The sequence below is a fragment of the Ranitomeya variabilis genome, chromosome 6 (assembly GCF_051348905.1).
Source record: "Ranitomeya variabilis isolate aRanVar5 chromosome 6, aRanVar5.hap1, whole genome shotgun sequence".
In the NCBI taxonomy this organism is placed as follows: Eukaryota; Metazoa; Chordata; class Amphibia; order Anura; family Dendrobatidae; genus Ranitomeya; species Ranitomeya variabilis.
In genome coordinates this window covers 332,626,023-332,770,201 of record NC_135237.1, presented here as the reverse complement: position 1 = coordinate 332,770,201, position 144,179 = coordinate 332,626,023, and positions in this window count along the sequence as shown.

The window sequence follows — 144,179 nt, the reverse complement described above, 5'->3', positions numbered from 1 at the left end:
CATAGTACAATGTAGTGTCTCTGGCGGTGGTGGTGCGCACCCAACGTCAGACACACCGTTGTAACATGAGGGGCCCTGGGGCGGTCCCGCCGGCCTCAAGAGAGTTCCCCCCTACCCCAGCTCAAAATGTGCTCTACCACGTGCAAAATTATGTCGCACAGCTCCACCAATCTTTAGTCTATTCGCTGACATCATTCAATGTCTGGCACTGACAATACAAATTTGTAGACATCTATGATGCAACTTAAAGTAGTCTGTGTCTGTGTCCTATATTGGCACCATTAAATAGTTACTGCCAAATTACTATGTCAGAAACTCAGTAGATGAGCCCACCCCTGTACCTAAGTATGCCACCTTTTTTTTTGTTTTGGTTGTTTTGCGAGACATTAACATCTATTTATATTTTGGGAGTACTGGGACAGACACTCCTTGCACTACTCCTCCACTCACCACCAAGCTGCCTGTGTATCCATGTAACCGCTGTAAAGCTGCCATGAGCCTATTGTTTGTTATTTTAGGCCTTTGATAGCCTGTCTGCGGTCCCTACTTTAAATACTCCTCCACTCACCACCAAGCTGCCTGTGTATCCATGTAACCGCTGTAAAGCTGCCATGAGCCTATTGTTTGTTATTTTAGGCCTTTGATAGCCTGTCTGCGGTCCCTACTTTAAATACTCCTCCACTCACCACCAAGCTGCCTGCCCGTGTATCCATGTAACCGCTGTAAAGCTGCCATGAGCCTATTGTTTGTTATTTTAGGCCTTTGATAGCCTGTCTGCGGTCCCTACTTTAAATACTCCTCCACTCACCACCAAGCTGCCTGTGTATCCATGTAACCGCTGTAAAGCTGCCATGAGCCTATTGTTTGTTATTTTAGGCCTTTGATAGCCTGTCTGCGGTCCCTACTTTAAATACTCCTCCACTCACCACCAAGCTGCCTGCCCGTGTATCCATGTAACCGCTGTAAAACTGCCATAAGCCTATTGTTTGTTATTTTAGGCCTTTGATAGCCTGTCTGCGGTCCCTACTTTAAATACTCCTCCACTCACCACCAAGCTGCCTGCCCGTGTATCCATGTAACCGCTGTAAAACTGCCATGAGCCTATTGTTTGTTATTTTAGGCCTTTGATAGCCTGTCTGCGGTCCCTACTTTAAATACTCCTCCACTCACCACCAAGCTGCCTGTGTATCCATGTAACCGCTGTAAAGCTGCCATGAGCCTATTGTTTGTTATTTTAGGCCTTTGATAGCCTGTCTGCGGTCCCTACTTTAAATACTCCTCCACTCACCACCAAGCTGCCTGTGTATCCATGTAACCGCTGTAAAGCTGCCATGAGCCTATTGTTTGTTATTTTAGGCCTTTGATAGCCTGTCTGCGGTCCCTACTTTAAATACTCCTCCACTCACCACCAAGCTGCCTGCCCGTGTATCCATGTAACCGCTGTAAAGCTGCCATGAGCCTATTGTTTGTTATTTTAGGCCTTTGATAGCCTGTCTGCGGTCCCTACTTTAAATACTCCTCCACTCACCACCAAGCTGCCTGTGTATCCATGTAACCGCTGTAAAACTGCCATGAGCCTATTGTTTGTTATTTTAGGCCTTTGATAGCCTGTCTGCGGTCCCTACTTTAAATACTCCTCCACTCACCACCAAGCTGCCTGTGTATCCATGTAACCGCTGTAAAGCTGCCATGAGCCTATTGTTTGTTATTTTAGGCCTTTGATAGCCTGTCTGCGGTCCCTACTTTAAATACTCCTCCACTCACCACCAAGCTGCCTGCCCGTGTATCCATGTAACCGCTGTAAAGCTGCCATGAGCCTATTGTTTGTTATTTTAGGCCTTTGATAGCCTGTCTGCGGTCCCTACTTTAAATACTCCTCCACTCACCACCAAGCTGCCTGTGTATCCATGTAACCGCTGTAAAACTGCCATGAGCCTATTGTTTGTTATTTTAGGCCTTTGATAGCCTGTCTGCGGTCCCTACTTTAAATACTCCTCCACTCATCACCAAGCTGCCTGTGTATCCATGTAACCGCTGTAAAGCTGCCATGAGCCTATTGTTTGTTATTTTAGGCCTTTGATAGCCTGTCTGCGGTCCCTACTTTAAATACTCCTCCACTCACCACCAAGCTGCCTGTGTATCCATGTAACCGCTGTAAAGCTGCCATGAGCCTATTGTTTGTTATTTTAGGCCTTTGATAGCCTGTCTGCGGTCCCTACTTTAAATACTCCTCCACTCATCACCAAGCTGCCTGTGTATCCATGTAACCGCTGTAAAGCTGCCATGAGCCTATTGTTTGTTATTTTAGGCCTTTGATAGCCTGTCTGCGGTCCCTACTTTAAATACTCCTCCACTCACCACCAAGCTGCCTGTGTATCCATGTAACCGCTGTAAAACTGCCATGAGCCTATTGTTTGTTATTTTAGGCCTTTGATAGCCTGTCTGCGGTCCCTACTTTAAATACTCCTCCACTCATCACCAAGCTGCCTGTGTATCCATGTAACCGCTGTAAAGCTGCCATGAGCCTATTGTTTGTTATTTTAGGCCTTTGATAGCCTGTCTGCGGTCCCTACTTTAAATACTCCTCCACTCACCACCAAGCTGCCTGTGTATCCATGTAACCGCTGTAAAGCTGCCATGAGCCTATTGTTTGTTATTTTAGGCCTTTGATAGCCTGTCTGCGGTCCCTACTTTAAATACTCCTCCACTCACCACCAAGCTGCCTGCCCGTGTATCCATGTAACCGCTGTAAAGCTGCCATGAGCCTATTGTTTGTTATTTTAGGCCTTTGATAGCCTGTCTGCGGTCCCTACTTTAAATACTCCTCCACTCACCACCAAGCTGCCTGTGTATCCATGTAACCGCTGTAAAGCTGCCATGAGCCTATTGTTTGTTATTTTAGGCCTTTGATAGCCTGTCTGCGGTCCCTACTTTAAATACTCCTCCACTCACCACCAAGCTGCCTGCCCGTGTATCCATGTAACCGCTGTAAAGCTGCCATGAGCCTATTGTTTGTTATTTTAGGCCTTTGATAGCCTGTCTGCGGTCCCTACTTTAAATACTCCTCCACTCACCACCAAGCTGCCCGTGTATCCATGTAACCGCTGTAAAACTGCCATGAGCCTATTGTTTGTTATTTTAGGCCTTCGAAGCCTGTCTGCGGTCCCTCCTTCCACTAGGCCTCCACTGACCAGACCACTGCTGCCCGTGTACCCCTGGAACCAATTTTAAAGTGCCTACAGCCAGCCCATTTTATTGTGTTAGGCCTTCGAAGCCTATCTGCGGTCCCTCCTTCCACTAGGCCTCCACTGACCAGACCACTGCTGCCCGTGTACCCCTGGAACCAATTTTAAAGTGCCTACAGCCAGCCCATTTTATTGTGTTAGGCCTTCGAAGCCTGTCTGCGGTCCCTCCTTCCACTAGGCCTCCACTCACCTGACCACTGCTGCCCGTGTACCCCTGGAACCAATAATAAAGTGCCTACAGCCAGCCCATTTTATTATGTTAGGCCTTTGAAGCCTGTCTGCGGTCCCTCCTTCCACTAGGCCTCCACTCACCTGACCACTGCTGCCCGTGTACCCCTGGAACCAATAATAAAGTGCCTAGAGCCTATTTTTTTATTTAATTTAATATTAATAAAGCCAGGATGAACTACGATATACCACGCTATGAGCTACCCAGTTGACAATTCTTTTGCGAGAAAAGCCATCCCACCCCTCCACCTGCATGTTAAAGACCGCATTGTCCTTGCATTCTGTCAATTTGTCAGTCCAAAGGTATACCTGACAACAGACACATGGACCTGTAGGCCTGGCCACGGAAGGTTACGTGTCCTTTGTGGCTAAATGGGTTAATGTATTGGATGCATGGTCCACACAGGGGACAGCCTGCAAAGTCTGTCTGCAGTCCCTAGTTCAAGTTGTCCTCAACTGAATAAAGCTGAGCTTCTACCTTCTGGCTCTGATTAACTGCTGTTTTTAAAAAAATTGGCTGTTCCGTCCTTCTAAAGGTGTCTGCCCCTGCCTGGTGTTGTCCTCAACTGAATAAAGCTGAGCTTCAACCTTCTGTTCCAAATTACCATTTTTAAAAATGCAATTGGCTGTTCCGGCCTACTAAAGGTGTCTGTCTGCCCCTGCCTGGTGTTGTCCTCAACTGAATAAAGCTGAGCCTCAACCTTCTGTTCCAAATTACCATTTTTAAAAATGCCATTGGCTGTTCCGGCCTACTAAAGGTGAATGTCTGCCCCTGCCTGGTGTTGTCCTCAACTGAATAAAGCTGAGCTTCAACCTTCAGTTCCAAATTACCATTTTTAAAAATGCCATTGGCTGTTCCGGCCTACTAAAGGTGTCTGTCTGCCCCTGCCTGGTGTTGTCCTCAACTGAATAAAGCTGAGCTTCAACCTTCTGTTCCAAATTACCATTTTTAAAAATGCAATTGGCTGTTCCGGCCTACTAAAGGTGTCTGTCTGCCCCTGCCTGGTGTTGTCCTCAACTGAATAAAGCTGAGCCTCAACCTTCTGTTCCAAATTACCATTTTTAAAAATGCAATTGGCTGTTCCGGCCTACTAAAGGTGAATGTCTGCCCCTGCCTGGTGTTGTCCTCAACTGAATAAAGCTGAGCTTCAACCTTCAGTTCCAAATTACCATTTTTAAAAATGCCATTGGCTGTTCCGGCCTACTAAAGGTGTCTGTCTGCCCCTGCCTGGTGTTGTCCTCAACTGAATAAAGCTGAGCTTCTACCTTCTGCCTCTTACTAACTGCTGTTTTTTTAAAAAATTGGCTGTTCCGGCCTACTAAAGGTGTCTGTCTGCCCCTGCCTGGTGTTGTCCTCAACTGAATAAAGCTGAGCTTCAACCTTCTGTTCCAAATTACCATTTTTAAAAATGCAATTGGCTGTTCCGGCCTACTAAAGGTGTCTGTCTGCCCCTGCCTGGTGTTGTCCTCAACTGAATAAAGCTGAGCTTCAACCTTCTGTTCCAAATTACCATTTTTAAAAATGCAATTGGCTGTTCCGGCCTACTAAAGGTGTCTGTCTGCCCCTGCCTGGTGTTGTCCTCAACTGAATAAAGCTGAGCCTCAACCTTCTGTTCCAAATTACCATTTTTAAAAATGCAATTGGCTGTTCCGGCCTACTAAAGGTGAATGTCTGCCCCTGCCTGGTGTTGTCCTCAACTGAATAAAGCTGAGCTTCAACCTTCAGTTCCAAATTACCATTTTTAAAAATGCCATTGGCTGTTCCGGCCTACTAAAGGTGTCTGTCTGCCCCTGCCTGGTGTTGTCCTCAACTGAATAAAGCTGAGCTTCTACCTTCTGCCTCTTACTAACTGCTGTTTTTTTAAAAAATTGGCTGTTCCGGCCTACTAAAGGTGTCTGTCTGCCCCTGCCTGGTGTTGTCCTCAACTGAATAAAGCTGAGCTTCAACCTTCTGTTCCAAATTACCATTTTTAAAAATGCAATTGGCTGTTCCGGCCTACTAAAGGTGTCTGTCTGCCCCTGCCTGGTGTTGTCCTCAACTGAATAAAGCTGAGCCTCAACCTTCTGTTCCAAATTACCATTTTTAAAAATGCAATTGGCTGTTCCGGCCTACTAAAGGTGAATGTCTGCCCCTGCCTGGTGTTGTCCTCAACTGAATAAAGCTGAGCTTCAACCTTCAGTTCCAAATTACCATTTTTAAAAATGCCATTGGCTGTTCCGGCCTACTAAAGGTGTCTGTCTGCCCCTGCCTGGTGTTGTCCTCAACTGAATAAAGCTGAGCTTCTACCTTCTGCCTCTTACTAACTGCTGTTTTTTTTAAAAATTGGCTGTTCCGGCCTACTAAAGGTGTCTGTCTGCCCCTGCCTGGTGTTGTCCTCAACTGAATAAAGCTGAGCCTCAACCTTCTGTTCCAAATTACCATTTTTAAAAATGCAATTGGCTGTTCCGGCCTACTAAAGGTGAATGTCTGCCCCTGCCTGGTGTTGTCCTCAACTGAATAAAGCTGAGCTTCTACCTTCAGTTCCAAATTACCATTTTTAAAAATGCAATTGGCTGTTCCGGCCTACTAAAGGTGTCTGTCTGCCCCTGCCTGGTGTTGTCCTCAACTGAACAAAGCTGAGCTTCCACATTCTGGCTTTCGCCCTATACTATCAGATATTAAACTGCATTTGGCCTACTAGTGTGGTTATGCCCTTGAAACAGTGTCTGCTGCTCTTGGGTTTGCTACTCCACTGAACAAAGCAATGCCGCCTGTTTAGTCCTGTTACCAATTTTGAACTGCATTTAGCCTACTTTATTCTTTGGCCCTATATCTGTTTCCTCCTCATCCTGCCCATTGCCCAGCCACTGCTAGATGAGTCTGCTGGTACATTGACCTAGACCACTACATTCCCCTTATACTCTACACAGCCAGAATCTGACCCTGCTGAAAGTAAGGTTCCCCTTCCCGCATGTTATACCACCTTACACAGGGACAGAGAGGAAGGTGCAGATGAAAGTGCAGGTTCCTTCATCAGGTGGGGGGGCATACTCGTTGGCGACGTCACTGGCACAGGGCCCCTCAGAGTACGCAAAAGTGTCGCTGCTGGTGGGAGGCGCCCCCGCCATGCAAACACACATCGCTGTACTTTGAGGGGCCCTGTGCCAGTGCCAATGCGAACGAGTGGGCCCCCCCTGCTTGCTCAGGATCACAGCACTTGCAACGTTGAAATACTTACCTTTCCCTGCAACACCGCCGTGACGTAGTCCGCATTTCCTGGGCCCACGAAAAACTTGAGCCGGCCCTACTCCCCCCACAACTTTTGCCAAATGACCCCCAATTCCCTATGCCCAACTATTATTATAAAGTTAATTAAGATTGACAAGCTTCAGAAACAAGAATGGATGTTTTTGGCATTAAAATGGGCACTGTAGGTGTTTTCCTGGCCTCCACTCACTGCCGACTATGCTTCCCCATTGACTTGCATTGGGTTTCGTGTTTCGGTCGATCCCCGACTTTTAGCGATAATCGGCCGACTGCACTCGACTCGACTCTGGACAAAATCGGGTTTCACAAAACCCGACTCGATCTTAAAAAAATGAAAGTCGCTCAACTCTAGCGTCAACCTCAACCTGAAACGGAAGAGAAACATCTGGCTGACGCAACACCGGGCCAGAAGTAAATCGGTGTTTAAGCTCCTGAAAGGCAGAGACAGCCACAGAGGACCAATTCGTTACATCAGCGCCTTTCTTCGTCAAATCAGTCAGGGGTTTAACCACACTGGAGAAGTTAGCAATGAAACGGCGATAAAAATTAGCAAAGCCCAAAAATTTCTGAAGGCTCTTCACGGATGTGGGCTGAATCCAATCATGAATGGCCTGAACCTTAACCGGATCCATCTCTATAGATGAGGGAGAAAAAATGAAGCCCAAAAAAGAAACCTTCTGCACTCCAAAGAGACACTTAGACCCCTTCACAAACAAAGCATTATCACAAAGGATCTGAAATACCATCCTGACCTGTTTCACATGAGACTCCCAATCATTGGAAAAAATTAAGATGCCATCCAAATATACAATCATGAATTTATCAAGATAATTCTGGAAGATATCATGCATGAAGGACTAAAAAACAGATGGAGCATTAGAGAGCCCGAATGGCATCACAAGGTATTCAAAATGGCCTTCGGGCGTATTAAACGCAGTTTTCCATTCGTCACCCTGCTTAATACGAACAAGATTATATGCCCCCCGAAGGTCAATTTTAGTAAACCAACTAGCCCCCTTAATCCTGGCAAACAAATCGGAAAGCAAAGGTAAAGGGTATTGAAACTTGACCGTGATCTTATTCAAGAGGCGATAATCAATACTAGTAGTCTCAAGGAGACTCAATAGTCTCAAGGAGCCATCCTTCTTAGCAACAAAAAAAAAATCCCGCTCCCAACGGTGAAGAAGATGGCCGAATATGCCCTTTCTCCAAAGACTCCTTAACATAACTCCGCATGGCGGTATGTTCAGGCACAGACAGGTTGAAAAGTCAGCCCTTAGGAAACTTACAGCCTGGAATCAAGTCAATAGCCCAATCACAGTCCCTATGTGGTGGAAGGGAACTGGACTTGGGCTCATCGAATACATCCTGAAAATCAGACAAAAACTCTGGAACTTCAGAAGAGGAGGAAGAGGAGATTGACATCACAGGAACGTCATTATGAACCTCCTGACAACCCCAACTAGTCACAGACATAGACTTCCAATCCAACACAGGATTATGTATCTGCAACCATGGAAAACCCAGCACAATAGCATCATGCAAATTATGCAACACCAGAAAACGACAATCTTCCTGATGGGCTGGCGCCATGCACATGGTCACCTGTGTCCAAAACTGGGGTTTATTTTTAGGCAAAGGTGCCCCTTAAAGGAATAGGGTTCTGCAAAGACTGCAAGGGGAAACCACAACGCCTGGCAAATTCAAAGTCCATTAAGTTCAAAGCGGCGCCTGAATCCACAAACGCCATGACAGAAAATGACGACAATGAGCAGATCAAGGTCACAGATAACAGAAATTTAGGTTGTACAGTTCCGATGGTAACTGAACTAGCGATTCTCTTTGTACGCTTTGGGCAGACTGAAATGACATGAGAAGCATCGCCACAATAAAAACACAACCTATTCTGACGTCTGAATCCTTGTTGTTCCGTTCTAGACAGAATCCTATCACACTGCATAGGCTCAGGCATCTGTTCTGAGGACAACGCCACAGCGCGCACAGTTCTGCGCCCCCGCAAGCGCCGATCAATCTGAATGGCCAGACCAACAGGCGTGGGAAACCCCACCATAACATCTTTAACAGATTCAGAAAGCCCCTTTCTGAAAATTGCCGCCAAAGCATCCTCATTCCATTTAGTCAGCACAGACCATTTTCTAAATTTCTGACAATACAATACTGCTGCTTCTTGACCCTGAGACAGGGCCAACAAGGTCTTCTCCGCTTGATCCACAGAATTTGGTTCATCATATAATAATCCTAGAGCCTGAAAAAAGGCATCTACATTAAGCAAGGCCAGATTCCCAGATTCCAGGGAAAATGCCCAATCCTGAGGGTCGCCACGCAGCAGGGAGATGACAATTTTAACCTGCTGAATGGGATCACCAGAGGAACGAGGCTTCAGAGCAAAAAACAGTTTACAGTTGTTTTTAAAACTCAAAAATTTGGACCTGTCCCCAAAAAACAAATCAGGAGTAGGAATCCTAGGCTCTAAAAGCGGAGTCTGAACAATATAATCAGAAATACCCTATACCCTAGCAGCAAGCTGGTCTACACGAGAAACTAATCCCTGAACATCCACGCTAGCACAAGACTCCTCAGTTGCCCAGAGGAAAAGAGGGAAGAAAAGGCAAAGCAGGCTACAGAAAAAAAAATGGCTCTTTCTTCCCTTCTTCTGAGATGCATTTAACTCATTGTTGGCCAGTTGTACTGTTATGATGCAGTGACCTTGGAGCCGCATGAGAGACTTTCTCGGGAGTAGGTGGTACCTGTACTGACCGCAAACCCTAAACTAACACCGCAACTAGAAGTAGCCGTGGGATGTACCTAACACGTCCTAGACACCTCGACACAGCCGGAAGACTAAATACCCCTATAGATGGAAATGGGAAATCTATCTTGCCTCAGAGCAGAACCCCAAAGAATAGGCAGTCCCCCACAAATATTGACTGTGAGTATAAGAGGAAAGACACACGCAGGACAAAAAACAGGATTTAGCAAAAGAGGCACTTCAAGCTAAATAGAAAAGGATAGGACAGAATTCTAAGTGGTCAGTATTAAAATCCTAAAAATATCCACAGCAGATAATACAAATATTTTACATCTAACTAAAGACATAGAAAGTATATCTGCATCTCCTGAGAATCCAGCATGACTGAAAAATCCAAACAAAGTCTAAGCTGGACAAAAACACAATGAATTGCACTGAATTGCAAAGCACACTGCATGTGTGCACAGAGACAAAAAAACAGACACTTATCTTAGCCGAATTGGCAGCAGGGCATGAGGAACCAGAGAGAGATGCAATCCCTCCAAGAACAATGGACAACTGGCAAGGACTCATGGATCCTGCACACCTAAATACCTATTAGAGCTGCAATCAGCAGAAACACCTGCCCTGGATTACAATTCCAAGACAACTGCACTACCACCAACAACCACCGGAGGGAGCCCAAGAGCAGAATTCACAACAGTGGCCCGAGCAAAGCTGGAGGTGGTAGAGGGGGCAATGATGGGGTGATGGGGAGAAGGCAATATTGGGGGTGGTGGAGAGGGCAATGATGGGGTGGTGGACAGGGCAATAATGGGGGTGGTGGAGAGGGCAATGATGGGGTGGTGGACAGGGCAATGATGGGGTGGTGGACAGGACAATGATGGGGTGGTGGACAGGGCAATGATGGGGTGGTAAGGGAGAAGACAATGATGGTGGTGGTGTGGGAGAAGGCAATGATGGAGGTGGTGTGGGAGAAGGCAATGATGGAGGTGATGTAGATGACAATGATGAGATGTGAGGGGGAGGAGGACAATGAGGGTTGTAGAGGATTGAGATTGCAGGAAGGGGGATTTATAATGAAGTTATGTACATGGGTAGGGGGTGGAGGATGTTAAATATGGATGTAAAATGAATTCGGTGGTAGAGGAGAGTGCTAAGCCCCTGATAGCATCCTCCCCGATTCTTACAATTCATTGTGATGCTATCGGGGACTTAAGATTTATTGGGGATTGGGAGAGGAGGGGGTAAGGTGCATAGAACACTTTATAATGAACTGAAAGATGGGAGAAGATGTTATCAGGGACTTGTAATGAATTGGGAGGTGGCAGAGGATGCGCAGTACTTGATAGCGTCTTCTCCCACCACCAAATTCATTATGATGCCATTAGGAACTTATAATGAATGGGGGGCATAGGACAGGAACTTAAGCTATGTGCACATGTTCAGGATTTGCAGGAGAAAATTCTGCTGCATATCCTAATGTGTTGGCAGGAAGAACACTGCGTAAAAAACATTTGAATCTGCTGCAAATCTGCTGCAAATCTGCAAGGAAAAAATAAGCAACGTGTGCATGAGACTTCAGGGATCACGTTCGCTTCTCTTGTATTGTAAAACCTTACATATTTTCCATGTGAAATGTGAACATATTGTAGCCTTACAGTTAATTGGGTAGAGTCACAGACTTAATTATTTATATTATTGAGCTGCAGAGAATGGGGGCACAGTGCTGCTTATCACTTTTTATTTTTAATGGTGGGGTACATATCTGTATTCAGGGGGAGGCACATGAATGTATACAATATGTGACACTGACCTAGTAATTTTTAGGGCTGCGACGATCATTGTAACAAGAAGAGTCGTGGCTCTGAAATGTCGACATGAAGGTCTGAGCAGATGGAGAAGAAACAGCAGAAAACTATTCTAATTAGACGAGATGTTAGTGGTAAGTTCCTGGATGTAAATATTATTCTGTATCTGCACTGTATGACGTGAAGTGATAATTAGTGATGAGCGAGTATGGTCGTTACTCGAGTTTCTCCGAGCATGCTCGGGTAGTCTCCGAGTGTTTTGCCGTGCTCAGAGATTTGGTTCATGTTGATGCAGCTGCATGATTTGCAGGTTGCTAGACTGCTTGAATACATGTGGGGATTGCCTGTTTGTTAGGCAATCCCCACATGTATTCAAACTGTCTAGCAGCCACATATCATGCAGCTGCATCGACATAAACTAAATCTTCGAGCACGCCAAAACACTTGGAGACCACCCAAGCATGCTCGGAGAAACTCAAGTAACAAGCACACTTGCTCATCACTAGTGATAATGTTATCTGTAAAATACCTTATTCTACATTCTCACATTTGTGTGATAGGTCCATGTGCTTCCAGATTTTTTTTATTGGATGGGACCTGAAGTTGTAGAGTTTTGTAGGTTTATTCACACATCTGTTAAAATCACGGATTTGAGAATGAGACCAGTGAGTGTCAGAGAATGTTCTGCTCTGATCCAATTTTGAAGATCAGATACAGGATACGGATACAGGAATGTAGCCTTATTATGTATAGCACAGCCCCTTAGTATATAGTGTACTCACTTATTACATATAGCATCATGCTTAGTTACTAGTGTTGAGCAATACCGTCCGATACTTGAAAGTATCGGTATCGGATAGTATCGGCCGATACCCGAAAAGTATCGGATATCGCCGATACCGATACCCGATACCAATACAAGTCAATGGGACACCAAGTATTGGAAGGTATCCTGTATGGTTCCCAGGGTCTGAAGGAGAGGAAACTCTCCTTCAGGCCCTGGGATCCATATTAATGTGTAAAATAAAGAAAATAAAAAATATTGATATACTCACCTCTACGACGCAGCCTGGACCTTACCGATGTAACCGGCAGCTTCCATTCCTAAGAATGAGCGCTTGAAAGACCTTAGATGACGTCGCGGCCTGTGATTGGTCGCGTGAGCGGTCACGTGACCGCCACGCGACCAATCACAAGCCGCGACGTCATCTAAGGTCTTTCAAGCGCTTGAAAGTCCTTAGATGACGTCGCGGCTTATGATTGGTCGCGTGGCGGTCACGTGACCGCTCACGCGACCAATCACAGGCCACGACGTCATCTAAGGTCTTTCAAGCGCTCATTCTTAGGAACGGAAGCTGCCGGTTACATCGGTAAGGTCCAGGCTGCGTTGGAGTGGTGAGTATATCAATATTTTTTATTTTTATTCTTTATTTTACACATTAATATCGATCCCGATACCGATTCCCGATATCACAAAAGTATTGGATCTCGGTATCGGAATTCCGATACAGCAAATATCGGCCGATACCCGATACTTGCGGTATCGGAATGCTCAACACTATTAGTTACATAGTTTCCTCTTTTATTATGAATAACACCATCCCTTATTACATACTATCCTCTCAAGCTGTCCCTTATTATATAGCTTCTTCTGCTTTTACATATAGTACTGTCTCTTACATAGTGTACTGTTGTTATTTTTGTTATTCACAGCACCCTCTCTTATTACATAATCCTCTCTCTTGTTAAAATACAAAATGACTGCTCATGGAGGAGCCAATGACCAGACAAGCAGTCCATCAGCTCCTCCATTAGAAAAGAATGTTTCCCACGCGCCATCAGCCATCATTGCATTATATATCTAACAAGAGAGGACTGTATGTAATAGAGACAGGGTGCTATATAATTTGATATGTAAGGGATGGAGCTGTACATAACAACAGAGGGCATAGTGTAATAATGGACGGCAATATACATAATAAAGGAGACCATGTAAGAAATATCTATATATCTCTACCTATCTATCTATCTATCTATAGCTTTGTCGCCATAGAAGGAGGGAGGCCCAGAAACATTTCTTGCACAGGGGCCCCAAGCCGTCAGTGTCTGCCCCTGAAAACAACCTATGCTAATCTGGAGCCACACAGAAGGGGGGAATATAGATAAGCGGTAGTTCATATAATACATAGATGTCACGAGTCTCCCAAAATAGGGGATCCCATGCCTACTCTCAATGTGACATGAAATGAAAGTAGAAGAACCATGAAAAGAGACAAGATCTATTTACTGTAAGAATTGTCCAACCCCATGATTTTTTGGAAACAGCTTAAAATTGTATAGTTACCAATATTTCAATGATTTAAATGATGAAGCTTCAACCCTGCACCTGAGATTGCTCAGGGTGAGATCTAAAAAGGCAAGTAAGGCAAACTTTATACTAACCCTGCAGCTTTAACAGCTAAAAGGAAATACTGGCAAATATGCAGGGGTCTAAAGTAATAGAATAAGCAATGTTCTCCCTATTAATCTCTCACCCTCACTATGCTGAGATTTGCCTAGTTCTCCCCTGTTCTCTGTTCTCACAGCCTCTCATCTACAGGCGTGTCTCACAAAATTAGAATATCATCAAAACGTTTATTTATTTCAGTTCTTCAATACAAAAAGTTAAATTCATATATTATATAAAGTCATTACAGAGTGATCTATTTCAAGTGTTTAATTTTGTTAATGTTGAGGACTATAGCTTACAACCAATGAAAACCCAAAAGTCATTATCTCAGTAAATTAGAATAATTAACAAAAAACACCTGTAAAGGCTTCTTAAGCATTTAACCCCTTCACCCCCGGAGCTTTTTCCGTTTTTCCGTTTTCGTTTTTCGCTCCCCTCCTTCCCAGAGCCATAACTTTTTTATTTTTCCGTCAATTTGGCCATGTGAGGGCTTATTTTTTGCGGGACGAGTTGTACTTTTGAACGACATCATTGGTTTTACCATGTCGTGTACTAGAAAACGGGAAAAAAATTCCAAGTGCAGTGAAATTGCAAAAAAAGTGCAATCCCACACTTGTTTTTTGCTTGCCTATTTTGCTAGGTTCACTAAATGCTAAAACTGACCTGCCATTATGATTCTCCAGGTCAGTACGAGTTCATAGACACCTAACATGACTAGGTTATTTTTCACCTAAGTGGTGAAAAAAATTTCCAAACTTTGCAAAAAACAAAACAAAACAAAATTGCGCCATTTTCCGATACTCGTAGCGTCTCCATTTTTTGTGATCTGGGGTCAGGTGAGGGCTTATTTTTTGCGTGCCGAGCTGGCATTTTTAATGATTGCATTTTGGTGCAGATACGTTCTTTTGATCGCCCGTTATTGCATTTTAATGCAATGTCGTGGCGACCAAAAAAACGTAAATCTGGCGTTTCGATTTTTTTTCTCACTACGCCGTTTAGCGATCAGGTTAATGCTTTTTTTTTATTGATAGATCGGGCGATTCTGAATGCGGCGATACCAAATATGTGTAGGTTGGGGTTTTTTTTATTGATTTATTTTGATTGGGGCGAAAGGGGGGTGATTTAAACTTTTATTTTTTTTTATTTTTTTCACATTTTTTTTTACTTTTTTTTTTTACTTTTGCCATGCTTCTATAGCCTCCATGGGAGGCTAGAAGCAGGCACAGCCCGATCGACTCTGCTATGCAGCAGCGATCATAAGATCGCTGCTACACAGCAGAATTACAGGTGTGCTGTGAGCGCCGACCACAGGGTGGCACTCACAGCCACCGGCGATCAGTAACCATAGAGGTCTCCAGGACCTCTATGGTTACAATGTACAAGCATCGCCGACCCCCGATCATGTGACGGGGGTCGGCGATGCGCTCATATCCGGCCGCACGGCCGGATGCGGTAGTTAAATGCCGCTGTCTGCGTTTGACAGCGGCATTTAACTAGTTAATAGCGGCGGGTGATCGCGATTTCACCCGCCGCTATTGCGCGCACATGTCAGCTGTAAAAAACAGCTGACATGTCGCGACTTTGATGTGCGCTCACCGCCGGAGCGCACATCAAAGCGGGGGTCCCGACATGTGACGTACTATACCGTCACATGTCGGGAAGGGGTTAAAAAGGTCCCTTAGTTTGTTTCAGTAGGCTCCACAATCATGGGGAAGACTGCTGACTTGACAGTTGTAAAGAAGGCAGTCATTGACACACTCCACAAGGAGGGTAAGACAAAAAAGGTCATTGCTAAAGAAGTTGGCTGTTCACAGAGTGCTGTATCCAAGCATATTAATGGAAATTTGAGTAGAAGGAAAAAGTATGGCTGAAAAAGGTGCACAAGCAACAGGGATAACCGCAGCCTTGAAAGGATTGTTAAGAACAGGCCATTCAAAAATTTGGGGAAGATTCACAAAGAGTGGACTGTTGCTGGAGTCATTGCTTCAAGCGTCACCACACACTGACTTATCCAGGACATCGGCTACAAGTGTCGCATTCCTTGTGTCAAGCCACTAATGACTAATAGACAATGCCAGAAGCGTCTTACCTGGGCCAATGAGAAAAAGAGCTGGATTGCTGCTCAGTGATCCAAGGTGTTGTTTTCAGAAGAAAGTAAAATTTGCATTTCATTTGGAAATAAAGGGCCCAGAGTCTGGAGGAAGAGTGGATAGGCACACAATCCAAGCTGCTTAAGGTCTACTGTGAAGTTTCCACAATCAATGATGGTTTGGAGAGCCATGTCATCTGCTGGTGTAGTTTCACTGTGTTTTATCAAAACCAAAGTCAGTGCAGCCGTCTACCAGGAAAATTTAGAGCACTTCACGCTTCTCTCTGCTGACAAGCTTTTTGGAGATGGAAATTTCATTCTCCAGCAGGACTTGGTACCTGTCCACACTGCCAAAAGTACCAATACCTGGTTTAAAAACAACAGTATCACTGTGCTTGATTGGCCAGCAAACCCACCTGACCTTAACCACATATTGAATCTATGGGGTATTGTCAAGAAGTAGATGAGAGACACCAGACTCAACAATGCAGATGAGCTGAAGAAGACTGCTATCAAAGCAACCTGGGCTTCCATAGCACCTCAGTAGTGCGACAGTCTCATTGCCTCCATGCCACGTAGCATTGATTCAGTAATTGATGCAAAAGAGTTCTGACCAAGTATTGAGTGCATTTACTGAACATACATTTTAGTAGGCCAACATTTTGGATTTTAAAATCATTTTTCAAGCTGGTGTTATAAAGTATTCTAATTTACTGAGATAATGACTTTTGGGTTTTCATTGGCTGTAATGGTACCTTCACATTAAGCGACGCTGCAGCGATAGCGACAACGATGCCGATCGCTGCAGCGTCGCTGTTTGATCGCTGGAGAGCTGTCACACAGACCGCTCTCCAGCGACCAACGATGCCGAGGTCCCCGGGTAACCAGGGTAAACATCGGGTTACTAAGCGCAGGGCCGCGCTTAGTAACCCGATGTTTACCCTGGTTACCAGCGTAAAATGTAAAAAAAACAAACAGTACATACTTACATTCGCGTCCCCCGGCGTCCGCTTCCTGTACTGACTGAGCGCCGGCCCTAACAGCAGAGCGGTGACGTCACCGCTGTGCTGTACTTTCACTTTCACTTTACGGCGCTCAGTCAGTGTGGGAAGCGGACGCCGGGGGACGCGAAGGTGAGTATGTACTGTTTGTTTTTTTTACATTTTACGCTGGTAACCAGGGTAAACATCGGGTTACTAAGCGCGGCCCTGCGCTTAGTAACCCGATGTTTACCCTGGTTACCAGTGTAAAACATTGCTGTATCGTTGCTTTTGGTGTCAAACACGACGATACACGCCGGTCTGACGACCAAATAAAGTTCTGAACTTTGTTCAACGACCAGCGATATCACAGCAGGATCCTGATCGCTGCTGCGTGTCAAACTAAACGATATCGCTAGCCAGGACGCTGCAACGTCACGGATCGCTAGCGATATCGTTTAGTGTGAAGGTACCTTTAGCCACAATCATCAACATTAACATAAATAAACACTTGAAATAAATGACTCTGTTTGTAATGACTCTATATAATATATGAGTTTCACTTTTTGTATTGAAGAACTGAAAATTAACTTTTTCATGATATTCTAATTTTGTGAGAAGCATCTGTATTTACAAACGCCTTAGGCTGATGGAAGAAGTGCTCAGTCAGAGTGTGTGTACTACAAATAAAAAAAAGGGACCAACACTTCCAAACAGAAAAAGACAAGTGGGAACAGGTGCAAGCTAAGAAAGACACTCTCCATATCTAACAAATCAATGCTGCACTCTGAAAGACTATAATATGTAAACATTGAATATATTTAATTGGAACTGCATTACTACATTACTGCTGGCTCAATTGGTCAATTTGTACTCTAAGTACCTTCATTTTTAACATGTTTTATACATCAGTAATGCAGTTACAATTTTATATATTTAGTGTTTGCATATTATAGATTATATATCAGAGTGCAGCTGTAATTGGTTATAAAGAGTGGCTCTCTAGGCTTATATCTGTTCATACTTGTCTTTTTCTGTTTGGAAGTGTGTTCACACCATGTGGTAATGAGGCAGTAACCCAGTAAGGTTCAATGCAAATGTCTTTATTGAAAAGCAAATGGTATCCTCCGGATTGTAGCTGGGACATTAATACAGTCCATATCCGAGACCGATTGCTGTGGGCGACTACACCACCTTGTCACGCTAAGGGAGCGCCAGGCATTTTGCTTCCCTTGACTCTGTGTTGACTTCACAGAAGCCAGACGTTGCAGAGTGACCTGCTCATCAGCTTGCAAACCAACACTGAGCCACCCAACCTTTGCTGGTTTTTAAATGAGATCTGAGGCCATGGGCCACTTGTAAGACCTGGCTGGAGGGAGTGAACCGCCCCACTACCATCCAGTTGTTCATAAAGCCCATGCCGGGTTTCCTAAAATCTGCATTTGCCAAATAGCTTGACCAAGTCCACACTTACTTTTATCCTGCACTGCAACCACAGCTATGACTGTGATTGCAATGCCTTCCAGTGGCCTCAATATGCTGCTATGTGCATCCTGGGGGATAAATGCCGTTCCTCGCATATAGATCCCCTCACTGCCTCACAATCTTTATAAATAAAGATTTAAATGTCTGTTTGTTCAAAATCTTAAATCTCCAAAATTTCTTCACTGATTGCTTTAACCCCTTAACGACCGCCGATACGCCTTTTAACGGCGGCCGCTAAGGGTACTTAAACCACAGCGTCGTTAATTAACGGCGCTGTGGAAAAAGTGAATAGCGCCCCCCAGAGTCGGATTTTCTCTGGGGTCTCGATTGCCGAGGGTAGCCGAGACCCCAAAGAACATGATTCGGGGTTTTTTTACTGACCCCCGAGTTGCGATCGCCGGTAATTAACCGTTTACCGGCGGTAGCAACAACAACAAAAAAAAACGCGATTTGCCATTTAATTTCTCTGTCCTCCGATGTGATCGCACATCGGAGGACAGAGAAATAGGGTCCCCGATGGCCCCCGATAGCCCCCCAATACTCACCTATCTCCCCCGGTGCTCCTCGTGGCTCCCGATGGGCGCCGCCATCTTTTTCCGGGGAAAAAATGGCGGGCGCATGCGCAGTGCGCCCGCCGCCCGGCCCCCAGAAGGTCTTTGGGGTCTCGGCTGCCGGGGGTAGCCGAGACCCCAAAGAACATGATTACCGGCGATCGCAAAACAGGGGTCGGTAAACCGACCCCTGTTTTGCGATCGCCGGCAATTAACTGTTTACAGGCGACCGCAAAAAAAAAGCGATCTGTAATTCTCTGTCCTCTGATGTGATCGCACATCAGAGGACAGAGAAATAGGGGTATTCGGGGACCCTATCATACTTACCGGTGTCCCTGGGTCCTCCTGCGTCTCCTCCTGCCGGCCGGCTTCTTCCTCAGGAAAGAAAATGGCGGGCGCATGCGCAGTGCGCCCGCCATCTGCTGCCATCTGCCGGCCAGCAGGAGAGACGAGTTGGGGCTAAAATTAGGGTTAGGGTTAGGGCTAGGGTTAGGGTTAGGGTTAGGGTTGGGGCTAAATTTAGGGTTTGGGCAAAATTTAGGGTTAGGGCAAGGGTTAGGGCTAGGGTTAGGCTACTTTCACACTAGCGTTTTTTGGCTTCCGTCGGAATGCGCCGTTTTGGAGAAAAAACGCATCCTGCAAAAGTACTTGCAGGATGCGTTTTTTCTCCATTGACTTGCATTAGCGACACATTGCGACGGATTGCCACACGTCGCATCCGTCGCGCGACGGATGCGTCGTGCTTTGGCGGACCGTCGGCACAAAAAAACGCTACATGTAACGTTTTTTTGTGCGACGTGTCCGCCATTTCCGACCGCGCATGCGCGGCCGGAATGCTGCCCCCGCCTCCCCGCACCTCACAATGGAGCAGCGGATGCGTTGAAAAACAGCATCCGCTGTACCCGTTGTGCGGCGCTTACAACGCTAGCGTCGGTACGTCGGCCCGACACACTGCGATGGGCCAAGTACGACGCTAGTGTGAAAGTAGCCTTAGGCTTCTTTCACACTTGCGTCGGTACGGGGCGGTCGCAATGCGTCGGCCCGATGTACCGACGCACGTTGTGAAAATTGTGCACAAAGTGGGCAGCGGATGCAGTTTTTCAACGCATCCGCTGCCCAGTCTTTGTCCTGGGGAGGAGGGGGCAGAGTTACGGCCACGCATGCGCGTAAATGGCAGACGCGACGTACACAAAAAAGGTTACATTGAACTTTTTTTGTGACGACGGTCCGCCAAAACACAACGGATCCAGTGCACGATGGACGCGATGTGTGGCCATCCGTCGGCAATACAAGTCTATGGGCAAAAAAGGCATCCTGTGGGCACATTTGCTAGATCCATTTTTTGTCCAAAACAACGGATTGCAACGGATGCCACATGACGCAAGTGTGAAAGTAGCCTTAGGGCTAGGGTTAGGGTTGGGGCTAAAGTTAGGGCTAGGGTTAGGGTCAAATCTAGGGTTAGGGTTGGGGCTAAATTTAGGGTTAGGGTTAGGGCTAAAGTTAGGGTTAGGGCTAGGGTTGGGGCTAAAATTAGAGTTAGGGTTAGCGCTAAAGTTAGGGTTAGGGTTGGGGCTAAAGTTAGGGTTAGGGTTGGGGCTAAAGTTAGGGTTAGAGTTGGGATTAGGGTTAGGGTTTGGATTAGGGTTGGTATTAGGGTTACGTTTGGGATTAGGGTTGGGATTAGGGTTACGTTTGGGATTAGGGTTGGGATTAGGGTTAGGGTTGGGATTAGGGTTAAGGTTAGGGTTGGGATTAGGGTTAGGGGTGTATTGGGATTAGGGTTAGGTTTGAAGTTAGGGTTGAGATTAGGATTAGGGGTGTGTTGGGTTTAGGGTTTTGATTAGGGTTATGGTTAGGGTTGAGATTAGGGCTGTTTTGGGGTTAGGGTTGTGATTATGGTTAGGGTTGTGATTAGGATTATGGATTGGGTTGAGATTAGGGTTAGGGGTGTGTTGGGGTTAGGGTTGGAGTTAGAATTGGGGGGTTTCCACTGTTTAGGTACATCAGGGGGTCTCCAAACACGACAGCCAATTTTGTGCTAAAAAAGTCAAATGGTGCTCCCTCCCTTCTGAGCTCTGCCGTGCGCCCAAACAGTGGTTTATCCCCACATATGGGGCATCAGCGTACTCGGGATAAATTGGACAACAACTTATGGGGTCCAATTTCTCCTGTTACCCTTGTGAAAATAAAAACTTGGGGGCTAAAAATCTTTTTTGTGGAAAAAAAAATATTTTTTATTTTCACTACTCTGCATTATAAACTTCTGTGAAGCACTTGAGCATTCAAAGTTCTCACCACATATCTAGATAAGTTCCTTAGGGGGTCTAGTTTCCAAAATTTGGTCACTTGTGGGGGGTTTCTACTGTTTAGGTACATCAGGGGCTCTGCAAACGCAACATAACACCCACAGACAATTCTATCAAAGTCTGCATTCCAAAATGGTGCTCCTTCTCTTCCAAGCTCTGCCGTGTGCCCAAACAGTGGTTTACCCCCACATATGGGGTACCAGCATACTCAGGACAAATTGGAGAACAAATATTTATGTCCAATTTCTCTTGTTACCCTTGTGAAAATAAAAACTTGGGGGCTAAAAAATCTTTTTTGTGGGAAAAAAATATATTTTTTATTTTCACTACTCTGCATTATAAACTTCTGTGAAGCACATGGGCATTCAAAGTTCTCACCACATATCTAGATAAGTTCCTTGGGGGTCTATTTTCCAAAATGGGGTCACTTGTGGGGGGTTTCTACTGTTTAGGTACATTAGGGGTCTGCAAATGCAACATAACGCCCGCAGACAATTCTATCAAAGTCTGCATTCCAAAACGGCGCTCCTTCCCTTCCGAGCTCAGCCATGAGCTCAAACAGTGGTTTACCCCAACATATGGGGCACCAGCATACTCAGGACAAATTGGACAACAACTTTTGGGGTCAAATTTCTCTTGTTACCCTTGTGAAAATAAAAACTTGGGGGCTAAAAAATCTTTTTTGTGGAAAAAAAAATATTTTTTATTTTCACGACTCTGCATTATAAACTTCTGTGAAGCATTGGGCATTCAAAGTTCTCACCACACATCTAGATAAGTTCCATGGGGGGTCTAGTTTCCAAAATGGGGTCACTTGTGGGGGGTTTCTACTGTTTAGGCACATCAGGGGCTCTCCAAACACGACATGGCGTCCGATCTCAATTCCAGTCAATTTTGCATTGAAAAGTCAAATGGCGCTCCTTTGCTTCCGAGCTCAGCCATGTGCCCAAACAGTGGTTTACCCCCACATATGGGGTGTCAGCGTACTCAGGACAAATTGTACAACAACTTCTGTGGCCCATTTTCTCCTGTTACCCTTGGTAAAATAAAAATTTGGAGGCAAAAAGATCATTTTTTTAGAAAAAATGCGATTTTTTTATTTTCACGGCTCTACGTTATAAACTTTTGTGAAGCACCTGGGGGTTTAAAGTGCTCACCACCACACATCTAGATAAGTTCCTTAAGGGTTCTAGTTTCCAAAATGGTGTCACTTGTGGGGGGTTTCCACTGTTTAGGCACATCAGGGGCTCGCCAAACGTGACATGGCGTCCGATCTCAATTCCAGCCAATTCGACATTGAAAAAGTAAAACAACACTCCTTCTCTTCCAAGCTCTGCGGTGCGCCCAAACAGTGGTTTACCCCCACATATGGGGTATCGACATACTCAGGAGAAATTGCACAACAACTTTTGTGGTCTAATTTCTCCTGTTACCCTTGTGAAAATAAAAATTTGGGGGCAAAAAGATCATTTTTGTAGAAAAAATGCGATTTTTTATTTTCACGGCTCTACGTTATAAACTTCTGTGAAGCACTTGGGGGTTCAAAGTGCTCACCACACATCTAGATAAGTTCCTTAAGGGGTCTAGTTTCCAAAATGATATCACTTGTGGGGGGTTTCCACTGTTTAGGCACATCAGGGGCTCTCCAAACGCGACATGACGTCCGATCTCAATTCCAGCCAATTCTACATTGGAAAAGTAAAACGGCACTCCTTCTCTTCCAACCTCTGCGGTGCGCCCAAACAGTGGTTTACCCCCACATATGGGGTATCGACGTACTCAGGAGAAATTGCACAACAACTTTTGTGGTCTAATTTCTCCTGTTGCCCTTGTGAAAATAAGAATTTGTGGGCGAAAAAATCATTTTTGTGTAAACAAATGCGATTTTTTATTTTCACGGCTCTACGTTATAAACTTCTGTGAATCACTTGGGGGTTCAAAGTGCTCACCACACATCTAGATAAGTTCCTTAAGGGGTCTAGTTTCCAAAATGGTGTCATTTGTGGGGGGTTTCCACTGTTTAGGCACATCAGGGGCTCTCCAAACGCGACATGGCGTCCGATCTCAATTCCAGCCAATTCTGCATTGAAAAAGTCAAACGGTGCTCCTTCACTTCCAAGCTCTGCGGTGCGCCCAAACAGTGGTTTACCTCCACATATGGGGTATTGGCGTACTCAGGAGAAATTGCACAACAAAATTTGTGGTTAAATTTCTGTTTTTACACTTGTGAAAATTAAAAAAAATGGTTCTGAATTAAAATGTTTGCAAAAAAAAGTTAAATGTTCATTTTTTTCTTCCACATTGTTTCAGTTCCTGTGAAGCACGTAAAGGGTTAATAAACTTCTTGAATGTGGTTTTGAGCAGCTTGAGGGGTGATGTTTTTAGAATGGTGTCACACTTGGTAATTTTCTATCATATAGACCCCTCAAAATGACTTCAAAGGTGATGTGGTCCCTAAAAAAAAGATGGTGTTGTAAAAATGAGAAATTGCTGGTCAACTTTTAACCCTTATAACTCCCTAACAAAAAAAAAGTTTGTTCCAAAATTGTGCTGATGTAAAGTAGACATGTGGGAAATGTTATTTATTAACTATTTTTTGTGACATATCTCTCTGATTTAAGGGCATAAAAATACAAAGTTTGAAAATTGCAAAATTTTAAAAATTTTCGCCATATTTCCATTTTTTTCATAAATAATCGCAAGTAATATCGAAGAAATGTTACCACTAACTTGAAGTACAATATGTCACGAAAAAACATTCTCAGAATCAGCGGGATCCGATAAAGCGTTCCAGAGTTATAACCTTTTAAAGTGACAGTGGTCAGAATTGTAAAAATTGGCTCGGTCATTAAGTACCAAATTGGCTCTGTCACTAAGGGGTTAAAATTTTGACACAACGTTGCATTCGAATGCGAGCATGTTTTCATATATCTATGATATAGATGGCACACCTGTGACAGGATAAAATATATGCTTTTTGAACAGCCATTGAAATTGCCATTGAACATGCAATTCATTGAAACTCCCACGTGCAACATTTCCAAAGCATCTGGCATGGGAAAAGTAAAGCAGAAATGCAAACGTATTGTTTCGGATGAATGTGGAGCACCCCCGTGTAGGGCAATGGGGTACTCAGTGCCAGGTCCTTCAGTTCTTGGTGGGGGTGTCACGGTGGCTGACCCGGTCTGTGGCCCTAGGGACATCCATTGTAAAAGTGGGGGAAAGGTCTTTAAAGGGATAATGTTCGTGACGCCACCTGTGGTATTCGGTCAGGGTGACCGACGCTGCTTAGGGGTCCGCTGGGGTGATGTGATGGCAGCTAGATGGTATACCTTCCCACAGGTGAAGTATATCCCCAGGGCTTCCCAGAGTGTAGATGGTGGATGGTGTGAGGCACAGTGAAGAGCGAGGACACAAAGTTGCAGTCTCTTTAACTTTACTGAAGGCTTCAGCATCCACAGTCCAGAGTACAGACCACAGGGTAGGCAGAGTCCGGCCGGTCTGAAGGCAAATCCAGAGTCCCCTTATCCAGGTGGAAATCAGTAGCCTTCCTCTAGCACCTGGGTGTTGTAGTACCTCCCTGCTGAGCTTCTAGGTAAGGTCCTCACAACTGATGTTGTTGTTCTAGATATTATTTCTCTTTCTCTCTGTCCCCCTGATGGAATGGATAGGACAAACCCGTATGACTGGTGGCCTGAGGCTTTTTACAGGGACTCTATCACGCCCCGGCCCCCACAAGTTGCCACCGTGCCTCCTGGGTATGGGTCGGGCAGGTAACGTGGAATTACCTGTCCTGCCAGTCTCTGGAGCAAGGCTTGGAGACAATTACTCCCTCAGTGTTCCGGCTACGGGATTCTTGCGCCTCAGAAAGGAGGCAGCCTTTTGCAGGGCAGAACTCCTTCTGGATTCCTTTCCTAATGCTACGACTTCGTTTCTCACCCTCTGAAATACAGTTCTCTTTCGTGTCCTTTTTTAGGATGCTGCCGCACGTGGGGCAGGCGCAGCTCCGTGGTCTTCTATCTAGGCCTCTGACAGGATCCCACCCCTGTCAGGGACCTCTCTGTCTGTAACTCCTTGATGTTCCTCCTTCCCCTCTGGCTGCCTGACAGGATGCTGCCTGGGTGAAGCCCAGCCAGCTTCTGCCTAACTTCCTATCCAGACCACCAGTTTTACCTAATTGTGAGGAGTGCCCTAGTAGATAGGAGCATAGCTCCCCCTGGTGGTCTGGAGTGTGAAGTGTGTTGTGTGGTTTGTGATACCTGGTAAAGAGATCTCCTTTATTGCCTTCAGACGTAACATCACTCCCCCCCAGAGGAGAACAACATTACTGCAATGACCAGGACTCTGGGGCGCTGTAAATGCACAATGGCGCACAAAAAAAAAAATCGCTCGATGCTCTTGATCAATCATTGCAAGATTTGTGAGGAAACATCAGACCATTTGGGAGCTCATTAATATTGCTTGCAGGAGATTTCAGACAAACATTACCTGTAATTCCTCAATCGACACCAGCAGACGAAATAAATGCTTGCCTGAAATACTCTACTTTGTGGCAACACATAAAGATGTTAAAATTAACTACAAATATACACTCACCGGCCACTTTATTAGGTACACCTGTCCAACTTCTTGTTAACACTTAATTTCTAATCAGCCAATCACATGGCGGCAACTCAGTGCATTTAGGCATGTAGACATGGTCAAGACAATCTCCTGCAGTTCAAACCGAGCATCAGTATGGGGAAGAAAGGTGATTTGAGTGCCTTTGAACGTGGCATGGTTGTTGGTGCCAGAAGGGCTGGTCTGAGTATATCAGAAACTGCTGATCTACTGGGATTTTCACGCACAACCATCTCTAGGGTTTACAGAGAATGGTCCGAAAAAGAAAAAAAATCCAGTGAGCGGCAGTTCTGTGGGCGGAAATGCCTTGTTAATGCCAGAGGTCAGAGGAGAATGGGCAGACTGGTTCGAGCTGATAGAAAGGCAACAGTGACTCAAATCGCCACCCGTTACAACCAAGGTAGGCCTAAGAGCATCTCTGAACGCACAGTGCGTCGAACTTTGAGGCAGATGGGCTACAGCAGCAGAAGACCACACCGGGTACCACTCCTTTCAGCTAAGAACAGGAAACTGAGGCTACAATTTGTACAAGCTCATCGAAATTGGACAGTAGAAGATTGGAAAAACGTTGCTTGGTCTGATGAGTCTCGATTTCTGCTGCGACATTCGGATGGTAGGGTCAGAATTTGGCGTAAACAACATGAAAGCATGGATCCATCCTGCCTTGTATGGAGCATCTTTGGGATGTGCAGCCGACAAATCTGCGGCAACTGTGTGATGCCATCATGTCAATATGGACCAAAATCTCTGAGGAATGCTTCCAGCACCTTGTTGAATCTATGCCACGAAGAATTGAGGCAGTTCTGAAGGCAAAAGGGGGTCCAACCCGTTACTAGCATGGTGTACCTAATAAAGTGGCCGGTGAGTGTACATGTCCAACTGCAAAACGATCGATCAGCTGAGATATTACATTACAAGATTATTACATATATTACATCAATTGCTGAAAATTGGGAACAGAAATATACCGGTTGATCTGACCTCAGGACGAATTTCATTGCCTCATAACTTCTGCAATTTAGTGGCGTCAAACGAATAATTGATTGAAAAAGTATTTCCCAATAATCAAACCAATTATAAGAATCACGACTGGCTGAGTTAACGAGCTATCCTTGCGGCCAAAAACAAGGACGTCTACGAATTTAACAATATTATTCAGTCTAACATTCAAAGTGAAATGTAAATATAATTTGGCCTGCACTCTAAATTTAGATCGGGGTGCTGGTGAGACAGACCGTAAGGTCTAGTATCAGTATTATTGAAATCCACCGCACTCCCTGTGTGGAATATCTTAGAAACAAAAGGATTTTTTTAAATTTGCTAATTTATTCAAGTGAAAAACAGAAAATCAAATGTGACAGATCAAATAGTAGGCAGTATAAGCGACTGAGTGAGTACCCTTAGTGGATGGGGGAGAGCTTCCCACAGGACGCAGGAGCGCTATCCCTCATCCACTAAGGGTACTAAGCCTACATGTCCACCAGCAAGACGCAGTTGCGCCGCTGTTACCCCACTACAAGGCTTTATCCAGAACTGGCAAATCCATTAAACCACATACAACTTACCAGCAATTTAAGGCTGATACATTGGCACCTGCAAGAAAGTGCGACTTTAGAGTAAGACCCGGGAGGGTCGAAACGTCAAATCACTCAGTCGCTTATACTGCCTACTATTTGATCTGTCACATTTGATTTTCTGTTTTTCACTTGAATAAATTAGCAAATTTAAAAAAATCCTTTTGTTTCTAAGATATTCCACACAGGGAGTGCGGTGGATTTCAATAATACTAACATTCAAAGTGAGGCAGTCACATGCAAGTCTGTCGACACTGTTGTGGAAGCAGATGAAGCAGTTAATTATCCAACAGAATTTTTGAATTCACTCGATCTGCCAGGGATACCCCCAGACACACTGCAATTGAAAATCAGTATCAATGATCATGTTGCGAAATGTCAACAAGCCAAAGCTTTGCAACTGCACGTGGCTTTCAGTAAAAAAATTAATGAGCAACGTCATAGAAGCAACAATCTTGACAGGACCTTTCAAAGGTGAAGATGCCCTAATTCCTCACATTCTGATGATTCCAACGGATATGCCATTTCAATTTAGAAGATTACAATTTCCAATTTGATTTGCGTTTGCAATCATCATCATCAACAAAGCTCAGGGCCGATCTTTAGAATTGTGTGGTTTAGATCTAGACATGGACTGCTTCTCACATGGACAATTACATGTTGTGTGTTCTAAAGTCATTAAACCAGACAATCTCCAAATCTACACAAAAAATGGAACAAGAAAAAATATCGTATACCGGCTGCAAGCATTGTAAAATGAAACATATTAGAAACGTTCGTTTTCTCTTTTCTTTTTTTTCCATTTACCAGACTGAGCCACAGCAATGCTTGGACGGGTGCAGCTAGTATATATATATATATATATATATATATATATATATATATATATATACACAGGTGCTTCTCACAAAATTAGAAAATCATCAAAAAGATAATTTGTTTCAGTTCTTCAATACAAAAAATGAAGCTCATAAATTATATAGAGTCATTACAAATAGAGTGATATATTTCAAGGAAATTTTAGAGCACTTCATGCTTCCCTCTGCCGACAAACTTTTTGGAGATGGAAATTTCATTCTCCAGCAGGACTTGGCACCTGTCCACACTGCCAAAAATACCAATACCTGGTTTAAAAGCAACATTAAAACTGTGCTTGATTGGCCAGCAAACCCGCCTGACCTTAACTCCATAGAGAATCTATAGGGTATTGTCAAGAGGAAGATTAGATACACCAAACCCAACAATGCAGACAAGCTGAAGGCTGCTATCAAAGCAACCTGGGCTTCCATAACACCTCAGCAGTGCCACAGTCTCATTGCCTCCATGCCACGCCGCATTGATTCAGTAACTGATGCAAAAGAGCTCCGACCAAGTATTGAGTGCATTTACTGAACATACATTTCCGTAGGCCAACATTTTGGATTTTAAAATCATTTTTCAAGCTGGTGTTATAAATAGTGTTGAGCATTCCGATACTGCAAGTATCGGGTATCGGCCGATACTTGCTGTATCGGAATTCCGATACCGAGATCCGATATTTTTGTGATATCGGGTATCGGTATCGAAACAACATTAATGTAAAAATGTGTAAAAGAGAGAATTAAAAAAAAAAATATTGCTATACTCACCTCTCCGACGCAGCCTGCACCTTACCAAGGGAAGCGGCAGCGTTCTTTGTTTAAAATTCGCGCTTTTCTTTCCTTTACGTGAGTCCCGGCTTGTGATTGGTTGCGTGCCGCCCATGTGACCGGGACGCAACCAATCACAGCAAGCCGTGACGTAATTTCAGGTCCTTCAGGATTTTAAAATTACGTTCCGGCGTTGTGATTGGTTGCGTCGCAGTCACATGGGAGATGCAACCAATCACAGCAAGCCGTGACGTAATTTCAGGTCCTTAAGGATTTTAAAATTACGTCCCGGCTTTGTGATTGGTCCGCGTCCCGGCAACATGGCCGCCATTAACCAATCACAAGCCGTGACGTCACAGAAGGCTGGACACGCGCGCTTTTTAAAATGGGCGCGTGTCCAGCCTCCCGTGACGTCCCGGCTTGTGATTGGTTGCGCCGCGGTCAACCAATCACAAGCCGGGAGGCTGGACACGCGCCCATTTTAAAATTTTAAAATGCGCGCGTGTCCAGCCTCCCGTGACGTCACGGCTTGTGATTGGTTGCGCCGCGGTCAACCAATCACAAGCCGGGAGGCTGGACACGCGCCCATTTTAAAAAGCGCGCGTGTCCAGCCTCCCGTGACGTCACGGCTTGTGATTGGTTAATGGCGGCCATGTTGCCGGGACGCGGACCAATCACAGCAAGCCGTGACGTAATTTCGTCACGGCTTGCTGTGATTGGTCCGCGTCCCGGCAACATGGCGCCGTGACCAATCATAAGCCGGGACGTCACTGGAGGCTGGACACGCGCGCTTTTTAAAATGGGCGCGTGTCCAGCCTCCCGTGACGTCCCGGCTTGTGATTGGTTAATGGCGGCCATGTTGCCGGGACGCGGACCAATCACAGCAAGCCGTGACGTAATTTCGTCACGGCTTGCTGTGATTGGTCCGCGTCCCGGCAACATGGCCGCCCTGACCAATCACAAGCCGGGACTTCACGTAACCAAGTAAAAGCGCGAATTTTAAACAAACGACGCTGCCGGTTCCCTCGCTGAGGTCCAGGCTGCGTCGGAGGGTGAGTATAGCGATATTTTTTATTTTAATTCTTTCTTTTACACATTTATATGGATCCCAGGGCCTGAAGGAGAGTTTCCTCTCCTTCAGACCCTGGGAACCATCAGGAATACCGTCCGATACTTGAGTCCCATTGACTTGTATTGGTATCGGGTATTGGTATCGGATTGGATCCGATACTTTGCCGGTATCGGCCGATACTTTCCGATACCGATACTTTCAAGTATCGGACGGTATCGCTCAACACTAGTTATAAAGCATTCTAATTTACTGAGATAATGACTTTTGGGTTTTCATTGGCTGTAAGCCACAATCATCAACATTAACAGAAATAAACGCTTGAAATATATCACTATGCTTGTAATGACTCTATATAATATATGAGTTTCACTTTTTGTATTGAAGAACTGAAATAAATTAACTTTTTGATGATATTCTAATTTTGTGAGAATAACCTGTATATAGGCTTTTGACCTATTTTATTGCAGTACAACCCGTGTTTAAATATTTTCATAATCAGATTTGTGTGTGATGCATCAGAACTAAATAGTCTAAGTTGGTTAAGTGAAGTGAGAAAAATATAGGCATAAATTAAATTTATGAGATAGATCAAATAACTAAAAGTTAGATTGCATATGTATTCACCCCTTTTGCAATGAAGCCCCTAAAAATTTCTGGTGCTAAAAATTACCTTCATAAGTCACATGCTTAGTGAAAGCAAGCCCATCTTTGTGCAATCTAAGTGTCACATGGTCTGTCAGTATATACACAGCTTTTCTGAAATGCCACAGAGGCTGCAACACCATTAAGCAAGAGGCACCACTAACCAAACACCACCATGAAGACCAAGGAGATCTCCAAACAAGTCAAGGGCAAAGCTGTTGAGAAATACTAGCCAGGGTTGGGTTATTAAAAAAAACAAACAAATTCTGATGATCCCCGGAGCACCATCAGATCCATTATCATCAAAAAGAAGAAGCATTGTACCACAACAAACCTGCCAAGAGAGGGCTGCCAATCAAAACCGAGCAGCACACAGACCAAATGTACCCTTGAAGGAAATATAGAGTTCGCAAGCAGAAAATGGAGTATATGTCTATATGACCGCAGTAAGTGGTGCATTCCAAAGAAATGGCCTTTATGGAAGAATGGTCAGAAAAAAGCCCTTATTGCACACACAAATTGTAAGGCTCATTTTGAGTTTGCAAAAAGTCATGTTGGAGACTCCCCAAATGTATGGAGGAAGGTGCTGTGGTCATATAAGACGAAAATTTAACATTTTGGCCACTGAGGTAAATGTTATATTTGATGCCAAACCTACACAGCTCATCACCCCTAGAACACCAGTCTCACAGTGAAACATGGTGGCAGCATCATGCTGGGGGGACATTTTTGGCATCAGGGACAGGGAAAAAATTGTTTGAGTCAAGTAGAAGAGGAATGGTGCTCATTACAGTTATATCCTTGAGCAAAACCTGTTTCAATCTGTCAGTTATTTGAGACCGGGATGGAGGTTCACCTTCCAACAAGAGAATGACCCAAAGCATACTGCTAAAGTAACACTCAAGTGGTTTAAGGGGAAATGTGTAAATGTTTTGGAGTGGCCTAGTCAAAGCCCAGACCTTAATCTAATTGAGAATCTGCAGTCAGATTCTGCACAAGATTGCTGTTAACCAGAGGAAACCATCTAACTTGAAAGAGCTGGATCAGTATTGCCTTGAAAAATGGACAAAAATCCCAGTGGCAAGATGTGCACAGTAGGGTTGAGCGAAACGGATCGGACAAATTCAAAAATCGCCGACTTTCGGTAAAGTCGGGTTTCATGAAACCCGACCCGATCCTAGTGTGGGATCAGCCATGAGGTCGGCGATCTTCGCGCCAAAGTCGCGTTTCGTATGACGTGTTCAGCGCCATTTCTCAGCCAATGAAGGAGGATGCAGAGTGTGGGCAGCGTGATGACATAGGTCTCGGTCCCCACCATCTTAGAGAAGGGCATGACAGTGATTGGCTTGCTTTCTGCGGCGTCACAGGGGCTATAAAGGGGCATGCACGCCGACTGCCATCTTACTTCTGCCGATCTGAGCATAGGGACAGGTTGCTGCAGCTTCGTCAGAAACAGGGATATACTTAGGGAGGGAAGATTAAACCCCAAACCACTTGTGCTGTAGCGATTTCCACTGTCTAACACCACCTTTTCTTTGCAGGGACAGTGGAGGCTAGATTTCTGTGCATCAGCTCTGTAATTTATTAGGCTGCCTTATAAGGCTCCCTGATAGCTGCATTGCTGTTTGCACGCCGCTGTGCAAACCAACTGCTTTTTTAAAAGCAAAAATACTGTTGCTCCTTTCTGCAAAGTTCTATTGTTTATTTGTCCACACTTTTGTGTGCAGCAGTCCTTTTTATTGCTGGCTGCCATACTTGTCCTGAGATCATTGTAGGGAGATTGAAATTGTAGTACAGTCCTTTTTTATATATATATATATCTTCTGCCACTTACATTGTGCAGTGTAATACACAGAGCCTGTTTTTTGCTCCAGTCTCCCCCCCCCAAAAAAGGGAGATTTAAATTGCCAACAAGTTCATATACGTCAGTTCTGTTTGTCGTATATCTGCCAGCCACGTTCTGCCACTTACATTGTATAGTGTAATACACAGGGCCTGTTTTTTGCTCCAGTCTCTCCCCCCCAAAAAAGGGAGATTTAAATTGCCAGCAACCTCATATACGTCAGTTCTGTTTGTCATATATCTTCTAGCCACGTTCTGCCACTTACATTGTATAGTTTAATACACAGGGCCTGTTTTTCGCTCCAGTCTCACCCCCAAAAAATGGGAGATTTAAATTGCCAACAAGTTCATATACGTCATGTAATGTGCTGCTGCAGTGTGGTATCGTGCAAACTCCACCAGGGGAAGCTGGTTCAGGAAAAGAGGTTGTACACTCAGCACAGCAATACTGAACAACAACACAGGTGTCACAGGTAATGCAAGAGAAGTCAGACAAGCCAAAGGTCATACACATAGAGGTGAGCGCAGTACACAGGGGAAATCCGAAGAATGGTCTGGGACAAACAAGAAGTCAGAGCCTACCGGGAACGTGGTAACAAAACGTGAGACGTAAGACGAAGTCGGGATACAAGCCAAGGGTCAGAACAAGTCATAAACGGGTACAGGCAGTCAGAGGCAAAAAGGAACACTAGTACTAGAGACCAGGTCAGGTGCTCAAGCCGTGCAGCATGAACTATAGCAGACACTGGGCCACAGACTGCAGAGGACTTAAATAGCTGAGCCAGCTTTAAAGTGAGGCAGAGGGAATTAACTCCCACATGACCAGTCCAGAGACAAGACAGCTGAACATAAACACAGAACTGGATCATGACACGTCAGTTCTGTTTGTCGTATATCTGCCAGCCACGTTCTGCCACTTACATTGTGTAGTGTAATACACAGGGCCTGTTTTTTGCTCCAGTCTCACCCCCCCCAAAAAAAGGGAGATTTAAATTGCCAACAAGTTCATATACGTCAGTTCTGTTTGTCGTATATCTTCCAGCCATGTTCTGCCACTTACATTGTATAGTGTAATACACAGGGCCTGTTTCTTGCTCCAGTCTCCCTCCCCAAACAAGGGAGATTTAAATTGCCAACAAGTTCATATATGTCAGTTCTGTTTGCCGGATATCTTCCAGCCACGTTCTGCCACTTACATTGTATAGTGTAATACACAAGGCCTGTTATTTGCTCCAGTCTTCCCCCCCAAAAAAGGGAGATATATATTGCCAACAAGTTCATATACGTCAGTTCCGTTTGTCGTATATCTTCCAGCCACGTTCTGCCACTTACATTGTATAGTGTAATACACAGGGCCTGTTTTTTGCTCCACCCTCCACCCCCAAAACAGGGAGATTTAAATTGACAACAAGTTCATATACGTCAGTTCTGTTTGTTGGATATCTTCCAGCCACGTTCTGCCTTTTACATTGTGTAGTGTAATATACAGGGCCTATTTTTTGCTCCAGTCTCCCCCCCAAAAAAGGGAGATTTAAATTTCCAACAAGTTTATATACGTCAGTTCTGTTTGTCGTATATCTTCCAGCCACGTTCTGCCACTTACATTGTATAGCGTAATACACAGGGCCTGTTGTTTGCTCCAGTCTCCCCCCCCAAAAAATGGGAGATTTTATTTGCCAACAAGTTTACATACGTCAGTTCTGTTTGTCGTATATCTGACAGCCACATTCCTGCCACTTACATTGTATAGTGTAATACACAGGGCCTGTTTTTTGCTCCCGTCTCCCTCCCCCCAAAAAAGGGAGATTTTAATTGCCAACAAGTTCATATACGTCAGTTCTGTTTGTCGTATATCTTCCAGAAATGTTCTGCCACTTACATTGTATACTGTAATACACAGGGCCTGTTTTTTGCTCCAGTCTCCCCCCCAAAAAAAAGGGAGATTTAAATTAGCAACAAGTACATATACGTCAGTTCTGTTTGTCGTATATCTTCCATCCACGATCTGCCACTTATATTGTATAGTGTAATACACAGGGCCTGTTTCTTGCTCCACTCTCCCCCCCAAAAAAAGGGAGATTTAAATTGCCAACAAGTTCATATGCGACAGTTCTGTTTGTCGTATATCTTCCAGCCATGTTCTGCCACTTACATTGTATAGTGTAATACACAGGGCCTGTTTTTTGGTCCACTCTCCCCCCCCCAAAAATGGAGATTTAAATTGCCAACAAGTTCATATGCGTCAGTTCTGTTTGTCGTATATCTTCCAGCCACGTTCTGCCTTTTACATTGTGTAGTGTCATATACAGGGCCTATTTTTTGCTCCAGTCTCCCCCCCCCAAAAAAAAGTGAGATTTAAATTGCCAACAAGATTATATACGTCAATTTTGTTTGTCGTATATCTGCCAGCCATGTTCTGCCACTTACATTGTATAGTGTAATACACAGGGCCTGTTTTTTGCTCCAGTCTCCCCCCCCAAAAAAAAGGGAGATTTAAATTGCCAACTGTCATGATTCTCAATGGCGAGAGAACATAGCCCAGCATATATGAGAACTAGCTCTTGGAAGATGGAAACTATACTGACCATGAACTAAACCTGCCGCACAACTAGAAGTGGCCGGGTAGCATGCCTACGTTTCTTTATCCCTAGATGCCCAGCGCCAGCCGGAGAACTACCTAATCCTAGCAGAGGAAAAGACAGTCCTGGCTCACCTCTAGAGAAATTTTCCCAAAAGGCAGACAGAGGCCCCCACATATATTGGCGGTGATTTTAGATGAAATGACAAACGTAGTATGAAAATAGGTTTAGCAAAAATCGAGGTCCGCTTACTAGATAGCAAGAAGACAGAAAGGGCACTTTCATGGTCAGCAGAAAACTCTATCAAAACACCATCCAGAAATTACTTTAAGACTCTAGCATTAACTCATAACACCAGAGTGGCAATTTCCGCTCACAAGAGCTTTCCAGACACAGTAACGAAACAGCAGCTGTGAACAGGAACAAAATGCAAAAACACACAAGGACAAAAGTCCAACTTAGCTGGGAGTTGTCTAGTAGCAGGAACATGCACAGAAAGGCTTCTGATTACATTGTTGACCGGCATGAAACTGACAGAGGAGCAAGGTTATATAGCGACTCCCACATCCTGATAGGAGCAGGTGAACAGAGGGGATGATGCACACAAGTACAATTCCACAAGTGGCCACCGGGGGAGCCCAGAAACCAATTTCACAACAGTACCCCCCCCTCAAGGAGGGGGCACCGAACCCTCACCAGAACCACCAGGGCGATCAGGATGAGCCCTATGAAAGGCACGGACAAGATCGGAGGCATGAACATCAGAGGCAGTGACCCAAGAATTATCCTCCTGACCGTATCCCTTCCATTTGACCAGATACTGGAGTTTCCGTCTGGAAACACGAGAGTCCAAGATCTTTTCCACAACGTACTCCAACTCACCCTCAACCAACACCGGAGCAGGAGGCTCAACGGAAGGCACAGCCGGTACCTCATACCTGCGCAACAATGACCGATGAAAAACATTATGAATCGAAAAGGATGCAGGGAGGTCCAAACGGAAGGACACAGGGTTAAGAATCTCCAATATCTTGTACGGGCCGATGAACCGAGGCTTAAACTTAGGAGAAGAAACCCTCATAGGGACAAAACGAGAAGACAACCACACCAAGTCCCCAACACAAAGCCGAGGACCAACACGACGACGACGGTTGGCAAAAAGCTGAGTCTTCTCCTGGGACAACTTCAAATTGTCCACCACCTGCCCCCAAATCTGATGCAACCTCTCCACCACAGCATCCACTCCAGGACAATCCGAAGATTCCACTTGACCGGAGGAAAATCGAGGATGAAACCCCGAATTACAGAAAAACGGGGACACCAAGGTGGCAGAGCTGGCCCGATTATTGAGGGCAAACTCCGCCAAAGGCAAAAAAGCAACCCAATCATCCTGATCCGCAGACACAAAACACCTCAAATATGTCTCCAAGGTCTGATTAGTCCGCTCGGTCTGGCCATTAGTCTGAGGATGGAAAGCAGACGAAAAAGACAAATCTATGCCCATCCTAGCACAGAATGCCCGCCAAAATCTAGACACGAATTGGGTCCCTCTGTCAGAAACGATATTCTCCGGAATACCATGCAAACGAACAACATTTTGAAAAAACAGAGGAACCAACTCGGAAGAAGAAGGCAACTTAGGCAAGGGAACCAGATGGACCATCTTAGAGAAACGGTCACACACCACCCAGATGACAGACATCTTATGAGAAACAGGCAGATCCAAAATAAAATCCATCGAGATGTGCGTCCAAGGCCTCTTCGGGATAGGCAAGGGTAACAACAATCCACTAGCCCGAGAACAACAAGGCTTGGCCCGAGCACAAACGTCACAAGACTGCACAAAGCCTCGCACATCTCGTGACAGGGAAGGCCACCAGAAGGACCTTGCCACCAAATCCCTGGTACCAAAGATTCCAGGATGACCTGCCAACGCAGAAGAATGAACCTCAGAGATGACTCTACTGGTCCAATCATCAGGAACAAACAGTCTACCAGGTGGGCAACGATCAGGTCTATCCGCCTGAAACTCCTGCAAGGCCCGCCGCAGGTCTGGAGAAACGGCAGACAATATCACTCCATCTTTAAGGATACCTGTGGGCTCAGAATTACCAGGGGAGTCAGGCTCAAAACTCCTAGAAAGGGCATCCGCCTTAACATTCTTAGAACCCGGTAGGTAAGACACCACAAAATTAAACCGAGAGAAAAACAACGACCAGCGCGCCTGTCTAGGATTCAGGCGCCTGGCAGACTCAAGGTAAATTAAATTTTTGTGGTCAGTCAATACCACCACCTGATGTCTGGCCCCCTCAAGCCAGTGACGCCACTCCTCAAAAGCCCACTTCATGGCCAAAAGCTCCCGATTCCCAATATCATAATTCCGCTCGGCGGGCGAAAATTTACGGGAAAAAAAAGCACAAGGTCTCATCACGGAGCAGTCGGAACTTCTCTGCGACAACACCGCCCCAGCTCCGATTTCAGAAGCGTCGACCTCAACCTGAAAAGGAAGAGCAACATCAGGCTGACGCAACACTGGGGCGGAAGAAAAGCGGCGCTTGAGCTCCCGAAAGGCCTCCACAGCATCAGGGGACCAATCAGCAACATCAGCACCCTTCTTAGTCAAATCAGTCAATGGTTTTACAACATCAGAAAAACCAGCAATAAATCGACGATAAAAGTTAGCAAAGCCCAAAAATTTCTGAAGACTCTTAAGAGAAGAGGGTTGCGTCCAATCACCAATAGCCTGAACCTTGACAGGATCCATCTCGATGGAAGAGGGGGAAAAAATGTATCCCAAGAAGGAAATCTTTTGAACCCCAAAAACACACTTAGAACCCTTCACACACAAGGAATTAGACCGCAAAACCTGAAAAACCCTCCTGACCTGCTGGACATGAGAGTCCCAGTCATCCGAAAAAATCAGAATATCATCCAGATACACAATCATAAATTTATCCAAATAATCGCGGAAAATGTCATGCATAAAGGACTGGAAGACTGAAGGGGCATTTGAAAGACCAAAAGGCATCACCAAATACTCAAAATGGCCCTCGGGCGTATTAAATGCGGTTTTCCACTCATCCCCCTGCTTGATTCGCACCAAATTATACGCCCCACGGAGATCAATCTTAGAGAACCACTTGGCCCCCTTTATACGAGCAAACAAATCAGTAAGCAGTGGTAACGGATATTGATATTTAACCGTGATTTTATTCAAAAGTCGATAATCAATACACGGCCTCAAAGAGCCGTCTTTCTTAGACACAAAGAAAAAACCGGCTCCTAAGGGAGATGACGAAGGACGAATATGTCCCTTTTCCAAGGACTCCTTTATATATTCTCGCATAGCCGCGTGTTCAGGCACAGACATATTAAATAAACGACCCTTAGGGTATTTACTACCCGGGATCAAGTCTATGGCACAATCGCACTCCCGGTGCGGAGGTAGTGAACCAACCTTGGGTTCTTCAAAAACGTCACGAAAGTCAGACAAGAATTCAGGAATCTCAGAGGGAATAGATGATGAAATGGAAACCAAAGGTACGTCCCCATGAGTTCCTTTACATCCCCAGCTTAACACAGACATAGCTCTCCAGTCGAGGACTGGGTTATGAGATTGCAGCCATGGCAATCCCAGCACCAAAACATCATGTAGATTATACAGCACCAGAAAGCGAATAACCTCCTGGTGATCCGGATTAACACGCATAGTCACTTGTGTCCAGTATTGTGGTTTATTACTAGCCAATGGGGTGGAGTCAATCCCTTTCAGAGGTATCGGAGCCTCCAATGGCTCCAAATCATACCCACAGCGTTTGGCAAAGGACCAATCCATAAGACTCAAAGCAGCGCCAGAGTCGACATAGGCGTCCGCGGTAATAGATGACAAAGAACAAATCAGGGTCACAGATAGAATAAACTTAGACTGTAAAGTGCTAATTGAAACAGACTTGTCAGGCTTCTTAGTACGCTTAAAGCATGCTGATATAACATGAGTTGAATCACCACAATAGAAGCACAACCCATTTTTTCGTCTAAAATTCTGCCGCTCGCTTCTGGACAGAATTCTATCACATTGCATATTTTCTGGCGTTTTCTCAGTAGACACCGCCAAATGGTGCACAGGTTTGCGCTCCCGCAGACGCCTATCGATCTGAATAGCCATCGTCATGGACTCATTCAGACTCGCAGGCACAGGGAACCCCACCATAACATCCTTAATGGCATCAGAGAGACCTTCTCTGAAAATCGCCGCCAGGGCGCACTCATTCCACTGAGTAAGCACAGACCATTTGCGGAATTTTTGGCAGTATATTTCAGCTTCATCTTGCCCCTGAGACAAGGACATCAAGGCCTTTTCCGCCTGAAGCTCTAAATGAGGTTCCTCATAAAGCAACCCCAAGGCCAGAAAAAACGCATCCACATTGAGCAACGCAGGATCCCCTGGTGCCAATGCAAAAGCCCAGTCTTGAGGGTCGCCCCGGAGCAAGGAAATTACAATCCTGACCTGCTGTGCAGGGTCTCCGGCAGAGCGAGACTTCAGGGACAAAAACAATTTGCAATTATTTTTAAAATTTTGAAAGTGAGATCTATTCCCCGAGAAGAATTCAGGCAAAGGAATTCTAGGCTCAGACATAGGTGCATGAACAACAAAATCTTGCAAATTTTGTACCTTTGTGGCGAGATTATTCAAACCTGTAGCTACACTCTGAAGATCCATTTGAAACAGGTGAACACAGAGCCATTCAAGGATTAGAAGGAGAGAAAGAGAGGAAGGCTGCAGTATAGGCAGACTAGCAAGTGATTCAATTAAGAGCACACTCAGAACTAGAGGAAAAAAAAAAAAAAAATTGTAGCAGACTTCTTTTTTCTCTCCTTTCTCAGCCAGTAATTTAACCCCTTTTTTTTGGGCCGGTCAAACTGTCATGATTCTCAATGGCGAGAGAACATAGCCCAGCATATATGAGAACTAGCTCTTGGAAGATGGAAACTATACTGACCATGAACTAAACCTGCCGCACAACTAGAAGTGGCCGGGTAGCATGCCTACGTTTCTTTATCCCTAGATGCCCAGCGCCAGCCGGAGAACTACCTAATCCTAGCAGAGGAAAAGACAGTCCTGGCTCACCTCTAGAGAAATTTTCCCAAAAGGCAGACAGAGGCCCCCACATATATTGGCGGTGATTTTAGATGAAATGACAAACGTAGTATGAAAATAGGTTTAGCAAAAATCGAGGTCCGCTTACTAGATAGCAAGAAGACAGAAAGGGCACTTTCATGGTCAGCAGAAAACTCTATCAAAACACCATCCAGAAATTACTTTAAGACTCTAGCATTAACTCATAACACCAGAGTGGCAATTTCCGCTCACAAGAGCTTTCCAGACACAGTAACGAAACAGCAGCTGTGAACAGGAACAAAATGCAAAAACACACAAGGACAAAAGTCCAACTTAGCTGGGAGTTGTCTAGTAGCAGGAACATGCACAGAAAGGCTTCTGATTACATTGTTGACCGGCATGAAACTGACAGAGGAGCAAGGTTATATAGCGACTCCCACATCCTGATAGGAGCAGGTGAACAGAGGGGATGATGCACACAAGTACAATTCCACAAGTGGCCACCGGGGGAGCCCAGAAACCAATTTCACAACAGCCAACAAGTTCATATACGTCAGTTCTGTTTGTCGTATATCTTCCAGCCACGTTCTGCCACTTACATTGTATAGTGTAATACACAGGGCCTGTTTTTTGCTCCACTCTCCCTCCCCAAAAAAGGGAGATTTAAATTGCCAACAAGTTCATATACGTCAGTTCTGTTTGTCGTATATCTTCCAGCCACGTTCTGCCACTTACATTGTATAGTGTAATACACAGGGCCTGTTTTTTGCTCCACTCTCCCCCCCCAAAAAAGGGAGATTTAAATTGCCTAAAAGTTCATATGCGTCAGTTCTGTTTGTCGTATATCTTCCATCCACGTCCTGCCACTTACATTGTATAGTGTAATACCCAGGGCCTGTTTTTTGCTCCACTCTCCCCTCAAAAAAAGGGAGATTTAAATTGCCAACAAGTTCATATGCGTCAGTTCTGTTTGTCGTATATCTTCCAGCCACGATCTGCCACTTATATTGTATAGTGTAATACACAGGGCCTGTTTTTTGCTCCACTCCCCCCCCAAAAAAAGGGAGATTTAAATTAGCAACAAGTACATATACGTCAGTTCTGTTTGTCGTATCTCTTCCATCCACGATCTGCCACTTATATTGTATAGTGTAATACACAGGGCCTGTTTCTTGCTCCACTCTCCCCCCCCAAAAAAAGGGAGATTTAAATTGCCAACAAGTTCATATGCGACAGTTCTGTTTGTCGTATATCTTCCAGCCATGTTCTGCCACTTACATTGTATAGTGTATTACACAGGGCCTGTTTTTTGGTCCACTCTCCCCCCCAAAAAATGGAGATTTAAATTGCCAACAAGTTCATATGCGTCAGTTCTGTTTGTCGTATATCTTTCAGCCACGTTCTGCCACTTACATTGTATAGTGTAATACACAGGGCCGGTTTTTTGCTCCACTCTCCCCCCCCAAAAAAGCGAGATTTAAATTGCCTAAAAGTTCATATGCGTCAGTTCTGTTTGTCGTATATCTTCCATCCACTTCCTGCCACTTACATTGTATAGTGTAATACCCAGGGCCTGTTTTTTGCTCCACTCTCCCCTCAAAAAAAGGGAGATTTAAATTGCCAACAAGTTCATATGCGACAGTTCTGTTTGTCGTATATCTTCCAGCCATGTTCTGCCACTTACATTGTATAGTGTAATACACAGGGCCTGTTTTTTGGTCCACTCTCCCCCCCCCCAAAAATAGAGATTTAAATTGCCAACAAGTTCATATGCGTCAGTTCTGTTTGTCGTATATCTTCCAGCCACGTTCTGCCTTTTACATTGTGTAGTGTCATATACAGGGCCTATTTTTTGCTCCAGTCTCCCCCCCCAAAAAAAAGTGAGATTTAAATTGCCAACAAGATTATATACGTCAATTTTGTTTGTCGTATATCTGCCAGCCATGTTCTGCCACTTACATTGTATAGTGTAATACACAGGGCCTGTTTTTTGCTCCAGTCTCCCCCCCCCCAAAAAAGGGAGATTTAAATTGCCAACAAGTTCATATACGTCAGTTCTGTTTGTCGTATATCTTCCAGCCACGTTCTGCCACTTACATTGTATAGTGTAATACACAGGGCCTGTTTTTTGCTCCACTCTCCCTCCCCAAAAAAGGGAGAATTAAATTGCCAACAAGTTCATATGCGTCAGTTCTGTTTGTCGTATATCTTCCAGCCACGATCTGCCACTTATATTGTATAGTGTAATACACAGGGCCTGTTTCTTGCTCCACTCCCCCCCCCAAAAAAAGTGAGATTTAAATTGCCTAAAAGTTCATATGCGTCAGTTCTGTTTGTCGTATATCTTCCAGCCACGATCTGCCACTTATATTGTATAGTGTAATACACAGGGCCTGTTTTTTGCTCCACTCCCCCCCCCAAAAAAGGGAGATTTAAATTAGCAACAAGTACATATACGTCAGTTCTGTTTGTCGTATATCTTCCATCCACGATCTGCCACTTATATTGTATAGTGTAATACACAGGGCCTGTTTCTTGCTCCACTCTCCCCCCCCAAAAAATGGAGATTTAAATTGCCAACAAGTTCATATGCGACAGTTCTGTTTGTCGTATATCTTCCAGCCATGTTCTGCCACTTACATTGTATAGTGTAATACACAGGGCCTGTTTTTTGGTCCACTCTCCCCCCAAAAAAATGGAGATTTAAATTGCCAACAAGTTCATATGCGTCAGTTCTGTTTGTCGTATATCTTCCAGCCACGTTCTGCCACTTACATTGTATAGTGTAATACACAGGGCCTGTTTTTTGCTCCACTCTCCCCCCCCAAAAAAGGGAGATTTAAATTGCCTAAAAGTTCATATGCGTCAGTTCTGTTTGTCGTATATCTTCCATCCACGTCCTGCCACTTACATTGTATAGTGTAATACCCAGGGCCTGTTTTTTGCTCCACTCTCCCCTCAAAAAAAGGGAGATTTAAATTGCCAACAAGTTCATATGCGTCAGTTCTGTTTGTCGTATATCTTCCAGCCACGATCTGCCACTTATATTGTATAGTGTAATACACAGGGCCTGTTTCTTGCTCCACTCTCCCCCCCAAAAAAAGTGAGATTTAAATTGCCTAAAAGTTCATTTGCGTCAGTTCTGTTTGTCGTATATCTTCCAGCCACGATCTGCCACTTATATTGTTTAGTGTAATACACAGGGCCTGTTTTTTGCTCCACTCCCCCCCCAAAAAAGGGAGATTTAAATTAGCAACAAGTACATATACGTCAGTTCTGTTTGTCGTATATCTTCCATCCACGATCTGCCACTTATATTGTATAGTGTAATACACAGGGCCTGTTTCTTGCTCCACTCTCCCCCCCCAAAAAAAGGGAGATTTAAATTGCCAACAAGTTCATATGCGACAGTTCTGTTTGTCGTATATCTTCCAGCCATGTTCTGCCACTTACATTGTATAGTGTATTACACAGGGCCTGTTTTTTGGTCCACTCTCCCCCCCAAAAAATGGAGATTTAAATTGCCAACAAGTTCATATGCGTCAGTTCTGTTTGTCGTATATCTTTCAGCCACGTTCTGCCACTTACATTGTATAGTGTAATACACAGGGCCGGTTTTTTGCTCCACTCTCCCCCCCCAAAAAAGGGAGATTTAAATTGCCTAAAAGTTCATATGCGTCAGTTCTGTTTGTCGTATACCTTCCATCCACTTCCTGCCACTTACATTGTATAGTGTAATACCCAGGGCCTGTTTTTTGCTCCACTCTCCCCTCAAAAAAAGGGAGATTTAAATTGCCAACAAGTTCATATGCAACAGTTCTGTTTGTCGTATATCTTCCAGCCATGTTCTGCCACTTACATTGTATAGTGTAATACACAGGGCCTGTTTTTTGGTCCACTCTCCCCCCCCCCCAAAAATAGAGATTTAAATTGCCAACAAGTTCATATGCGTCAGTTCTGTTTGTCGTATATCTTCCAGCCACGTTCTGCCTTTTACATTGTGTAGTGTCATATACAGGGCCTTTTTTTTGCTCCAGTCTCCCCCCCCCAAAAAAAGTGAGATTTAAATTGCCAACAAGATTATATACGTCAATTTTGTTTGTCGTATATCTGCCAGCCATGTTCTGCCACTTACATTGTATAGTGTAATACACAGGGCCTGTTTTTTGCTCCAGTCTCCCCCCCCCAAAAAAAAGGGAGATTTAAATTGCCAACAAGTTCATATACGTCAGTTCTGTTTGTCGTATATCTTCCAGCCACGTTCTGCCACTTACATTGTATAGTGTAATACACAGGGCCTGTTTTTTGCTCCACTCTCCCTCCCCAAAAAAGGGAGAATTAAATTGCCAACAAGTTCATATGCGTCAGTTCTGTTTGTCGTATATCTTCCAGCCACGATCTGCCACTTATATTGTATAGTGTAATACACAGGGCCTGTTTCTTTCTCCACTCCCCCCCCAAAAAAAGTGAGATTTAAATTGCCTAAAAGTTCATATGCGTCAGTTCTGTTTGTCGTATATCTTCCAGCCACGATCTGCCACTTATATTGTATAGTGTAATACACAGGGCCTGTTTTTTGCTCCACTCCCCCCCCCCAAAAAAGGGAGATTTAAATTAGCAACAAGTACATATACGTCAGTTCTGTTTGTCGTATATCTTCCAGCCACGTTCTGCCACTTACATTGTATAGTGTAATACACAGGGCCTGTTTTTTGCTCCACTCTCCCCCCCCAAAAAAGGGAGATTTAAATTGCCTAAAAGTTCATATGCGTCAGTTCTGTTTGTCGTATATCTTCCATCCACGTCCTGCCACTTACATTGTATAGTGTAATACCCAGGGCCTGTTTTTTGCTCCACTCTCCCCTCAAAAAAAGGGAGATTTAAATTGCCAACAAGTTCATATGCGTCAGTTCTGTTTGTCGTATATCTTCCAGCCACGATCTGCCACTTATATTGTATAGTGTAATACACAGGGCCTGTTTTTTGCTCCACTCCCCCCCCAAAAAAAGGGAGATTTAAATTAGCAACAAGTACATATACGTCAGTTCTGTTTGTCGTATCTCTTCCATCCACGATCTGCCACTTATATTGTATAGTGTAATACACAGGGCCTGTTTCTTGCTCCACTCTCCCCCCCCAAAAAAAGGGAGATTTAAATTGCCAACAAGTTCATATGCGACAGTTCTGTTTGTCGTATATCTTCCAGCCATGTTCTGCCACTTACATTGTATAGTGTATTACACAGGGCCTGTTTTTTGGTCCACTCTCCCCCCAAAAAAATGGAGATTTAAATTGCCAACAAGTTCATATGCGTCAGTTCTGTTTGTCGTATATCTTTCAGCCACGTTCTGCCACTTACATTGTATAGTGTAATACACAGGGCCGGTTTTTTGCTCCACTCTCCCCCCCCAAAAAAGCGAGATTTAAATTGCCTAAAAGTTCATATGCGTCAGTTCTGTTTGTCGTATATCTTCCATCCACTTCCTGCCACTTACATTGTATAGTGTAATACCCAGGGCCTGTTTTTTGCTCCACTCTCCCCTCAAAAAAAGGGAGATTTAAATTGCCAACAAGTTCATATGCGACAGTTCTGTTTGTCGTATATCTTCCAGCCATGTTCTGCCACTTACATTGTATAGTGTAATACACAGGGCCTGTTTTTTGGTCCACTCTCCCCCCCCCCAAAAATAGAGATTTAAATTGCCAACAAGTTCATATGCGTCAGTTCTGTTTGTCGTATATCTTCCAGCCACGTTCTGCCTTTTACATTGTGTAGTGTCATATACAGGGCCTATTTTTTGCTCCAGTCTCCCCCCCCCAAAAAAAGTGAGATTTAAATTGCCAACAAGATTATATACGTCAATTTTGTTTGTCGTATATCTGCCAGCCATGTTCTGCCACTTACATTGTATAGTGTAATACACAGGGCCTGTTTTTTGCTCCAGTCTCCCCCCCCCAAAAAAGGGAGATTTAAATTGCCAACAAGTTCATATACGTCAGTTCTGTTTGTCGTATATCTTCCAGCCACGTTCTGCCACTTACATTGTATAGTGTAATACACAGGGCCTGTTTTTTGCTCCACTCTCCCTCCCCAAAAAAGGGAGAATTAAATTGCCAACAAGTTCATATGCGTCAGTTCTGTTTGTCGTATATCTTCCAGCCACGATCTGCCACTTATATTGTATAGTGTAATACACAGGGCCTGTTTCTTGCTCCACTCCCCCCCCCAAAAAAAGTGAGATTTAAATTGCCTAAAAGTTCATATGCGTCAGTTCTGTTTGTCGTATATCTTCCAGCCACGATCTGCCACTTATATTGTATAGTGTAATACACAGGGCCTGTTTTTTGCTCCACTCCCCCCCCCAAAAAAGGGAGATTTAAATTAGCAACAAGTACATATACGTCAGTTCTGTTTGTCGTATATCTTCCATCCACGATCTGCCACTTATATTGTATAGTGTAATACACAGGGCCTGTTTCTTGCTCCACTCTCCCCCCCCAAAAAATGGAGATTTAAATTGCCAACAAGTTCATATGCGACAGTTCTGTTTGTCGTATATCTTCCAGCCATGTTCTGCCACTTACATTGTATAGTGTAATACACAGGGCCTGTTTTTTGGTCCACTCTCCCCCCAAAAAAATGGAGATTTAAATTGCCAACAAGTTCATATGCGTCAGTTCTGTTTGTCGTATATCTTCCAGCCACGTTCTGCCACTTACATTGTATAGTGTAATACACAGGGCCTGTTTTTTGCTCCACTCTCCCCCCCCAAAAAAGGGAGATTTAAATTGCCTAAAAGTTCATATGCGTCAGTTCTGTTTGTCGTATATCTTCCATCCACGTCCTGCCACTTACATTGTATAGTGTAATACCCAGGGCCTGTTTTTTGCTCCACTCTCCCCTCAAAAAAAGGGAGATTTAAATTGCCAACAAGTTCATATGCGTCAGTTCTGTTTGTCGTATATCTTCCAGCCACGATCTGCCACTTATATTGTATAGTGTAATACACAGGGCCTGTTTCTTGCTCCACTCTCCCCCCCAAAAAAAGTGAGATTTAAATTGCCTAAAAGTTCATTTGCGTCAGTTCTGTTTGTCGTATATCTTCCAGCCACGATCTGCCACTTATATTGTTTAGTGTAATACACAGGGCCTGTTTTTTGCTCCACTCCCCCCCCAAAAAAGGGAGATTTAAATTAGCAACAAGTACATATACGTCAGTTCTGTTTGTCGTATATCTTCCATCCACGATCTGCCACTTATATTGTATAGTGTAATACACAGGGCCTGTTTCTTGCTCCACTCTCCCCCCCCAAAAAAAGGGAGATTTAAATTGCCAACAAGTTCATATGCGACAGTTCTGTTTGTCGTATATCTTCCAGCCATGTTCTGCCACTTACATTGTATAGTGTATTACACAGGGCCTGTTTTTTGGTCCACTCTCCCCCCCAAAAAATGGAGATTTAAATTGCCAACAAGTTCATATGCGTCAGTTCTGTTTGTCGTATATCTTTCAGCCACGTTCTGCCACTTACATTGTATAGTGTAATACACAGGGCCGGTTTTTTGCTCCACTCTCCCCCCCCAAAAAAGGGAGATTTAAATTGCCTAAAAGTTCATATGCGTCAGTTCTGTTTGTCGTATACCTTCCATCCACTTCCTGCCACTTACATTGTATAGTGTAATACCCAGGGCCTGTTTTTTGCTCCACTCTCCCCTCAAAAAAAGGGAGATTTAAATTGCCAACAAGTTCATATGCAACAGTTCTGTTTGTCGTATATCTTCCAGCCATGTTCTGCCACTTACATTGTATAGTGTAATACACAGGGCCTGTTTTTTGGTCCACTCTCCCCCCCCCCCAAAAATAGAGATTTAAATTGCCAACAAGTTCATATGCGTCAGTTCTGTTTGTCGTATATCTTCCAGCCACGTTCTGCCTTTTACATTGTGTAGTGTCATATACAGGGCCTTTTTTTTGCTCCAGTCTCCCCCCCCCAAAAAAAGTGAGATTTAAATTGCCAACAAGATTATATACGTCAATTTTGTTTGTCGTATATCTGCCAGCCATGTTCTGCCACTTACATTGTATAGTGTAATACACAGGGCCTGTTTTTTGCTCCAGTCTCCCCCCCCCAAAAAAAAGGGAGATTTAAATTGCCAACAAGTTCATATACGTCAGTTCTGTTTGTCGTATATCTTCCAGCCACGTTCTGCCACTTACATTGTATAGTGTAATACACAGGGCCTGTTTTTTGCTCCACTCTCCCTCCCCAAAAAAGGGAGAATTAAATTGCCAACAAGTTCATATGCGTCAGTTCTGTTTGTCGTATATCTTCCAGCCACGATCTGCCACTTATATTGTATAGTGTAATACACAGGGCCTGTTTCTTTCTCCACTCCCCCCCCAAAAAAAGTGAGATTTAAATTGCCTAAAAGTTCATATGCGTCAGTTCTGTTTGTCGTATATCTTCCAGCCACGATCTGCCACTTATATTGTATAGTGTAATACACAGGGCCTGTTTTTTGCTCCACTCCCCCCCCCAAAAAAGGGAGATTTAAATTAGCAACAAGTACATATACGTCAGTTCTGTTTGTCGTATATCTTCCATCCACGATCTGCCACTTATATTGTATAGTGTAATACACAGGGCCTGTTTCTTGCTCCACTCTCCCCCCCAAAAAAATGGAGATTTAAATTGCCAACAAGTTCATATGCGACAGTTCTGTTTGTCGTATATCTTCCAGCCATGTTCTGCCACTTACATTGTATAGTGTAATACACAGGGCCTGTTTTTTGGTCCACTCTCCCCCCCAAAAAATGGAGATTTAAATTGCCAACAAGTTCATATGCGTCAGTTCTGTTTGTCGTATATCTTCCAGCCACGTTCTGCCACTTACATTGTATAGTGTAATACACAGGGCCTGTTTTTTGCTCCACTCTCCCCCCCAAAAAAAGTGAGATTTAAATTGCCAACAAGTTCATTTGCGTCAGTTCTGTTTGTCGTATATCTTCCAGCCACGATCTGCCACTTATATTGTTTAGTGTAATACACAGGGCCTGTTTTTTGCTCCACTCCCCCCCCAAAAAAGGGAGATTTAAATTAGCAACAAGTACATATACGTCAGTTCTGTTTGTCGTATATCTTCCATCCACGATCTGCCACTTATATTGTATAGTGTAATACACAGGGCCTGTTTCTTGCTCCACTCTCCCCCCCCCCAAAAAAGGGAAATTTAAATTGCCAACAAGTTCATATGCGACAGTTCTGTTTGTCGTATATCTTCCAGCCATGTTCTGCCACTTACATTGTATAGTGTAATACACAGGGCGTGTTTTTTGGTCCACTCTCCCCCCCAAAAAATGGAGATTTAAATTGCCAACAAGTTCATATGCGTCAGTTCTATTTGTCGTATATCTTCCAGCCACGTTCTGCCTTTTACATTGTGTAGTGTCATATACAGGGCCTATTTTTTGCTCCAGTCTCCCCCCCCCCAAAAAAGTGAGATTTAAATTGCCAACAAGATTATATACGTCAATTTTGTTTGTCGTATATCTGCCAGCCATGTTCTGCCACTTACATTGTATAGTGTAATACACAGGGCCTGTTTTTTGCTCCAGTCACCCAACCCCCCAAAAAGGGAGATTTAAATTGCCAACAAGTTTATATACGTCAGTTCTGTTTGTCGTATATCTCCCAGCCACGCTCTGCCACTTACATGGTATAGTGTAATACACAGGGCCTGTTTTTTGCTCCAGTCACCCACCCCCCAAAAAAGGGAGATTGAAATTGCCAACAAGTTTATATACGTCAGTTCTGTTTGTCGTATATCGTCCAGCCACATTCTGCCACTTACATTGTATAGTGTAATGCACAGGGCCTGTTTTTTGCTCCAGTCTCCCCCCGCAAAAAAATGGGAGATTTAAATTGCCAACAAGTTCATATACGTCAGTTCTGTTTGTTGTATATCTTCCAGCCACTTTCTGCCACTTACATTGTATAGTGTAATACACAGGGCCTGTTTCTTGCTCCTGTCTCCCCCCCCAAAAAAAAAGGGAGATTTAAATTGCCAACAAGTTCATATACGTCAGTTCGTTTGTCGTATATCCTCCAGCCACGTTCTGCCACTTTCATGGTATAGTGTAATACACCGGCCTGTTTTTTGCTCCAGTCTCCCCCCCAAAAAAGGGAGATTTAAATTGCCAACAAGTTCATATACGTCAGTTCTGTTTGTCGTATATCTTCCAGCCACGTTCTGCCACTTACGTTGTATAGTGTAATACACAGGGCCTGTTTTTTGCTCCAGTCTCCCCCCCAAAAAAAGGGAGATTTAAATTGTCAACAAGTTCATATACATCAGTTCTGTTTGTCGGATATCTTCCAGCCACTTTCTGCCACTTACATTGTATACTGTAATACACAGGGCCTGATTTTTGCTCCAGTCTCCCCCACCAAAAAATGGAGATTTAAATTGCCAAAAAGTTCATATACGTTTGTTCTGTTTGTCGTATATCTTCCAGCCACGTTTTGCCACTTACATTGTATAGTGTAATACACAGGGCCTGTTTTTTGCTCCAGTCTCCCCCCCCCCAAAAAAAGGGAGATTTAAATTGCCAACAAGTTTATATACGTCAGTTCTGTTTGTCAGATATCTTCCAGCCACGTTCTGCCACTTACATTGTATACTGTAATACACAGGGCCTGATTTTTGCTCCAGTCTCCCCCCAAAAAAATGGAGATTTAAATTGCCAACAAGTTCATATACGTTTGTTCTGTTTGTCGTATATCTTCCAGCCACGTTTTGCCACTTACATTGTATAGTGTAATACACAGGGCCTGTTTTTTGCTCCAGTCTCCCCCCCCCCAAATAAAAGGAGATTTAAATTGCCAACAAGTTTATATACGTCAGTTCTGTTTGTCGTATATCTGCCAGCCACGTTCTGCCACTTACATTGTATAGTGTAATACACAGGGCCTGTTTTTTGCTCCAGTCTCCCCCCCAAAAAAAGGGAGATTAAAATTGCCAACAAGTTCATATACGTCAGTTCTGTTTGTCGTATATCTGCCAGCCACGTTCTGCCACTTACATGGTATAGTGTAATACACAGGGCCTGTTTTTTGCTCCAGTCACCCACCCCCCAAAAAAGGGAGATTTAAATTGCCAACAAGTTTATATACGTCAGTTCTGTTTGTCGTATATCTGCCAGCCACGTTCTGCCACTTACATGGTATAGTGTAATACACAGGGCCTGTTTTTTGCTCCAGTCACCCACCCCCCAAAAAAGGGAAATTTAAATTGCCAACAAGTTTATATACGTCAGTTCTGTTTGTCGTATATCTTCCAGCCACGTTCTGCCACTTACATTGTATAGCGTAATACACAGGGCCTGTTTTTTGTTCCAGTCTCCCCCCCCCAAGAAAGGGAGATTTTATTTGCCAACAAGTTTACACACGTAAGTTCTGTTTGTCGTATATCTGCCAGCCACGTTCTGCCACTTATATTGTATAGTGTAATACACAGGGCCTGTTTTTTGCCCCAGTCTCCCCCCTAAAAAAAGGGAGATTTAAATTGCCAACAAGTTCATATACGTCAGTTCTGTTTGTCGTATATCTGCCAACCACGTTCTGCCTTTTACATTGTGTAGTGTAATACACAGGGCCTGTTTTTTGCTCCAGTCACCCAACCCCCCAAAAAGGGAGATTTAAATTGCCAACAAGTTTATATACATCAGTTCTGTTTGTCGTATATCTGCCAGCCACGTTCTGCCACTTACATGGTATAGTGTAATACACAGGGCCTTTTTTTTGCTCCAGTCACCCACCCCCCAAAAAAGGGAGATTTAAATTGCCAACAAGTTTATATACGTCAGTTCTGTTTGTCGTATATCTTCCAGCCACGTTCTGCCACTTACATTGTATAGCGTAATACACAGGGCCTGTTTTTTGCCCCAGTCTCCCCCCTAAAAAAAGGGAGATTTAAATTGCCAACAAGTTCATATACGTCAGTTCTGTTTGTCATATACGTCAGTTCTGTTTGTCGTATATCTGCCAACCACGTTCTGCCTTTTACATTGTGTAGTGTAATACACAGGGCCTGTTTTTTGCTCCAGTCACCCAACCCCCCAAAAAGGGAGATTTAAATTGCCAACAAGTTTATATACGTCAGTTCTGTTTGTCGTATATCTGCCAGCCACGTTCTGCCACTTACATGGTATAGTGTAATACACAGGGCCTTTTTTTTGCTCCAGTCACCCACCCCCCAAAAAAGGGAGATTTAAATTGCCAACAAGTTTATATACGTCAGTTCTGTTTGTCGTATATCTTCCAGCCACGTTTTGCCACTTACATTGTATAGTGTAATACACAGGGCCAGCTTTTTGCTCCAGTCTCCCCCCCCCCAAAAAAAAGGGAGATTTAAATTGCCAACAAGTTTATATACGTCAGTTCTGTTTGTCGTATATCTGCCAGCCACGTTCTGCCACTTACATTGTATAGTGTAATACACAGGGCCTGTTTTTTGCTCCAGTCTCCCCCCCAAAAAAAGGGAGATTTAAATTGCCAACAAGTTCATATACGTCAGTTCTGTTTGTCGTATATCTGCCAACCACTTTCTGCCTTTTACATTGTGTAGTGTAATACACAGGGCCTGTTTTTTGCTCCAGTCACCCAACCCCCAAAAAAGGGAGATTTAAATTGCCAACAAGTTTATATATGTCAGTTCTGTTTGTCGTATATCTGCCAGCCACGTTCTGCCACTTACATGGTATAGTGTAATACACAGGGCCTGTTTTTTGCTCCAGTCACCCACCCCCCAAAAAAGGGAGATTTAAATTGCCATCAAGTTTATATACGTCAGTTCTGTTTGTCGTATATCTGCCAGCCACGTTCTGCCACTTACATGGTATAGTGTAATACACAGGGCCTGTTTTTTGCTCCAGTCACCCACCCCCCAAAAAAGGGAGATTTAAATTGCCAACAAGTTTATATACGTCAGTTCTGTTTGTCGGATATCTTCCAGCCACGTTCTGCCACTTACATTGTATAGCGTAATACACAGGGCCTGTTTTTTGGTCCAGTCTCCCCCCCCCCCCAAGAAAGGGAGATTTTATTTGCCAACAAGTTTACACACGTCAGTTCTGTTTGTCGTATATCTGACAGCCACATTCTGCCACTTACATTGTATAGTGTAATGCACAGGGCCTGTTTTTTGCTCCAGTCTCCCCCCCCAAAAAATGGGAGATTTAAATTGCCAACAAGTTCATATACGTCAGTTCTGTTTGTCGTATATCTTCCAGCCACTTTCTGCCACTTACATTGTATAGTGTAATACACAGGGCCTGTTTCTTGCTCCTGTCTCCCCCCCAAAAAAGGGAGCTTTAAATTGCCAACAAGTTCATATACGTCAGTTCGTCTGTCGTATATCTGCCAGCCACGTTCTGCCACTTACATTGTATAGTGTAATACACGGGCCTGTTTTTTGCTCCAGTCTCCCCCCTCAAAAAAGGGAGATTTAAATTGCCAACAAGTTCATATACGTCAGTTTTGTTTGTCGTATATCTTGCAGCCACGTTCTGCCACTTACATTGTATACTGTAATACACAGGGCCTGTTTTTTGCTCCAGTCTCCCCCCCCCAAAAAAGGGAGATTTAAATTGCCAACAAGTTCATATACGTTTGTTCTGTTTGTCGTATTTCTTCCAGCCACGTTTTGCCACTTACATTGTATAGTGTAATACACGGGGCCTGTTTTTTGCTCCAGTCTCCCCCATCAAAACAGGGAGATTTAAATTGCCAACAAGTTTATATACGTCAGTTCTGTTTGTCGTATATCTGCCAGCCACGTTCTGCCACTTACATTGTATAGTGTAATACACAGGGCCAGTACCATATAACGGTTGTTAGTTTGGTTACATTTGCCTAACAATGAGGAAGTCAGGTGGAAGAAGCCGTGGGCGGTCATTGCCAGCTGGTAATGATGGTGATGGTGGTGGAGCATCTGGTGGTAGTGGGAAAAGCAAAATAGCCCCTAAGGCTTGAGTTGTTGAGCCAGCGTCATCTTCTGGCTACACAAGGCCTCGAAGGCTCCCTTATCTGGGAGTTGGAAAACTGCTTTTAAAGCCAGAGCAGCAGGAAAAAGTTTTGGCTTTCCTTGCTGACTCAGCCTCTAGCTCTTTCGCCTCCTCTTCTGAAAGTTCCAAATTCAAAAGCCGCGAGTCGTCAGTGGATGTTATCGGTCAGGAACAAGTCGCTTCCTTGTGTCCTTCACCCACATCAAAAGTGAAGGATGTGGCAGGCGACACTACAGTTTACTCCATGGAGCTCATTACACATACCGTGCCAGGGTTAGAATGGGAAATAGTTAACACACCATTGCAAGATGAATCGGACATGGAGTGCACAGATGCACAGCCACAGCTAGATTATTATGCTGTTCCATTGACTCAGATCACTACATTGTCCTTGCAGTGTACTGAGCCAGAATGTGACCCTGATGAGACTATGGTGCCCCGTCCCGAATGCTATAGCACCTTACACGATGACACAAAGGAAGGTTCACATGACATTGAAGAGGAGGTGATAGATGACCCAGTTGTTGACCCAGATTGGCAGCCATTGGCGGAACAGGGTGCCGCTGGCAGTAGCTCTGAAGTGGAGGAGGATGATCAGCAGCAGGCATCTACATCACAACAACTTTCATCTGGTAGGCCCGTATCTGGCCAAAAACGTTTGACAAAACCAAAAACACTTTTAGGACAGCGTGGCCATTCGGTTAAAGTAGCACAGCGTGCAATGCCTGAAAAGGTATTCGATAGTAGGAAGAGTGCAGTGTGGGAGTTTTTTAACTAAGATCCGAATGATCAGTGCAAAGTTATCTGTAAGAAATGCTCAAAGACCTTTACCAGAGGGAAGAATGTCTAAAATTTAAATACAACGTGCATGCGTAGACATTTAACCAGCATGCACTTGCAAGCCTGCACTAACTACCAAATGTCCCGTACCATTGGTGCACCCGCTCAGAATGAAGGTAGTCAGCAATGCTACATTGCTTCCCTCACTGTAAGCCCACCAGTTAGGACACCACCAGCAGCAAATGTGGAGGTATCATTGCAAGGCCAAAGCAGTCAGGGAATCACAAGGTTATTGGTAGGAAACACTGTATGTAGGCCAGCATTGAGAATACCTTCACCAACCCTCTCTCAATCCGCCATGTCCACCACCGCCACCACCGCTAGTTCCACCATATGCAGCTCTCCAGTCCAGCTCAACCTACAAGAGACTCTCGTTAGGAAAAGGAAGTACTCATCCTCTCCATCCTGGCCAGGGACGTTACGTGTCCATCATGGCGCACTGGGTTAATGTGGTGGATGCAGGGTCCACAGGGGACAGCCATAGTGGGACAGTTCTGCCTAGCCCACGGTCTAGGAAACAGTTGGCAGTAGGTGTTCGACACCCCTCCTCCTCTTTGTCCTCCTCCTCCAGAAGCGAAAGCTCATCCACAGAGCGCAGTCGCCCTACCACTCCATCCACAACTGCCAGTGTTGCACACGAGGTGTCACATTATGGAACAGCTAGTGGTAAGCATCAGCAGGCTGTGTTGGAAATGAAGTGTTTGGGTGACAACAGACACACTGCAGAAGTACTGGCTGAGTACTTGTAGCAAGAAACTCAGTCATGGCTGGGCAGTGTACATCTTGAGGCAGGCAAGGTAGTCAGTGATAACGGAAGGAATTTTATGGCTGCCATAGCCCTTTCAGAACTGAAACACATACCTTGCCTGGCTCACACCTTGAACCTGGTGGTGCAGTGCTTCCTGAAAAGTTATCTGGGGTTACTAGCCCTGCTCGTGAAGGTGCGAAGACTTTGCTCGCACATCCGCTGGTCGCCCGTACACTCCAGCCATATGCAGAGCCATCAGCGATCGCTGAAGCTTCCCCAGCACTGCCTAATAATCGACGTTGCAACAAGGTGGAACTCCACACTGCACATGCTTCAGAGGCTGTGCGAACAGAGGCGTGCTGTAATGTATATGTGGGAGGATACACATACAGGGGCAGGCAGTTGGATGGCAGACATGGAGTTGTCAGGTGTGCAGTGGTCGAAGCTACAAGACCTCTGTCAAGTCCTTCAGTGTTTTGAGGCATGCACACGGCTGGTAAGTGCAGACGACGCCATCATAAGCATGAGCATCGCACTAATGCATCTGCTGATGCAAAGTTTGACGCACATTAAGGAGCAGGCGTCTGCAGCTGAGGATGAGGGAAGCCTTGATGACAGTCAGCCATTGTCTGCTCTGGGAACTCTCCTGGACGAGGTGGCGGACGAAGAGGTGGAGGAGGAGGTGGAGGATGATGGGGATGAATATTTATAGGAGGAGGATGCTTTTCAGGGGGCAATAGAAACTGCTGGCATTGCAAGGTCAGGTACAAGGTTTTTGCGGGAGACAAGTGATGTTGATTTGCAAGAAAGTGCTCCTCAACCCAGCACAAGCAGTGAATTGACACCTGGAACATTGGCCCACATGGCTGATTTTGCCTTGCATATCCGAAAAAGGGACCCCCGCATTATAAAAATGATGACCGATGACAAATACTGGTTAACCTGCCTCCTGGATCCACGATATAAAGGGAAATTACAAAATATCATGCCACATGAGAACCTTGAGCAAATATTGGCTACCAAACAAGCACCTCTTTAGCCCGTTTGGTTCAGGCATTCCCAGCACACAGCAACGGTGATGGTTCTCACACTAGCTGTAGGGGGCAACATGGCAGAGGTGTTAGAGGTGCACAAATCAGAAGTGGCATTGGATAGACGGGTTTTATGACCAGGTTGTGGAGTGATTTCGCAATGACCGCAGACACGACAGGTACTGGTTAGTGTTGAGCATTCCGATACCGCAAGTATCGGGTATCGGCCGATACTTGCGGGTATCGGAATTCCGATACCGAGATCCGATACTTTTGTGGTATCAGGAATCGGTATCGGGATTAATATCAATGTGTAAAATAAAGAATTAAAATAAAAAATAGGGATATACTCACCTCTCTGGCGGCTCCTGGACTTTACCGCCGTAACCGGGAGCCGTTGTACCTAAGAATGCGCGCTTGAAGGGCCTTAGATGAGGTCACTGTGCTCTGATTGGTCCGTAGCGGTCGCGTGACCGCTACGCGACCAATCACAAAGCAGTGACGTCACCTAAGGTCTTTCAAGCGCTTGAAATACCTTAGAAGACGTCACTGCTTTGTGATTGGTCGCGTAGCGGTCACGCGACCGCTATGCGACCAATCAGAAGCTGTGGACGTCTTCTAAGGTATTTCAAGTGCTTGAAAGACCTTAGGTGACGTCACTGCTTTGTGATTGGTCGCGTAGCGGTCACGCGACCGCTACGGACCAATCAGAGCGCAGTGACCTCATCTAAGGCCCTTCAAGCGCGCATTCTTAGGTACAACGGCTCCCGGTTACGGCGGTAAAGTCCAGGCTGCGTCGGAGGGTGAGTATATCCCTATTTTTTATTTTAATTCTTTCTTTTACACATTGATATGGATCCCAGGGCCTGAAGGAGAGTTTCCTCTCCTTCAGACCCTGGGAATCATACAGGATACCGTCCGATACTTGGTGTCCCATTGACTTGTATTGGTATCGGGTATCGGTATCGGATTAGATCCGATACTTTGCCGGTATCGGCCGATACTTTCCGATACCGATACTTTCAAGTATCGGACGGTATCGCTCAACACTAGTACTGGTGCATCGATTCAAAGTGATAAGAGACAGCATTTGTCCAGTATGGTTACAAACTATTTTTCCTCCCTTATCGATGTTCTCCCTCACACGTCATTCCCCTTTGATTACTGGGCATCTAAAATAGACACCTGGCCTGAATTGGCAGAATATTCATTACAGGAGCTTGCTTGCCCAGCTGCTAGTGTGCTATCAGAAAGTCTTCAGTGCTGCTGGTTCAATACTGACCGAAAAAAGGACTCGTCTGGCTACCCAAAATGTTGATGATCTAACCTTCATTAAAATGAACCAATCATGGATTTCAAATTATTTTGCCCCACCTTCCCCTGCTGACACATAGCTTGCCTGAAAAATGTCTTGCTTTTGGCCTCCTGTTACTGACTGCTCCAATTCCTCCATTTGCAGCTGCTGAATGTCCACCATAGGCCATTTTTTTACCTCCCTAAATGGGCTGACTCCCCCCACAGGGCCATGGTCACCACCTAGCGCAAGCACCCGTGCGAGTGTCATTTGCCTGGACAGGTGGGTGTACCCACTCTTGGGCGACGGCACTGGCACAGGGTCCCTCATAGTACAATGAAGTGTCTCTGATGGTGGTGGTGCACAACCAACGTCAAACACACCGTCATAATATAAGGGGCCCTATGCCAGTACTGCCACCCACAAGAGAGTGTTCCCCCCAGCTCGAACAGTGCTCTACCACTTGCAAAACTTACCTCTCCCGGCTCCACCACTGTGTAGTCTCTGCTGTTAAATCCTTCAGTGGCACTGCCAATACAAATTTGTTGAAATGATAGATGATAGTAAAAATATACAGGGGCCCTGGCCTCTATTTGGACCAGTTAATACTTTGCGCCAACTACCACTGTCTGCTACTCAGCAGAGGAGCCCACCCCTGTACCTAGCTATGCCACCTGTTTATTTATGAAAAAAATTTTGGCAGACATTTACCTCACTTTATTATTTTGGCCTACTAACTGTGTCAGCCACTCCTTACAGTTGTCCTCCACTGAACAAAGCTATGCCACCTGTGTACCCCTGTAACCAATTTTAAACTGCATTGAGCCTACTTTTTTATTTTAGGCCTACTAAGTCTGTCTGTGCCACTCATTACAATCGTCCTCCGCTGAACAACGCTATGCGGCCTGTGTACCCCTGTAACCAATTTTAAACTGCATTGAGCCTACTTTTTTATTTTAGGCCTACTAAGTCTGTCTGCGCCACTCATTACAATCGTGCTCCGCTGAACCAACCTATGCCGCCAGTTTACTCCTGTTTCCATTTTTTAACTGCTTGGAGCCAACTTTTTTAATGTGGGCCAACAAACTGTGTCTGTGCCACTCATTTCAGCTGTCCTCCACTGCACAAAGCTATGCCGCCTGTTTACTCCTGTTACCAATTTTGAACTGCATTTATACTTACTTTTTGGGGCCTACTAACTGTGTCAGCCTCCCATTACAGTTGTCCTCCACTGCACAAAGCTATGCCACCTGTTTACTCCTGTTTCGAATATTAAACTGCATTTGGTCTACTTGTTAGGTTGGGCCTACTAACAGTGTCTGCCACTGCTTGTTGTTCTCCTCCACTGAACAAAGATGAGCTTCAATTTTCAGCCTATATCAAATATTAAACTGCATTTGGCCTACTTGTTTGGTTCAGCCTACTAAAGGTGTAAAACAGTGGCACTGCAGTTAAACGTGATATTTACCCATAGCGTGTTAGGCAGGTGTCCCAGGACTCACTCCCCAAAGCACGTTTCGGTGCGAGTCCACTTTCTTCAGGGGGTAAATATCACGTTTAACTGCAGTGCCACTGTTTTACTCATGTCTCTTGCATCAGTAGCTGGCATGATTTGACAAGTCTGGTATGTGCACATGCTGAACTATCTGGGAGTAGGTGGGAGTTGTTGGAGTCCACAGGGACATATGGTATTCTTTAACTCCTCTATTGCTCTCAGCATTTTCGGCATGCTATGCAGGCTCTATTAGGAGCTAATGGGAGTGGTTGGCATTCACAGGGATGTATAATGTGCTTCCAAATTTAACCCTTTGTGCTACCAGCATACAGATAGGCTTTAAATTTATTTCTACTACTGTGATATTTTTATAAATTTACTATGGCACTTTGATTTGGTATGTTTACTATATTGTGCTGGCCCAATTGTGTAGGCGGGACCTATCGGCACTCACTTATTTGGAATTTTTGTCATGTACCTCATATTGTTATAAACATTACTGATTGCTCCAAGAACTGTATGCACTTGCACACTAACAGTTCTAGTTTTATGTATATGGATATTTAATAAAAGTTTTGTGTACATTTGTATATCGTGAGATTCTGACTCGTCTTTTCTCCTGTATTATTATATATATTTGAGTCGCTCTGTATGAAGAATGTCTGTGGGATTATTTTTCAAATATATCAAATATTAAACTGCATTAGGCCTACTTGTTTGGTTCGGCCTACTAAGGGGGTCTGCCGCTCCTTGCTTTTCTCCTCCACTGAACAAAGCCGAGCTTCAATTTTCAGCCTATATCAAATATTAAACTGCATTTGGCCTACTTGTTTGGTTCGGCCTACTAAAGGTGTCTGCCGCTCCTTGCTTTTCTCCTCCACTGAACAAATCTGAGCTTCAATTTTCAGGCTATATCAAATATTAAACTGCATTTGGCCTACTTGTTTGGTTGGGCCTACTAAAGGTGTCTGCCGCTCCTTGCTTTTCTCCTCCACTGAACAAAGCTGAGCTTCAATTTTCAGCCTATATCAAATATTAAACTGCATTTGGCCTACTTGTTTGGTTGGGCCTACTAAAGGTGTCTGCCGCTCCTTGCTTTTCTCCTCCAGTGAACAAAGCTGAGCTTCAATTTTCAGCCTATATCAAATATTAAACTGCATTTGGCCTACTTGTTTGGTTGGGCCTACTAACGGTGTCTGCCGCTGCTTGTTGTTCTCCTCCACTGAACAAAGCTGAGCTTCAATTTTCAGCCTATATCAAATATTAAACTGCATTTGGCCTACTTGTTTGGTTGGGCCTACTAAAGGTGTCTGCCGCTCCTTGCTTTTCTCCTCCACTGAACAAAGCTGAGCCTCAATTTTCATCCTGTTTCAGATATTAAACTTTATTTGGCCTACTTGTTTGGTTGGGCCTACTAACGGTGTCTGCCGCTGCTTGTTGTTCTCCTCCAATGAACAAAGCAGTGCCGCCTGTTTACTCCTCTTACCAATTTTGAACTGCATTTGGCCCACTTTATTACTTGGGCCTACTAACTGTGTCTGCCACTCATTACAATTGCCCTCCACTGAACAAAGCAATGCCGCCTGTTAATCCTGTTACCACATTTGAACTGTATTTAGCCTACTTTATTATTTGGGCCTACTAACTGTGTTTCCTTCTCATCCTGCCCATTGCCCAGCAACTGCTAGATGAGTCTGCTGGTACATTGACCCAGACAACTACATTCCCCTTGCACTCTACACAGCCAGAATCTGACCCTGCTGAAAGTCAGGTTCCCCTTCCCGCATACTATACCACCTTACATGGGGACAAAGAGGAAGGTGCAGATGAAAGTGCAGGTTCCTTCATCAGGTGGGGGGCATACTCATTGGTGACGTCACTGGCACAGGGCCCCTCATAGTAAGCAAAAGTGTCTCTGCCGGTGGGAGGCGCCCCCGCCATCAAACACACCGCCGTACTTTGAGGGGCCCTGTGCCAGTGCCAATGCCAATGAGTGGGCCCCCACTGCTTGCTCAGGATCACAGCACTTCCAAAGTTGAAATACTAACCTCTCCCTGCTCCACTGCCGTGACGTATTCCGCATTTCCTGGGCCCACGAAAGTCTTGAGCCAGCCCTACCCCCCCACAACTTTAGCCAAATGACCCCCAGTTTTCAATGCCTATCTATTATTATAAAGTAAATTAAGATTGACAAGCTTCAGTAATAAGAATTGATGTTTTTGGCATTAAAATGGGCACTGTAGGTGCAATAATCGGCTGATTTCACCCGACCCGACTTTTGACAAAGTCGGGTTTCGCGAAACCCGACTCGATCCTAAAAAAATAAAAGTCGCTCAACTCTAGTGCACAGCTCATAGAGACTTATCCAAAGCAACTTGTAGCTATAATTGGTGCAAATGGAGGCTCTACAAAGAACCCATTTTAGGGAGTGGATAGCTATGCACACTGAAGGTTTCAGTTATTTTGTCCTATTTGTTGTTTGCTTCACAACAAAATGAAAAACAAATGTTTACAGTTGTAGGCATGCTCTTTACATGAAATTATGCAAATCCTCAAAAAAGACTGAAATTCCAGATTGTGAAGTGGCAAAATACACAAAATGCCGGGGAGGGGGGGGGGGGTAAATACTTTCACAGGTCACTGTAGTTACCAAAATCTGGTGAGAATTTCATGTCAATAGCACCTTTAGAAATATATTACTTTGAAAATTGATGACGTTTAATACTTATTTCACCTGCTTTGTATTATATTATTTCCCTTTCATAATATATCAGTATTGAAGTATAGCTGCAGAAGTAATATTTCAACAACTGTTTTCTTTGGTTGCGGAACAGTTTTTACTTCTTACCTTGACTGCAGCAAAGTGATTTGTAAAAGGACAATAACAGTTATGCTGAATTCTAATGGCCAGTAAGTCACAGTGATTAGACAGCTCCCCAATAGCCACTTCACTGGAGTTTCAAGAAGCTCTAGTAATTCAACAGCTTTTCTGAAAAATTTCGTTTTATCATAATATACGGAGACAAGTACTGAAAAATCAATGGTTGGGGATCTACATCTATCACAATGTCTCGAAAACCTCAGTGAAAGTATTAGACCACAGGATGAGGCTCTAATTATCTGGCATAGTACTGCAGTCTACAGCCAGCTTATTTTATCTCTGACATGAAAACGGATAACTTCTTGTACCCAATGCATCACTTGAATCTGAGAAAATAAATCAACTATTTGCCTTTGCTGGCTTCTCCTGACAAGGAGGCTAGACCAAAAAGAGGTCACCTCAACTGAATAACATCATTACTATATTTACTGCTGTCTCCCAATGTTTTACCGACTGAAATAGCCTACAAGGTATATAGACTTAACACTATCATTTGTAGTAATTGACAGACTGGCATGAATCTAAATGCTAAACATTCTTTCATTGACCATTTTTCAATAAGGAAGTTTGATCCTCATGTACAAGTCCACCATATTTTGTTTTCTGTGTGTCACACTAACTGAAAAACCGATACATCTGGAGGATATAGCAAATCGTGTAACATTCAAAAAACAATCTTACAGAAGATAACCTTTATTTATATACAGAACATTAAAAGGATAACAAAAAAAGAATGGAGAATTTCCTCAGATGCCAATAAACTATTTGGCCCAAGTGATTATAATAAATGTCCACACAACACTGGTGCTTGCTATCCCTACTGCATACCCTATAGGTAGCCCTACCTAGTCACAGAGGTTGACACACTGGAAACCACAAAAGATAGGCGCCCCTAAATGCACCTTAGGAAGCCCTATAATAGCGGTATCTGAATGGAACAAACTTTCCAAGTGAAGGAAGAGAGAATACAACATCCATAAGATAATGAACAAACAGTGCGATTAATCCCTTACAGAAAATAGTAATCGTGGGGGTACCTATCTGTCTTATATTTTATAAGGTGGGGGTTTTCTGTCTACTACAGAAAAAAGTAACCTACAGCTATGGGCTCCCACTGCAAAATCTGTCACAAGGCCCACCAACATGCTTTTAATAGTACTCATCATCACCTTATATTGGGGAAACAGACCTTTGGGCCAAAGTACATGTGCAAGAACTGCATTCCCTATGGTTAGGCCCGTGATTACAGCAAAAATATATTATAGGTTTAAAAGGAATTTAAAATTTGTTTCAGGGATAACTTGTGTGGGACGTCTCAAATACACGACTGGTAAATAATGGCTGTAAGGTGAAGATGCTTTTTAACATTCTCAATTATTTTCGGTTTCTTTTTTATTTGGATCATAATTATTTTATACTCCCTGAGCATTGTTTATATGGACATATGAATGATGCAAGTAAGTTTAGGTCCATGGTTAGGTCTGGGGTTTATATCCAGAAAACAGATGCTTCAGTACAAATATGATATGCCTATCTGTATGGGGTCATATAAGCAGATCACAGGTAACTTCCCAAAAGATCAATATAGTGGTTAAAGAGGTTGTTCCACAATCAAAGTATAATTTAATCAATAAATCTTGGAATAAAAATAAGTTCCACAATTTGATATGTTAAAAAACATGAAGATAATCTTATGCATGTGTAACAAGGGGTACCGGGGTGGTAGTCCTGACCGAGCTCACCCACTAAACACAGTCTGTGAACACCCCGACCCCTTGTACATGCAATATGGGATGGATAGGCTCTTTCCCCCAAGTACAGTTACTTTCTCTTCTTGTGCCACAGCAGTCCAGATGATAGAAGATCCAGGGACACGCTGTACTCCAACAGGGAAAATAACTTTTATTGAACAGTAGTGGAATGGAGAAAAGGCAAGAGAACAATACTGGTTTTCCTATTCTTTCCCTGTTCTGTTCTCCAACTGCATCCACAGCAGTTACAGTATTCCAAGTTAAGAGGAATTCCATGCACCGGGCATAGCCCTACAGAGCCGGGGGCCTTTCCGGAAAATCCTAAGGCCCGTATTGCAGTCCTCGCCCTTAACATCCATTCCTTAATTCAAGGCAGCAGTTCCTTCTCATTCTGGAGGCCTGGGAATGCCCTGTGTTCCTCAGCGTCCGCTCTGTCCAAAGTCCCAGGCTGTTCTGGAGGGAAAACCTGCAGCTTCCTGTATGAGTAAATACTGCTGCTGCAGGTCCAGCCACCAACATTAACTAGTCCTTTCCTTGATCCTACTAACTGTAGTTAAGGGGGAAACTCCCCACACAACAGAAACAACAAAGCATCATAGATAAACATTATCATAGGAAACATACACTATATATATATATATATATATATATATATATATATATATATATATACAGTATATATGATCGCTACTGACATAGGTTCATGTTACAAGGCAAACACAGAAATTAAATGACATTTGCAGTGCTTCATATGGCGGTACATAGCATAATATTACAGCCGTACATTACAATAAGGAACATATCACCCATTTACATGAGATGCACGGGGAGCCACACAGATAGGGGAAAGTGCATTTAAAAGGACCTGCCACCTCCTTACACATGTGCCCCTGCTGTTTACTATGTAATGACTGTGTCTTACTATACGGGGACATGGTCTGATCATACCACAGCTCCTGGCAAGAGGAGGACGCAAAAGCGAGTATGCTGACAAGACAGCATGGAGATGCAGCTGATTCTTTCTGTGAGTTAGAACACGTTTTTAACCATCCAGTGAAATTTGTTATTTATCAGAAACAATCAGCTACAATCACTTGCTGTCCTGTCTGTATACTCTCTTTTTCATCCTGCCCAGGAGTTGTGGCATGATCAGACCATATCCCTGTGAGGTGTAAGATGGCAGCCAGACGAGTCCTTGAGGGGAGATATGTGTCATCGCGACTTTTAGCTGCGGTGATGTGAGCTCGGAAGCATGCTCCAACATATAGTGCTGAGAGAGTTATTTGGGCCATTCCGGGTTTTACGAGCAGTCATAAGAGATGGGTGGGATTGACTGCTCACATAGCCCCACCCCTAGGGGCGTGGTTTGGCAAAAAAAATGGAGACCGAGTGTCTCATTCAGTGCCTGGGTCTGGAGATGTATGGATCACCTGTGCGTTGGTCTGTGCTAAGTCCTAAAGAACCGGACGCTATCCTGAGCGTCGTATCCGCTATATTGTAAGGCCCTTTTACTTTATGTCTTCACTTTGTGCTTGAAAAAGCTGTTCTTTTGTTTGCTATCCTGAGCGGTTTAAGAAGTTTAAATAAACTTACCTGGGCATTGCAGCAATACCACTTCCTGTGCCTACCTCAACCACAGCCGAGTGACTACAATTCTCTACAGTGGTCAGACACAGCCATTACACAGTACACAGCAGAGGCACATTTATAAGATTATCTCAGCACAGGAACATTTTTAAAACTTATTTTTATGCCAACATCTATTAAGTACTTTGTTTGTGGGACAACCCCCTCAAGTGTTTCTGTTTTAACCAATGCTATTACTTTATCTATGTATCTGTCTATCTAGTCTCCAATGAGGCCGACACACATGTGCAAACATGCTAGACCCCTTTCCTTTTCCCTCTAGTGCTGGTTTACTTTGATCATTCGTAGTATGCAGTTCCTGAACGCTGATTTCAGCAGAGATTTTTGTCATTTTAATTGTGTAGTGGGTGAGTGTTTTTATGAATATAATCACTGACACCTGAGGAGTTGTTGAATAATTAAGCTATTTGCTCATGTATTATGATCTGTAAATGATGCATTTTGTCCTATATTGTTTTATATATACAGTTCTGGCAAAAATTAAGAGACCACTGAAAAATGTTCAGTTTGTCTGATTTTTCTCTTTATATTTATATTTTTGAGTAAAATGTAAATTGTTCTTTTAGTCTTCAAACTTCTGAAAACATGTCTCCGAAAATCCAAGCAAAACATTTCGTTATTTTTTTCTGAAAAGGAGAAATGGTCAAAATTTTAAAAAAAACAGAGCTTTCAGACCTCAAATAATGCAAAGAAAACAAGTTCATAATCATTTCCAAACAACAATACTAATGTTTTAACTCAGGAAGAGTTCAGAAATCAATATTTTGTGGAATAACCATGATTTTTAATCACAGCTTTCATGCGTCTTGGCATGCTTTCCACCAGTCTTTCACACTGCTTCTGGTGCAAAAAAGTAAGCAGGTCTCCTTTGTTTGATGGCTTGTGACTATCCATCATCCTCTTGATTACATTCCAGAGGTTTTCAATGGGGTTCAGGTCTAGAGATTGGGCTGCCCATGACAGGGTTTTGATGTGGTGGTCTCTTCATTTTTGCCAGAGGTGTATATATGAATCTAAAGATGGAATATGTGCACTATGATGTAAATAATTAATCTATTGTGCTCTATGAATTATGGATATTGAATACAGTTGATGTATTTATTGATGCACCTTTAAATATTTTAGCATATACACTTTAACTGCGCTTGAGAAAGGTTCTCAATTGGTCCAAAATGTTGCCGAGAATATGGGCTATTCAATTTTTCTAAATTTCTATTTTGGGAGTGTTGTCTTCATTTTACTATGTATATTGGATTATTTGTTTATACCTGGGAGGCTCTGCACCCCTGCCTCCCCATCCACCCTTTTTTGCTGGTGCTGCCTTGACTTTTCTGTCTATCGAAAGAGCAGACTATAAACATGGTTATTTTATGTTACAATGATTATATAATACCATATTTTATATTTTAACTGTAATACAACCTGCAGTAACCACCGATCGACCAAACCGCTGCATGACCAGCTCTACCCTTACCTACTGTATCCTCACCCATCCCTTGTAGATTGTGAGCCCTCGTAGGCAGGGTCCTCTCTCCTACTGTACCAGTTGTGACCTGTATTGTTAAAGATTATTGTACTTGTTTTTATTATGTATACCCCTCCTCACATGTAAAGCGCCATGGAATAAATAATAATAATAATACATACAGTACATATTGGTCTGCTTACATTCCCTTTTACAATTGTCATTTAATGCATGTAATGCTGGGGCAGGTGCTGCTTTTTTAAGCCATAAATCATATTCTGTTGTGTGAAAAATATGCAGCTTTTACATATCATATGCCATTCCACGTTTACTTATGAAAGTAATAGCTATGCCAGCATGCTAGGTGTAGCTATTTATATATGTTTTTTCTTCCTTCTTATTATATGATTTATCTTGTTTACTAGATACCTACAATGGTTGGATTCTGCCATCAAACTCTTGATGAAAAAGAATGACTATTGCTCTTTAACAAAATAGGTGAAATTGACAAATGAACATGCAATGTGCTACAGTAGTTGTATACCCTTATCATACTAACATACTGAACTTATGTGGAAAAAATATGATAGTTTTTATTAGTTGGTATGATATATAATTATAGGGATAAATAATTTGTACATAAAAGTCTAGCCAACACCAAAACTATATAATCAATATTACAATGCTTCTACAGTTGTTATTTATTAAAGGGAACCAGTCACCCCGTTTTTTCCGTATGAGATAAAAATACTGTTAAATAAGGCCTGAGCTGTGCATTGCAATAGTGTATTTTGTGGACCCCGATTCCCCACCTATGCTGCCGAAATACGTTACCAAAGTAGTCGTTTTCGCCTGTCAATCAGGCTGGTCTGGTCAAAAGGGCGTGGTGTCTTCCCCCAGATCTTGCGTAGTTTTCCGTTGGTGGCGTAGTGGTGTGCGCATGCCCAAGGTCCCGAATCCACTGCACAGGGGAGTGAAAAGATCGCAATGTGCGGTATTTCATTGGTGATCGGTGGGCGTGGCCATCTTCCTTTGGCCGCGCGTGCGCAGAAGCGGCGCTCTGCTGGCCGGGGCTTCAGGAAAATGCCGCGCGTGCGCAGATGGAGATCGCGGCGGCCATTTTCCTGAAGCAAAGTTCGCATCTCGACTTCAGGAAAATGGCTGCCGCGATCTCCATCTGCGCACGCGCGGCATCCCGCGGCCATTTTCCTGAAGCCGCGGCCAGCAGAGCGCCGCTTCTGCGCACACGCGGCCAAAGGAAGATGGCCGCGCCCACCGATCACCAATGAAATACCGCACATCGCGATCTTTTCACTCCCCTGTGCAGTGGATTCGGGACCTTGGGCATGCGCACACCACTACGCCACCAATGGAAAACTACGCAAGATCTGGGGGAAGACACCACGCCCTTTTGACCAGACCAGCCTGATTGACAGGCGAAAACGACTACTTTGGTAACGTATTTCGGCAGCATAGGTGGGGAATCGGGGTCCACAAAATACACTATTGCAATGCACAGCTCAGGCCCTATTTAACAGTATTTTTATCTCATACGGAAAAAACGGGGTGACAGTTTCCTTTAACTACAGTTGTGCTCAATAGTTTACACACCCCAGGAGAATTTTTGCTTTCTAGGCCTTTTTTCAGAGAATATGAATGATAACACTAAAACTTTTTCTCCACTCATGGTTAGTGTTTGGGTGAAGCCATTTATTGTCAAACTACTGTGTTTTCTCTTTTTAAATCATAATGACAACCCAAAACATCCAAATAACCCTGATCAAAAGTTCACATACCCCGTTTCTTAATACCGTGTATTGCCCCCTCTAATATCAATGACAGCTTGAAGTCTTTTGTGGTAGTTGTGGATGAGGGTTTTTATTTTCTCAGATGGTAAAGCTGCCCATTCTTCTTGGCAAAAAGCCTCCAGTTCCTGTAAATTCCTGGGCTGTCTAGCATGAACTGCGTGCTTGAGATCTCCCCAGAGTGGCTCAGTGATTTTGAGGTCAGGAGACTGAGATGGCCACTCCAGAACCTTCACTTTGTTCTTCTGTAGTGAATGACAAGTCAACTTGGCCTTGTGTTTTGGATCAATGTCATGTTGGAACGTCGAAGTACGTCCCATGCGCAGCTTCTGGGCTCATGAGCGCAAATTTGCCTCCAGTATTTGCTGATAACGTGCTGCATTCACCTCTCCTTCAACTTTGACCAAGTTTCCTGTACCTTTGTAGTTCACACATCCCCAAAACATCAGCAATCCTCCTCAGTGCTTTACAGTAGGAATGGTCTACCCACATATCATGCTTCAAACATAAAGGTACCAAATGTAAATTTTTGGTGAAGAATCAACAACAAGTGGACCACAATTGTGGAGTTGAATGAAGTTTATTGGTTATTTAAAATTTTTGTGGAAATTCAAAAACTGAAAAGTGGGGCGTGCAATATTATTTGGCCTCTTTACTTTCAGTGCAGCAAACTCACTCCAGAAGTTCATTGTGGATCTCTAAATGATCTAATGTTGTCCTAAATGCCTAATGATGATAAATATAATCCACTTGTGTGTAATCAAGTCTCCATATAAATGCACATGCTCTGTGATAGTGTCAGAGTTTTTCTGCACAGAGAGCATCATGAAGACCAAGGAACACAACAGGCAGGTCCGTGATACTGTTGTGGAGAAGCTTAAAGCCGGAATAGATACAAAGTGATTTCCAAAACTTTAAACATTCCAAGGAGCACTGTGCAAGCGATCATATTGAAATGGAAAGAGTATCATATCACTGCAAATCTACCAAGACCCGGCCGTCCCTCTAAACTTTCTTCTCAAACAAGGAGAAGACTAATCAGAGATGCAGCCAAGAGGCCCATGATCACTGTGGACGAACTGCTGAGATCTACAACTGAGGTGGGACAGTCTGTACATAGGACAACAATTAGTCGTACACTGCACAAATCTGGCCTTTATGGAAAAGTGGAAAGAAGAAAGCCACTTCTCAAAGATGTCCATAAAAGGTGTAGTTTAAAGTTTGCAACAAGCCACCTGGGAGACACACCAAACATGTGGAAGAAGGTGCTCTGGTTAGATAAAACCAAAATCAAACTTTTTGGCAACAATGCCAAACAATATTTTTCACATAAAGGCAACAAAGCTCATCACCCTGAACACACCATCCTCACTATCAAACATGGTGGTGGCAGCATCATGGTTTGGGCCTGCTTTTCTTCAGCAGGGACAGGGAAGATGGTTAAAATTGATGGGAATATGGATGGAGCCAAATACAGGACCATTCTTGAAGAAAACCTGTTGGAGTCTGCAAAAGACCTGAGACTGGGACAGAGATTTGTCTTCCAACAAGACAATGATCCCAAACATAAAGCAAAATCCACAATGGAATGGTTCACAAATAAATATATCCAGGTGATAGAATGGCCAAGTCAAAGTCCAGACCTCAATCCAATCGAGAATCTGTGGAAAGAGCTGAAAACTGCTGTTCACAAACGATCTCCATCAAACCTCACTGAGCTCGAGCAGTTTGCCAAGGAAGAATGGGCAAGAATTTTAGTCTCTCGATGTACAAAACTGATAGAGACATACCCCAAGCGACTTGCAGCTGTAATCGCAGCAAGCAGTGGTGCAACAAAGTATTGAGCTAAGGGGCCGAATAATATTGCACGCCCCATTTTTCAGTTTTTGAATTTCCACAAAAATTTTAAATAACCAATAAATTTCGTTCAACTTCACAATTGTGTTCCACTTGTTGTTGATTCTTCACCCAAAAATTTACATTTGGTATCTTTATGTTTGAAGCATGATATGTGGGAAAAGGTTGAAAAGTTCCAGGGAGCCGAATACTTTTGCAAGACACTGTATGCAATAAATAAATAAAATAAAAAAAATGGGTGGAGTTCCCTCAATTTTGGCTGTCCAGGAAAGGCAAAACTGACAGGTGCGGGCTACAGCCCTTGGCTGCCAGTGTTATCTTGGCTGGTCATCAAAAATAGAGGGGTCCCCATGCCGTTTTTTAAAACTATTTAAGTAAATAAATTTAAAAAACAGTGTAGGGTCCCTTCCCAGCCTAAAAATAGCAGCCAGCAGTTGCTCCAGAAAAGGTGCATCTATTAGATGGGGCAATTCTGGTGCTTTGCTTGGCTTTTCCAACTTACCCTGGTGCGGTGGCAAATGGAGTAATATTTGTGGGGTTGATGTCAACTTTGTAATGTCAGCTGGCATCACGCCCACATATTAGTAATGGAGAGATATCTATAAGACGCCCCATTACTAACTCCATTATCATATTGTAATAAAGAAGATAAAGCCAGAAAAAAGTCCTTAATTTGAAATAAGCTTCCCACCCTCTTTTATCCATGTATTTTAAAAAATTTGAATTTTATAGATGCCTCTCCATTACTAACCCCTGGGCATGATGAAAGCGGCCATACAACTGCTGACATCAAGTCCAAACTCATTACCCCACTTGCCACTTTCCCAGGGCAAGTGGGAAGAGCAAGACTAAGCACCAAAAGTGGCATATCTTATTAGTCTAAAAAGGGGCCAATATCCATGGCCCCTTTCTAGGCTATAAATATCAGCCCAAAACTGTCTGTTTAGCTTTTCCTGGTTATTGAATATAAGTGGACCCCTTAACATTGTTTTGGGGGGGTCCCCTATAATAACCAGTAAAGGCTAAGCAAACAGCTGTGAGTTGATATTAATAGCCTGAGAACATTTAGGAATATTGGCCAGTTCCCAAAATAACAACATCGGCCTCCAGCCATTGGCTTTCCCTCTGCTGGTTATTAATATTACGGGTGACCCTACGCCATTTTTTAATTAATTATTTTATTTATTCAATAAATACAAAGATTGGTGCATCAGAACGGTAATGTTTGGGGTCTGTACCGGACACCCTGTGCTGTGTGCGGTACCAAACCCCGAGCACAAACTTTAAACCAAAAGTGTAGCGGCTGCACCTTATAAAGTTTGGTGAAAGGTTGCATCACAGCTAATCACCAAGCTTTAAGGCTGTGGGTACTTTCTGCACCATCATAGCCCTGACAAGTAATATGCAGCGCAGTGATTGAGCAGCACAGTACATGAGACAGCCAATATAAAGGCAGGATCGCGTATTGCACCATTTTCAGCATTGCCAAATAGAAGAATAGAGTGCAGTACAGCCTATTGCATACAGCTCCAATTAATATACTCTTTACAGCCTGATTATTAATGGTACAGCCTAGTACACAGAGAAGATTCAGCCTTGTGTATTGTGCCCATCCAGCCTGGTGTATAGTGCATTTCCAGTGTTGTGTATACTGCCCCACCTGTCCATGCTGGTGCACAGTCGACTTCCAGTATCGTGTATCATGGCCGTAAATATGAGAGCATCAAACAAGTGATGTGGTCGTGATGCTGTTAGTTGTGATGGTGAAGCTGCTGCAGGGAGAGGATGAGGTAGTTCTGTACCTGCTATATCCCAAAGTACAGCACCTTCCTCTGGTACACCTAGGTTCCAGGACATTCGGCATCTTTTTGTAGGACCGAGTAATTTTGGTAGAATGGTAAGGCCACAAGATGCTGAAAAGGTGGTAGATTGGATGGCTGATAGTGACTCTAGTTCCTTGGCATTGTCTTCCACCCGTTCCCCTGCAGAAAGAGCAGATATGGCACCTGAGGACCATGATCATGAATGATCTTCTACCTCAGCCCCTTGCAAAATAGCCAAGTTGTCTGAGCCACAAATTGAGCAGCGTCCCTTCTGCTTTACGAGGACTCCGCTGCCTGTGGTTCTGTGGCCCATCCACCTTGCCCTGCCCAACAAGTGGAAGAGACTGAATGCACTTATGCCCAATAACTTCCAATATCGGAGTATGAGTACGTGGGAGGGCAAGTGCACATGGTCAGTGGACCACTGCAGCACATGTCACAGGATGAGGAATCACAGGTACCAACTAATGTGACTTTTTGTAGTGTACCGACCAGCAAGGAGGGCAGGGGTGCAGAGAGTATAATGATGACGCAGGGGATGATTGGGTCCTAGACGCCACATGGAGCGAAGGCCATCATAGTGAGGTGCTCAGTTTGTTGGAAGAGGAGGTTGTCTTGCTGCCCCAGCATCACAGCCAAAGAGGGAGTAGGTTGGAAAAGCACAGCCATCAGCCTGTAGTTAGTACATCAGCTGCTACTGCTCACTGTTGGAAATAAACACACCCAAGCTGTTGTGAATTCTGTTCTTGAGCTCCCTCCTGTGGTTATGAATGGTACTTCGGCGAGTTCTGTTCATGGACTCCCTCTGGTGGCTGTGAGTGGAGCTGCTGGTTCTGAGATTCATTCTCCAGCTGATCTCGTTGAGGCCTTGGCTGGCTGCTCTATTTAACTCCACTCAGATCGTTACTTGATGCCAGCTGTCAATGTCCTAGTACTGGTTCAGTTCTCTTGGATCTTTCAGATGACCTGTCTACTTCAGCAAAAGCTAAGTTTCTGCTAGCTTATTTGTTATCATTGTTTTTTGTCCAGCTTGCTATCCTGATTTTGTTCTGTTAGCTGGAAGCTCTGGGATGCAGAGTGGCACCACCGCGCCGTGAGTCGGTGCGGTGGTTTCTTTTGCACACTCTGCGTGGTTTTTTGTTAGTGTTTTATGCTGACCGCAAAGATACCTTTTCTATCCTCAGTCTGTTTAGTTAAGCCTGGCCTCCTATGCTGAAACCTGTTTCATTTCTGTGTTTGTGACTTCCATCTTAACTCACAGTCAATATATGTGGGGGCTGCCTATTTCTTTGGGGGATTTCTCTGAGGCAAGGTAGGCTGTATTTGCTATCTTTAGGGGTAGTTAGCTCTTAGGCTGTGAAGAGGCGTCTAGGCAGAGTCAGGAACGCTCCACGGCTATTTCTAGTTGTTGTGATAGGATTAGGGCTTGTGGTCAGCAGAGCTCCCACTTGCCAGAGCTCGTCCTGTATTACTAGTTTGCTCATCTGGTAATTTCTAGTGCTCCTAACCACCAGTTCAATCATAAAAGTACAGCTGGCCTGCAAAGTGTTAATGCATCTCAATAGAGGGATAAGAGAAGTTCTGAGACCATTTTTTTTTCTGCAGTGTGTTTTGTTTCTCTTTTCCCCTAAATCTCTGGGTGGTTCAGGACACAGGTGTAGGTATGGACATTCAAGGTCTGTCCTCTTGTGTGGATAAACTCACTGCAAGGGTACAAGGCATTCAAGATTATGTAGTTCAGAACCCGATGTTAGAACTCAGAATTCCAATTCCTGATTTGTTTTCTGGGGATAGATCTAAGTTCCTGAATTTCAAAAATGATTGTAGACTGTTTTTTGCTTTGAAACCCCGCTCCTCTGGTGACTCCATTCAGCAAGTAAAAATCATTATTTCTTTGCTGCGTGGCGACCCTCAAGACAGGGCATTTTCCCTTGCGCCAGGAGATCCTGCATTGCGTAATGTAGATGCGTTTTTTCTGGCGCTTGGATTGCTTTATGATTAACCAGATTCAGTGGATCAGGCAGAGAAAATTTTGCTGGCTTTGTGTCAGGGTCAGGATGAAGCGGAGGTATATTGTCAGAAGTTTAGAAAGTGGTCTGTGCTTACTCAGTGGAATGAATGTGCGCTGGCGGCAATTTTCAGAAAGGGTCTTTCTGAAGCCCTTAAGGATGTTATGGTGGGATTCCCCATGCCTGCTGGTCTGAATGAGTCTATGTCCTTGGCCATTCAGATCGATCGACGCTTACGTGAGCGCAAAAATGTGCACCATTTGGCGGTGTTTTCTGAGCAGAGGCTTGAGCCTATGCAATGTGACAGGACCTTGACTAGAGCTGAACGGCAAGAGTACAGACGTCTGAATGGGCTGTGTTTTTACTGTGGTGACTCCACTCATGCTATCTCTGATTGTCCTAAGCGCACTAAACGGTTCGCTAGGTCTGCCACCATTGGTATGGTACAGCCAAAATTTCTTTTGTCCGTTACTCTGATTTGCTCTTTGTCGTCCTATTCTGTTATGGCATTTGTGGATTCAGGCGCTGCCCTGAATTTGATGAACTTGGAGTTTGCCAGGCGCTGTGGTTTTTTCTTGGAGCCCTTACAGTATCCTATTCCATTGAGAGGAATTGATGCTACACCTTTGGCCAAGAATAAGCCTCAGTACTGGACTCAATTGACCATGTGCATGGCTCCTGCACATCAGGAGGATATTCTCTTTTTGGTGTTGCATAATCTGCATGATGTGGTCGTTTTGGGTTTGCCATGGCTACAGGTCCATAATCCAGTATTGGATTGGAAATCAATGTCTGTATCCAGCTGGGGTTGTCAAGGGGTACATGGGGATGTCCCATTGTTGTCTATTTCGTCTTCCCATCCTTCTGAAGTCCCTGAGTTCTTGTCAGATTACCGGGATGTATTTGATGAGCCCAAATCCAGTGCCCTACCTCCTCATAGGGATTGCGATTGTGCTATTAATTTGATTCCTGGTAGTAAGTTTCCAAAGGGCCAACTGTTCAATTTATCTGTGCCAGAACACGCTGCAATGCGGAGTTACATAAAAGAGTCCTTGGAGAAAGGGCATATTCACCCGTCGTCATCACCGTTGGGAGCAGGGTTCTTTTTTGTGGCCAAGAAGGATGGTTCTCTGAGACCTTGTATAGATTACCGCCTTCTCAATAAAATCACCGTCAAATTTCAGTACCCTTTGCTGCTACTGTCTGATTTGTTTGCTCGGATTAAGGGGGCTAGCTGGTTCACCAAGATAGATCTTCGAGGGGCATATAATCTTGTGCGTATTAAACGGGGCGACAAATGGAAAACAGCATTTAATACGCCCGAGGGCCATTTTGAGTACTTGGTGATGCCATTCGGGCTTTCTAATGCTCCATCTGTGTTTCAGTCCTTTATGCATGACATTTTCCGAAAGTACCTGGATAGATTCATGATTGTATATTTGGATGATATTTTGGTCTTTTTAGACAATTGGGAGTCTCATGTGAAGCATGAAGCTTGTTTGTGAAGGGGTCTAAATGTCTCTTTGGAGTTCAGAAGGTTTCATTTTTGGGTTTCATTTTTTCCCCTTCTACTATCGAGATGGACCCTGTTAAAGTTCAGGCCATTTATGATTGGACTCAGCCTACTTCTGTGAAGAGCCTTCAGAAATTCTTGGGCTTTGCTAATTTTTACCGTCGCTTCATCGCTAATTTTTCTAGTGTTGTTAAACCATTGACTAATTTGACCAAGAAAGGTGCTGATTTGGTCAATTGGTCCTCTGCGGCTGTTGAGGCTTTTCAGGAGCTGAAGCGTCATTTTTCTTCTGCCCCTGTGTTGTGTCAGCCAGATGTTTTGCTCCCGTTTCAGGTCGAGGTGGATGCTTCTGAGATTGGAACAGGGGCTGTTTTGTCTCAAAGAGGTTCTGATGGCTCTGTGATGAAACCATGTGCTTTCTTTTCTAGAAAGTTTTCGCCTGCTGAGCGCAATTATGATGTGGGCAATCGAGAGTTGTTGGCTATGAAGTGGGCGTTTGAGGAGTGGCGACATTGGCTTGAAGGAGCCAAGCATTTCGTGGTGGTCTTGACGGATCACAAAAATCTGACTTATCTCGAGTCTGCCAAGCGGTTGAATCCTAGACAGGCTCGATGGTCGCTGTTTTTCTGCCACTTCAATTTTGTGGTTTCGTACCTTCCGGGTTCTAAGAATGTGAAGGCTGATGCCCTTTCAAGGAGTTTTGTGCCTGATTCTCTGGGAGTTTCTGAGCCGGCTGGTATTCTCAAAGAGGGGGTAATTTTGTCTGCCATCTCCCCTCATTTGCGGCAGGTGCTGCAGGAGTTTCAGGCTGATAGACCTGACCATTGTCCAGCGGAGAAGCTGTTTGTCCCTGATAGATGGACTAGTAGAGTTATCTCTGAGGTTCATTGTTCGGTGTTGGCTGGTCATCCTGGAATCTTTGGTACCAGAGATTTGGTGGCTAGATCCTTTTGGTGGCCTTCCTTGTCACGAGATGTGCGTTCTTTTGTGCAGTCTTGTGGGACTTGTGCTCGGGCTAAGCCCTGCTGTTCTCGTGCCAGTGGGTTGCTTTTGCCCTTGCCAGTCCCGAAAAGGCCCTAGACGCATATTTCTATGGATTTTATTTCGGATCTCCCTGTCTCTCAGAGGATGTCAGTTATCTTGGTGGTTTGTGATCGCTTCTCTAAGATGGTCCATTTGGTACCTTTGCCTAAATTGCCTTCCTCCTCTGATTTGGTTCCATTGTTTTTCCAGCATGTGGTTCGTTTACATGGTATTCCAGAGAACATCGTGTCGGACAGAGGTTCCCAGTTTGTTTCAAGATTTTGGCGGTCCTTTTGTGGTAAGATGGGCATTGATTTGTCTTTTTCTTCAGCTTTCCATCCTCAGACAAATGGCCAAACCGAACGAACCAATCAGACTTTGGAAACATATCTGAGATGCTTTGTTTCTGCTGATCAGGATGATTCGGTGTCCTTCTTGCCTTTGGCTGAGTTCGCCCTTAATAATCGGGCCAGCTCGGCCACTTTGGTTTTGCCTTTTTTCTGTAATTCTGGTTTCCACCCTCGTTTTTCTTCAGGGCAGGTTGAGCCTTCGGACTGTCCTGGTGTGGATTCTGTGGTGGACAGGTTGCAGCGAATTTGGACTCACGTGGTGGACAATTTGACATTGTCCCAGGAGAGGGCTCAACGTTTCGCTAACCGCCGTCGCTGTGTTGGTCCCCGACTTCGTGTTGGGGATTTGGTTTGGTTGTCGTCTCGTTTTGTTCCTATGAAGGTTTTGTCTCCTAAGTTTAAGCCTCGTTTCATTGGTCCTTATAAGATTTCTGAAGTTCTTAATCCTGTGTCATTTCGTTTGGACCTTCCAGCTTCTTTTGCCTTCCATAATGTGTTCCATAGGTCGTTATTGCGGAGATATGTGGTTCCTATGGTTCCCTCCGTTGATCCTCCTGCCCCGGTGTTGGTTGAGGGGGAGTTGGAGTATGTGGTGGAGAAGATTTTGGATTCACGTATTTCGAGACGGAAACTTCAGTACCTAGTCAAGTGGAAAGGTTATGGTCAGGAGGATAATTCCTGGGTGGTTGCCTCTGATGTTCATGCTGCCGATCTTGTTCGTGCCTTTCATTTGGCTCGTCCAGATTGGCCTGGAGGCTCTGGTGAGGGTTCAGTGACCCCTCCTCAAGGGGGGGGTACTGTTGTGAATTCTGTTCTTGAGCTCACTCCTGTGGTTATGAATGGTACTTCGGCGAGTTCTGTTCATGGACTCATTCTGGTGGCTGTGAGTGGAGCTGCTGGTTCTGAGATTCATTCTCCAGCTAATCTCGTTGAGGCCTTAGCTGGCTGCTCTATTTAACTCCACTCAGATCGTTACTTGATGCCAGCTGTCAATGTCCTAGTACTGGTTCAGTTCTCTTGGATCTTTCAGATGACCTGTCTACTTCAGCAAAAGCTAAGTTTCTGCTAGCTTATTTGTTATCATTGTTTTTTGTCCAGCTTGCTGTCATGATTTTGTTCTGTTAGCTGGAAGCTCTGGGATGCAGAGTGGCACCACCGCGCCGTGAGTCGGTGCGGTGGTTTCTTTTGCACACTCTGTGTGGTTTTTTGTTAGTGTTTTATGCTGACCGCAAAGATACCAAGATACCTTTTCTATCCTCAGTCTGTTTAGTTAAGCCTGGCCTCCTATGCTGAAACCTGTTTCATTTCTGTGTTTGTGACTTCCATCTTAACTCACAGTCAATATATGTGGGGGCTGCCTATTTCTTTGGGGGATTTCTCTGAGGCAAGGTAGACTGTATTTTCTATCTTTAGGGGTAGTTAGCTCTTAGGCTGTGAAGAGGCATCTAGGCAGAGTCAGGAACGCTCCACGGCTATTTCTAGTTGTTGTGATAGGATTAGGGCTTGCGGTCAGCAGAGCTCCCACTTCCCAGAGCTCGTCCTGTATTACTAGTTTGCTCATCTGGTCATTTCTAGTGCTCCTAACCACCAGTTCAAACATAACACCAAGCCATCTCAAAGGAGCTCCCTGGCATGTGATTTTTTCAGACAATGTACTGATGACAAGACACGGGTGGTTTACACGTTATGCCTTCAGAACCTGAAGCAAGGCATACATCTGCTGAACCTTAGCACCACTTGCTTGATCAGGCATCTGAAACCTAATTACAAGCTGCAGTGGTGTGCACATGTTGAAAAGCATGACCGATCAGAGGCTTCTCCTGCTCCTTTTGCTGCAGTCTCAGCCTCTTCCTCCTGCTCATGATCAACAGGCCCACCTGCCTCTCCATAAAGAGAGGATGTGACACTCCATGACCAGTGTCACTGACCATCTCCACACTGTACCATGAAACTGTTCAGCTTTCCATCCTCCAAACCCTGGAGAGAAAGACTAAATTTGCCCTTAACCACCCATGAGCCATGTTTCTCAATTACAGCATTTTAAAATTACTCACCTTCGACATGCTTCCATTCCAATTGGTGGAGATGGACAGTTTCAAAAATCTGAAGGAAGTGGCTATACGACAAAGCAGGAGAAGACTATAAGAAGATAGCAAAAGCATTTTCAAGTTGCCCCTTCCTTAGTTTGAAATGTAATTAAGAAATATCAGTTAACAGAAACAGAGTAGGGCAAGATAAGGTCTGGAAGACGAAACAAAATTTCAGTGAGAGCTGCTTGTAGAATTGCTAGAGAGGCAAATCAGAATCCCAGCTTGATGGCAAAAGACCTTCAGAAAGATATATCAGACTTTGGAGTTGGGGTACATTGTTCTACTATTCAGACACACCTGCACAAATATGGCATTCATGGAAGAGTCATCAGAAGAAAACTTCTCTTGTTTTGTCACCATGAAATTCTGCCCCTGCAGGTGGGCTAATAATGAGGGCAATCTGGCCAGTTTATCCTGCCATGAGGCTCTGGGGGGGGCCTGGTCAGATTGCCCTTATGTGCGGTGGGCAGGGAGCAATCCCTGCAGCTTCACTGCCTGCAAGAGAAAATGGCAGCTGAGCGAAGCTTCAGGGAATGGATCCATCCTACTTCCTGCCCACACTTCCTGTCTCACATAGCAGTGGCTGAATAACATCATCATTCAGCGCCACTGCTGTGCGAGACAGGAAGCTGCCGGCGATGGTGCGGCTTCATGATACCGTGCGCAGAGGTGAGGTGAGGTGTGTGTGTATGTGTATTCAGAGAGGTGAATGGTGCTGTGTGTGTCTGTGTATGTGTAGGTTGAGGTGAGAGCAATGATGGGGGTGATGGGGCAGAAGGCAATGATTGGGTTGACAGAGAGGGCAATGATGGGGTGATGGGGCAGAAGGCAATGATTGGTTGACAGAGAGGGCAATGATGGGGTGATGGGGCAGAAGGCAATGATTGGGTTGAAGGAGAGGGCATAGTGGGGGAGAAATAAATGATGGGGTGGTGGAAAGGGCAGTAATGGGGGTGGAGGAAATGATGGAGGTGGTGTAACGGGCAATGATGGGGTGGTGGCGGAAAAAACAATGATGGTGGTGGTGGAAAGGGCAATGATGGGGATGGAGGAAATGATGGAGATCATGGAATGGGTAATGATGGGGTGGTGGGGAGAAGACAATGATGATGGCAGTGAAAAGAACAATGATGGGGTGGTGGGGAGGAGGCAATAATGGAGGTGGTGGAATGGGTAATGATGGGGTGGTGGGGGAGAAGGCAATGATGGTGGCAGTGGAAAGGACAATGATGGGGTGGTGGGGAGGAGGCATTAATGGAGGTGGTGGAATGGGCAATAATGGGGTGGTGGGGAGAAAGCAATGATGGAGGTGGTGAAGAGGGCAATTATGGGGGTGGGGGAGAGGGCAATAATGGGATGCAGAGGGACAAGGACAATGAGGGGTGTGGGGGATTGGGATGGGAGGAAGGGGGATTTATACTGGATTTAGTAACAGGGGAGGTGGAGGAAGACGTTATCGATTATTATGTCCAACACAGTCCCTAAGTATATAGTGTACTCACTTATGTATAGCACAGTTCCTTAGTGTAAAGTGTACTCACTTATTATGTATAACACCATCCGTACATAGTTTCCTCTTTTGTTATGTACAGTATAACACCATCCCTTATTACGTACCATATTCTCTAGTTATATATGATGCCCTCCCTTATTATATAGCTTCCTCTGCTGTTATGTACAGTGCTGTCTCTTACATAGGGTAATCTTGTTATTTTTGTTATTCACAGTGCCCTCTTTTGTTACATAGTCCCCTCTCTTGTTAGATAAAAAATGACTACTGATGGAGGAGCCGGTGACCAGACTACCAGCCCATCAGCTCCCCCTTCAGAAAAGAAGCTTTCCCATGCTCCATCAGCCATCATTGCATTATACAGCTAACAAGACAGGACGATATGTAGTAAAAAACTGGGGTCTCTATAAAATCCAATATATAAGGGACAGTGCTGTACATAACAAGAGAGGGCACTGTATAATATGGGATGGCAATATGCATAATAAAGGAGGCTATGTAATATATACATGTATGTGTGTGGCTATATATATGTGTGTGTGTATACTGTATATATATATATATATACATACATACATACAAACACACTAGATGAAGTCCTTGGGAAGGCGGTAATTTCACGATGAGGCAGGCTTTGCAGCATTGAGATTCTCCCCCCATGTGCTCACCTGACTATCCACTCTCCCTTTCCCCATGTGCTAGATGGGAGTACAGAACATACCACAGCTCCTGGGCAGGGGAGGAAGCAAAAGACAATGCTGATATTACAGCAGGAGATCGCAGAGGATGCATTTTGTGAGGTAAAATATTGTTTAAAAACAGTCAGTGAAATATTTTACCTGACAAAATGAATCCTCTGTGATTCCCTGCTGCATTCTCCTTCTGTACAAAGATGGCAACGCTCAGTGAATCATTCAGCTGATCCCGGCGGCATGTTCGCAACGCTGTTCCGCTGGTGGTAAGAGGTTGCGTATGGCGTATACAGTGTGTGTGTGCGTGTGATGCGTACAGCGTATACACTGTGTGTGTATGGATGTGTGTACTCCGTACGGCATATACAGTGTGTGTTTGTGTGTGTGTGTGCGTGGTGCGTACGGTGTATACAGAGTGTGTATGTGAGTGTGTGTGGGGCGTCGGTGTTCCACTGGTGGTACCATGCAAGAGGCAGTTGCCATATTTAGACACCCATCACTTGGGTGTCCCAATATGGCGGTTGGTGAACTTCCGCCGCTTGGAATTCTGGGATCCAGACAAATCTGGACGGAACAGGATGTGAAGACATTACAAGGTAAGTATATATGTATATATCTAATATATAAAGCTGAATGTGTGTGTGTGTATGTATGTATGTATGCATGTTTGTATGTCCGGGATTGGCATCTGCACCGCCACAAAATTTTGCACAGTCACACGTCTGGATCCCAAGAGCTTCATAGGCTATGTTGTGAGGCGAAATATTAACCCCACGCATTCCAATTCACCAAACAATTTTGCCCCTATCTACATAATGGGGAAAAAGTGAAAGGAAAAGTGTTGGAGGCAAATTGACAGCTGCCAGATGTGAACAAGGGGGACTTAAAGAATGAGAGTGATGGCACCAAAGAGTATTTACCGTACAGTTGCTAAGATGGGGCCCCGACATGGGATACTCACCACACACGGGGATATGAACACACACACAAAATGCGCCACACACTAACACATGCTTGAACACATATACCACCCTCAGCACACATTTCACCACACATACACCAACCTCGCCACATAAAAGTCGAACCACAAAAGTCGTCACTCAAAACTCGCCACGTGCAAAATTCGCCACATGCAAAACTCACCACATGCAAAACTAGGCTCACGCAAAACTCGCCACAAGTGCAAAACCCACCTCATGGAAAACCCACCACATGCAAAACTTGCACACGCGGAAAAATTGCCACATGCACAAAAGTTGCAAAACATGCAGAAGTTGCCTCACACAAAACTTGCACATACTCAAAACGCACCTCACATAAAACTCGCCACGTGCAAAACTCGCCATGCGCAAAACTTGCTGCACACAACTTGCTACACTAACCTGTCACATGCAACTCGACACACAAAAAGTCAAAAAGTTGCTACACACATGTCGCCACACAAAACTCATCTCACAAAAGTTGCTACATGCATGTCGCCACACGCAACTCAACACACACAACTTGACACATGAAACTCGCCCTAAAACATACACAAGTCTGGTATTATCCTTCAAAAATGAAAATCTGATTAATAAGCAGACAAACTACAAGAGCAACAAATGTACCATATAGAAAATATGGCAGCTGTCAGTCACATGACCTGTCTATAATGTGTATGTGTGAGCTAATATATACTGCCAGGGGAGAGGGCATCCTGTTGGCTGGGGATTTATCAAGCTGCCAATAGCAACCAATCACAGCTCAGCTTCTATTTTTCTACAGTTAATAAATCTGCGCTCTGATTGGTTAATATAGGCAACAAAGGACATTCTCAGTATAACAAAGCTTGTGTGAAGTAATAGCATGTCAGTTAGGGTGTGTTGGTGGAAAGGCGGATGTCAGTCACATTACCTCTATGTGAGAGGATATAGAAACTGCCAGTTACAGACTATTTTTACCACAATAATGCCTCATTAGAAAAGGAATTCCATGGCATAAATGTCAGCTGATGCGAAAAGAAAAGCTGCATTACGGGCCAATGAAAAATGTGAAGACCGAGAAACAAGACTGACACACATGAGAACAGCAGCTGCTTCCTCAAGAGCCAATGAACTTTCTGAGCAGAGGGAAGCGAGGCTTGCAGACAAGAGAACAAGAGCTGCTTCCTCAAGGGCCAATGAACTTTCTGAGGAGAGGGAAGCGAGGCTTGCAGACAAGAGAACAAGAACTGCTTCCTCCAGAGCCAATGAACTTTCTGAGGAGAGGGAAGCAAGGCTTGCAGATAACAGAAGAAGAGCTGCTTCCTCAAGGGCCAATGAGTCATCTCAGCAGAGAGAAGGCCGACTTGCCACTAAGAGAATTGCTATTTCTTCCACCAGGGCACAGGAAATGGTTGGAGATTTGAAACATGCTGCCTTTTGTTACCAGTCAGACATAAACTATCAGGATAACCCTAAAGTTCAGATAGGAAAAATGGATGTGGTCTGCATGTACTGCAGTGCCCTGAAATAAAAAAAATGAACTGCCAGGTTTATGCTGTGCAAATGGCAAGATAAAACTTCCACCTCTCCTGTCACCACCAGATCCCCTAAAGTCTCTGATGACAGGTACCAGTACAATTGTGAAATGTTTCTATTAGCTTAGTTTTTGCCTTTTAATAATTAAATTTCTATCTATTTGTTTTGTGGTTTTTGTACGCAGAATAAATTTTTGTTAACACATTTTATTTTGCTAAAAGCAGTTATTAACCCGGGCGAAGCTGGGTAGCACAGCTAGTATATATATATATATATGTTAGGGCTAGCGGAACGCACCGGGTAAATATAGACGTTTATTATAATTGGTGCGTTCGCAGCCTGGGGTCCACCGTGCAGGAGGAACCTGCTGCTAGCTAATGGTGGCACTGTTTGGCGGTATAGACTAGCTCTGTTACTTCACAGAGTAGCCGTGAAAGGAAAGCACTGCGCCCTGTTAGCCTCACAGGAGCACAAACCTACTGCCGAACGGATAGCAGTCAGTGGTTATGCATACACGCAATCTCCTCACCAGAGGAGCCGGTATTCTAGGGGCTTATTTCAGCTGGGTCCCTGAATACATTCATACAATCTCCTCACCGGAGGTGCCGGTATTCTAGGGGCTTATCTCAGCCGGGTCCCTGAATACATTCACACATAACCACACTGGCGCATACTTGAATTGATACTAGCGCATGGCCGTGCGGCCATGCGAACCTTTTATAGCTGCAGCAAGTACAGGGCCTTCCCAGAAGGACCAATGAGAGGCTGCCACAGAGCCTGAGCAACTTCAGGACCTTCCTGGAGAACCAATGGGTTTTACTGCAGTATCTGAGCATGTGACCCTCGATCTCCAATGAGAGATCTTACCCTGGGCATGCTCAGAAGGGAAAAAGCAGGACCTAGTCCCAAAAGCATCTGCTGGCCGCTGCCCAGCACTGGCTTCAATGGCAGAAGCTGGAAAAGCAGCAGTAACCCTTTGCACAGAGTCAGACTGAGCGAGACACTGGGACCAATGTCTCCGCTGAGCTGGCTCCACTGCAGCAGGAGAAGAATGGGAGACCACAGCAGAGATGGCCCGAGATTCTGCCTGTGCAGAGGCAGGAACTTGACCCCTAACATATATATATATATATATATATATATATATATACAGATTATATATGTAGCTTTGTCTCCTTAAAAGGGGGGTCCTGAAACATTTCTTTCACAGGGGCCCCAAGCTGCCTGTGTCCGCCCCTGGTTGAAAGTGCATTGGTTTCCCCAGACTAGTCATCTCACTAGTCATGTTATCATGCCCATACAAATCTCAAGCATGTGCTTGATTTTCTTCTTTTCCTGTCAATGTGCAATGTAGCCAAGTGCAAATTGCCTGGCTTAATAGGCATGCTGCTCATGTTCGGGGATCACACGTGTGCTTATAGTATTTTCTTTTTGGCGTTTGCTCCTCTGTGGATGGCAGATTTCATTGTCACGATGTACTCCTCAGATACGCACAGTGTGCCAGTGAAGCTAAGGATTGTACACCCGGCTTCACTGTGCACTGACATGAAAGGACAAAACGCACTCACATGTCTCCGAACACATAACCCATTTACTACAGAGAAAAGGAGGAGCCTGCTACTGGCCAAGATACATGGTACGTAAAGAGAAAAATATTCAGCTCACCCAAGGAAGGTCCAAATGAAGATATCCGAGCAAGGAAAAACGTCCAGCCATTGACGTGATAAATGCAGGAAAAAACTCGAAGAAATCCAGCTCCAGGAAGTGAACATAAATTGCAGTTTAAAATTCCATTAGGCTTTATTCAAAAAATTCAAGATAAAATTTGGACCCGATTTAACAAGTAGTTGACAGACAGATCACATATCAGCTCCCACTGAACGCGTTTCGAACACTGCTGTGATGAGGCGGCTGATGGTCTCCTGAGGGATCTCCTCCCAAACCTGGACAAAAGCATCCGCCAACTCCTAGACAGTCTGTAGTGCAACGTGACATTGGTGGATGGTGTGAGACATAATGTCCCAGATGTGTTCAATCGGATTCAGGTCTGGGGAACAGGCGGGCCAGTCCAAGGCTTCAATGCCTTCATCTTGCAGAAACTGCTGACACACTCCAGCCACATGAGGTCTGGCATTGTCCTGCACTAGGAGGAACCCAGGGCCAACCGCACCAGCATGTGGTCTCACAAGTGATCTGAGGATCTCATCTCAGTACCTAATGGCAGTCAGACTACCTCTGGCGAGCACATGGAGGGCTGTGCAACCCTCCAAAGAAATGCCACCCCACACCATTATTGACCCACTGCCAAAGCAGTCATGCTGAAGGAGGTTTCAGGCAGCAGATCACTCTCCACAGCATCTCCAGACTCTGTCATGCCTGTCACATGTGCTCAGTGTGAACCTCCTTTCATCTGTGAAGAGCACAGGGCGCCAGTGGCGAATTTGCCAATCCTTGTGTTCTGTGGCAAATGCCAAGCGTCCTGCATGGTGTTGGACATCGGGCACTCAGACCATCCTCATGGAGTCTGTTTCTATCCGTTTGTGCAGACACATGCTCATTTGTTGCCTGCTGGAGGTCAATTTGCTGGGCTCTGGCAGTGCTCCTCCTGTTCCTCCTTGCACAAAGGCTGAGGTAGCGGTCCTGCTGCTGGGTTGTTGCCCTCCTACGACTCCCTCCATGCCTCCTGGTGTACTGGCCTGTCTCCTGATTTTGCCTCCAGCCTCTGGACACTATGCTGACAGACACAGCAAACCTTCTTGCCACAGCTCGCATTGATGTGCCATCCTGGATAAGCTGCACTACCTGAGCCACTTGTGTGGGTTGTAGAGTCCGTCTCATGCTACCACGAGTGTGAAAGCACAACCAACATTCAAAAGTGACCAAAACATCAGCCAGAAAGCATTGGTACTGAGATGTGGTCTGTGGTACCCACCTGCAGAACCACAACTTTTTTGAGTGTGTCTTGATAATTGCCAATAATTTCCATCTGTTGCCTATTCCATTTGCACAACAGCATGTGAAATTGATTGTCAAACAGTGTTGCTTCCTAAGTGGACAGTTTGATTTCACAGAAGTTTGATTTACTTGGAGTCATATTCTGTTGTTTAAGTGTTCCATTTATTTTTTCGAGCAGTGTATATTATTAGGCTATATAGGTAAACTTGCAGTAGAAAAAACGAATAACAAGTATAATGGGAGTCAAAGAGGAAAGCAGAGCCTTTTTCCGGCAGACCTAACAAAGAAGTTTAGGGGCAGTCAAAATGTTCAAATGGATGGGAAAAGTGCTGAATGGAAGGAGAACAGCATGGGGAAAACCCCTGATAGAATCTTTGACTCCCAGATCGCTGCCGAGAGTGATGATGTCACACTTTTATTCCACAGCGAAATACTGTGTTCCGGTACATAGTGCACCGGCGTATGCGCAGTAATGCTTTTCAGCTTTGCCCGCAGTTGGGCAAAGCATACTGCGCGTGCGTGAGGCAAGATTGCATTGCACACGCGCGAACTATGGAGGACACCTACTTAAATTCACAAAAATATTGCGGACAGCGGGGAAGGATGGGGTGGAGTAAAGAAGATGAAACACTGCCCAACAGACCGGACACAGGGCATTTACATAGCCCGCCAATTTGAGATGGCAGATTCCCTTTAAGGAGTGACAATAAAACATTCCAATCCGATGAGAAATTGCATTTTACATGAAAAAAAAAATGTTAAGAAACATTTTTTCCTGTATAATGAATTGTATATAATGTTAAATTTTAAAAGTATTTAAAAACTATATAATTTAAGTAAACCAAAATTTATTTTTTTTATTAAAAAAATTGTAAATTTCGGTTTAATTTGTGAAGGAACCAAGAACTGCCAAAGATAAGGGACTCATATACACACTCTATTAGACATAAAGGGCGGCCTCATGCACATTCTGTTCAAATTGTCATGTATTGGTACTTCTAGCCTCATAAAGGCTGTGAATTTTTGAGAGTGATATACCAATGAAATGTTCTTCAGTCCTCGGAATTGTCTATGGGTGACCATTATAATACCGATACAGGTATGTGCACTCGTTGAGTAAAATTTCTGCACCATTTCTGCATCTCTTGGCAGGAAAAATGCAGCTGCAAAATTGGATGTTTTTGGTGCATTTTTGCAGCATTTTTGGTGTGTTTTTGCAGCATTTTTGGTGATTTTTGGCCTGCGTTTTAGGTTGATTTGAGTGAAGTGAATGTTGAAAAATGCACGGCAAAAATGGACAGAGAATTGACATGCTGCAGAATATTTTCTGCACCAAATCTGCAAGTCACAAATACTCAATGTGTGCATGACACTTCAGGTTTGCCATTCACTTTGCTGGCATCAGGTTTAGCTACAGGTTTTGTTACAAACAGAGATGGCCAGTAAAGTTCGAGGTTCATACCAAACACCTACTATTCTGGCACAGACCCTGAACATAGACTTCTCCAGGAAGTCTGTGCCATTTTTCGGGTTTGGCTCCCCAAACACCTGGTGGCTATGATCAGCGGTAAGATTATTACCACCGGACAGAGCACTGAGGCTTCCACACTGTCAGATGATGGCTTGAGACGGCAGCTGTGACCGGAGGTAAAAACTTTACCTCCTTTCACAGACGTCGGCTGATGGGAATACTACTTCAATCAGTATACGTCTGCTGAGGCTAATAACAACGAGAGCAGGCACCGGCTGATGGGAGTATTCATCAGTCGGGAGCTGCACTAAAATAAAAAAGCAATGATGTGGGTTCTCCTTTATCTTTGATAACCAACATGGCAAAAATTGACAACTGCAACCCTCAACTGTCAGCTTTATCATTACTGGTTATCAAGAATAGAGAAGCCCCCGAGCTGTTTTTTCAATTATTTTAATAAATAACTTAAAAAACGTCATGGGTTCTTCCCCTTTTTGAAAACCAGCTAAGATAAAGCAGACAGCTGAGGGCTGGTATACTCAGACTGGTAAGGGGCTATGATTATTGGCCCCAACCTAAAAATAGCAGCCTGCATCTGCCCCAGAAAATCGCATCTACTAGATGTGCCAATTCTGGTGCTTTGCATGGCTCTTCCCACTTGCCATGTGGCAGTGGCAAGTGGAGTTCATATTTGAGTTGTTGATGTCAGGTGACAACGTGTTAGGAATGGAGAGGCGTCTATAAAACACCTATCCATTACTAACCCCATAGTCATACTGTCAATAAAAACACCCAGAATAAAGTCCTTTATTTGAAATAAAAATACACACATTTTCAAAATTTGTTTAAAAATAACAAACACAGTTTGTGATGGATCATACAGGGAAAGTGGTGTGTCAACTTCACTCACCTCTGGGGAAGGGAGAGAATGACCCAGCAGAGATCGGCTCTCTGGCACCATCATTTACCCCAGGTCAGACAAGGTACTGCACTGAGAGTAAATAGTTACTAATAGGTATGAGTTATTGAGGAGCTCCCAGTGAGGGGGGATATGAATCACCAGTCCAGCTAGGATACAAATGTGTCACGATCTCAATGGCAAGAGAACATAGCATAAGCATATATAGGAACTAGCTCTTGGAAGATGGGAACTGAGCTGACCATGAACTAAACCTAACGCACAACTAGCAGTGGCCGGGTAGCATGCCTACGTTGATTCTAGATGCCCAGCCCAGCCGGAGGACTAAATAAAGCTAGCAGAGGAAAATATTAGTCCTAGCTCACCTCTAGAGAAATACCCCGAAAGGAGACAGAGGCCCCCCACATGTATTGGCGGTGAGTTGAGATGAAATAACAAACGTAGTATGAAAATAGGTTTAGCAAATTTGAGGTCCACTTACTACATAGCAGAAGACAGAAAGGACACTTTCATGGTCAGCTGAAAACCCTATCAAAAACACCATCCAGAAATTACTTTAAAACTCTGGCATTAACTCATAACACCAGAGTGGCAATTCCCGTGCACAAGAGCTTTCCAGACACAGTAACGAAACTACAGCTGTGAACTGGAACAAAATGCAAAAACAAACATGGACAAGAGTCCAACTTATGTAGTAGTTGTCTAGGAGCAGGAACAAGCACAGAGAGGCTTCTGATAACATTGTTGACCGGCAAGCAACTAACAGAGCAGCAAGGTTATATAGCGACTCCCACATCTTGATGGGAACAGGTGAACAGAGAAGATGAAGACACCAGTTCAATTCCACCAGTAGCCACCGGGGGAGCCCAGAATCCAAATTCACAACAGTACCCCCCCCTCAAGGAGGGGGCACCGAACCCTCACCAGAACCACCAGGGCGATCAGGATGGGCCCTATGAAAGGCACGAACCAGATCGGAGGCATGAACATCAGATGCATTCACCCAAGAATTATCCTCCTGGCCGTATCCCTTCCACTTGACCAGATACTGGAGTCTCCGTCTGGAAACACGAGAGTCCAAGATTTTCTCCACAACGTACTCCAACTCACCCTCAACCAACACCGGAGCAGGAGGCTCAACGGAAGGCACAACCGGTACCTCATACCTGCGCAATAATGACCGATGAAATACGTTATGAATAGAAAAGGATGCAGGGAGGTCCAAACGGAAGGAAACAGGGTTAAGAATCTCCAATATCTTATACGGGCCGATAAACCGAGGCTTAAACTTAGGAGAAGAGACCCTCATAGGGACAAAACGAGAAGACAACCACACCAAATCCCCAACAGAAAGCCGAGGACCAACACGACGGTGGCGGTTGGCAAAAAGCTGAGTCTTCTCCTGGGACAACCTCAAATTGTCCACCACCTGCCCCCAGATCTGATGCAATCTCTCCACCACAGCATCCACTGCAGGACAATCCGAAGATTCCACCTGACCAGAGGAAAATCGAGGATGAAACCCCGAATTACAGAAAAACGGGGACACCAAAGTGGCAGAGCTGGCCCGATTATTGAGAGCGAACTCCGCCAATGGCAAAAAAGCAACCCAATCATCCTGGTCAGCAGACACAAAACACCTCAGATATGTCTCCAGGGTCTGATTAATCCGCTCGGTCTGGCCATTCGTCTGAGGATGGAAAGCGGACGAAAAAGATAAATCTATGCCCATCCTAGCACAGAATGCCCGCCAAAATCTAGACACGAATTGGGTCCCTCTGTCAGAAACGATATTCTCAGGAATACCATGCAAACGAACAACATTTTGAAAAAACAGAGGAACCAACTCGGAAGAAGAAGGTAACTTGGGCAGAGGAACCAAATGGACCATCTTAGAAAAACGGTCACACACCACCCAGATGACAGACATCTTCTGAGAAACAGGCAGATCTGAAATAAAATCCATCGAGATGTGCGTCCAAGGCCTCTTAGGAATAGGCAAGGGCAACAATAATCCACTAGCCCGAGAACAACAAGGCTTGGCCCGAGCACAAACGTCACAAGACTGCACAAAGCCTCGCACATCTCGTGACAGGGAAGGCCACCAGAAGGACCTTGCCACCAAATCCCTGGTACCAAAAATGCCAGGATGACCTGCCAACGCAGAAGAATGAACCTCAGAGATGACTCTACTGGTCCAATCATCAGGAACAAACAGTTTATCAGGTGGGCAACGATCAGGTCTCTCCGCCTGAAACTCCTGCAAGGCCCGCCGCAGGTCTGGAGAAACGGCTGACAATACCACTCCATCCTTAAGGATACCTGTGGGCTCAGAGTTACCAGGCGAGTCAGGCTCAAAACTCCTAGAAAGGGCATCCGCCTTAACATTCTTAGAACCCGGTAGGTATGACACCACAAAATTAAACCGAGAGAAAAATAATGACCAGCGCGCCTGTCTAGGATTCAGGCGCCTGGCGGTCTCAAGATAAATCAAATTTTTGTGGTCAGTCAATACCACCACCTGATGTCTGGCCCCCTCAAGCCAATGGCGCCACTCCTCAAAAGCCCACTTCATGGCCAAAAGCTCCCGATTCCCAACATCATAATTCCGCTCAGCGGGCGAAAATTTACGGGAAAAGAAGGCACAAGGCCTCATCACGGAGCAGTCAGAACTTTTCTGCGACAACACTGCCCCAGCTCCGATCTCAGAAGCGTCGACCTCAACCTGAAAAGGTAGAGCAACATCAGGCTGACGCAACACAGGGGCAGAGGAAAAACGGCGCTTAAGCTCCCGAAAGGCCTCCACAGCATCAGGGGACCAATCAGCAACATCAGCACCCTTCTTAGTCAAATCGGTCAATGGCTTAGCAATATCCGAAAAACCAGCAATAAATCGACGATAAAAGTTAGCAAAGCCCAAAAATTTCTGAAGACTCTTAAGAGAAGAGGGCTGCGTCCAATCACAAATAGCTTGAACCTTGACAGGATCCATTTCAATGGAAGAGGGGGAAAAAATATATCCCAAAAAGGAAATCCTCTGTACCCCAAAAACACACTTAGAACCCTTCACACACAAAGAATTAGACCGCAAAACCTGAAAAACCCTCCTGACTTGCTGGACATGAGAGTCCCAGTCATCCGAAAAAATCAGAATATCATCCAGATACACAATCATAAATTTATCCAAATAATCGCGAAAAATATCATGCATAAAGGACTGGAAAACTGACGGAGCATTTGAAAGACCAAAAGGCATCACTAAATACTCAAAGTGGCCCTCGGGCGTATTAAATGCGGTTTTCCACTCATCCCCCTGCCTGATTCGCACCAAATTATACGCCCCACGAAGGTCAATCTTAGAGAACCACTTGGCCCCCTTTATGCGAGCAAACAAATCAGTCAGCAACGGCAATGGGTATTGATATTTAACAGTGATTTTATTCAAAAGCCGATAATCAATACATGGTCTCAAAGAGCCGTCTTTTTTTGACACAAAGAAAAAACCGGCTCCTAAGGGAGATGACGATGGACGAATATGTCCCTTTTCCAAGGACTCCTTTATATATTCTCGCATAGCAGCATGTTCAGGCACAGACAGATTAAATAAACGACCCTTTGGGTATTTACTACCCGGGATTAAATCTATGGCACAATCGCACTCTCGGTGCGGAGGTAACGAACCAAGCTTGGATTCTTCAAAGACGTCACGATAGTCAGACAGGAACTCAGGAATTTCAGAGGGAATGGATGATGAAATGGAAACCACAGGTACATCCCCATGAGCCCCCTTACATCCCCAGCTCAACACAGACATAGCTCTCCAGTCGAGGACTGGGTTGTGAGATTGCAGCCAAGGCAATCCTAGCACCAAATCATCATGTAGATTATACAGCACCAGAAAGCGAATAATCTCCTGGTGATCCGGATTAATACGCATAGTTACTTGTGTCCAGTATTGTGGTTTATTATTAGCCAATGGGGTGGAGTCAGTCCCCTTCAGAGGAATAGGAGTCTCCAAAGGCTCTAAATCATACCCACAGCGTTTGGCAAAGGACCAATCCATAAGACTCAAAGCGGCGCCAGAGTCGACATAGGCGTCCGTGGTAATAGATGACAAAGAGCAAATCAGGGTCACAGATAGAATAAATTTAGACGGTAAGGTGCAAATGGAAACAGATTTACCAAGCTTTTTAGTGCGCTTAGAGCATGCTGATATAACATGAGTAGAATCACCACAATAGAAACACAACCCATTTTTCCGTCTAAAATTCTGCCGCTCGCTTCGGGACAGAATTCTATCACACTGCATACTCTCTGGCGACTTCTCAGTGGACACCGCCAGATGGTGCACTGGTTTGCGCTCCCGCAAACGCCTATCGATCTGAATAGCCATTGTCATGGACTCATTCAGACCCGCAGGCACAGGGAACCCCACCATAACATCCTTAATGGCATCAGAGAGACCCTCTCTGAAAGTCGCCGCCAGGGCGCACTCATTCCACTGAGTAAGCACAGACCATTTACGGAATCTTTGGCAGTAAATTTCCGCTTCATCTTGCCCCTGAGATAGGGACATCAAAGTTTTTTCTGCCTGAAGCTCCAAATGAGGTTCGTCATAAAGCAACCCCAAGGCCAGAAAAAACGCATCCACATTGAGCAACGCAGGATCCCCTGGTGTCAATGAAAAAGCCCAGTCTTGAGGGTCGCCCCGGAGCAAGGAAATCACAATCCTGACCTGCTGTGCAGGGTCTCCGGCAGAGCGAGATTTCAGAGACAAAAATAATTTGCAATTATTTCGAAAATTCTGAAACCCGGATCTATTCCCCGAGAAAAATTCCGGCAAAGGAATTCTCGGCTCAGATACAGGTGCATGACAAACAAAATCTTGCAAATTTTGTACCTTCGTGGCGAGATTATTCAAACCTGCAGTTACACTCTGAAGATCCATTACAAACAGGTGGACACAGAGCCATTCAAGGGTTAAGAGGAGGTAAGAAGCAGCTAGACAGCAATTAAGGGCTAGGCAGCAAAACTCTGAGGGGAAAAAAAAAAAATTTCCCTTCAACACTTCTTTTTCTCCTGCTTCAGCCCAAACAATTAACACTTTGCGGGCCGGTCAAACTGTCATGATCTCAATGGCAAGAGAACATAGCATAAGCATATATAGGAACTAGCTCTTGGAAGATGGGAACTGAGCTGACCATGAACTAAACCTAACGCACAACTAGCAGTGGCCGGGTAGCATGCCTACGTTGATTCTAGATGCCCAGCCCAGCCGGAGGACTAAATAAAGCTAGCAGAGGAAAATATTAGTCCTAGCTCACCTCTAGAGAAATACCCCGAAAGGAGACAGAGGCCCCCCACATGTATTGGCGGTGAGTTGAGATGAAATAACAAACGTAGTATGAAAATAGGTTTAGCAAATTTGAGGTCCACTTACTACATAGCAGAAGACAGAAAGGACACTTTCATGGTCAGCTGAAAACCCTATCAAAAACACCATCCAGAAATTACTTTAAAACTCTGGCATTAACTCATAACACCAGAGTGGCAATTCCCGTGCACAAGAGCTTTCCAGACACAGTAACGAAACTACAGCTGTGAACTGGAACAAAATGCAAAAACAAACATGGACAAGAGTCCAACTTATCTAGTAGTTGTCTAGGAGCAGGAACAAGCACAGAGAGGCTTCTGATAACATTGTTGACCGGCAAGCAACTAACAGAGCAGCAAGGTTATATAGCGACTCCCACATCTTGATGGGAACAGGTGAACAGAGAAGATGAAGACACCAGTTCAATTCCACCAGTAGCCACCGGGGGAGCCCAGAATCCAAATTCACAACACAAATGTAAACCTCCTGGCTGTCACTGTCAGAGTTCCTCACTAACACAGTACAGTATGCTGCCACCAGTTCCTAGTTAGATATAATCCCCGCCCATCAACAGGCTTATATCGGTCAGAAACCAACCCTGGGTAGCGTATAATATGACCAACCGGGCATGCGGATGTGGGGATTCGTGAACCGAGATAAAAGAGCAGCCCAATATTAATTTTATATTTAGTCACCAAAAGGCGCACTAGAAAGATACAGGTATATATATATACAAGAGCAAATATACAAGTATACAGTCAGGAGTGTAGTACAAGAGTAGGGTACAGATAGATTATAATTACCATATTATGTTGCATGTGACCACAGGGAGGCGCTGATGGATCACAGGTGCAAATCTTTGGTACGTGATTTTCTGGCCGTGTCAGATAACGGGCCTCCTGTCAGTAGAAAAACTCAGTCCAAAATGAGGAGCTGCCTATTATTCCCTAGGCTGCTCCCTCCCACACGCTGCGCCAACCCCTGAGCTGTGCAGCCTCTCTCCTCCCAAATCTGAGAGTATAGTTTTCTGGCCAGAACCTTGGATGTCCATAACTTTAAGCTCTAAACAGGACGGCGGCAGTGCCACTGGGTTCTGCTGGATTTTATCTGCGCAGGGAGACCAAATATGGCTACCGTATTTAATTCCTGGTATCTATGCTTTACAACTCAATAACACAGAGTTCCAGAGGTGGCTACATGGTATGGGCTTTTGGAGAAAGGAATGCAGATTCCGATTATGTGCTCAGCTAGGTTCAGAAATATTGCATTCTTTTATTACAGGTCATTTTCTAAATTCAATATTTCAGAGCCTTGTGCTTGGAACCTGGGACCTGTGGTGCCACAATGTCTGCATGACAGTCTAAGTCAAACAACTTTTGCCCTACCTGGAGAGAGCTTCAAAGGCCTATTTGCTTGAGCTTATTAAAAAAAAGCCATTGGCCTTAGGGAATGCCAAGGGTGGGGGCTGAGTTTGGAGCAATTATTTTGGCCAAACTGTATTGGACAGGGAATTCCAACAGATATCAAAATGATATCAATCAGATATTCCATAGAATGTAAGTCTGCAAGGACAGAGTCCTTTCCCCTCTGTACCAGTTTGTCATTGTAAATTTGTTTACTGTAAACGATATCTATAACTCTGTGCGTAACCCCTTTGTCATGTACAGCACCATGGAATTAATGGTACTATATAAATAAATAGTAATAATAATAATATTCTTATTACTTGGACTTAGCTTTCCTATTAACCCATCTGACTCCTTCACCATGATTACATATGCCCTTACAGTGTTTGCTCCACTAAAACTCACTCTCCCTCGCTATCCCCAAAACCCAGCACCCACTTACCAAATAATTAACTCCCCTTCCCTTTTTCATACCCACATGACCGCCTCTGCTGTCCTGCTCCTCAACCTCAGATCTCTCCTAACAAAATATAAAAATGCCGGCCACTCTCTTTCTCCCAGCTGGTCTCCCTCTCTATGCTTCTCCTCACTGCTGGCGACAAATCTCCCAATCCTGGACCCCCACAGCTACTACTTCCCATTAAGTCCCATTCCTACCGCTCCCTATCTAAATATGAACCACAGCAATCTCTCCAACATAAAACCTGTGCCCTTGACACCCACCACCCTGTTCCCTCTCTCTGGAATGCCCACTCCATGTGCAATAAGCTTCATATGATTCATGACCTCTTTCTCTCTCACAGAAACATGGCTGACACCCTCTGACACTGCCTCCCCTGCTGCACTGTGTTAAGACGGCCTCCATTTCACCCACATTCCTCGCCCCGGCAACAGACATGGTGGAGGAGTGGGTCTTCTCCTTTCTTCTAACTGCACCTTTAACCCAATCCCACCTCTTCCCTCCCTTATCATCCCCTCTTTTGAAGTCCACTCTATCTGCATCTACTCTCACTGCAACCTCCAATTGGCCGTAATATACTGACCTCCGGGCCTTTATTGTCCATTTCTCTACCAGGCTTTTTCACTTTCTTTCCACTGACATCCCCACTCTCATCATGGGTGACTTCAACATCCCTACTGATACCCTCCAGTCAACAGCCTCCAAACTCCTGTCCCTTATTTCATCTTTTGGACTTGCTCAGTCGTCCTCCTCAGCCACCCACACAGATGGACATGCATTAGACCTGGTCTTCACCCGTCTCTGCTCTCTATCTAACTTCACCACCTGCCCTCTCCCTCTATCTGACCACCATCTACTCACTTTCTCATCACTGTCCTCCTCACCTGTCACCCATGTCTAGCAACACGTGCAACCCACAGAAACCTTGCTCACCTAGACACCTACAAGCTCTCTGACACTATTCTACCACTGGCATCTATATCCTCACTCGATTACACAGACAGTGACACTGCTTTCTACAATGCCACTCTCGCATCAGCTATGGACATGGTCGCCCCTCTCGTATATGGCAGAGTGCGATGTATCAACAGACAACCCTGGCACAATAACACCACTAAAAAGCTCTGGCAAGTGTCCAGGATTGCAGAGCAGCATTGGAAGAAAACAAGTTCGCAAAACGATTTCACTGCATTCAAACAGACAACACTCGCTTTCAAATCTGCCCTCACCTCTGCTAAGCAGGCCTACTTCACAACCCTCGTATCGTCCCTATCCTACAACCCCAAACAGTTATTCAAAACTTTTAACTTCCTCCTCTGCCCACCACTGCCCCTCCAACCTCCCTCATCTTTGCTGAGGACTTTGCCACACACTTCAAAAATAAGATTGACCAAACAAGGCAAGTCTTCGTTGGTCACCCACCACAACCCCTTTGTATACAGATCAATACCCAAACCCCATAACCTCCCTTTCCAACATCACTGAAGGGGAGCTTAATTGTATCCTCTCCAAATCACACCTCACCACCTGTGTACTCAACCTCATCCCATCCTACCTCCTCCCAAACCTCACCATCACTCTTACCCCATCCCTAACCCACCTCTTCAACCTATCATTAACTTCTGGTACCTTCCCTTTTGCTTTCAAACATGCCACAATCTCGCCTATCCTTAAAAAAGCCAACCCTTGACCCAAACGCCATGTCCAGCTATCGACCAATATCGCTGCTCCCATTCGATTTCAAACTCCTATAGCAGCACGTCCACGCTGAACTTTCCTCCCACCTTTCATCTAACTTGCTCTTTGACAATCTACAATCTGGTTTCCACCCCCATCACTCCACTGAGACAGCCCTGAATAAAATTACTAATGACCTGCTTACAGCCAAAGCTAACTGACAATACTCTATATTCCTCCTCTTAGACCTGTCCTCTGCTTTCGACACAGTTGACCACTGCCTCCTACCACAGATCCTCTCCTCCTTTGGCATCAAAGACCTCACCCTATCCTGGATCTCCTTATACCTTTCCAACCACACATTCAGTGTCTCCCAACCCACACTACCTCCTCATCCCACCCTCTCTCTGTTGGAGGCCCCAAGGCTCTGTTCTAGGACCCATACTCTTCTCAATCTATACACTTGGCCTGGGGCAACTCATAAAGTCCCATGGATTCCAGTACCACCTTTATGCTGATGACACTCAGCTCTACCTCTCTGGCCCAGACGTCACCTCTCTGCTGTCCAGAATCCCAGAGTGTCTATCAGCCACATCCTACTTCTTCTCCTCTCACTTCCTCAAACTCAATGTTGGCAAATCTGAATTCATCATCTTTCCTCCATCTCACAGATCTTCCCTACCTGAGTAGTCTATCACAATTAATGACATCACGCTTCCCCCCATACTGGAAGTCCGCTGCCTTGGAGTAACTCTTGACTCTGCCCTGTTCTTCAAACTGCACATACAAGCTCTTTCCACCTCCTGTCGCCTCCAGCTCAAAAACTTATCCAGAATTTGTCCTTTCCTTAACCCTCAATCTACTAAAATGCTTGTGCATGCCATCTCCCACCTCAACTACTGCAACATCCTGTTCTGTGACCTCCCTGCTAACATCCTCGCACCTCTCCAGTCCATCCTTAACTCTGCCCCCCGACTAATTCATCTCTCTCCTCACTACTTCTCTGCTTCTCCCCTCTGCAAATCTCTTCACGGTTTCCCTTTTCCTCAGCTTATCCAGTTCAAATTACTAATGTTGACCTACAAGGCCATCTATAACCTGTTTCCTCCATATATCTCTGAACTAATCTCCCGATATCTTCCCTCACGTAATCTCTGTTCCTCCCAAGACCTCTTTCTCTCCTCCACACTTATTTGCTCCTCACCCAACCACCTCCAAGACTTCTCCCGAATATCCCCATCCTCTGGAATTATTTGCCCCAACACGTCCGACTATCAACCACATTCAGATCCTTCAGACGGAACCTAAAAACCCACCTCTTCGGGAAAACTTACAGCCTGCAATGACCGCGCTGCCTCCTCACCACTACCGGAGCTACCGCCTCACCAACACCGGAGCTGCTGCAACCCCCCAACCTACTGTCTTCTTCCCCACCATCCTGTAGAATGTAAGCCCACAAGAGCAGGGTCCTCTCCCCTCTGTTTCAGTCTGTGATTGTTAATTTGTATGTAATCCCTTCACATATACAGCACCATGGAATCAATGGTGCTATATAAATAAAAAATAATATCATTTTCCCATATCTCACACAGTTATACTAACCTAACACCCTTTCATTGGAGCCCTGGGTTTCTGTAAAAAGACAAAAATAAAAAACAACAATATCCCTCACCTGTCCAACATACTGTCCCACGCCATAATCCATATCTGCGATAATTGGTTTACAACATCGAGGGTGCCAAGATTCAAATGCCCAGGCTTAAAACCAAGGGAGAATGAGCTTCTGCGACCACAGCTGTCTGATTTAGCTTGGCTGGTTGACAAAAATGGAGAGACCCCACACCATTTTTAGAAATTATTTAATTAAATAATTTTAAAAAGCGGTATCTCTCTATTCTTGATAACCAGCCATGATAAAGCCGACAGCTGAGGGTTGCAGCCCACAGCTGCCAGTTTTGCCATGCCAGTTATCAAAAATACTGATCCCAACAGACCCCAAGTTTTAAATTATTTATTTATATCCCAGGTGCCTGCTGATTTTCATTTTCACAGAACAATGTTATAATCTTCTGTAAAGCACCTTGGGTTCAAGGTGCTCACCACAAATCTAGATACCTTCCTTGAGGGGTCCAATTTAAAAAACTGTCTAGTTTCCAAAAATTGTGTCATTTGTGTGGGGTTTCCACTGTTTAAGCACATTAGAGGTTCTCCAAATGCGACAATATGGCCACTAATGATTCTAGCAAATTTTGAGTTCAAAAAGTAAAACTGTGCTCCTTTCATTGTGAGCCCTGAGGGCACCCAAATAGTAGTTTCCTCTCACATATGGGGTATTGGCGTACTCAGGAGAAATTGCACAACAAATGGTACTATGCAATGTCTCCTGTTATCCTTGTGAAAATAAAAAAATGAGGCTAAAATAACTTTTTTGTGGGAAAAAAATTATTTTTTATTTTCACAGCTCAGTGTTATAAACTTCTGTGATGCACCTGGAGGATCAAGGTGCTCACCACACATCTAGATACATTCCTTGAAGGGGTTAGTCTACAAAATGTGGTCACTTGTGGAGGGTTTCCACTGTTTAGGCACATCAGGGGCTCTGCAAACGGATCATGGCGTCTGCTTTCGATTCCGGCCAATTTTTTTTTCAAAAAGGCAAACGATGCTCCATCTCTTCCAAGCCCTGCCGTGCACCCAAACAGTACTTTTCCCCCATGTATCTGCTATTGTCGGGCTCAGGAGAAATTGAACAACACATTTTAGGGTCCATTTTTCCTGTTACCCTTGTGAAAATAAAGACATTTGGGGCTAAATTAAAATTTTTAGAAAAAAAAAGTTATCATTTTTTTTCTTCCACATTGCAAACATTCCTGTGAAGCACCAGAAGGGTTAAGAAACTTCGTAAATGTGGTTTTGAGCACCTTGAGTGGAGCAGTTTTAGAATGGTGTCATAATGACCCCCCAAAATCACTTTAAATATAATGTGGTCCCTAAAAATATGGTTTTGTAAATTGTTAAAAAAAATGAGAAATTGCTGGACAACTTTTAACTCTTATAACTTCCTAACAAAAAAAATGTTTCAAAAATTGTGCTGATGTAAAGTAAACATGTGGGAAATGTTATTTATTTTGTGTGACAACTTTAAGTTAATTAAAAGTTGCTACATTTTCATCAAATTTCTGTGTTTTTTTCACCAATAAATGCCAGTCATATCGAAGAAATGTTACTACTATCATGAAGTACAATATGTTGCGAAAAAACAATCTCAGACTCAGTAAGATCCGTTCCGTTGAAGTGTTTCTGAGTTATTACCCTATAAAATGACACTGGTTGTAATTGGAATATTTGGCCTGGTCATGAAGGTGAAACAAAGCAGAAAGAAAAAAGCCAGCTCACCGATATTTCAGGGTGCACAGAATTACGTCCTGATGAGACATGGAGGCCGGGGTCACACATGCGTGTTTTACGGACGTAAGAGCGCAGAAACTACGTCCGTAAAACTCGCATTACATACGGCACAATTATTCTCAATGGGGCTGCTCCTATCAGCCGTATATTACGGTTCAGTATTATACGGCTTTCTACGGCCGTACAAAATCGCAGCATGCTGCGTTTGTCAGCGTATTGCGCAAAAAAATCGCCAATGAAAGTCTATGGGGGCGAGAAAAATACGGATTCCACACGGACCAGCAGTGTGACTTGCGAGAAATACGCAGCGGTGTTAGTGAAAAGTCGGTAATTCAATTGCCGGCTTTTCATTTCTCCTGCACAAACCCGACATGATATGAGACATGGTTTACATAATACAGTAAACCATCTCATATCCCCTTTTTTTTGCATATTCCACACAACTAATGTTAGTAGTGTGTATGTGCAAAATTTCAGCGCTGTAGCTTGTAAAATAAAGGGTTAAATGGTGGAAAAAATTGGCGTGGGCTCCCTCACAATTTTCTCCGCCAGAATGGTAAAGCCAGTGACTGAGGGCAGATATTAATAGCCAGGAGAGGGTCCATGGTTATTGCCCCCCCCCGTGGCTACAAACATCTGCCCCCAGCCACCCCAGAAAAGGCACATCTGGAAGATGCGCCTATTCTGGCACTTGGCCACTCTCTTCCCACTCCCGTGTAGCAATGGGATATGGGGTAATGAAGGGTTAATGCCACCTTGCTATTGTAAGGTGACATTAAGCCAGATTAATAATGGAGAGGCGTCAATTATGACACCTATCCATTATTAATCCAATTGTTTGAAAGGGTTAAAAAAAACACACACACATGATTTAAAAGTATTTTATTGAAATAAACACAGCGGTTGTTTTAATAATTTATTGCTCTCTCAATCCATTTCCAGGCCCTCGCTTGGCAAAATAATAAACGCACAAGATACATACCTTCAGATGAAACGTCACGTCCCACGAAGTAATCCATCTGAAGGGGTTAATTATTTTACAAGCAGGAGCCCTGCTAATGCAGCGGTGTGCTCGTGCTTGTAATTCCCCGGCGAATGAATGAAATGTAGGTCATTGACCTACATTTCCTTCAGTCGCGGTGATGCGCCCCCTGGTGGATGTCCTCATATGACCTGGAGCGTGGGAAAAAGTTCCCAGGCTGCAGTTCATGAGAACATCCAGCAGGGGCGCATCACCGCGACTCAATGTAAGTACAGATCCAGCTTTCCTTTCAGCACCCGGGGATTACAGGCACGAGCGAGTGGTTTATCGCAGCTCGTGCCTGTAATATTAGTTAACCCCTTCAGATGGATTACCTCGTGGGACATGATCGGACATCAGAAGGTATGTATCTTGTGCGTTTATTATTTTGCCAAGCGAAGGCCTGGAAATGGATTGAGAGAGCAATAAATTATTAAAACAACCGCTGTGTTTATTTCATTAAAATACTTTTTAATCATGTGTGTGTGTTTATTTAACCCTTTCAAACAATTAGATTAATAATGGATAGGTGTCATAATTGACGCCTCTCCATTATTAATCTGGCTTAATGTCACCTTACAATAGCAAGGTGGCATTAACCCTTCATTACCCCATATCCCACCGCTACAGGGAGTGGGAAGAGAGTGGCCAAGTGCCAGAATAGGCGCATCTTCCAGATGTGCCTTTTCTGGGGTGGCTGGGGGCAGATGTTTTTAGCCACGGGGGGGCCAATAACCATGGACCCTCTCCTGGCTATTAATATCTGCCCTCAGTCACTGGCTTTACCATTCTGGCGGAGAAAATTGCGCGGGAGCCCACGCCAATTCTTTCCGCCATTTAACCCTTTATTTTAGCAGCTACAGCGCTGAAATTTTGCACATACACACTACTAACATTAGTAGTGTGGAATATGCAAAAAAAAAGGGGATATGAGATGGTTTACTGTATGTAAACCATGTCTCATATCCTGTCGGGTTTGTGCAGGAGAAATGAAAAGCCGGCAATTGAATTACTGGCTTTTCACAGATATCGCGCTGAATGAAATCTAAATACAGAATATATATATATGTGTCTCAATGACATATATATATATATATATATATATATACTGTATATATGTTTTCCCGAACATTTGAGCACATAAATCCATTAGATGTCGGTTTTGCAAGCCTGCGCGAAAATCTCGCAGTACGGATGCCATACGGATTACATACGGAGGATGCCATGCGCAAAATACGCTGACACACCCTGACTACGGATCAATATTTTGGGAACATTTCTCCCTATTACGGCCGTAGTACGGACGTATAATACGTGGCGTATTGTCTTACGCCAAGTGTGACCCCAGCCGGATGCATGAAGAGAAAAAACAAACTTGATGTTCAAGCTCCTTTGGGTTAAAATTCTTTAAATTTGATTCAATAGTATTAAAACATGTTGTTATGCTCCTAAACCGCACTATAGTGCACATCGGGACAAAGAGCAATGAGTTTCGATCGCTGTGGCGCTCATTAGCTTTTGATAAAGCTGAAAGCTGCACTCTGGTTGCTATAGGCAACCAGAATAACCTTACCGTGAGGCAATTCTGAGTCTGCAGTTACTTCTGCAACAGGGGTTGCTATAATTACACACTTTAGAGCGACTTATCAGGTTTCCCAACCTTAGTAACTACATGGCTGCCCCTTTGAGAGGGATTGTTTGGGCACTGTCGCTTTGACTCTTTATGACCCTTTGGGCAAAAACTGTGGGTTTGCATTCAACACACAGACACCCATATTCATCAGTCATGCTATATACGCAATCAGATCATCGCAGGTGCAAGTCCCCTAAAGCAACTAACAATTGCAGTGTAAAGTGAAAAAAAAAAAGTTGTAAAAATATGAAAAAAATAAAAAGAATATAAAAGTTCAAATCAGACCCTTTTATCACATTAAAAATTAAGAAATAAATAAAACTACACATTTGCTATCATAAGAGTCCAATCTATCAAAATATAAAATAATCTGATCGGTAAATGGCATAAAAAGAAAAAAAATAAACAACCAGAATAGTGAATTTTTGATTGCTGAAACAGAAAAGAAAAGTAATAACAGATGATGAAAACACTGCATATACCCTAAAATTATATCAGTGTAATCCTTGGCTCACACAGCTCCATATGCCAAAAAAACGTTATAACTAGAGTTGAGCGACTTTTACTTTTTTCAGATCGAGTCGGGTTTCGCGAAACCCGACTTTGTCAAAAGTCGGGTCGGGTGAAATCGGCCGATTATTGCGTAAAGTCGGGGGCCGACTGAAACACGAAACCCAATGCAAGTCAATGGGGAATCAAAGTCGGCAGTGAGTGGAGGACAGGAAAACACCTACAATGCCCATTTTAATGCCAAAAACATCAATTCTTATTACTTAAGCTTGTCAATCTTAATTTACTTTATAATAATAGTTAGGTATTGAAAACTGGGGGTTATTTGGCTAAAGTTGTGGGGGGGTAGGGTTGGCTCAAGATTTTTCGTGGGCCCAGGAAACGCGGAATACGTCACGGCGGTGGAGCAGGGAGAGGTAAGTATTTCAACTTCGCTAGTGTTGTGATCCTGAGCAAGCAGGGGGGGCCCACTCGTTGGTATTGGCACTGGCACAGGGCCCCTCATAGTATGGCAGTGTGTTTGACGGCGGGTGGTGCCTCCCACTGGCAGAGACACTTTTGCATACTATGAGGGGCCCTGTGCCAGTGCCAATGCCAACGAGTATGCCCCCCCACCTGATGAAGGAACCTGCACTTTCATCTGCACCTTCCTCTTTGTCCCCGTGTAAGGTGGTATAGTATGCGGGAAGGGGAACCTGACTTTCAGCAGGGTCAGATTCTGGCTGTGTAGAGTGCAAGGGGAATGTAGTGGTCTGGGTCAATGTACCAGCAGACTCATCTAGCAGTGGCTGGGCAATGGGCAGGATGAGGAGGAAACACAGATATAGGCCCAAATAATAAAGTGGGCTAAATGCAGTTCAAAATTGGTAACAGGACTAAACAGGCGGCATTGCTTTGTTCAGTGGAGGACAACTGTAAGGAGAGGCTAACACAATGAGTAGGCCCAAATAAGTAAGTAGGCTAAATGCAGTTCAAAATTGGTAACAGGACTAAACAGGCGGCATTGCTTTGTTCACTGGAGGACAACTGTAATGAGAGGCTGACACAGTGAGTAGGCCCAAATAAGTAAGTAGGCTAAATGCAGTTCAAAATTAATAACAGGACTAAACAGGCGGCATTGCTTTGTTCAGTGGAGGACAACTGTAAGGAGAGGCTGACACAGTGAGTAGGCCCAAATAAGTAAGTAGGCTAAATGCAGTTCAAAATTGATAACAGGACTAACCAGGTGGCATTGCTTTGTTCAGCGGAGGACAACTGTAAGGATAGGCTGACACAGTGAGTAGGCCCAAATAAGTAAGTAGGCTAAATGCAGTTCAAAACTGGTAACAGGACTAAAGTGGCGGCATTGCTTTGTTCGGCAGAAGACAACTGTAAGGAGAGGCTGACACAGTGAGTAGGCCCAAATAAATAAGTAGGCTAAATGTCTGCCAAATTTTGTTTCATAAATAAACAGGTGGCATAGCTAGGTACAGGGGTGGGCTCCTCTGCTGAGTAGCAGACAGTGGTAGTAGGCGCAAAGTATTAACTGGTCTAAATGGAGGCCAGGGCCCCTGTATATTTTAACTATCTATCATTTCAACAAATTTGTATTGGCAGTGCCATTGAAGGATTTAACACCACAGACTACACAGTGGTGGAGCAGGGAGAGGTAAGTATTGCAAGTGGTAGAGCACTGTTCGAGCTGGGGGAACACTCTCTCGTGGGCGGCAGTACTGGCACAGGGGCCCTCATATTACGACGGTGTGTCTGACGTTGGTTGTGCACCACCACCATCAGAGACACTTCATTGTACAATGAGGGACCCTGTGCCAGTGCCGTCGCCCAAGAGTGGGCACACCCACCTGTCCAGGCAAACGGCACTCGCACGGGTGCTTGCGCCAGGTGGTGACCACGGCCCTGTGGGGGGAGTCAGCCCATATAGAGAGGTATAAAAATGGCCTATGGTGGACATTCAGCAGCTGCAAATGGAGGAATTGGAGAAGTCAGTAAGAGGAGGCCAAAAGCAACAACCGTTATATGGTACTGTAAAATAAGGTAGAAGGTGTATATAAACTTGTTGAGAATAGGGTTGAGCGACTTTTATTTTTATAGGATCGGGTCGGGTTTCACAAAACCCGACTTTCTCAAAAGTCGGGTCGAGCGAAATCGCCCGATCCTATAAAAAAGTCGGGGTCGGGGTCGGCCGAAACACGAAACCCAATGCAGTGCAATGGGATACTATGGTTCCCAGGGTCTGAAGGAGAGGAAACTCTCCTTCAGGCCCTGGGATCCATATTAATGTGTAAACTAAAGAATTAAAATAAAAAATATTGATATACTCACCCGTCCGGAGGCCCCTGGACATCACCGCTGGTAACTGGCAGCCTTCTTTGCTTAAAATGAGCATGTTCAGGGCCTTCCATGATGTCACGGCTTCTGATTGGTCGCGTGCCGCTCATGTGACCGCCACGCAACCAATCACAAGCCGTGACGTAATTCTCAGGTCCTAAATTCCTAATTCTAGGATATAACTATCAGAAAGCGGTGGAGCAAAAAAAAACATTTTACAATTTTTCACCAGTTAAATAAGTCAAATACTGTGCATGTTTGGTATCTGCATAATCATACTTCTTTGAAGAATTATATTTCCAGGTCATTTTTATGGTGAAATGAACGTTGTAAATAAAAAAAAAAAAAAAACAATTGTAAAATTCCACTGTTTTGCTATTTTGCCACTCTTTTTTTTTATAAGCATTCTATTACATCATATGGTAAAATGAATGGTGTCATTCAAAAGTAAAACAACTCTCCAGTAGAGATGAGCCACCTCCCTAGTGTTCGGGTTCGGTTCGGTTCATCGAACAGGGAGATGTTCGACGAACTGTTCGTCAAACGTTCGACGAATACCGTTGAACCCCATTGAAACCAATGGCAGGCAAACACAAACACATACAAACACAGGAAAACACATAGAAAACACCTTAAAAGGTGTCCAAAAGCTGACAAACTGCTCAGAAGACACAACAAACACATGGAAAAGTCACAACTACATATAGTCATGCGAAAAGAAAAGAGGTGGAGGAGTAAAAGGAGGAGGAGACAGAGATATAGGCATGGCATGCCCTTCTAAAATCAAGAAAGGCTGGAGTAAAGATCTAAACTCACTCTACCAACATCCAGACGTCTTGACAAAAAAATAAAAAAATAAATATCTTTAGGTAGAATGGCGGCGGGTCCATTCAGAACACTTACCTTAGAAGACGTTGTGGTACCCCTGTTGGGAGTTGTGCCAAAAAATGAACCCAATACATTCAGACTAATCCACCATTTGTCATATTAAAGGGGCAGGTCAGTAAACGACAACATCGATGCGGAACCAAGTACAGTACTATGTACTGTACCTCCTTTGACGAGGCATTCAGGCGGGTCAAGAAGTTGGTAAGAGGCACCCTAATGGCCAAAACAGACATTGAGGGGGCGTTCCGGTTACTACCTGTGCCTCCGAATCTGTGAAGGAGCATACTACATAGATCGCTGTTTGGCCATGGGGTGCTCCATATCCTGCTCGCTATTTGAGGCATTTAGTTGCTTCCTCGAATGTGTCGTTATGGACGTTTGTAAGGCGGCACATATTATCCATTACCTCAACGACTTCTTATGCCTGGGCCCAAAAGATTTGCCACAGTGTGAAAACACGCGGTAGTCCACCTGTGAGAAGGAGAGCGCTGGAGGGAGAGTGGACACCCCAGACCCGAGGGGTTAGATTGAGAAAGAAAGAAGGCGGTGTAGCTTGCTTCATGGGTGGGGTACTCTGCTGAGTAGCAGAAATTGCTACTAGGCCCAAAAGGATTTCCTGGGCCAGATGCCGTTACAAAATAGTAGTTAGGTAAACAGGCGGTGTAGCTTGCTTCATGGGTGGGGTACGCTGCTGAGTAGCACTAAATTCTACTAGGCCCAAAAGGATTTCCCGGGCTAGATGCCATTACAAAATAGTAGTTAGGTAAACAGGCGGTGTAGCTTGCTTCATGGGTGGGGTACGCTGTTGAGTAGCACTAAATTCTACTAGGCCCAAAAGGATTTCCTGGGCCAGATGCCGCTACAAAATAGTAGTTAGGTAAACAGGCGGTGTAGCTTGCTTCATGGGTGGGGTACGCTGCTGAGTAGCACTAAATTCTACTAGGCCCAAAAGGATTTCCAGGGCTAGATGCCGTTACAAAATAGTACTTAGGTAAACAGGCGGTATAGCTTGCTTCATGGGTGGGGTACGCTGCTGAGTACACTAAATTCTACTAGGCCCAAAAGGATTTCCCGGGCTAGATGCCATTACAAAATAGTAGTTAGGTAAACAGGCGGTGTAGCTTGCTTCATGGGTGGGGTACGCTGCTGAGTAGCACTAAATTCTACTAGGCCCAAAAGGATTTCCCGGGCTAGATGCCGTTACAAAATAGTAGTTAGGTAAACAGGCGGTGTAGCTTGCTTCATGGGTGGGGTACGCTGCTGAGTAGCACTAAATTCTACTAGGCCCAAAAGGATTTCCAGGGCTAGATGCCATTACAAAATAGTAGTTAGGTAAACAGGCGGTGTAGCTTGCTTCATGGGTGGGGTACGCTGCTGAGTAGCACTAAATTCTACTAGGCCCAAAAGGATTTCCCGGGCTAGATGCCGTTACAAAATAGTACTTAGGTAAACAGGCGGTGTAGCTTGCTTCATGGGTGGGGTACGCTGCTGAGTAGCACTAAATTCTACTAGGCCCAAAAGGATTTCCTGGGCTAGATGCTGTTACAAAATAGTACTTAGGTAAACAGGCGGTGTAGCTTGCTTCATGGGTGGGGTACGCTGCTCAGTAGCACCAAATTCTACTAGGCCCAAAATGATTTCCTGGGCCAAAAGCCGTTAAAAATTGTACTTAGGTAAACAGGCGGTGGGTGGCTGGGCTATTCTGCTGACTAGCAGACACTGAAGCTTTGGAGCAGACCTTTGAATTCCAGGCCATAGTATGAGTAAACAACTCTGCAGATGACCCCACCCACCTGGAATTGACGATGGCAACGCCATGTAAAACTCAGCAAGGGGACTAAATAAAAGAGTCTCCATTTTTTCAAAAAATTCGGCCACAGACACCACTTAAGTGGCATCAATTTCGCCAGAGTTTTTTAAAACGGTTGGTGAGGTGATTTTCAAAAATCATCAAGCTTTTAGTTTCCCCAAGATGACACAGGGGTAGAAAAGTCCTTGAGGATCCAGGATTTGTTCATCTTGATGAACGTTAGTCTGTCTACATTGTCACTGGACAGCCGCGTACGCTTATCTGTCAGCACACCACCAGCAGCGCTGAACACACGTTCAGAGAGAACGCTGGCTGTGGGGCACGACAAGATCTCTAAGGCGTGAATGGCAAGCTCAGGCCATTTTTCAAGATTGGAAGCCCAAAATGAGCAAGGGTCCAGTTCCACAGTCATAGCATTGATGTTAACTTGGAGATACTCTTGTACCATCCTCTCTAGGCATTGGCGATGCGTCAGACTTCTTGTCTCCTGTGGCCTTGCAAAGGATGGTCTAAAAAAATCTTGAAACGATTGGAAAAAATTGCTGTTACCACCAGATACGCTGTTACTGTTACGGTTAGAGTGATGACTCGATAGTCCCACGGTTGGCAAGTTAGAACTCAGAGATTGACTATGTGCACCACTGGTGTTTTGTGGAAAAACAGATGTTAGATTCTGTAACAGTCTCTGCTGGTACTCCTGCATGCGTGAATCCCTTTCTATGGCAGGAATTATTTAGCCAAATTTGCTTTTGTACCGGGGATCTAAGAGTGTGGCAAGCCAGTAGTCGGCATTACTTCGGATTCTAACAATCCGAAGGTCATGTTGCAGGTAGTGCAGCAAGAAGGCACTCATGTTTCTTGCGCATCCAGGAGGACCAAGTCCTTGTTGTCTTGGTGGTGGCGTGCACCAGGGCTTGTCGGTGCTGCCACAGTCGCTGCAACATGTGCAGAGTTGAATTCCAACATGTGGGCACATCGCATTTCAGCCGGTGAACTGGCAGGCCCAACGACTTCTGTCGAGATGCAAGTCGTCGAGCTGCGGGATGCGTACGGCGGAAATGAGCACACAGCGACCGTGCCCTCTGCAGAAGCCCATCTAGTCCGGGATAGTGGGATAAAAATTGCTGGACAACCAGGTTCAAAACATGAGCCATACAAGGCGCGTGTGTGACATTGCCCCGGCGAAGGGCCGCACCCAGGTTTGCAGCATTGTCGCACACAGCCTTCCCTGGCTGCAGGTTGAGTGGAGACAACCATTGATGGAACTCGGTCTCCAGAGCTGACCACAACTCCTCAGCTGTGTGACTCACATTTCCCAGACATTTTAATGTAAACACTGCCTGATGCCGTTGAGCCCCGGTGACAGCATAGTGAGGAGGTGAGCAGGATTCCTTCTGCGCAGTTTCAATGCGGGTGGCATTACCAGACAGGCTTTGGGTGCAGGTGGAGGACCGAGAGGAGGTTGAGGAGGCAGAAGCAGTGGAGGAACTTCTAGATGCAGAGGATCGACGAGCAACTCGTGGGGATGGCAAGACTTGGACAGCAGCCCCTTCTCCTGATGTCGCCGTAGTTACCCAGTGCCCAGTCACCGACATGTAACGCCCCTGTCCATGTCTACTCGTCCAAGTGTCTGTGGTGAAATGCACCCTGTCACACACAGAGTTTCTCAAGGAAGCGGTGATGCTGTGTGCAACATGCTGGTGTAGCGCAGGCACAGCTTTCTTTGAGAAGTAGTGGCGACTGGGCATCTGGTACTGGGGCACTGCGACGGACATCATAAGGTCTCAAAAATCCTCTGTGTCCACCAGGCGGAAAGGCAGCATTTCTGTAGCCAACAGCTTGCAGATGGAGAAATTCAACCTCTTAGCTTTGTCATGGCTAGGAGGAAGTGGTCTTTTACTTGTCCACATCTGAGGGACTGAGGGCTGGCTGCCATGCTTAGACGGAGTTGAGTAGGGTGTCCCCGGCAAACTGCTGGTCTGTGAGGAAGGTGCAGGCGGAGATGTTATGTTGCCTTGATCAAAATGTGGTGTTGATGTTGGAGGGCGCTCAACACCAGCAGGTGTTTCCACTTGCAAATGTCCTGATGACCTGCCAATCACACTGGCTGTTGCGGGTAAAGAGCTGGAAGGTCTGCATCCAAAACCAAGTGCGACTGCTGTCCCCACAGTCACAGAGGATGAAGAGGACGCGGATGCACTTGATGAGGCAGACGGTGGTTGACCCGGCCCAAAAGGCCGCATTGTAGCACAGTGAGCTTTCCACTGCAACTTATGCCTCATATCCATGTGACGGTTCATGCATGAAGTACTCAAGCTAGTGAATTTTTAGCCTCTACTGAGATTTTGTTGACAAATCTTACAGACAACATGAGTTGGGTCATCCTTTGCGATGTCAAAAAATGCCCAGGATATGCAAGGCTTAGAGCCCGTGCGACCTGAAGAGCCACCACGACTTCTGGTGTGAGGCACAGTTGGGGTTGAGGATGCAGTTGATGAGGTGCTTCTAGTGCTCTGTCTCTGTCCAGGAAGGCGCACCGTTACCTCGTCGTCAGACTCGTCACTAGCATCCTCCTCCACCTCCTCTGCTGACCTCATGGACTGGCGGACTGGGGGTTGACAGTAAGTGGGGTCTACAACCTTGTCATCATCATCCTGTGTGTTCTCACACCCATCGTCCTCAGAGCCAACCTCTTCCTGCCCCGACTGAAAAGTAAAGTTTTTGTTCCAATCAGGTATCTCAGTTTCATCATCATCTTCCTCATTGTCTCCACCAACAGGAGTTACAGTTTGGGAATGAGGGTCTACATTATGCTTAGAACCTTCTTCATCTGGGCCTGGATCCGACTCACAAAGATTCTGGGCATCAGTGCAGATCATTTCCTCATCTGGATTCACAGAAGCTCTGGAGCAGACCTCTGATTCCCAGGATATAGTATGCGTAAACAGCTCAACAGACTCAACCATGTGTGTTACCCCATGCTCAGACGGGCAGCTGGAGACTTGGGAGCTGTGAAAAACAAGCCCTCACAATGCTACAGTATGATGATGGAAAAAAATTGTTTTAGCTAAGTTGTTAAAGCTAAAATTCCAACCACATACTGTATAAATAATATTATCTTAGATTTGCCTGTTATGGATTTATTGAACATTTACATTTAATAAATTTAGACAAGAACAACATAAATCTATTGATACTTCAGCTAATGAAGTTAGTGAATAATTTATAATTGGATAAATCTCTAGATAAGTATTAATATGTAATGTGCTGAAAAGATCCCTTTATCTTCAGCCCTCTATTTGATCTTTATCAATATTATTGTCCCATAAGACTGATCATCATTCTTGCAGTGTCGTCTGCTTCTAGTCCTTTCCAGTCAAGAACTTGAGAATAATTTGATGCTAGAAAGTACAAATGCACTTTGTGACAGAGTTGACATTTTTATTGTACTGCTCTGTAAATGTACAATTATAAATCAAACAGGCCCATAATCTCTGTATAATTAACAGTAGCAATAGAAATTATGACAAGATAGAAGAGGGTGAGAAATAACAGATATTAACTCGTTTATAAGAGACTGAACCGCCATAATTTCTGAGCAGCTTTGTCCCCCCGATGTTATAACTTCACATGCTCTGCCATGTTGGCAATGTTTCTGTTGATCTAACTGATAGTGATAATCGGGCACTAAAATGAAGAGTGCTCGGTACTCAAATCGAGCATCTCAGATGCTCAGAAAGGCTCAACTCGAATGATGAGTATAATGGAAGCCAATGGGAAATGTGAGCATTTTTCTGGAAGACCCTAACAGGAGGACTTGGGGGGGGGCAAGAAAATAGCAGAAATGGATGGAAACAGCGCTTAAATGGAATGGGAACAGCATGGGGAAGATGCCTGGACTCATCTCTGACTCCAAGGTCGCTGCTGGGAACAATTATTTCAAAGTATTACTCCACTTTTACAGGCTGACAATAAAATATACAAACCAAATATAAAATGTGCGAAAACATTTTTTTCTGTATAATGCCTTGCGAAAGTATTCAGGTCCCTGGAACTTTTCAACCTTTTCCCACATATCATAATTCAAACATAAAGATACCAAATGTACATTTTTGGTGAACAATCCACAAGTGGAACACAATTGTGAAGTTGAACGAAATGTATTGGTTATTTTAAATTTTTGTGTAAATTCAAAAAACTGAAAAGTTGGGAAGTCAATATTATTCGGCCCCTTTAACTTAATACTTTGTTGCACCACCTTTTGCTGAGATTACAGCTACAAGTCACTTGGGATATGTCTCTATCGGTTTTGTACATTGAGAGACTGAAATTCTTGTCCATTCTTCCTTGGCAAACAGCTCGAGCTCAGTGAGGTTTGATGGAGATCGTTTGTGAACAGCAGTTTTCAGCACTTTCCACAGATTCTCGATTGGATTGAAGTCTGGACTTTGACTTGGCCATTCTAACACCTGTATACGTTTATTTGTGAACCATTCCATTGTGGATTTTGCTTTATGTTTGGGATCATTGTCTTGTTGGAAGACAAATCTCCGTCCCAGTCTCAGGTCTTTTGCAGACTCCAACAGGTTTTCAAGAATGTTCCTGTATTTGCCTCCATCAATCTTCCCATCAATTTTAACCATCTTCCCTGTTCCTGCTGAAGAAAAGCGGGCCAAACCAAGATGCTGCCACCACCATGTTAGACGGTGAGGATAGTGTGTTCAGGGTGATGAGCTGTGTTGCCTTTATGCCAAACATATCGTTTGGCATTGTTGCCAAAAAGTTTAATCTGACCAAAGAACCTTCTTCCACATGTTTGGTGTGTCTCCCAGATGGCTTGCTGCAAACTTTAAACAACACTTTTTATGGATATCTTTGAGAAATGGCTTTCTTCTTGCCACTCTTGCATAATGGCCATATTTGTGCAGTGTACGACTGATTGTTGTCCTATGGACAGATTGTCCCACCTCAGCTGTAGATCTCTGCAGTTCATCCAGAGTGATCATGGGCCTCTTGGCTGCATCTCTGATCAGTCTTCTCCTTGTTTGAGATGAAAGTTTAGAGGGACTCTGGGTCTTGGTAGATTTCCAGTGGTATGATGCTCCTTCCATTTCAATATGATCGCTTGCACAGTGCTCCTTGGGATGTTTAAAGTTTTGGAAATCATTTTGTATCCAAAACTGGCTTTAAACTTTTCCACAACAGTGTCACGGACCTGCCTGTTGTGTTCCTTGGTCTTCATGATGCTCTCTGTGCTTCAAACAGAACCTCGAGACTATCACAGAGCAGGTGACTTGATTACACACAGGTGGATTATATTTATCATCATTAGGCATTTAGGACAACATTGGATCATTCAGAGATCCACAATGAACTTCTGGAGTGAGTTTGCTGCACTGAAAGTAAAGGGGCCTAATAATATTGCATGCCCCACTTTTCAGTTTTTGAATTTCCACAAAAATTAAAAATAACCAATAAATTTCATTCAACTTCACAATTGTGTTCCACTTGTTGTTGATTCTTCACCAAACATTTACATTTGGTATCTTTATGTTTGAAACATGATATGTGGGAAAAGGTTGAAAAGTTCCAGGGAGCCAAATACTTTCGCAAGGCACTGTATCTAGCTGCAGGTATCTGTGGCTAGGAATAATTTTTTTTGCACCTGAATCCTGCTAATTTTATTACAAAGCAATCCAGAGCCCCCTTTTTGTTCCTTTTATTTTGCTTGTTCACAACTGCAGACTACAGCCAGATCATTTTAATACAACAGAGTGAAAATCCAGCAATTTAAAATGGCTTTGTCCATCCCAGGCACCACTTTCTGGCCTTTTTTGTGGTACTGTAGTATTTTTTGGAGTGTCTTACAACATTTTTGGACACTATTTTGCTGACCAAAAAGTATTTAGCTGGTCAAAAAATATTTAGCTACAGTTCATATATTTATCACTGTGTTTTGTACGCCACATGCATCGCATATCATTACGCTAAATATTTTACAATTTTAGTACTCCAACAATTTCTTTTTTAGTGTTATAGCCCACATATTGACATAATTTTGGTGGGCCAAAAAAAATCCAGGCCACATATTTAACAGTGTTCTATCTCCGTCAGATGCCAGATCTATCTGTGGTCTACAAATTGTGGCATTTCCGGCCTATATTCCACTGTTTTTGCTGTCTATTACCCTAGGACTATACAGTATTTGGGGGTAAAAAAAATAAAAAAAACTCCAGGCCACATATTGAACAGTCTGGTATCGCTGTCAGATGCCTGATCTATTTGTGGCCTACAAATTGTGGCAATTCAGGCCTACATTCTATTGTATTTGCTGTCTGTTAACCTAGTTGTGTACACTATTTTGGGGTAAAAAAAAATACAGGCCACATATTGAACAGTCTGTTATCTCCATCAGATGCCTGGTCTATCTGTGCTCTACAAATAGTTGCTTTTCAGGCCTACATTCCACTTTTTTTTGCTGTCTGCTACCCTAGGTCTATACACTATTTTGTGGTAAGAAAACAAAAAAATACAGCCCACATATGTGGGATACAAAGTGTGCTTTTGAGGCTTCCATTCATCTTTTTTTGCTGTCTGTTACCCTAGCTCAAAACCCTATTTTGAGGTTAAAAAAATTAAAAATACAGGCCACATTTTGAACAGCCTGTTATCTCCCTCAGATGCCTGGTCTATCTGTGCCCAACAAATTGTGGCATTAGATTAGAGGCTTGCATTCACCTTTTTTTTTTTTAATGACAAGGCACGTGGCAAGGGACAGGGAAGTGGACGTGATGCTGATGGTGCATGCAGAGGTCGAGGCCGTGGGCAAGCTGAAAGTGGCCACAACAAACACCCACCCATCTTGTCGCTCTACCTTCATGTCCCAATTACTAGGGGACCGCAGCAGCACACCACTATTGAAGCCAGAGCAGGTTCAAAAGGTTGTTGGTTGGATAGCGGAAAATTCTTCCAGTCACTTTGCCGAAACTACCAGCACCCTGTCTTCCACACGGTCAAGTCTGAGTAGCCGTGAGTGTGGACCACATAGTCCTCACCCTGATCCTCCTTCCTCCCACCATCCTGAGTGCCCTGAGACAACTGATCCAACACTTGGAAACTCCGAAGAGCTGTTTACTTTTCCATTTATCGATTTGGGGTTATTGCCCGGTCCACTTGAAGCGAGGCAAGATAAGATTCCATGTAGCGATGCCCAAATATTTGAACAGCCACGGTTGCACGAAGATAATGGTGGGAAAGTGTCACAAAAGATGGACGATTATGAGACACAATTGCCAGAAACTCAGGAGGAGGACCAGGGTGTGGAAGTGGAAGAACAGGTGGTGGATGATATAGTAACTGACCCAACCTGGCAGGAGGACATGCAGAGAGAAGACAGCAGAGAACAGGGGGATGGAGGCATAGCACCCCAACAGGCAGGAAGAAGCAGTGGGGTTGCCGTAGACAGAAGGCAGGCAACCATTCCCCGCAACACCAACATGATGGAAGTTGCCAGTCCAACTGTAAGGTCTTCCCAAATCTGGTTATTTTTTAAAGACTCTGCCGATAACCACAAACAGGCCGTTTGCACCACCTGCCATGCCCACATCAGCAGGGGTAGCAAAACTAACAGCCTGACCACCACCAGCATGATCAGGCACATGGCAGCAAAGCACCTGACTTTGTGGGCTGACCCCCAGGCTCCAGGAACACTGTCTGCAGGGGACACCACTGCTTCGTCCACTGATTTGCATAGAAGCCAACCCCCAGTCCACCGTGCATGTGAAGATGCCTCTAGCCCTGGCCACATGGTTCAGTCCGTCCCCACCGGACAGTTTTTGCGCCTCCGTAGGCTGTGCTCAACAGATGCTGATTTTTTTAGACAAGCGGAAGATCTTAAAGATCGACTTATTGACCGGGGTTATATGTTATGACCCCAATGGCAGAGGGTCTCAGGAATAATGCTAAGTCAGTAAATACAGAAAACCAGCTCATAGGGCAGTGGTAACTGGGCTGACCATATAACTAATCCTAGCACCACAAATACCAGCAGCCGGGGAACGTTCCTACGTTGATCCTAGACGTCTCGCGCCAGCCGGAGAGCTAACTACCCCTAGAAGGTGTGATATATGTGATGCAGTGACCCCTGTAACAGGTAGGGGGCGCTGCATGGTCTCCCCGGGATGTGCACGGAGTTGACCTGCAGTGATGTCAGGATCACGTGACCAGCCCATGTGATCTATTACTGTGGGTGTGGTTACAGGTACATAACGTGACCAGGGTGTGGGTCACAGGTTCCTGTGTGGTTCCAGTGTTGGACCTGGAGGGTCCAAGTGCAAAATCCCTGAGGGAGTTCCTGAGGGCTCGGTGTGTTCCTGTGTTGGAAGCCTGAGAGGAGGCTTCCTGGAAAGGACCTGCTGGCGTGGGAGGTCCTAGTAGGAGGACCGGATCCCGGAGCAGTGCACAATGGAGTCTGGGGAAGCTGGAGTCCTTCGGTGAGGTCTGGACTGACTAGTGCGTGCCGGCCAGGCAAGTTGGTGATCCCTGTAAGGCAGCTTACCCGGAGGTGCGGACTGGCAAGGAGTCAGCAGGTGGAGCCGGAGCTCCCGTCAGGTATCGTACAGGCCGGTAGTGCTTGTGAAGTTCTGTGAACTGTGTGGTCTCCCTTGGGAACTGGTTAAGGGAGGACCAGCGTGTTAGTGGCCGTGAGGCAAAGCTGTACCCTGAAGTGTTAGAAGCTGCAAGTAAATATCACCAGTTGGTGCCTGTTGTGTTTCATGTTATGAACTGTGCGTACCCCGGTTTATGAGGCTTAATAAACCGCATGGACTGCTTTGTTTTATAAACCCGTGCCCGTGTGCTTGAATATCGCGGCCAAGTGAGTGTCCCCTGTCATGATTCTCAATGGCGAGAGAACATAGCCCAGCATATATGAGAACTAGCTCTTGGAAGATGGAAACTATACTGACCATGAACTAAACCTGCCGCACAACTAGAAGTGGCCGGGTAGCATGCCTACGTTTTTTTATCCCTAGATGCCCAGCGCCAGCCGGAGAACTACCTAATCCTAGCAGAGGAAAAGACAGTCCTGGCTCACCTCTAGAGAAATTTTCCCAAAAGGCAGACAGAGGCCCCCACATATATTGGCGGTGATTTTAGATGAAATGACAAACGTAGTATGAAAATAGGTTTAGCAAAAATCGAGGTCCGCTTACTAGATAGCCAGAAGACAGAAAGGGCACTTTCATGGTCAGCAGAAAACCCTATCAAAACACCATCCAGAAATTACTTTAAGACTCTAGCATTAACTCATAACACCAGAGTGGCAATTTCCGCTCACAAGAGCTTTCCAGACACAGTAACGAAACAGCAGCTGTGAACAGGAACAAAATGCAAAAACACACAAGGACAAAAGTCCAACTTAGCTGGGAGTTGTCTAGTAGCAGGAACATGCACAGAAAGGCTTCTGATTACATTGTTGACCGGCATGAAACTGACAGAGGAGCAAGGTTATATAGCGACTCCCACATCCTGATAGGAGCAGGTGAACAGAGGGGATGATGCACACAAGTACAATTCCACAAGTGGCCACCGGGGGAGCCCAGAATCCAATTTCACAACAGTACCCCCCCCTCAAGGAGGGGGCACCGAACCCTCACCAGAACCACCAGGGCGATCAGGATGAGCCCTATGAAAGGCACGGACAAGATCGGAGGCATGAACATCAGAGGCAGTGACCCAAGAATTATCCTCCTGACCGTATCCCTTCCATTTGACCAGATACTGGAGTTTCCGTCTGGAAACACGAGAGTCCAAGATCTTTTCCACAACGTACTCCAACTCACCCTCAACCAACACCGGAGCAGGAGGCTCAACGGAAGGCACAGCCGGTACCTCATACCTGCGCAACAATGACCGATGAAAAACATTATGAATCGAAAAGGATGCAGGGAGGTCCAAACGGAAGGACACAGGGTTAAGAATCTCCAATATCTTGTACGGGCCGATGAACCGAGGCTTAAACTTAGGAGAAGAAACCCTCATAGGGACAAAACGAGAAGACAACCACACCAAGTCCCCAACACAAAGCCGAGGACCAACACGACGACGGCGGTTGGCAAAAAGCTGAGTCTTCTCCTGGGACAACTTCAAATTGTCCACCACCTGCCCCCAAATCTGATGCAACCTCTCCACCACAGCATCCACTCCAGGACAATCCGAAGATTCCACTTGACCAGAGGAAAATCGAGGATGAAACCCCGAATTACAGAAAAACGGGGACACCAAGGTGGCAGAGCTGGCCCGATTATTGAGGGCGAACTCCGCCAAAGGCAAAAAAGCAACCCAATCATCCTGATCCGCAGACACAAAACACCTCAAATATGTCTCCAAGGTCTGATTAGTCCGCTCGGTCTGGCCATTAGTCTGAGGATGGAAAGCAGACGAAAAAGACAAATCTATGCCCATCCTAGCACAGAATGCCCGCCAAAATCTAGACACGAATTGGGTCCCTCTGTCAGAAACGATATTCTCCGGAATACCATGCAAACGAACAACATTTTGAAAAAACAGAGGAACCAACTCGGAAGAAGAAGGCAACTTAGGCAAGGGAACCAGATGGACCATCTTAGAGAAACGGTCACACACCACCCAGATGACAGACATCTTATGAGAAACAGGCAGATCCGAAATAAAATCCATCGAGATGTGCGTCCAAGGCCTCTTCGGGATAGGCAAGGGTAACAACAATCCACTAGCCCGAGAACAACAAGGCTTGGCCCGAGCACAAACGTCACAAGACTGCACAAAGCCTCGCACATCTCGTGACAGGGAAGGCCACCAGAAGGACCTTGCCACCAAATCCCTGGTACCAAAGATTCCAGGATGACCTGCCAACGCAGAAGAATGAACCTCAGAGATGACTCTACTGGTCCAATCATCAGGAACAAACAGTCTACCAGGTGGGCAACGATCAGGTCTATCCGCCTGAAACTCCTGCAAGGCCCGCCGCAGGTCTGGAGAAACGGCAGACAATATCACTCCATCTTTAAGGATACCTGTGGGCTCAGAATTACCAGGGGAGTCAGGCTCAAAACTCCTAGAAAGGGCATCCGCCTTAACATTCTTAGAACCCGGTAGGTAAGACACCACAAAATTAAACAGAGAGAAAAACAATGACCAGCGCGCCTGTCTAGGATTCAGGCGCCTGGCAGACTCAAGGTAAATTAAATTTTTGTGGTCAGTCAATACCACCACCTGATGTCTGGCCCCCTCAAGCCAGTGACGCCACTCCTCAAAAGCCCACTTCATGGCCAAAAGCTCCCGATTCCCAATATCATAATTCCGCTCGGCGGGCGAAAATTTACGGGAAAAAAAAGCACAAGGTCTCATCACGGAGCAGTCGGAACTTCTCTGCGACAACACCGCCCCAGCTCCGATTTCAGAAGCGTCGACCTCAACCTGAAAAGGAAGAGCAACATCAGGCTGACGCAACACTGGGGCGGAAGAAAAGCGGCGCTTGAGCTCCCGAAAGGCCTCCACAGCATCAGGGGACCAATCAGCAACATCAGCACCCTTCTTAGTCAAATCAGTCAATGGTTTTACAACATCAGAAAAACCAGCAATAAATCGACGATAAAAGTTAGCAAAGCCCAAAAATTTCTGAAGACTCTTAAGAGAAGAGGGTTGCGTCCAATCACCAATAGCCTGAACCTTGACAGGATCCATCTCGATGGAAGAGGGGGAAAAAATGTATCCCAAGAAGGAAATCTTTTGAACCCCAAAAACACACTTAGAACCCTTCACACACAAGGAATTAGACCGCAAAACCTGAAAAACCCTCCTGACCTGCTGGACATGAGAGTCCCAGTCTTCCGAAAAAATCAGAATATCATCCAGATACACAATCATAAATTTGTCCAAATAATCGCGGAAAATGTCATGCATAAAGGACTGGAAGACTGAAGGGGCATTTGAAAGACCAAAAGGCATCACCAAATACTCAAAATGGCCCTCGGGCGTATTAAATGCGGTTTTCCACTCATCCCCCTGCTTGATTCGCACCAAATTATACGCCCCACGGAGATCAATCTTAGAGAACCACTTGGCCCCCTTTATACGAGCAAACAAATCAGTAAGCAGTGGTAACGGATATTGATATTTAACCGTGATTTTATTCAAAAGTCGATAATCAATACACGGCCTCAAAGAGCCGTCTTTCTTAGACACAAAGAAAAAACCGGCTCCTAAGGGAGATGACGAAGGACGAATATGTCCCTTTTCCAAGGACTCCTTTATATATTCTCGCATAGCCGCGTGTTCAGGCACAGACAGATTAAATAAACGACCCTTAGGGTATTTACTACCCGGAATCAAGTCTATGGCACAATCGCACTCCCGGTGCGGAGGTAGTGAACCAACCTTGGGTTCTTCAAAAACGTCACGAAAGTCAGACAAGAATTCAGGAATCTCAGAGGGAATAGATGATGAAATGGAAACCAAAGGTACGTCCCCATGAGTTCCTTTACATCCCCAGCTTAACACAGATATAGCTCTCCAGTCGAGGACTGGGTTATGAGATTGCAGCCATGGCAATCCCAGCACCAAAACATCATGTAGATTATACAGCACCAGAAAGCGAATAACCTCCTGGTGATCCGGATTAACACGCATAGTCACTTGTGTCCAGTATTGTGGTTTATTACTAGCCAATGGGGTGGAGTCAATCCCTTTCAGAGGTATCGGAGCCTCCAATGGCTCCAAATCATACCCACAGCGTTTGGCAAAGGACCAATCCATAAGACTTAAAGCAGCGCCAGAGTCGACATAGGCGTCCGCGGTAATAGATGACAAAGAACAAATCAGGGTCACAAATAGAATAAACTTAGACTGTAAAGTGCTAATTGAAACAGACTTGTCAGGCTTCTTAGTACGCTTAAAGCATGCTGATATAACATGAGTTGAATCACCACAATAGAAGCACAACCCATTTTTTCGTCTAAAATTCTGCCGCTCGCTTCTGGACAGAATTCTATCACATTGCATATTTTCTGGCGTTTTCTCAGTAGACACCGCCAAATGGTGCAAAGGTTTGCACTCCCGCAGACGCCTATCGATCTGAATAGCCATCGTCATGGACTCATTCAGACTCGCAGGCACAGGGAACCCCACCATAACATCCTTAATGGCATCAGAGAGACCTTCTCTGAAAATCGCCGCCAGGGCGCACTCATTCCACTGAGTAAGCACAGACCATTTGCGGAATTTTTGGCAGTATATTTCAGCTTCATCTTGCCCCTGAGACAAGGACATCAAGGCCTTTTCCGCCTGAAGCTCTAAATGAGGTTCCTCATAAAGCAACCCCAAGGCCAGAAAAAACGCATCCACATTGAGCAACGCAGGATCCCCTGGTGCCAATGCAAAAGCCCAGTCTTGAGGGTCGCCCCGGAGCAAGGAAATTACAATCCTGACCTGCTGTGCAGGGTCTCCGGCAGAGCGAGACTTCAGGGACAAAAACAATTTGCAATTATTTTTAAAATTTTGAAAGTGAGATCTATTCCCCGAGAAGAATTCAGGCAAAGGAATTCTAGGCTCAGACATAGGTGCATGAACAACAAAATCTTGCAAATTTTGTACCTTTGTGGCGAGATTATTCAAACCTGTAGCTACACTCTGAAGATCCATTTGAAACAGGTGAACACAGAGCCATTCAAGGATAAGAGGGAGAGAAAGAGAGGAAGGCTGCAGTATAGGCAGACTAGCAAGTGATTCAATTAAGAGCACACTCAGAACTAGAGAAAAAAAAAAAAAAAAAATTGTAGCAGACTTCTTTTTTCTCTCCTTTCTCAGCCAGTAATTTAACCCTTTTTTTTAGGCCGGTCAAACTGTCATGATTCTCAATGGCGAGAGAACATAGCCCAGCATATATGAGAACTAGCTCTTGGAAGATGGAAACTATACTGACCATGAACTAAACCTGCCGCACAACTAGAAGTGGCCGGGTAGCATGCCTACGTTTTTTTATCCCTAGATGCCCAGCGCCAGCCGGAGAACTACCTAATCCTAGCAGAGGAAAAGACAGTCCTGGCTCACCTCTAGAGAAATTTTCCCAAAAGGCAGACAGAGGCCCCCACATATATTGGCGGTGATTTTAGATGAAATGACAAACGTAGTATGAAAATAGGTTTAGCAAAAATCGAGGTCCGCTTACTAGATAGCCAGAAGACAGAAAGGGCACTTTCATGGTCAGCAGAAAACCCTATCAAAACACCATCCAGAAATTACTTTAAGACTCTAGCATTAACTCATAACACCAGAGTGGCAATTTCCGCTCACAAGAGCTTTCCAGACACAGTAACGAAACAGCAGCTGTGAACAGGAACAAAATGCAAAAACACACAAGGACAAAAGTCCAACTTAGCTGGGAGTTGTCTAGTAGCAGGAACATGCACAGAAAGGCTTCTGATTACATTGTTGACCGGCATGAAACTGACAGAGGAGCAAGGTTATATAGCGACTCCCACATCCTGATAGGAGCAGGTGAACAGAGGGGATGATGCACACAAGTACAATTCCACAAGTGGCCACCGGGGGAGCCCAGAATCCAATTTCACAACAGTACCCCCCCCTCAAGGAGGGGGCACCGAACCCTCACCAGAACCACCAGGGCGATCAGGATGAGCCCTATGAAAGGCACGGACAAGATCGGAGGCATGAACATCAGAGGCAGTGACCCAAGAATTATCCTCCTGACCGTATCCCTTCCATTTGACCAGATACTGGAGTTTCCGTCTGGAAACACGAGAGTCCAAGATCTTTTCCACAACGTACTCCAACTCACCCTCAACCAACACCGGAGCAGGAGGCTCAACGGAAGGCACAGCCGGTACCTCATACCTGCGCAACAATGACCGATGAAAAACATTATGAATCGAAAAGGATGCAGGGAGGTCCAAACGGAAGGACACAGGGTTAAGAATCTCCAATATCTTGTACGGGCCGATGAACCGAGGCTTAAACTTAGGAGAAGAAACCCTCATAGGGACAAAACGAGAAGACAACCACACCAAGTCCCCAACACAAAGCCGAGGACCAACACGACGACGGCGGTTGGCAAAAAGCTGAGTCTTCTCCTGGGACAACTTCAAATTGTCCACCACCTGCCCCCAAATCTGATGCAACCTCTCCACCACAGCATCCACTCCAGGACAATCCGAAGATTCCACTTGACCAGAGGAAAATCGAGGATGAAACCCCGAATTACAGAAAAACGGGGACACCAAGGTGGCAGAGCTGGCCCGATTATTGAGGGCGAACTCCGCCAAAGGCAAAAAAGCAACCCAATCATCCTGATCCGCAGACACAAAACACCTCAAATATGTCTCCAAGGTCTGATTAGTCCGCTCGGTCTGGCCATTAGTCTGAGGATGGAAAGCAGACGAAAAAGACAAATCTATGCCCATCCTAGCACAGAATGCCCGCCAAAATCTAGACACGAATTGGGTCCCTCTGTCAGAAACGATATTCTCCGGAATACCATGCAAACGAACAACATTTTGAAAAAACAGAGGAACCAACTCGGAAGAAGAAGGCAACTTAGGCAAGGGAACCAGATGGACCATCTTAGAGAAACGGTCACACACCACCCAGATGACAGACATCTTATGAGAAACAGGCAGATCCGAAATAAAATCCATCGAGATGTGCGTCCAAGGCCTCTTCGGGATAGGCAAGGGTAACAACAATCCACTAGCCCGAGAACAACAAGGCTTGGCCCGAGCACAAACGTCACAAGACTGCACAAAGCCTCGCACATCTCGTGACAGGGAAGGCCACCAGAAGGACCTTGCCACCAAATCCCTGGTACCAAAGATTCCAGGATGACCTGCCAACGCAGAAGAATGAACCTCAGAGATGACTCTACTGGTCCAATCATCAGGAACAAACAGTCTACCAGGTGGGCAACGATCAGGTCTATCCGCCTGAAACTCCTGCAAGGCCCGCCGCAGGTCTGGAGAAACGGCAGACAATATCACTCCATCTTTAAGGATACCTGTGGGCTCAGAATTACCAGGGGAGTCAGGCTCAAAACTCCTAGAAAGGGCATCCGCCTTAACATTCTTAGAACCCGGTAGGTAAGACACCACAAAATTAAACAGAGAGAAAAACAATGACCAGCGCGCCTGTCTAGGATTCAGGCGCCTGGCAGACTCAAGGTAAATTAAATTTTTGTGGTCAGTCAATACCACCACCTGATGTCTGGCCCCCTCAAGCCAGTGACGCCACTCCTCAAAAGCCCACTTCATGGCCAAAAGCTCCCGATTCCCAATATCATAATTCCGCTCGGCGGGCGAAAATTTACGGGAAAAAAAAGCACAAGGTCTCATCACGGAGCAGTCGGAACTTCTCTGCGACAACACCGCCCCAGCTCCGATTTCAGAAGCGTCGACCTCAACCTGAAAAGGAAGAGCAACATCAGGCTGACGCAACACTGGGGCGGAAGAAAAGCGGCGCTTGAGCTCCCGAAAGGCCTCCACAGCATCAGGGGACCAATCAGCAACATCAGCACCCTTCTTAGTCAAATCAGTCAATGGTTTTACAACATCAGAAAAACCAGCAATAAATCGACGATAAAAGTTAGCAAAGCCCAAAAATTTCTGAAGACTCTTAAGAGAAGAGGGTTGCGTCCAATCACCAATAGCCTGAACCTTGACAGGATCCATCTCGATGGAAGAGGGGGAAAAAATGTATCCCAAGAAGGAAATCTTTTGAACCCCAAAAACACACTTAGAACCCTTCACACACAAGGAATTAGACCGCAAAACCTGAAAAACCCTCCTGACCTGCTGGACATGAGAGTCCCAGTCTTCCGAAAAAATCAGAATATCATCCAGATACACAATCATAAATTTGTCCAAATAATCGCGGAAAATGTCATGCATAAAGGACTGGAAGACTGAAGGGGCATTTGAAAGACCAAAAGGCATCACCAAATACTCAAAATGGCCCTCGGGCGTATTAAATGCGGTTTTCCACTCATCCCCCTGCTTGATTCGCACCAAATTATACGCCCCACGGAGATCAATCTTAGAGAACCACTTGGCCCCCTTTATACGAGCAAACAAATCAGTAAGCAGTGGTAACGGATATTGATATTTAACCGTGATTTTATTCAAAAGTCGATAATCAATACACGGCCTCAAAGAGCCGTCTTTCTTAGACACAAAGAAAAAACCGGCTCCTAAGGGAGATGACGAAGGACGAATATGTCCCTTTTCCAAGGACTCCTTTATATATTCTCGCATAGCCGCGTGTTCAGGCACAGACAGATTAAATAAACGACCCTTAGGGTATTTACTACCCGGAATCAAGTCTATGGCACAATCGCACTCCCGGTGCGGAGGTAGTGAACCAACCTTGGGTTCTTCAAAAACGTCACGAAAGTCAGACAAGAATTCAGGAATCTCAGAGGGAATAGATGATGAAATGGAAACCAAAGGTACGTCCCCATGAGTTCCTTTACATCCCCAGCTTAACACAGATATAGCTCTCCAGTCGAGGACTGGGTTATGAGATTGCAGCCATGGCAATCCCAGCACCAAAACATCATGTAGATTATACAGCACCAGAAAGCGAATAACCTCCTGGTGATCCGGATTAACACGCATAGTCACTTGTGTCCAGTATTGTGGTTTATTACTAGCCAATGGGGTGGAGTCAATCCCTTTCAGAGGTATCGGAGCCTCCAATGGCTCCAAATCATACCCACAGCGTTTGGCAAAGGACCAATCCATAAGACTTAAAGCAGCGCCAGAGTCGACATAGGCGTCCGCGGTAATAGATGACAAAGAACAAATCAGGGTCACAAATAGAATAAACTTAGACTGTAAAGTGCTAATTGAAACAGACTTGTCAGGCTTCTTAGTACGCTTAAAGCATGCTGATATAACATGAGTTGAATCACCACAATAGAAGCACAACCCATTTTTTCGTCTAAAATTCTGCCGCTCGCTTCTGGACAGAATTCTATCACATTGCATATTTTCTGGCGTTTTCTCAGTAGACACCGCCAAATGGTGCAAAGGTTTGCACTCCCGCAGACGCCTATCGATCTGAATAGCCATCGTCATGGACTCATTCAGACTCGCAGGCACAGGGAACCCCACCATAACATCCTTAATGGCATCAGAGAGACCTTCTCTGAAAATCGCCGCCAGGGCGCACTCATTCCACTGAGTAAGCACAGACCATTTGCGGAATTTTTGGCAGTATATTTCAGCTTCATCTTGCCCCTGAGACAAGGACATCAAGGCCTTTTCCGCCTGAAGCTCTAAATGAGGTTCCTCATAAAGCAACCCCAAGGCCAGAAAAAACGCATCCACATTGAGCAACGCAGGATCCCCTGGTGCCAATGCAAAAGCCCAGTCTTGAGGGTCGCCCCGGAGCAAGGAAATTACAATCCTGACCTGCTGTGCAGGGTCTCCGGCAGAGCGAGACTTCAGGGACAAAAACAATTTGCAATTATTTTTAAAATTTTGAAAGTGAGATCTATTCCCCGAGAAGAATTCAGGCAAAGGAATTCTAGGCTCAGACATAGGTGCATGAACAACAAAATCTTGCAAATTTTGTACCTTTGTGGCGAGATTATTCAAACCTGTAGCTACACTCTGAAGATCCATTTGAAACAGGTGAACACAGAGCCATTCAAGGATAAGAGGGAGAGAAAGAGAGGAAGGCTGCAGTATAGGCAGACTAGCAAGTGATTCAATTAAGAGCACACTCAGAACTAGAGAAAAAAAAAAAAAAAAAAATTGTAGCAGACTTCTTTTTTCTCTCCTTTCTCAGCCAGTAATTTAACCCTTTTTTTTAGGCCGGTCAAACTGTCATGATTCTCAATGGCGAGAGAACATAGCCCAGCATATATGAGAACTAGCTCTTGGAAGATGGAAACTATACTGACCATGAACTAAACCTGCCGCACAACTAGAAGTGGCCGGGTAGCATGCCTACGTTTTTTTATCCCTAGATGCCCAGCGCCAGCCGGAGAACTACCTAATCCTAGCAGAGGAAAAGACAGTCCTGGCTCACCTCTAGAGAAATTTTCCCAAAAGGCAGACAGAGGCCCCCACATATATTGGCGGTGATTTTAGATGAAATGACAAACGTAGTATGAAAATAGGTTTAGCAAAAATCGAGGTCCGCTTACTAGATAGCCAGAAGACAGAAAGGGCACTTTCATGGTCAGCAGAAAACCCTATCAAAACACCATCCAGAAATTACTTTAAGACTCTAGCATTAACTCATAACACCAGAGTGGCAATTTCCGCTCACAAGAGCTTTCCAGACACAGTAACGAAACAGCAGCTGTGAACAGGAACAAAATGCAAAAACACACAAGGACAAAAGTCCAACTTAGCTGGGAGTTGTCTAGTAGCAGGAACATGCACAGAAAGGCTTCTGATTACATTGTTGACCGGCATGAAACTGACAGAGGAGCAAGGTTATATAGCGACTCCCACATCCTGATAGGAGCAGGTGAACAGAGGGGATGATGCACACAAGTACAATTCCACAAGTGGCCACCGGGGGAGCCCAGAATCCAATTTCACAACAGTCCCCCAACACTCTCAGTAAGAGAAACCTTACAATTGGTGGAGAATTTTGGCAACAATCCCGCTAGCACACGTGGAGTTAATTGCTGTGGCAGGGCCACGAAGGTGACAAGCGTCTAGCGGTAACTCGGCGGGGTTACGAAAGTGACAAGCGTCTGCTGTGACTCGGCGGGGTCACGAAGGTGACAAGCGGCGGCGGTGGACCCGTGCAGAGCCGTGTGGAGAGTAGCCGTGGTTGCAAAGAGAGGTTCCACAGCAGGCGGAGCTGTAGTGGCTTGTGGTTGGCAGCACCTGGAGGTGCCGGTTGTGTGTGACTGCAGCAGGAGCTGTGGCGGTACCAGCAGGAGCTGGTGAAAGTGACATAGAGAAAAAAAAAAAATGTTTTCTCTTTTTGTGCAGACACTTAAAGGGCCAGTACAAGCCCAGAGACATTGGGGTGTACTGTGTGAACTGGGGCTTGAGTACCGTGGGGGAGTCCACGGGGTGTATCCCAGGGAGGGGATTATCCCTAATAGTGAGCGGTGGCCCAAACGGGGATGGTTGCCCAAAAGGGGGCGGAGACCCAAAAAGGGGCGGTAACCCGAATAGGGGTAATGGCCCAAAAAGGGGTGGAATCCCGAAGGGGGGCTGAATCTCGAACCGGGGTGGTATCAAAAAGCGGAGCACTTGCCCAGAAAGGGGGCGGAGCCAAAAAAGGGGCGGCAATCAGTGAGGTGTCACGACTGCGTCCTTTTTGGCTGGATGGAAAGTGTGTGCAAGGGTTGATAGACCCGGGGAGAGAAGCGTCTGTGCTGAGAACCCGTCCAGGAGATTCTGTGTCACCTGGCGACACTGAATATCTCCAGGTAGCCACTATCTACATTGTCGCAGCAGAGGTTTCCACATACCATGAGGTGGTTGTAGACCCGATCTTGCCGTATCCTATGGTAATGGGACAAGATTTGGTAGCACTGTGGGAAAAGGCTGAAGTGTTTGTGGATATAATGTGGATGTCAGTTAGTAATGTTGTGAAGGCAGGCCTGACCAGAGGGAAAGGTTCGACTGCCCAACTAACTGACCTGACGTCACTTGAAGTGTGCCACAATACGACTGGTAGTGGTCTGCTGGATAAAACATGTGGAGCTGACACCCAGACAGAGAGTGACTTGCAGGGTCCTCAGACTGTGGGGTGTGACACAGATTCTGGGGGTGACTGTGACAAGTCATGGCCAGTAACAAACGCGTATGCCCTGGTGACAGGTGGAGGACGGGGTCCAGGACCTGTGGTAACGGGTGGAGGACGGGGTCCAGGACCTGTGGTAACGGGTGGAGGACGGGGTCCAGGACCTGTGGTGATGGGTGGAGGACGGGGTCCAGGACCTATGGTGATAGGTGGAGGACGGGGTCCAGGACCTGTGCTGACGGGTGGAGGACGGGGTCCAGGACCTATGGTGACAGGTGGAGGACGGGGTCCAGGACCTGTGCTGACGGGTGGAGGACGGGGTCCAGGACCTGTGGTAACAATTGGTGGCGACTCCCATTCAGACGGTGACGCCAGTGGAAAAGAGTGTAATAAGGTTGACTCAGGCAATTCTTCCTCCCGTCGCCGGAGACGTAAAAGAGCCAAAGGGGCTGAACCCGTTGCTCCGTGTGAGGAATTGACGGAAGATGCTGAGGACCTGGGGTGTATGAAGTACTCTGTAGTCCCAGGGAAAAGGGACGAACCTAATGACGTCACCGCTGAGACCCAAGAGAGGGCCGACCCTGACAGTGCAGAGTCGGAGGGTGCGGAAGTGGAGGAGGCCACCAAGGAGATGGTGCCGGAAGTGAATACCTCCTCAAGTGATGGATGTTTCACCAGTCCGGAGGATGGGAGAAGCGAGATGGAATTGGTTATAGAGACGGTGAATGACCATGTCGAACGAGAAAGGGTCCTGAGACAAGCGGCTGAGCGCAGAGTGGATGAGCTAGAAAGGGAAGTCTCTGAGCTCAGAGGCCACCTGTTCGGATGGCAAAGTGTGTATCAGACCCTAAAGGAAGACATTGTAGTGCTTAGTGAAGCACTAAAAGGCCCTCTACAAGGAAAAGAGGTGGTGGTCGCAGACTTCTCGTGCCAGTACCAGAGTGGTAATGAGAGTAAAGCTGAAGAGGAGTTGGCGCTAAAAGCAGAACAAGATGGTCACCCGGTTGTGACAGGTGTCTTGATGGAAAGGTCTATGGCAAGGCAGGAGCCATCTGTTCTTGAAGGAAGTGAGACTCTGCTCTTCAAGTGCGTGATAGATGTACCCATAGAGGCGCAAGATGCATGTACCCGCGAGGGTGTGCATGAGGCCTTTAAAAAGGCAGTGGAAGCGTCTAGTGTGCACTGGGCACTGGAGACGAAACAGTTGGTGGTACTGTCTACTAAGGAAGTCACAGTGAAGAGGGTGGCTGTCCTGAGGGACATGCACCTACGGTGCCTCCGCACGAAGCAGAGGGTCCTGTGGGAGAATGATGAGGCCACTCGTTGTTTGGAGCAAGCCAGGAAAGCTCAAAGTCGTCTGGGCTTGGTAGAGGACACAGTCCAAGTGCCCAGAGCTCTGGTAGCGAAGCTCATTGGCCGGTTTGGAAAAGCGATGCAGGAGATGGTGGATGTGTCAGGTGTGAAGAGACTGAGGATTCCGGCTGAAGACGAGGCCCAGGGGGGTGAAGATGGAATGGTGTCATTCCTGGTTGTCGGGTCCAAGGAGAGTCTAGCGAATATCCGGATGCTCCTGAGGTATCGCGTGGCCTACTTGAGAGAAATAGAGCAGCTAAGACTGTACAGACGGCAGGTCAATAAACAGCTGCAGAACATAAGGTGGCGGCCGCCTTCTTCCCAAGGAAAAGGAAACAAAAAGGACATGTACAGTAGTAGACGTAGTGATGGAGGGTCAGACTCCGATCAGTTGCTAGTCTCGACTGTAAGTGGGACTAATGTCCGTACCAACCGTGGGTGGCGACCCTGGAGAGAAAGGTCGAGTAAAGAGACAAACTTGACTAAAGGTTTGGTGTCACGGACAGACTGTAACTTAAGGGCCAAAGCTCAAGGCCTACATGTTGACCGCTGGGGGCGGGGTAAACTCAACAACTGGATGGGTCTGTGTGATGCTCAAAACCGACTGAGACGGTTCTCTCGACAGGTAGGGCATGGCAACGTGCATGACATATCCCGTGATCCCACGTGTATGACAGGTGTTCAACCCTACAGGTGTGAACAGAGGGGGGGGATATGTGATATATGTGATGCAGTGACCCCTGTAACAGGTAGGGGGCGCTGCATGGTCTCCCCGGGATGTGCACGGAGTTGACCTGCAGTGATGTCAGGATCACGTGACCAGCCCATGTGATCCATTACTGTGGGTGTGGTTACAGGTACATAACGTGACCAGGGTGTGGGTCACAGGTTCCTGTGTGGTTCCAGTGTTGGACCTGGAGGGTCCAAGTGCAAAATCCCTGAGGGAGTTCCTGAGGGCTCGGTGTGTTCCTGTGTTGGAAGCCTGAGAGGAGGCTTCCTGGAAAGGACCTGCTGGCGTGGGAGGTCCTAGTAGGAGGACCGGATCCCGGAGCAGTGCACAATGGAGTCTGGGGAAGCTGGAGTCCTTCGGTGAGGTCTGGACTGACTAGTGCGTGCCGGCCAGGCAAGTTGGTGATCCCTGTAAGGCAGCTTACCCGGAGGTGCGGACTGGCAAGGAGTCAGCAGGTGGAGCCGGAGCTCCCGTCAGGTATCGTACAGGCCGGTAGTGCTTGTGAAGTTCTGTGAACTGTGTGGTCTCCCTTGGGAACTGGTTAAGGGAGGACCAGCGTGTTAGTGGCCGTGAGGCAAAGCTGTACCCTGAAGTGTTAGAAGCTGCAAGTAAATATCACCAGTTGGTGCCTGTTGTGTTTCATGTTATGAACTGTGCGTACCCCGGTTTATGAGGCTTAATAAACCGCATGGACTGCTTTGTTTTATAAACCCGTGCCCGTGTGCTTGAATATCGCGGCCAAGTGAGTGTCCCCCAACACTCTCAGTAAGAGAAACCTTACAAAGACCTTTCATGCCTCCAGAGGAAATACCCCAAAAAGTTGGATAGAAGCCCCCCACAAATAATAACGGTGAGGTAAGAGAAAAAGACAAACATAAGAATGAGCTAGGAATTTAGCAAAGAGAGGCCCACTAGCTAATAGCAGAATATAGAAAGATAACTTATATGGTCAGCAAAAAATCCTATCAAAAATATCCACACTGGAAATTCAAGAACCCCCTGAACCGTCTAATGGCCCGGGGGGAGAACACCAGCCCCCTAGAGCTTCCAGCTAGGTCAGGAATCACATTTAGTACAAGCTGGACAAAAATGATAGCAAACAAATAACCCAAAAAACAAAGAAGCAAGATTTAGCTTAATTTAACACGAACCAGGACCAGCAAACAGGAGCAAACAGAATGTGTCTGATAACACCGATGCCAGGCACTGGACTAAGGTTCCAGGAGGTTTATATAGCAACACCCCTAAAGTAACGACCCAGCTGGGTGCAGACAGCGGGAAGGAAATCCCAGAGTCAAATCACTAGTAACCACTAGAGGGAGCCAAAAAAGTCTAATTCACAACAGTTATAGTAACCGTAAGATAAAGAAGGCGTACAATAGAGCAAGGTTTTCCACTCGGCACACATTGCTCTATGAAACTAGGAGGTACAGAAGTAATGACGAGGTGGTTCATTTTGTCACTAAATTCCATTCACATTTCCCTCATATGAGAAGGGCGCTAGAGAGATCTTGGCATATCCTGAAAGCGGATCCGGTAATTTCTAGATTCCTCCCTGAGAGGGCATCTGTCACAGCAAGGCGATCCAGAAATTTACATGATCATTTGGTCCATAGTCACTACGTAAGTGAGACAACTACTACTTTTTTTGATAAAATGGCGGGGAAGTATGGGTGTGCCCCCTGTGGCCGCTGTGTTGCGTGCTCCAGTATTGATAGGTGCAATACATTCAATAATGCTGAGGGATCACGTCAGTTTAATATAAAAAAATGGATCATGTGTATTGAGTGTATTGACAAAAATGTAATATACTATGCCATATGCCCGTGTGGTAAAATCTACGTGGGCATGATGACACGGCAATTCAAAATACGGGTTAGGGAGCATGTACGTGGTATTACGGCAGCGGCCACGGAATCTGACACATCCATGTTAAAAACTCTTCCCCGCCATTTTAAAGAACATCATAACTGTGACGGTGCCCTCCTTAGATTCCGCGGGATTGATAAAATAGACGCTGGTATCGGTGGTGGGGGGATTTCAAAACGTTTGGCCCAACTAGAGTCCAGATGGATTTGGACCTTGAACACGGTCCATCCATCTGGGCTCAATGAAAATGTGAGTTTTGCTCCATTCTTATGATCATCCATGCTTTATGCATCACCCATCTGTTTGTTTAGTGATTATTTGTGTTTTTGGCCCTGTGGTCGTTGTAATTGTTACCCTGCGTTTTTGATTTTAACTGTTTTTATATACTTTTATTGTAGTTCCTGATGTCTCCTTTATATTTTTATTCGACTAAAGATCTGGTGTCAAGATACTAAGGGACAAGTGATGGAGATAATCCAATTAAAGACACTATGAAAATAAACGGATATTACTTCATGTAACTGTTCCCTGTCAGCTTGACATGTATTGAGCTATCTGTGACTCAGTCGGATGTGTTCTGTTATGTTTTTTGTTTTTGTTTGTTGTAGTAGTGTTTTGCCCTGTTTCCCATTTTTTTATTTGTGGTATACTCATATATGTTCTATCCGGTGACTTAGTTCGGGTCTAACAGGGGTTGCACTGTGTGATCACACCTAGTTCTGCGCTGCTGTGGTAAGTGGCGCTCCTGTACCTGTACGCGCCTGTCTCCCTGGCTCTGCGCCCCCGGGCGGCTTTCGGCATCTCTTCATGGTGAGCGGTGTCCTGGCAGCACCTGCCGTCACGTGACGCCGACGCCGGCCGGCGTCGCTGTTGCCGGGGAGATGCGCGTGTCATTTCCAGCCGGGACCGCGACTTCCGGTTGGCGGCCACGTCTTGTGAGCCGGCATTCTGCGGTGTAGGTATATAAGGTGGGACATGACATGGGATTGCAGGCCCCCTTGGAAGAAGGAAGGTCCGAAACGCGCATCGGGGCGGACGGTCCGGGTCATTGGTATATTGGTGCCTGGTATCGCCTATATTCAGGTAATTGTGGTTATGATATTATTATGAGGCGGTTACCTTATACTTAGCATGGTGCTGTGGTTATTTACCGCGGTACTGAGTGCAGGCACGGTAGGGCTGTAATTGTTATTAACCTTTATTACTTGTTGGGGGTCTACATGGTTAAATTGAGCTTTTGCCCTTATATGAGGTTACAGTTTTTTCTACCTCATTTATTTCCAATGTACCGGTGTGTTCTGACATTTGCAACATTCCACAATGTATGTTCAATCTTTTTGCATATCTTTCTCTTACACGTTGTTGTTTGACCTAATGTTTTGGTCATTTTAACTAATAAATTATGATTTTCTATACATTACTTGGACCCTTTAGTCATTTTGTTGTGTGGACTTTCTTGTATTTGTATTAATGATAGGGGCTGATAGTCCGTATTGCATACACAGGGACCTTATAATTATTCATTGGGGTCTACTGTGTTACTATGTGGCTCTGTTCATCAGGGATTGTGTATCTGCACATGTTGTTGCCCATAGTCAAGCAGCACCATCATCAAGCCCTTTCACATCCTTGTCCCAGCACAGCCTTCAGTTGTCTATACCCCAGTCATTGGAACGCAAGTGGAAATACCCAGCCAGCACTGTTATGGTTCTGGTCGTAAGAACACATGAACTGACCTGATAGGTAAACCAGAAATAAGGACAAGCTCTGGGGATGTGGGAACTTTACTGACCGCAATCCTGATCCTAACAACACACACTATAGGCAGCCGTGGAGCGTACCTGACTAGGCCTAGACGCCTCTTCACAGCCTGAGAAACTAGCTACCCCTAGAGAGAAACAAAGCCTCACTTGCCTCAGAGAAATTTTCCCCAAAGTGTAGGCAGCCCCCACAAATAATAACGGTGAGTTAAGGGGAAAACACAAACATAGAAATGAAAACAGGTTTTAGCAAATGAGGCACGCTAATAACTAAATAGTCAGAAGATAGCAAGGAATCTGTGCAGTCAGTATAAAATACTGCAAAAATTATCCACGCAGAGAATACAAAAAGACCCCCACACCGACTCACGATGTGAGGGGCGCAACTCCGCACCCCAGAGCTTCCAGCTAGCAAACAAATAGCATATAAGCAAGCTGGACTGAACTCATCATATACTGAGAAACATTTTCAAATAGCAATGAGCAAAAATAGACTAGCATGAACTTAGCTTCTCCACGAGGAGACAGGTCACAAGGGAAGTCCCAGAGAGATCTGAATCAGTACTGAATACAACGACAGCAGGCAACAAGTAAAGGTCCAGATGGAGTTAAATAGGCAGCAAGCCTAGCAGGAAACGAGGCAGCTGGAGTCCAGCTACAGACCAGCCGTAACACTCAAAGCCACCAGAGGGAGCCCATGAACAGAACTCACAAAGTACCACTCATGACCACAGGAGGGAGCCCGAGAACGGAATTCACAACACTGCACCCCACAGGCCACAGTACTAAATTCACATATTTCTCATCTGCTTGCGCTCTAAAATGTTGCCTTTTAGGCTCATGGAGATGGAAGCTTTCCGCAACATGATGGCGGTAGCCGTCCCCAGGTATTCGGTCCCCAGCCGCCACTATTTCTGCCTGTGTGCCGTCCTGGGATTACACAAGCATGTGTTCCACAACATTACCCATATCCTCAACAATGCTGTCACTGGGAAAGTCCACCTAACCATGGACACGTGGACAAGTGCTTGTGGGCAGGGACAGTACATCTCGGTGACGGCACACTGGGTTAACATAGTGAAAGCCGGGACCCAGTCGGACCTTGGGATGGTGCACATCCTCCCAACCCCAAGGATTGCAGGCCCTACGTCAGTCTGGGTTGCTCCCACAGACTACAGCTCCTGCACCTCCTCCTCCTCAGCCTCCATCACCGAAAGCAGCACATCAGTCACAAGCTGGAAGCACTGCAGCACTGCCTCAGCCAAGCGCCAACAAGCTGTGCTGAATCTAATATGCTTACGTGACAAATAGCACAATGCTGAAGAGTTGTGGACAGCTCTGAAAGAGTAGGCAGATCTGTGGCTGACACCGCTGAACCTACAGCCACGCATGGTCATGTGTGACAATGGCAGGAACCTGGTGGCAGCTCTGAGTCGAGCTCACACATGCTTAACCTCGTAGTAAAGCAGTTTCTCAAAACCTACCCGGAGCTGCCGGATCTGCTTGTGAAAGTACGCTGTCTGTGTGCCCATTTTAGAGAGTCAGCTACAGCTTCAGCCGCCCTTGCTGTGCTTCAGCAGTGTTTGCAGCTTCCGGCTCACCGACTGGTGTGTGATGTCCCCACGTATTGGAACTCTACACTGCGTATGTTGGAAAGGATTTGAGAGCAGATGAGGGCTGTTGTTGTTTGTTGTCTACCAGCATCAACAAGGCCACAGTTATTCAGTTCAGACTCCACACATAAGACCTTAGTAGGCCTAAGAAGGCGTGGACATGGATGTCAGATATCTGAACCATCCCGCAAAACTTTGAGGAATCCACCAAGATGGTGAGAGGCGATGACACCATAATTAGCATCACCATCTTTGCATTCTGAAAAGCTCTCTGCTCACAATGAAAGAGGATGCTTTGCAGGCAGAGTACGAGGACATGGAGCAAGGAACCATACAGGGTGATTGCACACAGCCCAGCCTCATGTCAACCTAATATGGATTAGATTTGGATCACCCCACGGGCAATGAGGTTCTCGGCACCGGGTCCTTCAGTGCTCTGCGGGGATGTCACGGTGGCGCGACCCGGTCCGTGGCCCTTTGAGGGGCGTCAAATAAAGAAGAGAGTGAGTTTTTAAGGTTTTGGGAAAGGTCTTAAAAGGGATAGTTCGTGACGCCATCTGTAGTATTCGGTCAGGGTGACCGACGCTGCTTAGGGGTCCGCTGGGGTGATGTGATGGCAGCTGGATGGTATACCTTCCCACAGGTGAAGTGTTTCCCCAGGGCTTCCCAGATGAGTAGATAGTGATGGTGGATGATGTAAGGCGCAGAGAATAACGAGGACACAAGGTTGCAGTCTCTTTACCTTTACTGGAGGCTTCAGCATCCTCAGTCCAGGGTACAGACCACAGGGTAGGCAGAGTCCGGCCGGTCCGAAGGCAAATCCAGAGTCCCCTTATCCAGGAGAAAATCAGTAGCCTTCCTACTAGCACCTGTGTGTTGTAGTACCTCCCTGCTGAGCTTCCCGGTAAGGTCCTCACAACTCTTGCAGATGTTCTAGATGTTATTTCTTGCTCTCTGTCCCCAGATGGTATGGATAGGACAAACCTGCATGACTGATGGCCTGAGGCTTGTTTATAGGGACCGTAGAGACGCCCCGACCCCCACAAGTTGCCACTGTGCCTTCTTAGGTTTTAAGGTCGGGCAGTCAACTTGGAATTGACTGTCCTGCCGGTCTCTGAAGTAAAGCGTAGAGACAATTACTCCCTCAGTGTTCTGGCCACCGGCTACGCGCCTCAGAAGAAGGCAGCCTATTTCAGGGCAGAACTCCTCCTGGTGTTTTCTCCTTGTGCTATGACTTAGTTTCTCACCCTCTACAACACAGTTCTCTTCGTGTCCGTTTTTAGGATGCTGCTGCACGTGGGGCAGGCGCAGCTCCATGTCTTTCTCTTCTAGCTAGACCTCTGACAGGATCCCACCCCTGCCAGGGGCCCTCTGTCTGCAGCTCCGATATTCCTCCTTTCAACCTGTCTGCCTGACAGGTGTTGCCTGAGCAGAGCCCAGTCAGCTTCTTTCTCACTTTCTATCCAGCCCACCAGTTTTACCCTTCTGTGAGGAGTGCCCTAATAGATAGGAGCGTAGCTCCCCCTGGTGGTCTGGAGTGTGAAGTGTGGTGTATGGTTTGTGATACCTGGTAGGAAGATCTCCTTTATTGCCATCAGACGTAATATCACTCCCCCTGGTGGAAGAATGACATCACTGCAACGACCAGGACTCTGGGGCGCTGCAGTTGACAATGAGGAAGAACAGGAGCTACTTTCATGTGCTATAGGTGGTACTATTATTATTAATATTAGGGTTGAGCGAAACGGATCGGACAAATTCAAAAATCGCAGACTTTCGGCAAAGTCGGGTTTCATGAAACCCGACCCGATCCTAGTGTGGGATCGGCCATGAGGTCGCCGATCTGCGCGCAAAAGTCGCGTTTCATATGACTCTTTCAGCGCCATTTTTCAGCCAATGAAGGAGGATGCAGAGTGTGGGCAGCGTGATGACATAGGTCTCGGTCCCCACCATATTAGAGAAGGGCATGACAGTGATTGGCTTGCTTTCTGCGGCGTCACAGGGGCTATAAAGGGGCGTGCACGCCGACCGCCATCTTACTTCTGCCGATCTTAGCATAGGGAGAAGTTGCTGCAGCTTCATCAGAAGAAGGGATATAGTTAGGGAGGGAAGATTAACCCCCAAACTGCTTGTGCTGTAGCAATTTCCACTGTCCAACACCACCTTTTTTTTGCAGGGACAGTGGAGGCTATATCTTTGTGCATCAGCTCTGTAGCTTATTAGGCTGCCTTATAAGGATCCCTGATAGCTGCATTGCTGTTTGCACGCTGCTGGGCAAACCAACTGCTTTTTTAAAAGCAAAAATCCTGTTGCTCCTTTCTGCACAGTTATCTTGTTTATTTGTCCACACTTTTGTGTGCAGCAGTCCTTTTTATTGCTGCCATACTTGTCTTGAGACCATTGTAGGGAGATTGAAATTGTACTACAGTCTTTGTATTTTCTCATATATCTTCCAGCCACTTTCTGCCACTTACATTGTGTTGTTTTATACACTGGGCCTGAGTCTTGGTTCAGTCTCCAAAAAAAAAAAAGTGAGATTCAAATTCTCACAAAGTGGATATACTTCAGTCCTGTTAGTTTGTCGTATGTTAGCCAGCCACTTTCTGCCACTTAGATTGCATTGTTATATACACTGGGCCCTGAGTTTTGGTTCATTCTCCCCCCAAAAAAAGTGAGATTCAAATTCTCACAAATTGGATATACTTCAGTCCTGTTAGTTTGTCGTATATCAGCCAGCCACTTTCTGCCACTTACATTATGTTGTTTTATGCACAGGGCCTGAGTTTTGGTTCAGTCTCCCCCCAAAAAAGTGAGATTTGAATTCTCAACAAGTTTATATACACCTCCTACCTTGTTTTACAGTACCATATATTGGTTGTTATTTTGGTTAGATTTTCCAAAAAATGAGGAAGTCTGGTGGAAGAGCCCGTGGGTGGTGGTTGCCAGCTGGTACTGATGGTGGTGGTGGTGGTGCACAATCAACATCAGACACACCGTCGTAATATGAGGGGCCCTGTGCCAGTACCGTCGCCCACGAGAGAGTGTTCCCCCCAGCTCGAACAGTGCTCTACCACTTGCAATACTTAACTCTCCCTGCTCCACCACTGTGTAGTCTGTGCTGTTAAATCCTTCAATGGCACTGCCAATACAAATTTGTTGAAATGATAGATGATAGTTAAAATATACAGGGGCCGTGGCCTCCATTTAGACCAGTTAATACTTTGCGCCTACTACCACTGTCTGCTACTCAGCAGAGGAGCCCACCCCTGTACCTAGCTATGCCACCTGTTTATTTATGAACAATTTTTTGGCAGACATTTAGCCCACTTTATTATTTGGGCCTACTACCTGTGTCTGACACTCATTACAGGTTTCCTCCACTGAACAAAGCAATGCCGCCTGTTTAGTCCTGTTACCACATTTGAACTGCATTTAGCCTACTTTATTATTTGGGCCTACTACTGTGTCTGCCACTCATTACAGTTTTCCTCCACTGAACAAAGCAATGCCGCCTGTTTAGTCCTGTTACCACATTTGAACTGCATTTAGCCTACTTTATTATTTGGGCCTACTAACTGTGTCTGCCACTCATTACAGTTTTCCTCCACTGAACAAAGCAATACCACCTGTTTATTCGTGTTGCCACATTTGAACTGCATTTAGCCTACTTTATTATTTGGGCCTACTAACTGTGTCTGCCACTCATTACAGTTTTCCTCCACTGACCAAAGCAATGCTGCCTGTTTAGTCCTGTTACCACATTTGAACTGCATTTAGCCTACTTTACTATTTGGGCCTACTAACTGTGTCTGCCACTCATTACAGTTTTCCTCCACTGAACAAAGCAATACCACCTGTTTAATCGTGTTGCCACATTTGAACTGCATTTAGCCTACTTTATTATTTGGGCCTACTAACTGTGTCTGCCACTCATTACAGTTTTCCTCCACTGACCAAAGCAATGCTGCATGTTTAGTCCTGTTACCACATTTGAACTGCATTTAGCCTACTTTACTATTTGGGCCTACTAACTGTGTCTGCCACTCATTACAGTTTTCCTCCACTGAACAAAGCAATGCCGCCTGTTTAGTCCTGTTACCAATTTTGAACTGCATTTAGCCTACTTTATTATTTGGGCCTATATCTGTGTTTCCTCCTCATCGTGCCCATTGCCCAGCCACTGCTAGATGAGTCTGCTGGTACATTGACCCAGACCACTACATTCCCCTGGCACAGGACCCCTCATAGTATGCAAAAGTGTCTCTGCCAGTGGGAGGCGCCACCCGCCGTCAAACACACCACCGTACTATGAGGGGCTCTGTGCCAGTGCCAATGAGTGGGCCCCCCCCTGCTTGCTCAGGATCACAGCACTTGCAAAGTTGAAATACTTACCTCTCCCTGCTCCACCGCCGTGATGTATTCTGCGTTTCCTGGGCCCACGAAAATCTTGAGCCAGCCCTACCCCCCCACAACTTTAGCCAAATGACCCCCAGTTCTCAATGCCTAACTATTATTATAAAGTAAATTAAGATTGACAAGCTTAAGTAATAAGAATTGATGTTTTTGGCATTAAAATGGGCACTGTAGGTGTTTTCCTGTCCTCCACTCACTGCCGACTTTGATTCCCCATTGACTTGCATTGGGTTTCGTGTTTCAGTCAGCGCCTGACTTTTCGCAATAATCGGCCGATTTCACCCTACCCGACTTTTGACAAAGTCGGATTTCGCGAAACCCAACTCGATCCGAAAAAAGTAAAAGTCGCTCAACTCTAATTATTATACATTTTTATAGCGCCATTTATTCCATGGTGCTTTACATTTGAACGGGGCAAATATAGACAAGTACAATAAACATGAGTAAAACAAGGCACACACAAGTTCAGATTGGATGGCCTGAGGACAGGGAGGTGGAAGAGGACATCTTGGTCAGTCATCCTGCTGGTGAGGGCAAGGAAGGCTTGCTTGTTACCAGTCTGGCATGCATGGCTGACTTTATGCTCTATTGCCATTCCCGTGACCCTCACATTTTGAAATTTTATGGTGACATTCATTACTGGTCGGTGACACTTCTAGACCCACAATACAAGGAGAGCTTTCAATCTCTTCTTCCAGAGGCAGACAGTTGTACTAAAATGGTGCAGTACCAGAGGGCCATTGTTGCTGAATTATTAAAAAAATTCCCATCTGAAAACGATGGTGGCAGACGTCACAATTCGTTGGACAACCAAGGAGTACAGGCGAGAGACACAACTCCAATCCAGCAGAGGCAGGGGAACACTGGCAAAGTTCTGGGACAGTTTTCTCAGACCCTCCCATTGCCCTGGTCCTGACGCGTGGAGTAATGTCACAAGTAATGGAATGTTTGGGAAGATGCTGAGGGAGTACCTTGCTGACTGTACCAACATCCTTCGTAATTCCTCTGTGCCTTTTAATTATTGGGTATCCAAGATGGACATGTGTCATAAACTGGCTCTCTATGCCTTGGAGGTCCTGGCCTGCCCTGCCGCTAGTGTTTTGTCAGAGCGGGTTTTTAGTGCTGCTGGAATTATAACTGAATTCTCAACCACCTGTCAACTGAAAATGCAGACAGGCTGACTCTTA